General features: G+C 44.2%; 6 long non-coding RNA genes across 9 annotated transcripts in view; 1 reads left to right on the top strand and 5 right to left on the bottom strand.

Annotated features, from left to right (window-relative positions):
- The window catches only part of LOC135320844 (uncharacterized), a 30,821-nt gene extending 12,103 nt beyond the window's left edge, over nt 1–18,718 (bottom strand). The window contains exons 1-2 of the long non-coding RNA XR_010380192.1: nt 18,631–18,718; nt 17,880–18,100 (exon numbers count right to left, since the gene is read on the bottom strand). This is a non-coding gene — a long non-coding RNA (uncharacterized LOC135320844). The remainder of the gene's footprint in view (nt 1–17,879; nt 18,101–18,630) is intronic.
- Nucleotides 18,719–19,642: 924 nt separating this feature from the next.
- On the bottom strand, nt 19,643–43,502 carry LOC135320843 (uncharacterized). The gene is made up of 3 exons (XR_010380191.1): nt 42,581–43,502; nt 20,565–20,750; nt 19,643–19,817 (listed from the first exon to the last, which is right to left on the bottom strand). It is a non-coding gene; the product is annotated as an uncharacterized LOC135320843 (long non-coding RNA).
- Nucleotides 43,503–54,170: 10,668 nt separating this feature from the next.
- On the bottom strand, nt 54,171–105,360 carry LOC135320845 (uncharacterized). The gene is made up of 6 exons (XR_010380193.1): nt 105,236–105,360; nt 101,955–102,074; nt 101,468–101,546; nt 88,375–88,597; nt 65,235–65,356; nt 54,171–54,579 (listed from the first exon to the last, which is right to left on the bottom strand). It is a non-coding gene; the product is annotated as an uncharacterized LOC135320845 (long non-coding RNA).
- A 7,632-nt stretch (nt 105,361–112,992) lies between these two features.
- On the bottom strand, nt 112,993–115,775 carry LOC135320835 (uncharacterized). Of its 2 annotated transcripts, none has more exons than XR_010380183.1 (3): nt 115,695–115,775; nt 114,644–114,753; nt 112,993–113,250 (listed from the first exon to the last, which is right to left on the bottom strand). It is a non-coding gene; the product is annotated as an uncharacterized LOC135320835 (long non-coding RNA). The 2 variants fall into 2 exon arrangements; XR_010380184.1 differs by lacking the exon at nt 115,695–115,775 and adding an exon at nt 115,406–115,422.
- Nucleotides 115,776–117,282: 1,507 nt separating this feature from the next.
- Nucleotides 117,283–121,505, bottom strand: LOC135320851 (uncharacterized). 2 transcript variants are annotated; one of them, XR_010380198.1, is made up of 5 exons: nt 121,443–121,505; nt 120,945–121,095; nt 119,764–119,887; nt 117,923–118,040; nt 117,283–117,564 (listed from the first exon to the last, which is right to left on the bottom strand). It is a non-coding gene; the product is annotated as an uncharacterized LOC135320851 (long non-coding RNA). The 2 variants fall into 2 exon arrangements; XR_010380199.1 differs by lacking the exon at nt 117,283–117,564 and adding an exon at nt 117,603–117,652.
- Nucleotides 121,506–130,332: 8,827 nt separating this feature from the next.
- On the top strand, nt 130,333–132,291 carry LOC135320842 (uncharacterized). Of its 2 annotated transcripts, none has more exons than XR_010380189.1 (3): nt 130,333–130,439; nt 131,830–132,080; nt 132,228–132,291. It is a non-coding gene; the product is annotated as an uncharacterized LOC135320842 (long non-coding RNA). The 2 variants fall into 2 exon arrangements; XR_010380190.1 differs by having other exon boundaries at nt 130,333–130,445.
- Nucleotides 132,292–144,179: the final 11,888 nt, after the last annotated feature.

The following is a 144,179-nucleotide window of genomic DNA, read 5'->3' as shown; positions in this document are numbered from 1 at the left end:
ACTTTGGGCAAATTACACAGTCTTCTTTACCCTGAGATTCCTCATCTGTCCATGAAAATAACTGCCCATGGCACACAGATTTACCAAAAGGAAATAACCAAATTCACAACCTATTCAAGGGGCTACCAGTGCATCCTCAACAGACAAATGCTGCCTTTACGACTCTGACACACGCGAAGCGGGACGTCCACACACAGTGAACACTGCTAAGTGCCAGTGTGTTAAGTGCTTCATGTGTGCTATAATACTCTTTACAACTTACAACAATCCCAGGTAGAAACCAATATTATCATGCCCATTTCACAGAGTCACCAACAGGTTAGGAGAGGTTACACTCTAGTCCAAGGCCCCATTGTGAGGAAATGGCGATTTAAACCTGAATCTGGGTACAGGCCTGGGCTCCATCTCTCTCCCATCCACTTGACCACTTGCCTATGAAATCCACCTGTCCAATACACAAGTTTGCAGCTTGCCAGCTCTTGAATGCAATGTTTGCCACCGTTTCTCAATGTTCATTAATTACCATAAACTGTTCTCAGGAACCACTACAGAAAAGAAAGGTGGGCTTACGTCCCTGCCCACAAAGAAAAGGAATTCTGCCTTCTCCTGTAATGTGCAGAACACCTTCCCTACACCACCAAATCCTTTTGTATGCTTCCTCCATGTTTATGTTTGCACACGGCTTATTAAATTAGAAGGTACCTGAAGTAATTCCATCTCGGTTGCTTTCCAAGTTTGCAGATTATCCATAATCATTTTGTGACCGAAAATACTACAGTGTGAATGAAAATACTGCAACCATGTCAGTAAACAAAGAATGCTGAAACCAAATCATCAGTGGCTGCCAACACACCCCAGCGAGGACAGGCCTGCAGCCCAGCCTCTACAGCCACTCACAACGGTGCCCTCTGAGCAGACTCAGAATAAGAAAGGACAGGATACTTGCCCTAGATAGCTAGGTGCTTGTCTAAAGAATGAATTCAGTGAGTCAAAATGTTTGCTTCCTCCCATACATGGAAAAGCACTAAATTCTTGAACTTGAGATACCTGGCTTACTTTAGATAACAAGCAATCTTTTATTGTTCCAACAACCTTGTCTTTGTTGTAAAGCTCCTATATATCCTAGCTCCTCCTCAACCACTTGGGAACAGTCCCTCCGAGCGATCTGAGAGGCTGTCATCCCGGCTCGAGTCCTCCCGCCAAATAAAACATAACTCTTAACTTTTAGGCTGCACATGTATTTCAGTCAAAAGTTTTGGACACCAGGAAGGGACCCAGAGCAGACTTCTCTCCAGCTGAACTCTCAGAGTTACCGGAGCCTTGGTACCAGCATTGGCACTTTGTGCCCATCTGCCTCCTTGGGGAATCCAGATGAATTTGGGTGAGTCTCTCCTGGTTCTCGGATCTCCCATATTGGTTGATGATCCTGAGTTTTATTTTGTGGTGTATCCAGGTACCTGGCCCTCCAGTTGAAAGATACTGGGGGGAATAACCCACCCAGTGGAGACATACTGGGTGGGGCCTGGTTGAAAGATAACAGGAAACACCCACCTTGAGGAGACGTCTGAAGTGGGGCTGGTGGAAACATACCAGGAAAATACTCACCCAGTGAAAACGTCCTGAGTGGGTCCCAGTTGTAAGACACTGGGTTCAGGACTAAGTGGTTAGGTAAGAGGCTGGTCTAATGTTGTCCTCGATTTGGTTACCTCCATTGAATTTTTCGGAATAGAAGTAAAACTCTTATGAGGAACCTTTCAACTCCAAAAATGGGACCCTCCTCCTGGCTGGTAACAGCTTTCTTGGGTGATGGAGAAAATTACAGGAATGGTAGAGGCAAAGACTTCATGCCATAGTGTTGTCCCTGTGGGAAATCTTACCAGCAATTTTATTCTGAGAACCCGACCTTACAATGGGAAATAGAACTTTCAAAAAAAAATTAAAAAAAAAAAACACAGAACAGAAAAGAAAAAGAAATGACAGATTGCCAGCCTCCAACTAATACACTAGCCAGGTTTATATACGTACAAAACTTACAACATTCATTAGGAATTAGAAAAAAAACTTACCCTGAAAGTAACTAACCAGGCCTGATAAAATATTTTTTGGAATTCTGAACTTATAAGAACAAAATCCCATTTAGGGGGAACTTGGATTTCTCTTCCTGTGTCCTTGAAATGTAAATGTTTTATCTTACTCTGGGTGTTTTATGTGTGTGTATGTATGTATATATGTGTTTCTTTTTTTTTAAACGACACCTTGGACTCTGTCATACAAAAGGTACAAGTATTGTGTACATATTGTGGCCACGCAAATAAATTGGGATTCTCAAAAATCCTTTGATTGTACCAATTTTCAGATATTTTGCCATCTTAACCGTTGTTCCATCAGCCTGGACCACAAAGGCTTTTAGCTTTTGGAAAGTAAACTTTTGAATTTTATTTATGCAACACCCCCACTGTCATGTGGAAAAGCCTCTTCATCTTATTGGTTTAAAATCACTTTATATATATATATATAAATTGATGGCCATATGATGGATCCTTTAATTTGGGAAAACTTTTAAATTGGTGAAAGTTGAAAGAGCTCTCATTATAAACAGCCGTTTTATTGGTACCTATTAAAATCAAGTTTAAAGGTAGAAAAATATATCTAATGGTTAACCTAAGAAATTAGTTAAAAAAAAAAAAACTGGTTTGAAAACCTACATTTGTGTTTTTCCTTTCCGATCAATGGTTTTAGGGATGCTAATAAATACTTAGAATAATTAATGTTAATTAGGCTGAATAACTGGAAAAAGGATTGTAAAAATGTCAAAAAAAATAAAGATAAGGGGCTTATCCCAAATGGATAAATATTTTTATATGGTTATTTTGAATGAGATAAATAAAATGGACATTTTTGGATTTAGATACAAGGTTTTGATACTACACTATGTAAAGTAAAAAAAAAAAAGGGCCAAAGAGATCACCTACTCCCCCCCAACATTAAAGTTCAAACAAGTCCGCTTTAGCACAGTTTAAAATACATGTATTTATAGAGCTAAAAAAATACATATTTATAGACTGAAATACTTGATCAATGATTGGGACAACAGACCTATTAATCAAATTGAAAATTGAGAAGGGCCTAAGCTCTTTGGCTGAAACTTGGGAATCCCAGAGACTTTTCTATATAATTAGATACAATGCACACACACAAAAAAATAGCTTCTGACACTCCTTCTAGAAATAGGAATTACTGATTAAACCTAATAAATATAAAAATTAAAGGTACGAGATTTAATAAAATTGAGATAAAGTTTGTAAAATTGGTATATTAAATGGGCTTTATATAAAACATTTGCTTAATTATATTGTGGGATAGATATATTTCAATGGAAAAACGCTTCCCCTTCTTGGTATTATAAGGCTGGGCACATATCTGTCCCTTAGAAAATATTAATTGAACAAAGTAAAGTAAACCAATAGAGTTTCGTGAGCCTTCCAATATAACGTAAAATTAAAAACTAATATTCAGTGGCTAATAGACAATAAAGTAAGAGGTTTACCCTGGGTTTAACTTATAACCCAAGGAAAAGAGACCTCACTAAATACCTTATGCAAGCTTTGGAAGACATGCTAAAGTAAATCTTAAAGTTTTAAAACATGGAATTCTTTGTTTACAGCTCTTCTCACTGATACAAAAAAAAGCCAATTAAGGAGATACAATTGGATCTGCGTGACAGAGCAGTTCTCTGGGGAACTGGAAGCATCTGTCTTTGTCTTGCAGATCAGAAATATAAATACAGCAAACAGTGACCTAGACTGAGCCTAATTAGCTCAACGAGATAATACTTAAGGCCAAGAAATTTTTGGCATTTTAGAACTCATAACTCTGACGTGTCCTTCAGCATTTGTCAAGAAATCTTAAATGTCGGTTTCATAAATAGTAAGCCTTAGTGATTTGAGCAAGCAAATTCAGCTTACTCCAACTATTATTATACCTATCTTATAAGTAAGTTTTAAAGTGAACCTATGAGATCTCTAGCTTTTGTCTGTTTATAATCCTGCGTACACATTATAGATGTGACATATTTCTACAGCTGAAAAAAAAAATCAAAGTCAAAGATCTCTGCTTATTTGACGTAAAAAAAATAAGAGCTTACAAATTAAGTATTTTTAAAATAAAAACTGACCAAATTGACTTTCAGCGTTACGTGAACTGGAAAATATTCAATATTAAGATTACACTTGGTATTGTTTAGTTTAAGTATGTTCTAATTAATATAGACATCTTTAAAGTCATCAATATTAAGTACAATACCTTTACTGTACCTAGTTTTAATGAAAGTCAAATAAGATCCTGTTATATCTGTTGCAGAATTGTCAAGAAAAAAAATAGTAATGTGGTGTAGTAAAATTTTAACTAAATTAAATGCAAATGAGATGAGAGCTTTGGGTAAATTTTTAAAATATATTTTTAAAATGTATGGTTAAGATACTCTCTAAATGTTTGGTATCTTTAAATTCTAGAGTTGTGCTAAATTAAGTTAAATGATAGGAGTTTATTAAATAGCTATGACACTTTCAGATAAAATAAGATTGTAATATGAATTATTTAACATTTAACTTACCCTTACAGAGAAAGTAAAGGTGTTTAGAAAAATTAATAAATGGTTGGTGCTACCCTGAAATAATCTCTATTATTAAGGGTATAATCTCAGTATCCTAGGAAAGTAAGATAAATGTGTAAAGGAAGATATATGAATGTAATTATATTTTGTTAATAAAAAATAGTGACTTTCTTCTGAAGCTGGTTACTTCTGAATGGAAGAGAAAATAAAGGACACACTAATGTGAGTATAGAAAGCTGTGGAACGCTTGTGGAAGAGGAACCCTGAGGAAAGGGTTTTGTACGTTGTCGGAATTGTCTAAGTTTAGAATCAACTTGGGCAAAGTAAATGAATCTTAGAAGTAATCTGGTAGAAGACTAGATTTGGTTTTCTCTCTGTTAAGATGACAAAATTTTCTAAAAATGTTAATCCACTTTCAATAACAAATTGTAAAGCTTCTTATACCACATAACTGACCTGTTCTGCTTTTACCTTTAACGTATTTTCTTGTTAATGAAAAAGAACTACTTTACAGTGATCTATATGTTTATCTGAGCAAGTGTTCTGAAAACTTTTAACAAGCTCCCCAAATATCAATTTCTAATTAAAGTTCTTTTAATCTCCAGTTAAGTTTGGGATGCTACAGAGGGCCCCTGAAACATCCCAAAGAGAGATTTTAAAGTAGTAAGTTTCATTTGGCATGTTAAATAACATGGTATTGTCAAATGAATAATAGATCTTCCTAGGTTATATTGTATGAGAAAATATTATTAATATAGATATTCTAGAAATTATATGGATTCCCTAAAATTCTGGTATATCTGAAATGTTACCAGTCATAATTCTAGTTATAGTGACCAGCTTTCTTTATCGATTATAGTGTAACGTTGTTTAACCATGCTTTTAAATCACTTGTCATTTATATACAGTTAATTGTTTCCTTCTGGTGATTTTGCAAATTGCTTTCTCTTCAAGGAGATTTATTGATTTCAAATGAATTTCAAATTATAGCACTGAACTAAACTGGGTAAGTAATTTTAAAGGTCTAATGGATACTCTGAGTAAAAGAATTAGTTACATGGGACTGAGTAAACTGGTGAATATGGTTATAATTTTTGATTTTGTCTGAAATACTACTGGCTTTTAACCTGTTTCCCAGACATAAAGAAACTCTTCTCCTCAAGCTAGTTATGTTTCACAGAAATTTGATAAATTATACTTATGTACGCAGACTTGGAACAGTTATCTTTTCTCTCTATCTGATCCCTTAAGAGACTAAAAACTCTAAGGTCCCCAGTGGCTCTATCAGACAAATGAGGAAGATCATCTCCTAACAGATATAGCAATCTCAAAGTATTTTAAGGATTTTAAAGAGAAAAGAATTTACCTAAATCTGTAAGGCAGAAATCCATGACAAGCCCTTGACGAGGCATTCTGGGCCTAAGAAAACCTTATTAACATTCTACCCTGAGAGTCCTTATTAAAAGTTCCAACACAGCCAATTTAAAAAAAGCCTATATAATCAAATAATCAGACTTAGCTTGTAAATAAATTAATCTTGATTTGACTATAATTGAGAAAACTGAGGGTAACTCTAGAGAGAAAAAAGATTATATTTTAGTGGATATAATTTCTAGTTTTGTTGATTGAGGTCTATATTTACTTAGACATTTCCCAGATCATTCCTTGCTGTTATGTCACATTGCTGTAAAGTTTAATTGAATTATGAAAAGAACACTCTAGGTTTGTTTCTGAGGCTCAGTAATCTATCCTTGGTAAAGATCCAATGCCCCATGACCAGAAGCCAGGGGAATATACATACTGGTACAGGCATGACTTAAAGAACTGTCTCCAACCTGAATGGAAGGACCCTTTATCAGGTACTCTTAACAAGACCATACACACCAAAGCTGAAGGAAATGGACTTTCAGATTCATTTCCTATCAGAAACAGCCCCTGCAGTGCACTGGCCTATAGAGCACTGCTCACCTTAAAACAATGCCCAAATGGAGAAGAATCTACCAGGTCAGGATGAGAAGAAGTCAACATTTGAAGAAGACTGCAGACCCAAGACACAGAACCAGGCCTGTATGCCAATTACTTTGATAATTTCTCCTACCTTTGATTATGAACTACTCCAGCTGCTAAGTTTATGGTAAATTACCTATGTCTAGTACTTCTGTGTTACCTTGGTGGGTTTCCCTACTCCAAGGCTCTAACTAGATAGCCCTCAGAAATGTTATTCTAAAAAGAAATTATAGTTCTGTTTAGGCCACTATTGATCTTACAAGGTGGGAGACCTCACCTGGCCAATTAATACCTGCTCTGACCCTGACCATAAATATGAAATTTCTGATAAGATCACTCAAACTCAATCAGGAACACAAGGAAAATTTTAACCCAAAAATATAACTTCTCGACTATTAAATTCTTACTCATGACTTTATAAACGTTACTAGCTGAATTACTTATATTCTGTCTATATAATAAAATTGTTGTCTGTTACATTTCCCAATGTGTAACTAGGCCTACAAAATTGATGATGGCTAAACATCTTGAAGGAATAGATAAAATTTATAACTCTGTGTAAAATAATTGTAATACTGTGATTCTAGTTATGGTAATGAGCAACGAAGGGTAAACAATTCCTGGATCATAATAGACTAGTAAGACAGGCGATCCAGAGAACTTTTAGTATCAACAGGGTCTGATAAAAAACTAACACCTTGAATGGCAGCTCAGAAGATACTTCACCTGAACTAGGAATGAGCCATCCTAGCACCCTGGGACAAAATTGGTCATGAAACGTCTCTCAAAATATTGGTCGAATTTAGGACCAAGGGGGAGCACTGTGAATGAAAGTACTACAATGTGAAAGAAAATACTGCAACCATGTCAGTAAACAAAGAATCCTGAAGCCAAGCCATCAGCAGCCACTGCCACACCCCAGCGAGTACAGGCCTGCAGCCCAGCCTCTCAGCCACTCATATTGGTGCCCTCTGAGCAGACTCAGAATAAGAAAGGACAGGATACTTGCCCTATATAGCTAGGTGCTTGTTAAAGTATGAATTCAGTGAGTCCAAATGTTTGCTTCCTCCCATACATAGAAAACCACTACATACTTGAACTTGAGATACCTGGCTTTCTTTAGATAACAAGCAATCTTTTATTGTTCCAACTACCTGGTCTTTGTTGTAAAGCTCCTGTATATCCTAGCTCTTCCCATACCTCTTGGGAGCAGTTCCTCAGAGTGATCTGAGAGGCTGTCATCCCGGCTTGAGTCCTCCCGCCAAATGAAACACAACTCTTAATTTTAGGCTGAACGTTTATTTCAATCAACTCCCAGAATAGACACAACTCATCACTTCTGTAATGGAATACACTGGATCAGTAACCAAAAGCGTGTTCTAGTCCTGAAAAACTAGTGGTTCCTCTTTCTTCCTGTCATTATACAGTCCCACCAGAACTCATTACTTTGCTGTCTGCTCATCTGGTAACCAAACTCAGAGAAGAGTCAACTCAGCAGACTGCCCTACTGGGGAGAACAGCCGGCAAAAGCACTGTGGGTTGCCTGCCCTCCCGCACGCTCTGCTGACCCCTAGTGTCCTCCGTGGAGACCAGAGCAACAGAGCTGTTCCCAACAACTGCAAAGTCCCACACGTTAAGAAAATCATTTTATTTTATACGATATGTTACGTATATACCCATCTCTGAAAACAGCTTTGCCAGAAGCCCAAATCTTCAACATTAATCAGCAAAGGCAAATCCGGTCCCTAAGTGAATACAAGTTTTAAGACGACGCTAAGGCCTCCAAAGTTCTCTCCACGACCATCAATCAAACTGCCTGCAGGTCTGCAGCTGCAGGCGGCAACATGTCTGCTTTTAAAGCAAACCCATCCTGCCCTCGGGTGCTACAATGTCCCTCTACGCCCTCCCATCTCAGGGTAAGAGCAGCCGCTGCAGAACCTCACAGGGCAGCACTGACAGGACTGGACACAGAGGATCAGAGCTAAACTAAGCCTTCTGATGACACTAGCTTGTCACTGTGTCACTTTACAGATGAAGATATATATAGAGAGAACTGGGGTGATCTTGCTCAAAGTCACAAAGCTAATAAGTGGCAAAGTCTATAACTCTGCTCCTCCCTCCGGCGTGACACACCAGCTGGGATGCCCACAGGGTTCTCTCGTGCCTGCCTGACCAGTCCTTTCCTGTCACTCATAACCCACCACAGGGTCTGAACCTAGCCTGCCTTTTCAGCATCTTTTACCTCCAGTCTCTCAGGAACAAGGCTGCTCGGGCCACTGTATGACTTCCGGCTTCCCAAACCCTCCATGCTCAGGGTGGTCTTGCCTGTGCATCCAGCACCCTGCTCAGAGGCTCTTCCTCCCCTGCAGGAGGACGTTTCCACTCTCCGTAGGGACACCCCCTCAGGGAAACCCTCTTCTCGCCCTCAGCACAGCAGGTGTCCCAGGCCACATCACGAGCTGCCCCATTAGGACTGCGGGTGCCCAGGTTTGCCAGTCAGACCAGAAGCCTCAGAGCAAGGGATTATGCCCGGGTCTCCCTGCAAACCTACTGCCCGCCTAACAGTCCCCAACCAGCAGGTCACCTGGAAGTCACAGCAAGTGCCCCACCCAATCCAGAAGTCTCTTCATTTACCAGCACCGCTGAAGACTGGTTTCCAACCTTTGGTCAGTTTTGCACAAAAAGGCACCTTCCACTGTGAACCAGGGGGGGGTTTTGCTTATGCTACTCACCCTTACTGGAAACGTCAAGGGAAACCAAAAGGCCTTTTCTCGACAATTTTTTGATGACACCCTCCCACCCACAATACTCAGATGTTCAAGAGAATTGGGTCCACGTGATTTTGTTTTCCTTACGCTGTGGCTCAAAACACTGCGGGTTTCTTTCTCTTTTGAGGGTATTTGTACTAAGTTTATAGGCTTTAATCTGCTTTTGTCTCACTCTTCAGTATCCCTAGCAGTTGCCACTTCTTACTCCCTTCAGCAGCCTCCCTCCCAACATCAAGTCTAGGAAATCAGCTGTGATGAGGGGCCCAGGGGCAGTCACAGAAGATGCAACTAAGGCACAGAGAGGCGACATAATTTGCCCAAGGTGATCAGCTTCAACCCCTAACAGTGTGTGTCACGTCCCTCTGTTTAACTCTTATGCTAAGCAAGTTAACTTTTTGTAGATTATAGTTATAAACAGATGAGGTATCAAAATATACACAAGGACACACATCAAATCTAAGATGTTGATTAACTCCACTATTTTGTTTCTATTTATTTTATTTCTCTTAAAAAAATTAAGAACCTCTGCAGTCAATAATGCAAAATGTATACTGGGTTTTAAATCCAAAATATAGAGGTGTTAAGTGTGTCATTGCTCATCCTTATTTGTATGTTCACAAGACAAAATGATTTGAAAGACTCTCTCCCCTCCCCCTACTCACTACTGGATCTCACCAGAGCTCCCAGTCCACACATCTAACAGCCTTTCATTTACCCACAGCTGAACTCATCAGATTTTCCCCAGAATTCCCTCTGCAGGTTTCCCTCATCACAGCACAGCAGGACTATCATTTACCTCATTAATCCACCCAGAAACCTGGGCCTTACTCCATTCTAACTTCACAGACAGCATTCATCCTTTCTTATTTACCATCGAAACATGTCTTCAATCTGTTTGCTTTAACACATTAACCGTCCCACCGCTCAAGTGGAAGCCACCAACACTGCACTCCTGGACTCACGAGTCTCCCAAGTGGCCCTAAAGCCGCTCTCCCCTACTTGAGACAAATGGGATTGTGTCACTCCCTCGCTTTTAGGACTCTTTTCAAACCCACTCTTCTTAGAAGAAACTCCCAGTTCTTCACCTGGTGAAGGTCTTTGCCGTCAAACTGTCAGCTCAGGGAGGGCAGGACACGCCCTCTCCCCTTGGCCCCACCCTCTGGCAGAGCATCAGCATGGGAGGACCTGCTGAGCTACACCAGCCTGTATTCTAAACCTGGTCTTGATTTCTTAGCAAACTGCTTCACTTATCCATACAAATCCAAGGTAGATTAGAAAGATTTTAGATGTTGAGCTAGACTATTGATTTGGGGATTTTGCACTAGCAACCTGCAAGTACATGTTCTAATGATTCTGTCTTCTAAAAACCACACCCAGATTTAAGTAGTACTTGTGGAATGTCTTCGGAGTAAAAGGGACTGTACTTTTACAGACTTTATATTTTATAACATGAACAAACCGGACAGGGTCACAAATGGAACTGCCTCACAAGTGACAGAAGACAGGTGAGAGGCATATAGCAACAGGTCACAAAGATGGTAAGAGAAACGTTGATTCTCCAACCCCCCAAAAAATTTTTTAAAGAACCGAAAACTCTGAATTTTGAAAGTAAAACACTATGATATAAAGAAATAAAATAAATAATCCTCTTCATCAGTGTTTCAAGATCTGACTGCAGAATTTTTAGCAGGCCATACTGAATCCTAGCACAGAAAAATCAGATGGACTAGTGGTGAGTAAGTTCCCGGGAAACGGCAGCAATTCCTCCACTTGTAAGAGGACACACACTCAATTGTCGAAGGTGATTTTAAACCACATTCTGGAGAAATTCAGAAGATTCAGGCATCGATTCTAGATGGTGATGACACGGAAGGACGGGTTGGATGCATGCTTCTAACTGAGTCACCGGCATTCTTACACTGCAGGGGGAAACGGAGGCTCTCAGTTATGAGCAGAGATGTTCCTGTCATGTCTCCCAGGCCGTGCCTCGGGGACTCAGTGCCCTGCAGCAGCCTGGCCCCAGGCGAGGACCCGCAGCGTGGCCCACTCAACCAGGAGGGGCACTGTGCTTGAGAAAGCCCATCCCCGATGGGAGAAAGAGGGGCTGGTGGGATTGTGTGTACCTATAAATTATCATAGAAATACACCTGCATACATTCATTTGATACAATTAATATTAGCAGGCTATTTAACAAAATTTCAATTGTCAGTGTTAATTTTACCATTCCTTTCCTCTTGTCCCCTGCACTCTGAGACAGGCTTAGGCTCTCTCACACCTGCAGCTCTGATGCAATAGTTGTGAAGTCATTTTACTTTGCTGCAAGTGTCCTTGCTCCCCGTGTCGCTGTGACTGTCGTCTCTTAACAGAGTCAAATATCTTCCTGGATCTCTCCCTGATTTCCCTGCTCCTGCTTCTCAGATCCTGAGATAAAGAACAAGTGAAGACACATGACTAGAAAAGGCACTGTGGACTTGACCAAAGTCCTCAGTGACCCCCTAGGTGAGTGCTGCCCACCCCTTACCTTCGATTCTCAACGTTCTGCCCAGGGTTACATCCAGACAGGAAAGAGTCTTGGGCCCAATTAAAAGCTGTGAGGCTTGGGTGCAGGGAAAGGTGCAGGAGCTGGTTCTGGAGCCGGGCCCCTCCCCACCTCTGCTACTCTCTCTCCCGAGGCCCTGCCCCCAAGCCCCCAGGCTCCCTGATCTTCTGTCCTTCTCTTCTACACTACTCCAAGCCCTTTTCCCCTTCCTTTATTCCCTGATTATCCCCAGCTGTAGTGATTTTTTCATCACAGCATCTAAAAAAATTTCCTACAGCTGAAAAAGAAGTCTCCAGAGATCAATGCCCACATGGTGGTTCCTGAAGAGAGCCCCTGGTTAGGGGGACCCTCACCAACACTCACAGGGCATCAGACATGTTGCAGGGTCGACCACCCCCAACAAGAGTTTGCTGTGACCCCTATGCCCGCACAGCATCCCTGTTCACAAAACTGTAGTTGGGCCACTTATCCGTTATTAAGAAGCAAAAGTAAAAAAATTGCTCATGTTTCTTACTAAAATTATCTATGAGGTGGAAAAAGAAATTGTAATAGAAAAGAACAAATTTGACTCCATGTTAGATGTGTTCATTTGGCTTTAAACCTGTACCCTGTTTTCTAGGCTAAGACTTGTTATCTCTGCACCTTTTGTAAAAGAAAGTTGCCTTTAGCCTGAAGTATCCAGGAGGGCCTATTCTGCGGGCTCTGATCTTTAAGGATGTTAGCTCTTCTACACTTATGTAGAGATGGCAAGTTGCAAAATAAAGAATAAACTTTGTTTTTTTTGAGGTTTTACAGGGGCGCCATGATTTGACCCACATGGACAGCTGCAAGAACAAAGGATTCCAAGGAAATCAATTCATACAGCAAGAAGTTTGCAACAACCAACCACACCCCCACCACTTTTTAGTATAAAAGGAGACTGAATTCTGACTTGGGGAAGAGAGTTCTCCTGGATATCAGTATGCCATCTTCTGAGTCTGCCAGCTTTTCAAATAAAGTCACTACTCCTTACTCCAAAAGCTCATTTCCTGATTTATTGGCCTGTCATGCAGCAAGCAGAACGAGTTTGGACTTGGTAAATAAATGACTGCATTAGAGGTAGTATGTCTCCACTGTTTCCTCATTTCCAGTATGTCACAACCAATCAATTTTATATGCTGTTTAACAACACGACCAAAAAACCTATTATTCGGAATTGATTCCATGGAAATAAAATTATTTCTACTCCTTCAAAACTTTGTTCTTTTCTATTTTATTTTGTTTTGCTTATTGAAAAGAAAATAAAAGTCAAATCATTTTATTTCACGTATTTTTTATAGCTACATATTGTAAATACTACAAAGATATTTAAATTGCAATAAAAATTGTTCATATATTAGTATAAAGATATATACACAATCAAAGCAGAGTAGGAAAGAAGTGGATATTTACTAAAAATCCACTGCACATCCAGTCTTTTACAAGCATATCCTGGAATATAAGCTCTATTATCCAGGGGTCCACCACCCCCATTCTCACTGCCGAGTCCCATAGTAATCAACCTCCAAGGCACCAGCATAGAACCACGCGATCACTATTTTAGGTATAAATGAGGGAATTAGCTCATTCAATTCTAAAACTGAAACCTTAAAATAAATACTGAACTTATTTACAAACAAAGAAAATTGGACACAAAATAGTACAGTTTCTCCCCCAAGTCACAAAGATAATTACTGGTAAAGGCAATATTTGAACTCATCTGCCTGATTCTAAAAACTAAGGTGGAAATCCCCTTCGACTGTGGAGGTCCAGCAGCACAGCCTATCACCCTATCTTTGTTCAGATCTAGCATTAGACAGCCTGAGACAGCACCCCATTCCTATGGAACTCGAGGGCAAATGATAACAATAAGGATTTTATATTCAGTAGTTTCTTGGTCTCATTTATATAAAGTGTCAGCAGGTCAGCAGAAAACTCTGGGAAATATGAGTGGGTCCAGAGCTTTTTGCTGATAAGAAACAATCTATCAGGACAGAGTGACCTTCCCATGAGAGGCCTCATGGACATAAACTAAAGGCAGCTGAGCAATGAAAACTAGCAAGACCATGGAACTAAAGCAAGAAAGATCCCTACCATCCCCCACCCAGTTGCCTTTTCACCCACATGGACAAGATGGCAGAAGACCCAGGTTCTTGTCCAAGTTACACCATCATGGATTCTTACCCATAAAAAGTTATGACTCTATGCTGTCTTAAGCCCTTTCCAACTCAAATATGATGACACCAATATCTCAGCAGAATGTCTATGTCTTCACTTTCTCTCTTCTATTAGGATACTATATCTATGGCCAAAAAGCAGAAATCCAATTAAAAACACCATGCACGAAGGCTGGTGAAAGTCTGCGTAAGAGACTTTGTTCTCACGCTCAGTGAATGAAAACTCAGAAAAAGTGTTCCTTCTCCCTCTGCAAGTGGGAGGTAGCCTGATTGTGTGTGTGTTTTTGTGCACGCGTGTGTTTGTGTAAATCAAATACAATGCATTCTGGGATGTGTACAGATTTTTTTTATGTTACTGTCATTTCATGAGGATGAGCCAACCTTTAAAGTAACTTGAATCTAGTGTTCAGAGAGAGTCCCAGGATCTTTTCATGGAGGAGGGGAAAGGGGAAAGGAAAGGAGGAAAGAAGTAAATGAAGCAAAGGAGTAAGAATACTACTAGGGAAAGGCAAGACTTTAATTTTGTTCCTACTTGCATCACACACAAATTAGGGACTGGCTTTCCCCCATGTCTCATCAAGCACTGAGTTGCAGAAGAAGAGGTGACAGCCCATTTCTCACTGAGATTGTGACTGTACATGGCATCTTATAGACACAAATTATTTACCCTGATCAAACACTCTAGCAGCAGGCCGTAATTCTCCTGTTTTGAGAGACAAGAAAACAGGAGTTCAAAGAGGATGTATAACTTGAGAAAAGTCAGAGGACCAGTAAACTAAAGAGGATGAATTCAAACTCAGATCTGAATGGAGAGTCTGATCTTCCCACTCCCAGGGCTGGAAAATCCTTAACAGACAGGCTTCCCAGCTCCCTGCATTGTTCCTGGCACCAAGCATTTTCCATGGCGATGGTATCCTGTTCTCACAGACACAGTGCTCTGTGCAGCCAATAACCTCCATTCGACCTTGATCATATACCTGCCTCACTCACCAGGCTTCTCCATACAGGCAGGAAAGCTGGCTTTCAAGTGCGTACAAAGCCACCCCTGGTCTTACCTGGGCTCTTCAGCGGCTTTTCCAGCATAAAGGCAGCCATGAAAGTGCTCACAGTTTGTACATGAGCCACACTACCTCTCTCCATCTGTCTCCCCACCTATACTACTTAGCTATGACCATTTTGAGAATCTTGGAAACAAATTTTTAAAAACAGAAAAGAAACTATTCTGTAACAAGTACTTAATACTTACAATTTTAAATGACAAGTTACAAAGTGAGTATTTACAAATTGAATCTGCCTTCCTAGGTGTCAGTTTTAACAGTTAAAAAATATAATAGCAAAAAATTCTCACTTACAAAATTAACAAAACATCAACAATAATCTGGAATAAACTCAAAAACAATGCCCATGTTTTACATGGAGAAACACAGGACTGTACTGAGGGTTAAAGTAAGAAGTGTGAATGCAGAGACATCAACATATTGTATGGAGGAAAGCAGTTTTGTAAAGATGAACGTTCTCCTAAAGATAATTCAAAACTTACTAAAAAATCCCATGACAGCTCTTATCTGTTTTTTTTTAACTTGAACAAAATATTTTGGAACACTTCAGTAATAATAAAGTGATAATACTAGACAAGAAAATTGGGGATGGAAAAAAGAATAAAAAAAGTCGCACTGTCAGATATTAAATAAATTTTTACAATATGTAAGATATAGCACTGGAGTAAGAAAGTAAGACTGACAGAAATAAACCATGAGCTCAAAAAGAGACTCTAGTGTACATAAATATTTTGTACAGGTGGGATTTCAAATCAAAGAGCAAAGTATGAATTCAATAATTGTCTTGGGACAATCAGAGAATCACCTGGAAAAAACAAATTCTATTCCAGTCATAATGACCACAAGAAAAATTACAGATAGTGATGTAAATATTAGAAAGTACTAATAACAGCAAATACAACTCTTTGCTTATAGTAATTCAACTTCTCCTCACTATAAAAAGTAGTATTATCATCTCCATCATAGAGATTAAAAAATCCTACAGAGGAGATATATACCATTATAAGAAAGTATTTCTAAGAATACTATCAAGGATAAAACCCAAAAAGAAGACATTTACTGTCTTAAGATTATTTTCGGCCACAACAAAAATAAACCTACTGAACAAAATGAAAGGCAAGAAATGACAAGAAAAAGCTCTGTGATACATGTTAATGAAGACAAGGGGTTAATGTTCATAACATACAAAGAGCTGTCACAAAGCAACAAGAAGCTCCCTCACTTAAATGTGTGCAAAGGACAAAAGGGATCATTCACCTTTTAAAAGTCAGATGGCTAATGAGTGAAAAATGCTCAATACCTCACTGGTCATCAAGTGCAAACTAAAACAATGAAAAAGCAGTTTTGCTCATCATATTGGCAAATGTTTTTAAAAAATATTCTAGGTAGTGTCCATCTTTGAGAGAACAAACTGAGCGATCTTTTTGGAGGACGACGTGTCAATGGATATGTAAACTCTGAAAAATGTGTGTACACACAGACTGAACTCCATTTTAGGAATCGTTTCGTTTAGAAAAAAAATCAGTTCAAAAAGATGTACTCATCAGAGCATTTACACAGCACTGTTTACAATGGTGGGAAGAAAAGCTGAAGTGAAATCATATCCAGCGATAGAGAATTGGTTACATAAGTTATTCTACATCTTTTCATTCCCCGCAGGAGAAGGAATTTCTAGAGTCACTTGAAAGGAGCCTGTGACGTATGTAATTGTCACATCCAGGGACTAAATTTCCAGAAACCTTAACTAAAGGAATACTCATACAAGATCACAGGAATGTTTGTACAAGAAGGACGCCAGTCAAACACCCTTTCTGACAGTGGAAAATGGAGAAAACTTAAGTATCCACCATCAAGACAATGATGCGGTAAATGAAGGCGAGCTGTGGGCACTAAGGGGCAGGCGTTTTGGCTTGGTCCAAGGCCTTGTCCACAGTACTCTCCCACCAAAGGTGTCCTTACACAAGAGACCAAATCTACTGCACATCAGGAGACCCCTCTACTCTATCTGAAAGGACCGGGTGAGTCTGGAGTGGGAGGACGTCTATGATATACACCTCAGTGAATAAACCGAGCTGCACAAAACATATAGTGTGGCCTTATTTTTCAATACAGCATATATACACACACATATACATAGATTTCTCATATACATGTATGTATGTATGTGTATATATATATGACAGGCATAAAGGTCATGAAATATATACACCACATTGTCAGCAGTTTTTACTCTCAGGAAAAAAAGGGGAAGGGATGTAGGGGCCTTTCGGTACCACCACAGTTCTCTTTTCAGTATTTCAGTTAAATATACTTGGAATTTAAAAGTTTATTTAAGTCCGAAGTAAAATGGACGATGCCTCCACAAGACAGAATGCTATACTGGTCATTAAAAATCATGCCAGGGGAGAGAGAATACTGTAGAAAAACGTGTAATAAGCCGAATGGAAAATGGATGTCTCCACACAGTAAACAGGCACAGAGTGCTCGCTGGTTTTTATGACAGATGTAATACACACTGATGAAAAGAACAGAAAATAGATGTAAAAGTGTTAATTATTATCTCTGAGTAGTGGGACCAGGATAGACACTTTTGTCCCTTTTTTCAGACTTATTATATTAAATACACATTATTTTTCATCTGAAAAAAGCATTTTTAGATGTCTAGTACCACACATTGAAAAAATTACACTAGTACTTACAGAAATAACTAGGAGACACGGCAGCAGCGTCACAAAGTGTAGAACGGGCGATCCTGAATAACACCGCGCAGTTACATAAGGACCCACAAAGTAAGAGCACCTGCTGTCTTAGGGCGTAGCCCCCTTCTATTTGTCAGTTGTGTCTTCAGGGCTAAGGCAGTTGTGAGCACGGCCAGTGTCAGTGCTGGTGTCTGGATGGATGCCACTGGAGGTGAGGGCACCTGCAAGCCGAGAGGAAGAACAGAAATCATCCTCTGCTTTTTCTGTCTTGTTTCTTTGTTACTTTTGAAGAGAGGTGTAAATAAGATAAACTAAATCTTCCCTATTAAAATTTCAGTAATGAAACCGTTTTTAAAGTGTTCACAACTTATATTCTGCCTATAACTGTCTTTTCAACAAAGCATCATATTTCTTAAATGTTAATTAACTCAGTTAATTAACTACCTGTTGAAACCTATTAAAGAACATGAAATGCACTATGTAAAATCACCACGCCTGCAGTGACTGGCACATCTGTCTTGATAGCAGTGCAGTCAGCCCCCACCATCCCGTGGCCCTGAGCTCCTTATGCTGCTAAGAGAGCACGCTGCCACCTCAGATGGAGAGAAACGGTGAAAGCGTTTTCTGAAATCTACAGCACTGACAAAACATAACTGACAAATCCCAGGCTCCTTTGAGGCTGTCATTTTCTGTTTCTGGCCTACACCCGTCAATGAGCAGAACCACCCCATTCCCGAGCCATGGGACTCACGTGGGAAGCAGTTTTGGAGAAATTTCCAGGTATAGAATGTAACCAACTATACATAGAACTCTGAAAAAAGAAAAGATGCAATACTCTGATTTTGGAAGAAACTCAAAATATTCTCCTAAGCCTTAGTAGCTGGAAAGGCTGGGCATCTCCTAAGCCACTTATTTATTTCACAGCCAGTGAGCACCTCCCACAAACCCTGTTTCCCTGTGTCTGCTGGGAGCCTCAGGCACACTGTTGCTGTCGATCTTATACGTCACAGGCCTGAGGCGTGTGTCTCACGCCTGCAACTCTCACACAGGCTCGCCTCCTAGCCTCAATGTCTGAACTTGGCCCCATTTTCTCACCTGTTTATTTGGTATCTGTTCTTCTGTAAGCTGCCTGAAATGCTTTTTGGAACAAGTCAGAAGAATCAGTGGGTAGAGAAATGGACAGATGGACAGGTGAGAGTTGGGGAGACAGAGTGACTCCAAGAAAAGGGGAACAAAGAAAATTTCCTATGCAGAACCCTCTTCTAGTCAGGGAAGAAAACCACCACGGAGAAGTGTGAAGAGGCAGGTGGCTTAGGACTGTTTCCTGGATTCCATGAAAAGTCACACCAAGAGATGAGAGGGTAGAACTATAAATAATAAAAGAAAAAAGCATGCATGCTTGAAAAATATATCTACAATATGTACTTTCTAAAGAATAGATTCAAATCAGCACGGCCCAATAACACAATCCTTGGGTATTTACAGAAGTGAGAATCCCATCTCCAAACCACAAGGCATCCCTTCGGAGCACTAAGAGTCTACACGGGACGGTCATAAAGCTGTCATCGCAAAAGCGATGCTATCCTGCCCTTACGAGGAATGAGCAGCTGTACTCGGGCTGCCCACGCGCGCCATTTACACCCCACAGCACCTCTACGGGAGAGGGACGCCTAGCGAGCCCCATCTCTGCAGGACAGAAAACAAGTCCGGGAGAGGCTAAGCCGACCTACCAGTTCTCCATTTCACAGGACTGGTCACTCCAGAGCAGGACTCGAACTCGGACCCACGTTTGTAACCGCAGTACTACCGTGATTTGTGTGCTTTTTGTGTGTATAATACATTTGTTTCCGGCATGAAAGGATATTTAACAAATGTTCGGTTGTCTTGTCTATCTCATTAGCTCACAATCTTTATATTTTTGAATTGTACTCTTTTCCCCTGGAGAAAGGAACGGAAAGAGCGGGGGTCAGAATGAGATGGGGCTCCATTCTTTATCTGTTACCTCATCTCATCCAGTCCCCAACCAGGGAGAAGGAGCAAATGTTCTCTTCATCTTTAAAGAGAGAGCTCCACTGATGGTGACTTACTCAACTCCAAAACCATGTCTGGGGGAAGGGCACAGACAGCAACCAGAGAAGTATCACCCGTAGGAAGGAGAAAAGAGCTCAGGGTGTCAGCCTGATTTAATTTCAATGGATAATATAATACCACAGACTAAAAATACTAGCATGCAGTGAATTTGCTATTTCTTGACATCTAGCAAGTTTTCATAGCCCGCATGAAACATTATCGTGAACTAGTTAAAGGAAGAGTCCACACTCAGGGAAAATCAATGCCACAGGCAGGCTGAAACCGAGGCTGGAGGAAAGGAAGAGAAAAGGCATAGTTAAGAAGAGGGGAAAGTCTGGGAAAAAGACATCATCACAAGGACTCTCCAGCATCATCCAGCTATCATATAATCATTCATTCAAGAGAGAGTTACTTAGGTCCTATTTTGTGCAAGATTTTACACAGGGCAAAGCAAGAGTGCAGCGTACATGGTGGCAGCAAGTGGCGGGGCTATAATACAATTCTGATCCTGGTACCTTGCACAATTGTACTCAGTATAAAGGCAAAAAAATAAGGTAAAATAATACTATGTAAACTCTACGCATTGTTGAAAAAAATTAAAGAAGACCTAAATACCTGGACAGACACACCACGCACATTCCTGGATCAGATGACAGCGCTCTTGGGATGGCAGTGCTCCCCAGAGCGATCTGTATACTCAACGTGGTCTCGATCACAATCCCAGCGGGCTCCTCTGCAGTAACTGACTAGCTGCTGCTACTATTCATATGGGAATTCGAGGGACTCAGTAACCAAAACGTACTTGAAAAAAAGAAAAAAATGAGAGGACTTGTAATTCTCAATTTCAAACCTTACAACTGTATCTCCAGGTGAGATTAGAGGCCATTTTTAAGTTATTACTGGGTTTATCCTTATTTTCAAAATTCTCTACAATGAATATACCTGTTAGAATAAGAAAAATAAAAAGAAAGGTATCTTGTAAAATATGCACAGTGATTCATTCATTGGGAAAAAAATTATTTTAACTATAAAGAGGTAAACAAATATCTAGTGAAAAAGGACTACTTAAAAACAAGTGTGCATTTACAATTTTCATAATTTGAAAACTGAAAAGCACAAAAACATCAAGTTACTAGGGAGACTAGTGAAACATATTAATAGTTATTTTCAAAAATTCTAATTGAACAATGAAAACTCAAGAAAGGGAAAATTGTGATTGACACCCAAGTGCAAACACATGGAGAGCAAACGCCTAGAAATCACAGTTCCTTTAAATCTGCTTCTAACTCAATAGGAGAGGAAATTCCTCACTTAGGGGACAGTGGAATCCCATACATAAGACAGGATACACAGTACAAACTGCAGTAGTATCGGGAGTGAATTTCTTAGAATTCTAATGTTACAACATTGCTGAAAAACTATAAAAACACTGACAGACAGATTAAAACACACAGTCATATATATTATATAGAAACATATGAAGTCTGCTCCCATGTTGCATAGAAATACAAACATATTTGTTCATTTATAGGCACTGATTACTTTATCACAGATAGAATATTTCAAATAAAACAAAAAATCAATAATACACTCCTCTTGTCAAATCTACTTGATAAGTTACTCTGCTATGCAACCATAATGTGTTTAAGATAGATCTAAAATTAGTGAAAAATCTTTGTATGGTTTCTTGAATTGTTCTCAAAATTCCAAGCTTAATATTAAAATAGATCTGAGCAGTATTTCTATATTATCTTTTCCCTTGTGAAATGAACAACACAGTCTGTTGTCAAAATTCTGTCCTTACAATGATTCACGAGCACCGTTTCCTAACAAAACTGCTGAACAGCAAGGCACTATCCAGACACTGTGACCAAATAAATGAAACACAAGGAAGACAGTGACCCTATCCTGGAGGGCTTATAATCTGTGTCAACAGCGGGTTTTTATTTGATTGGTTTGATTGGGTAGCAAAATAAAATCAATCAAGTACTTTCTGCTTTTAGCATTCTGTAAGTCATGACTGTTTTTAGTGTCATGAGAAGGAAAGACTTAAGCATGACTTGATTAGGTCAACTAGCAACAATCATCACTGGAGAGTGAGTAATAAAGAAGTTAACTGATAGAAATACTTCTGACTACATGAAACCTAAAATAAATCTACACTGATATCCGAAAGGAAAATGAGGAGATGAGGTCCCCAATGAGAAAACAAACTAACAAGGAATCAAAAAAGGAAAGACGTTTTCATTAACGATTCCAGGCAGTAGTGGAGCATAGTGGTGAGGATCACAGATGTTTGGGACGAACATGAGTGCCTGAACTCCCACAGCACTGGGTAGCTGTGAAACTGATATTTCAGAGAAATTTTCTGCATCTCAGTCTTCTATCCATACACTGGGGACAACAACCGCACCCATCTCCTAGAACGGTCCTACGAATTAAGTTATTTTATATATAAAATTTTAAATAAAATACCTCAGATTTTAAATAATACCCCAAAAGCACAAGGAACAAAGAAAACAGAGATAAATTGGAGTTCATCAAAATTTAAAACTTTGCTTCAAAGGGCACCATCCAGAAAGTGAAAAAACAACACACAGGAGAAATTTTTTTCAAATCATTTATCTGATAAGGAATTTGTATCTATAAAAAAAAAAGTACCTCCTACAACTCAACAATAAAAAGGCAACTCAATTAAAAGTTGAATAAAGGATCTGAAAAGGTATTTTTCAAGGAAAATATACAAATGGCCAATAAGCACAAAGAAACGATGTTCAATATCTTTAGCTGTAAGGGAAATCAAGTCAAAATCACTAGGAGAAACCGCTTCACACTCACAACAATAGCTTATAATAAAAAAAAAAGTGTAACAAGCACTAATAATGACACAGAGGAAGCGGAGCGCACAGCCCTTTCTGGTGAGGACGTAACACAGCGTGGCCACTTTGGAAAACAGCCTGGCAGGTCCTCAGAGAGTTGAACATTTGGTTTCTGAATGACCCAGCAACTCTGCTGTCTGGGCACAGACGTAAGAGAACTGAAAACAAATATCCACATAAAAACTCCTACAGGAATATTCATGGCGACATTACTCATCACAGCCAAAAAGCAGAAACAACCCAATTGCCTATCATCTGATGAATGGGTAAACAGTGGGGCCCAGCCATACAGTGGAATATTATTCAGCAATAGCAAAGCATAGAGTACTGACCCAGGCCACAACGTGGACAAACTTTGATAACGTTACTCAGTGTGAAATAAGTCAGTCACAATAGACGGTTAAACTTACATGAAGTGACTCGATTTAAATGAAATGTCCAGCACAGGCAAATCCACAGAGAGAGAAGAGTGGCTCCTTGGGGCTGGGGGAGGATGGGGAAGATGGGAATGACTGCTTATGCATACGGGGCTTCCTGTTGGGGGAATGAAAATATTCTAAGATTAAATGGGATGCACAATTCTGGGCATAGAGTAAAAACGACTGTATATTTAAATGGTTGAATTGTATTAAAACTGGTAAGAAAAAAAGCACCTCGGGCCAGTACCTTCCCTAGTAAATGCAAATTGCTAACTTTTATTAGAGGAAGAAGAAACTGCCCTCAGCATGAAAGTAGGAGATAAGCAAATGTGAGTTAACCGAAATTGGACAAGAGCATTTCACTTGAAACAGTTGCTGAGTGTACACAAAATATTCAGAAATAAGAAAATCTGTTTCACATCAGGAAGAAGCATTCTGCTTCAAATGCAGATCAAGGATTCGGCAAGCCCAGCTGCTACAAATGACCAGAGAAGAAACCTGGTTCTTAAAACAAGCACCAGAGCCAACAAGGAAATGGTGGTGAGGAAAGCAGGCGGCCGAATACCTGGAACAGTTTGCTACAAATAATTTCTCCACTGAAAATTTAAAAATAAAATGAAAGTGATAAAATGCTCTGTTGACCTCACGTGAATGGGCTTCCTTCGGTGCTCGACTGTTCTGTAACCCCGATTGAGAGACTCAGGAGAATCAGCATGTCTCCTGGGAGTCCCCAAAGGACTGCCCACCAGCACGCTGACCACCATCACATCTACCAGGGTTGAATTGCAGAGAAGAGACCAACTTCTGAAAGGCACAGGAAATGTTGACAAGGGAAGAAAAAGTTGCAGTCAGTCCTGGGACAGAGGCCCTCTGAGCAGAGGCCAGAAGGCTGCAGGTGAACTGCAGTGGCCGTGGGACAGGAAGGGACCATGGGGGAGCATATCTCAATTCTCTCCTCTCTCTCCATCGGGTAGGAGAGATAAACCTGCATCCTTCTCACCTGGAACTGTGGGTTGGCTGGCAGAATTCTTACCGACATGGAATGATTATTCAAGTCTCTGTGGAAAAAGTCAATAAATCGAGAGGGAGTAGGGAGCCAACTCCACGAGCCTCTCAATTGCACCCTTATTTATTGTGTATAATCAAAGGAAAAATTCATTAACAGTTGTGTGATAGTAATAGGAACTTCGGGAAAGACAGTATGAAGCAGAGATTGTAGAATACACAATGAGTACAAAGGATTAGTGTATCTTTAGGGAAGTCATGGGGTGAGGGGAGCAAGATACATTTTTAGACATGTGAATTACAAAGCAGACCACCAGACCAGCCAGGTCCTTGTTCTGTGGATCATAGACTATCTAACAGCACACAAGCTCAGCGTTTATAGCTGAGGGCCTCGGTCCTTGCTTTGCAACCAGCAGAGTGCTATCTAAAAGCTCAACTATGCAAGCAAAGCATTGTCTCTGCTTTTTAAGGCAAGGAGACTGGAGTGAGGATGTACAGGCACTTGCTTGCAAAGCAGTTTTTAAGCATATATTTTTCTTCTTAAAGTTCACAGGAGGCTGGAGTGTGTTACAATTTGTTAAACCAATCATGGGGTCCCACATGGAACCATTATGGAGGACACCCTAGGATGACAAATCCTGCCTCTGGGTCTTTTCCTGCCATCTTCAGCCACTCTAGCAGGGTCTAGGCACATCCGTGAATAACGATCCTACAGAACTACCCACACTCTTAACTCCTGGTGCTTGAAACTTAATTTTAGCTCTACACAACTTACCGTAGAAAAGTTTCAGAAATAAAAGATATAATATTCCTTTTATATCTCATCATATTACTGATTTTTCTGATTGCTCTAAGTTGCTTCTACTTGGTAAAGCACATAATTCTGCAGGTGAATTCAGTAATTTCCATTGGGCATATCTAGCCATTTTGGGCTCTCTAACTTCTATTGGTCAAATACCGATACACTTAATTGATTTCTTTGTTTATCAATTTCAGCCGGGAGGAGAGGGAGTGTCACTCTTTTCCTCAGCCCACCCTCAACCCTTTTCTCATCAACTCAGGCCTCCTGAAAACAAAACAAAGGATTTGTTTCCCTTCTACTCTTTCCACAAAAGCAACAGGAAACATCAGCCTGGAGAAAGAATTCAACACAAATGTTAAAACAAAAATCTATAAACCTGGAGCAACTCCATCTCCGAATCATGATACACAATGACATGAGAGTAAGTGTGTCAGGCACAAAGCATGCGTGAGCCTGACCACCTGATTTCTATTCTTCAAAGGAAGGAAGGTTTTCATATTTTTTATTATCATACTTTGTCATTGTTTCTGATTATGCCAAAAAATAGTTTATGAAAGAATTATGCACTGCAATAACAGATTACTATTGTATCAATTATAGAAGGCATTCAGAGGGGATAGGAAAAGCCACCTCTGTAAAAAATGCAAAATTTATTCCCCTGTTAAGAACACGTATACAAAATGCAACAGAGAATTCAAATTCTTGTGGAGAGGAGCAAAAGCCACAGAACCAAAGCAAAGTCAATAGAATGAGTTAATTCAGAATTCACTGGACAAACATGCTCAATGCATTCAAATAATTTTAAAGGCACACTGCAAACCATTCACTTAATTATCTGCAGGCTAGAGGAAGCATTTCCCGCTTTAACAGACAACAGAAATCAATAGGGTGCCCCAACAAACAAGGACCAAAGAACAATCAGGTTTTTAAAAGCTCTGATAAATCAGCATGTTCTAAAGATCAAAATCCAGAAATTTTAAACATTCATTCACACCACAATGAAACAAGCACTTAAAAAAAAAAAAAAAACAAAGAAACTAAGCACATAGATCATGTACATAGATCAATGAGGACTTCATGTACCGCTGGAAGAACAGGCTATAGCCTTCTACTTGAAAAATAAAACTACTTTTAATGATAACTGCTAAAACACATTTCATCATTCATGTTGCCTTGAAAAATCTGAGGCACTTGTATCTGATCAGAAAAGCAATTCTGGGTAATAGTAGGTTACAATTCAGTGCCAGTTTGCTTTAGAAGAAAAGAGAAAAAAAAGCTACTGTTTCTCATATCCTGCACAAAGTGTGAAGTGTCTCCCTGCCTCTTTCTCCTCCCGTTTTCTGAGCTCATGCTCCCCAACCCTTCTGAAACAAGTATGAGAAACTCTTATTCCCACCAATATGCCAAATGACAAAAGAATATCAATTTATTTGTGTAAATATATGCCTATACCTTGAACTGTAGGAGAAAGGTATCAGAAGTCCATATGAAACTTATTTCTAGATTCCTGAAGTCACACACACAAACGTTCACACAGACACAGACACATACCCCCTGGATTACTGGGCACTTCACAAGTTTAGGAATTCCAACTTCTAGAAGATAACTTTGTAGTTAGTTTAAAATACAAATCTGTCAGCTTTTGAAAGCCTTGATCATCTGCTAAACCATCCAAATATCAAAGAGATCCAATTAGCTTTCTCTGTAGAATGTAATTTCACTTGATGGCAAAACAGACCCTAAGAAGTACTGGATCAAAGATTCGTGTTTATCACTACCTATGATCGTTTTTAAGCACATTAACAGATTCAGAAATGTATGTCTCAACAACATTTATTCTTATTGAAAAAGCATACGTGTTCAACTCTCTATACAGTGACTAGGTCCCATGATGGTGTTTAAGAGCTATTTTGTGTATTGAAATATTTATTTTCAAGTGCAGACAAGGAGGGTGTGTATTACTCAGTTGTAGAGCACCTGCTTAGCATGAACAATGTCCTGGATTCAGTCCCCAGTACCTCCAAAAAAATAAATAAAAATAAGTGCATATTTAAAAATAAGAATAAAGTTATATAAAAAAAAGCAGACTAAAAAGCACTGCAATCTATGTGCTACAATTATAGTAAAAAAAAAAGTGTTTCTTTCAAATATTGACTATATGCCAATCACAGAGACAATCACAAATCACACCTGATAACCATCACGTGTGATTCTCAGCAACACTACTAAGTAGACATGGATGAGAATCCCGGCACTGCGGATGAGGAGACGGAGCTCGGAGGAGCTGCGGACCCTGACCGTCCTGCTCCCCGTGACACCGCGTCTACCCAGGGCAAGCTCTGACAGACCTGCTCTGAGGGGACACCCAGCTGCATGGAACCTTGGGGCATTGGGGAGTCGCAGAAAACACTAAAAATTGTTCAGTGAAAAACCAGCTCAAATATATTACACTTTGCCACATCCTTTAAAAAGGGAAAATGACTGAGACCTTTTTGATGCCTCCGTGTCCTTTCTGCCATCATCAATTATTTGCCCTCTCAGGGTGACCAGTGATGAACTGGACCCCATATGAAATGCACTCATATGGAAGAGCTTTTAAAGTTATTTTAAGAAGTTTGTAAGACCCTGTCTATGCCTCACACAGGTGGTCATCCATCACTTCTCACCGGTGTGGACGTACCACCTGAAATCACTCCTTTCTGCTTTTTAAAATCCCTTCATCTAATCCAGGCTTTTCAACAGCAAAGAAGCACCTCAACCACAGACACTGGACAGCTTTTCACCAAACGGACTCGAACAGCCCATTGGACTACCTGGAAACCGTTTTCTTCTATTAAAACCACTTCCAGGTACTTCATCATTTTCTGATTGGTGGACTTGGCCTCTGACTGGCCTACTCAGAGAGCTCCCAGCCTCACATGCGGGGGTGGGAGAGGACCCTGCTGTTGGGGGAAATCAGTGAGGAAGGCGGACATACTCCCGCCAGGTCTGCAAGGGTAGAAGTGCCACAACGTGCTCAGAAATTATACCGTCATCACCCCTGGGCTCCCATGGACTTGTTTCACATTAACCAAACTCATGACACACTGATGAAAGAAAACCAGAAACTTAACTTATTAATGTAACAGAAGACATGAAACTATGAACCAGACTGAAATATCAGAGTTCAACCATGAGTACATTTTCTCAATGGCCTAATCACGGGGAGGCAGTCACATGGCAAGCATGGACAGAAACAGAGCAGGAAGGGTTTCTAGATTAACTCAATGGACTAAATTTCTGTTATAAGAACTGATCTACTGCCTGGAAAACAAATAACGCCAATCACGATGCACTCTCTGTGGACAGTGGCCAAGACATGACTATGAGCATCTGTGTAACTCTCCTTTCCCTGTCCTTTCTGGGCTAACATATGCACAGAGGTACAAAGATTCAGGGATGCAGATAACTCTAAACACCCAAAGCCCATCTCTGGGAGCCTCAAACCAGTAAGCCAGGGTTTAAATACCAGCTCTGCCACTTACTATTTCTGTGATTTTGGCCAACTTACCCTCTGTGTGCCTCAATTTCCACACTGTAAAACTGGGATAACAATCAAACCTTCCTTACTCGCTTGTTGAGAAGATTGAAGGATTCATTTCTGTAAAACTCTCAGAAAAGAATGTAGCACATTTTGGGTGTTCAACAAATGTCAACTTAATATCAAAGTGATTTACAAGTCTCCCTTCTAATCATCTTATGTGTTTCCTGGCTAGTCTAAGTCCCAAAGAAAATCCTTATTTCTCCTTTTATAAACTCTTGGGGAGGACCCTTCTCTTCCATCCCACCACCTGTTTAAACGGAGGGAGGGAATGCCTCCTAACCACTCCTCTGGGCCATGGAGAGTGCTTCTCCATTCACACCCCTGGCCCCTGGCCAACAGATTGCCCTCGTCACACTAACAGAGTGAGGTGTGAGTCCGGGAAGACAAGCAGGGCATTTGAAACCCTTCCTTTCCCTCCAGTGTTGATCACCATTGGGAAGCACTTGGGATGCTCGGCTCCATGGCAGGACAGCCTTGTGCATGAATGGGCAGGTCCTCTCAAGGGAAGGTTCGCTGTGTCACAGAGCTACATGGGACAGGGTGAGTCTCTAATTCTGGGACACAGTATCATGACACGCATTTTCCCACAGCCCTGAAGTTCATGGAGAACGTGGCTTCATCAGTAACAAATAAGACATTTATCGCCTGCCTACTCTTATGTGTCATCTCTCAGTTGGCTGCTGGAGACAACATGTGTATAAGTATTGGATCCCTTTAAGCCCCAAAATATATGAAGTAACAAAGAATTCTGTGGCTTAACGTTGGTTCAGGGCGACTGTGTAACAGTTCTGACTCTGCTGATGCTTAATTATGGGTATAGGAACTAAGGAACCTCCTCAAATATCTCTCAGCATAAAACCAGCTTTTCTTATTTTCCTGTTTCTTAGTAATTGCCAAAGACTCTCAAATGATGGCTTCACACAAAAAAGCAGCTAAAGTTTATGAGCCCTCTTGACATACCCACTGTGGTAAACACTTTACATAATTTCTAATTCTCACAATTCTGCAAAGCAGATACGAGCGTCCCCATCTCACAGACGAGGGAAAAACTCAGAGCAAACTGACTCAGGCTCACGTGGCTCAGTGGCAGCACGTGCACGCAAACCCAAGACAAAAAACTACACCCCTTCTTATATGTACAAAATCACCTCCCAACAAATGATACACAGCTGCTGGGTCAATACTCAGGGAACTCAGTACACTTTTCAGCTTTAAGGTGCTCCAGAGGCCGCTCTTAGCTGCTTTATAAAATTCCGGCTCACTGGTTGCTAACACTGGAAGAAAAGACCGATTTTGCCATTGTTTGCACAGCAAGTCTGAAATGTTCACAGCAAGATGACAGAATAAGTCTAAGACATAAGCAGAATAATTTTTCCAGGTAGACAGACATAATGGACATTGTGCTATTCTGAAGCACTAAGCAACGGAATCAAAACAAAATAACATTTGTTAAGCCTTCTTTTGCAAAAGGAATATTAAGACTGTTAGAAGGTGCAACAGCGCCACCTATGGCTAAAATGACCTTCCAGGTTGCCGGGAAAGATGCAACACAAAAATTGCCTGTAGGATCAGAAAAGAGAATCAGATAACTAAAAGCTTATGTAGCACATATTGCACTTTGCTTCGGGGGAAGGGAAGGGTATTCAGTATTTAATCTGATATTGCTAATACTCCTGAATATAAACAAAAGACATAGGTTCATGGAAACTCATCTTAGAAGAGGAAAGAATCCAGTCCAGCCACTTCATTTTACAGGAGGGGAAACTGAGACATGGGTTCTGTCCTGCAATCGGCAGCAAAGCTCTCCCAGGCCTCATGTCTTGCACTGTAGCATAAACCAACAGATCTGTACTAGGCCTATATTCATAAAAGTCACGTTTGTATTTTTCCAACATTAGGTTATCTAAGTATCTTGCAAAATAATTCTCAAAGAGCCAGGATATCATACAAGATTGATGAAATACAAAAACATTTATTTACATAATAAAACAGCATGAGCTTTATTCTATTAAAAAGTGACTTGTTAAATCAATGTTTTGATATTTTAAACCTGTTAAGAGTGCAGGAAAAAAAATCAAAATTTTGCTTAATCACAAAAGAGAGAAGCTTATTCCCTGAAAATGATTAATGTGGATTTTACTAAACTTAATGAATCTGGTCAGAATCCCACGAATTTAAATGTCTGTGTGGATGGTTACACGGCAACATGAATTCTGAGTTGTAACAATACATATTCTGTGTAAATAATATTCAAGGTCGTCTGATTAAGGCAATTTAACTAGTCCCTGTCTCACTAGTATGATACAGATTTCATTAAAACTTCATACTACACTAAAAAAAAAAATGAATCCTTGTTACTTTAAACCATATTCAAATATATCATATATATGAATATTATAAATATTGAATATGCATCAGAAATAAGCGACACTCTTTAGTATTCAGAGTTGATCCTTCTAAAATATCTGTCATTCTGACAGCACATTTTTATTAAGCACCTCTTGGGTTCTTTGTATACAAGGCATCTAACTCTCACAGTCAGACAAGTTAAACGATATTACTCAAATTTCACAAATAAGGAAATGTACTTAAGCCATGAAAACAACTTACATATTCACCATCAAGAAAGAAAAGAGTAAAGATTTTACTTATAATATTCACTGACAATCTTTTCTTCCATATTAAGACTACATAAAACCAATTCAGTCTTTGTAAGTATTTCTGTCAATAAGGGCCACTAGAGAAAAACAAGTAACATCATTAACAGTGGTTGGACTTTCAAAGCCCACTTCTCTTTGGCACTATAATTGTTTTTAATGTTTTGTTTTTTGTGCTAACAGACCACTAAATTAAAAAAATTAACTTTTTAAGTAATTACCTGAGAATTAAACATTTGTGAAAATGTACAATTTTAATTTATGACACTCTGTCTCACATTCTCACTGGTGTCTCTCCTTTGAAGGCCTCATAAGGCTGAGATCACAAAAATCGGCCATTTATGGAGTCACAGCAGTTCGGGTAACCACTCAACGGGAGGCTGATTAGAGGAGCAATTAAGAATGCATCCTGTGCAGCCTGGGTTCCAGCACCGAGCTAGCCACCGCCAGCTGGGTGTGATTTAGGACAAGCTGCTCCATCTCTCAATCCCTCAGCTGCAAAAAAGGAGACACTGATACCTACCCTCAAACACCTGCTATGAAGTAAAACATGAGGAAAGCATTTTAGTGTTAGGTAGGTGTCCACTCAGAGCGAGTTTGGTCATTATGATGATGAGGATGGCTGTTAATAAATTAAGCTAGACCAAAAAGGAGAAATCACCTTAAAGGAGAAACATTTTAATTCAATCAGCATTTCCTTTTGGATGGATTGCAGAAAGTTCTATTGATGTTTTTAATAAACCAAGTTTTGTCCATTAATTATAGATTTACAGGTTCATGGACAAGTCTCCAGAAAAAGAATTAGAGGCCTCTAACTTCTGAATACTAAGAAAGTAAATTAAAAAAAAAAATCATTTGGGAGATTATACCTCATTTGGGAGAGTATGTGCTTAGCATGCATGAGGCCCTCACTTCAGTCCCCAGTAACTCCATTTAAAAACTTTCTTTTTTAAGAAATGGAGAATTAAAGCAAAAAGATGGAGGAATACAGAATTTTTTAGAGACTCATCTCAGATTTAAGATGGGGAGAAAACATCCATTTCTCAGAGGAAATCTTGAGAACTATGTAAACAGGATCTGAGATGTCTAGTCTTCTAACATTATTCATGAATTCATATTACCAAGTCTTAAAACTACCTGATAACCCACAGAGGTGATACTGATCGTAACACCTGCCAACACGGATCGAGCTCCCGCTAGGACTGCTCTGTTCTGACATCTCTGCTCCTGAGGCCTGACCAGGCTGAGAGCACTAAATTCGGTCATTCATGAGCATCTCGTGTAAGTCCTCCATGTGTGCTTCTAACTCTCCCCTCACCAGCCCCTCTGAGGGAAGCACTGTTATCATCATCCCCACCCGCAGATAAGGCCACTGAGGCACAGAGACTAAACCTTTCCAGGTCACATTGGCATTAAAGGACGTCTGTATTTCTGCTGTTTTCCTTTTGACAAAGTAATCTGAGATATCAATTCAAGGGAGACTGTTAAATAGTCAAGTCTGTCAGGTCTTCACCTCAAAGAGCAGATACTATAAATTCCTGATGTAGGATGAGGCTGCCGCCACAAACTGACTCAGCTTGAAATTAATATCCAAGATGAAGCAGCGGATTCATGTAAATATTCACGACTGTCAACACCGCTCTCGGGTCTGGGCCCTTCACTGCCTGAACGGGGGTGAAATCCCCACCCGTGTCAGGGAGGGACGCGCAGCTCTTCCGGGACTCACCCAGGATTCACGGGCTGTTTCCCCCCACAGGCTGTCCTCAACGATTAAAAAGCTCTCAAGATTTTTACACCATGCAAAACTAAAAGACATTTCTGCAGATGGAGCACTTTCTCAGGCTTAAACCTTTTTTGCCTACACTCAGCAAGGGGCAAAAAAAAAAGAAACATGACTCTACAAAGTCTCTGACCCTCACCACTCACGGGAGTAGAACGGCCACAGCAGCAGATGAGTCTTCTCATTGCACGATGAGAACAAAATAAAGCCGCCCCAACAACAGGCACTCCCAGAGACAGAGCTCAGCAGTCTTCTGCACACTCACAGTTGTGCAGCCCTCACCACCATCTATTTCCTGAACACTTCATCACCCCAGAAGAAACCTCCTGTCACTAACAGTCACTCCCTAATCCCCCTCCACCCAGCCCCTTTCAACCATCACCTGCTCTCTGCCTCTGCATGTGCCTTTTCTGGGCATTTCAGATCACTGAAATCAACAATATGTGGCCGTTTGTGTCTGCTTCCTTTCACTTAAAATGCTGTTTTCAAGGCTTGTCCATTTTGAAGTGGTATCAGCATCTCTCTCTCTTTTTTTTTTTTTTTGAAAACGTTAAAGTTTATTAGAAGGTAGTAAGTACTATCAAAAAGAGTACGGTGGAGCATAAGTGATTGGGTTTCAAAGGGAAAAGTGCGGGTTGAACAGTCAGGGAGGAGTTCCCAGAACGGGTGGCCTTTTTCATTTTCCTCTTTATTTGTTTTTTCTTTTTTATTCACTCTTACATGTGAATAATGTTCCACTACATGGAGATACTACATTCTGTTCTTCCATTCAGCAGCTATTTATGGACGAAGTCCAGTAGAATGAGTGTAAGAAGTGACTACCATGGATGGCATTTAAGCAAAGGGCAAGACGTGCTTTCAAAAAACAAGCCAACAAACAGAGGCACAAGGAAATTCAGTGCGTTTCTGAGCAAAGAACATGCTTGCTTCGGCAGGACTACCGTGCAGGGCTGGGGCGGATACTGGCAAGAATCACGGTGAGGGAGTCACCTGAGAAGACTCCCCACTGCAAGCAGCTCAGCCAATTCTCCCTCACCCTGTATTGTTAGAGCCATGTTTCTAGGTTACTCTTATTTCAAGTAATAGTACTTTAACTGCACATCTGATCATCTGCCTCAGACCACATTACCTAGAAGCCACAGAAAATCATTCACTGTCCGGAGCAGCTCCAGGACATAACGGTGATGGATCAGGGAGTCCAGCAGCATTCCAGCCTGCAGGCACAAACCCCACATGTGCCCTGGTGATGTCCGGAAAATAAAATGCATGGAAATATCTCATTGCTGGTACACGACATCTGCCCTCAAATTGCCCCAAAATCATGATGGCAAAGCACTACTCAAACTTTTCACTCCAAAAAAAAAAAAAAAATGCTAAGAAGGCAAATTTAGGCCCTTCCATTAAAAACCAGCAACCATCACTGCCAGTATCTGAGCTGGAATTCTCCTGACTTCAAAAACCACCGCGCAGTTACTTTTCAAAAGTGAAAGTCATATATGTATTCCACGTAGATGATATTACAGTAGGATTTTTCTTTTCAAAATTTCCAGTTGCAACATTAGCACAAGAAAGTTTATGTTTCAGCTTTAAAAAAATCAATTATCCTCCACTTTCTTAATTTTGAACCTATTATTATTTTATAAAGGGAGCTATGCTGCATATTATAAACCAACTGTTTGGTTTCTGCAAATAAGACCTTTATGGCCTCACTATTTCAGAGCAAACTTTAATGATGTTTTGAGAGGTGGGGCCTGGGGCTCTCACTAACAGCTCTTTAAATACTGACAAGTATGTGCTCTTAAGTAATGCAAAGGCTCTAACTCCACACTAGCTCAGAAAGCAAAGAAACTGCACCAAAGACTTACTTTAAAATTTTAATATATTCCTATTGTTTTGAATATTAAAGTTCTTAAAAGATATGATTTTTTTTGAGAAAGCCAACAGCGGTATTAAATTTCCTCTCACCAAGAAAGCAATCTTTATCAAGAATAAAAACCCCTATAGAAATCGAAATGACGGGACGTTTCTAGCTAAGTGAACATGCAGATCTGAACACAAACCTAAATCCTATCAGATCTCACTCGAACGAGCTCAACAAAGTCCTGGGCTACCCTGGAACTTAGCTCTTCTTTTCCAAAAGCTGGCTGAGCTAAGATCATCACACAAGGCAGGGAAGGAGAGAAGACGAAAGTCCACCTGGCAGCCTCCATCTGTTTTCTTCCAGCCAAAAGTCGCCTCTAGGGTCGCCCTGCTAACAAGCCCTCCCCATAAGGAAATCCGGCATCCACACTGCCCCTGCCGTCCCCAAGCAGTCCCGACGCCTCTCTCCCAGCCTGTGAATGTTCTTCTAATGACCCCCCCTGTTGGTGGCACCCTTCCCCTCTTCCCTGCTACACACACACACACACACACAGAGCCACAGCAGTCTTCCCAAATCACAAATTTGATTACATCACCCCCACTTCAAACCCTTCAGAGGCTCCCTGGTGGAATTCTAGCCCCACCCCAGACACTGCTTGCCCAGCCTCACCTCAGTACACAGGTCCCCAGTGACCTCAGGGGCCCCCTGACTTGCTCCTACTTCCCACTTGTCTCCAGGCTCATTTTGACTGTTTCCCAAGGAAGCCTTCCCTCCTTCCGACTACCAGAATTTGTTCCTCTATTCCTAGAACATTCTAGGCTAAGTCAACTTCTGACAATGCTAAGCTCACAAGAAGCAAATACATTTTGCTTACTAATGTGGCTCCACCCTTTCTCCCCTAGACACACAGAAGTGCACGTGTTATGAATAAATGAATGACGGGGTGGGTCTCAAAGGGACAGACATACCTACTCTCACCCGTCCCGACCCTTGTGTCTGTAGAATATCAGAAGAAAAACCAGAATTACCTTTCCTGAGGGTCACTTTCTGATGACACCCTTCACTGACTACTGTGTCAGTTCTAGTAAAACCCAAGCTCTTCCAAAGCCCTCCATCCCGGACTCTCTCCAGTGTCCTCACCAGCAGGGGCACCTTCCACCCTGGACCACACAGGGCACTCTCCCCGTTTCACCACGCCAAAAGCCTCCAGGCATCTGCCCGGGCTGCACCTGCCACCTGAGCCACATTCTTGACTACTTCTCCTGGCTGACACTCTGTCCTCACAAATGAATGTAGAGTCCATTTCTTCCAGGAAGTCCTCTCTGATAATGTCCTTTAGGTCTTGGTTGGGCTTCATCTATAGCAGCAGTACATGGTGACCAACTGGGTGTTTGCCCGCTCCTTTGAGACCACGAACTCTTGGGGGCCACGTGGGAAGGAGTGAGAGATTACAAGAGGGGTGCGGGAAGCAAAAAGCAAAAATCACAGCCCAAGTCCCAAATTCAAGGATACTTTCTCAGGAAAAAGTATAAAGAATTTCACACGTGTGCAATTTGGCTACTGTTTTTGTGGCTTGTGGACAGCAAGAACTTGGTGTTCTAGTCCAAAACCAAGATTACATGCAAAGAAATGTATATATTCATATCCAAAGGAAACCAGAGCTGCTCAACAACAGTTTGCAGTTAGAATTGAAAGGAACTTTGATAAAGGCAATCTCTCTCTCTCTCTTCCTTCTTTTCTGGCATCATATAATTTTAGAAGTATTTGCGTGACCAAGAGATGGCTACAGCCCGTGATTCTTCACTGAAGTGTTTGGGGCTGAGGAAGACCAGATTACATTCACTGCATAAATGCAATCACACCAACACACTGATAGGTGCCGTGGTGGTGGAGATGATGTTCCAAAGCAGGCAACCTTATTCTGTAAGAGAGCTCTAAATAGAAAGTAAGAAATGCAATGTTCTGTAGTCAATTTCATTTGCTATATGGGTCATTAATTGATAGTATATCTTGTCTAATGAAACCCAAAAATAAATTGTCAAAGTCGATTTTCTTCATCTGACCATTTTATGCTAACTTTGGATATTAAACCCTCACTCCATAAGTAAAACTCAGGCCTACGCTGCAGCATAGTTACATCCCGTGGAAGAAAGCCGATCAAGGGAGAACTGGAGAGTTTCCCTTCAGAAGCTGCTAAGTCTGGTTTTGCACCTGTACGTGATTTGCAACCACGTCATCGAGAATGGAGAAAACCTAACAACTGTGGGGCGAAAAGCACTGCGGTGCTTCAGAAAAATCAAAGAACGCTGAGCTTTGTGAAACAGTCCTGAGGCACTTAAATCGTACTTTTTCTGAAAGGCTCCAAAACTGACCCAATTCACCATTCCAGGTTCAACAGGGAGGTACCGGAATTAGTAGAGAAAACATGCCCTTGAAGTCTGACAAGGCCTTGCTTGAATTCTGCTGCAGCATTTACTAGCCACTAAACGGACCAATTCCTTAACCCTCTGAGAATGCTTCCCGATCTGCAAAAGGGGGCTGCCACCGCCCACCTGGGAAGCATGGATGTGAATTCAACACGCAAGTAGGGTGGCCGACTGGTACCTGACACGGGGCCTGGCTAGTTTCCCTCCGCTGCCCTTCTCCCCCTTTAAACTTGCACTGTTCCCCCGGTAAGGATCAAAACCACGGAACAGAATGCCCGATTTTTCTGTGTATCCCCGGATACATGACTTACCCTTAGGAGGCCAGAAAAACTGCTTCCTCCCCAGTCACTATCAACGTTCTTAAGATTCTGGGTATTTTTAACTCTATTTTCCAGGGAGACTATTCCAGACCTTTCCAAGCACCATTCTCCAGGTTGGCTCCCCTCCCAGCACCCATCCTTTCTCACTTCAGATACTCTGTATGATTGCCTTCTGTTCATGGGAAAGCGAGTCCGGTAGGGTGTGGACTCCCAAGGACTCCACCCTCCCTCACAGGTGAGTGTGACTACCTTCTGCCCACTCCTCACTCCAACTCCAGCTTCTAAGAACTCTACCCTCCAGGACCCTGCAGACTCTGCATCTTCCCAAGACACACACGTGGCCACGACCCTCCCTTCAGATTTCTTCCTGGCTGGCCCTGCACACACCCCAGCCCCTTAAAGATAAATGGCATTAGGCTGAAAATCGCAAATGCCGCTGACTGACACACCAAAGCTGCATGGTCTGGGCTTTCCTCCAACCCAGGCAGGGCCCTGCCCCGCCTCAGCCTCAGTCTGCAGCTCTCGAGATGATGTAATTCACATGCAAGGCTATGAACACCAGCTAAGAATGACGATTCCCAACGTGTATCTATAGTCCGGCTCCTTCACCTGAGCCACAATCTCATAGACACGAGTGCCTCTTTGAAGTCCTAACTTGGATGACAAATGGCATCTTAAAAATGCCTCATGTTCACCATTTAATCTGGAATTCGATTCCTGGCAGGTACCTCCCAGACTCCCCATTTTAGTAACAGCCCCAGCACCCAACTATGTGTTTGAGGTCACATTCAATTTCCAATGTTCCCTCCCCTAATCCCTGCCCTGGAATCAGTCCTATTATTTCCGTCACTAAGCCCATCTCAAATGTGGTTCTACAGGGACCATGGCCGTAACCCCCCAAGTTCACAGCATGGTACACTGACTAACAGTCCTCCGTAGGGTGCTCCCTGGAGGGGGAGGCATCTCCTGCCGCTGGTCACCTCAGAAGGCACTGGATTCTCACAAAGGAGGCCCAGGAGAAGGGACTCAAGGTTCTCCCGTGGTCTGAGCTTTGAAGGGCCCGAGGTCTGGGGGAGCTCCTAATTAGCAGCCACACTTGCCAGTGAGCAGATGAGGATGGAGGAACCCAGGCAAGGCTGTTCTCACTCCAACCCCTGGGCTCTCGGGAGCCACGGGAAAGGCCTGTGTCCAGGGCACAGCCCGGCCATCACAGATCCCAGCCAGCATTAGCCAACACGGACAGCCTAGACTCCATCTAATTGTGACACTTACTTTTGTTCTGTTCCCCACCCAGAATGTGATGGACTCATTCAGATATTATGGCCTGTCTCAAGCGATACAAATTCAGTGATAAATGAAGTGCCCACATTTGGACCAGAGCATGAAAGTAGAAACAAGGCCTCATGTTCAGCATGATGGTGGTGGCCAAACCCTTCCACCGAGTGAGATGAAGCATGATGGGGGTGAGAATCCAAGGTCCTAGGTCGGCCAAAACATCTTCCTTCAAGGTTGGCTGGGGTGTTGCAGACTCCCTACCGCAAACTAACTACACGGCCGTCAGTGGTGTACATCAGCTGCAACAGACACGGAGTCAGCTATTTATGCCAACATGGGTTAAAAGTAAAGGCCGGGGCAGGGAGGCCTGCACAGCTGCTGAGGCAAAGCTCAGATCCGGCTCTGAATGCCCACTGGCTGGAGAAGAGAGGAAGCTACGGTCCCCTTTAGCGGTCCCTGTGTCAACCAGATCCAGGTGAGCCAGCTACTTAGGAGAAGGCCATGTTTTCCTGATACTCAGAAAAACCAGCCTCGTAAAGGGAACACAAGAGTGGCATGGATTTTAGACCCCCCTAAGCCACTTTATGAAGGCAAAGTAAAGTAAATGGCACAGGGATGTTGAATGCAAAAAAAAAAAAAAATTAAATGACTAAACGGTGACTGCTTCCTCCAACAGCGTCCCCTGCAGCTGCACACCCACGAGCCTGTCACTTTCTCACCAGTGACCGCTGGCCAGGAAGTGCCATCACGCACGTCACACAGTGACAGCCAGGAACCGCGTGAAGAGCACGTTTGTGTAAAAGCAGGAATCGAGCAAGATGCTGCAGAATTTGACTTGACAAGATTAAATACTCCATGAAAAGAATCCCTCAGCAGCCGCCTAAATCAATTCGCATCTCACTTCTTCAAAACAATCAAACAAATTTAATAAGGGCGCATTTGTCACCAAATATAAGGAGGACCAAACAGGTTCCTCAAAGCAAGGATTTTAACAGGTATCAAACACCAGTGGGTGATGTGCTAACAAAGCAAATTTTCCAAAAAATTAGAAAATAAAAAATGACTAGGATAATACATGGATCAAGGCAGCTGTTAAGTTTTTGCTCTTTAAAGCGATGGAGACAGTACGGAGGGCAATCTGGCTATTTCCAATGCAGGGTGTGCACAGCCCACATTTTCAGACGCAACAACATGCTCACTGGGCAGTAAAAGAGAAAAAGAATAAAGAAAAAGGAAAAGAGGAACAAGAGAAAATTAGAAACACACAAGAACAAAAATGATTTTGACAGCATGTACAAGAATTTATGTGAGTGTGTGAGGCCAGGGATGCTGTGACGGTGAGACCCACACTCACCTCGTGCTCCAGGGAAGGCAGGGGCCTGAGGGGAGCGGCGCTGCCGGGGGACCCCAACGTGGTCAGCGCCCCTAACCAAAACTCCACCTATATGCGTCTAGGCAGCTTTTGAGCTACAAATTGTGGTCGCATTTCAGGCTGGACAGTTTTACTCACTTCCACCAAGAGTAGCAGGAGAGAATTAGGCTGTTCCTGTACCAAAGCATTGTTGAAAAACTTAATGACTGTGGAATAGTAAAAGCAAAAATGGAGTAAAAGTGACTGGAGGAGAATGTGCTTGACCCGAGCTCACTGGCCACGTTATCTCACTGACGTAAAGATGCTGGCTGAGCCCTTATGGTAACAAAACAGACAGACCCACCAGGAGGGAGGTTTAATGCGCTGCTGTATTTTGATGCCGAGAGCCATGCCTGGTACACAAGGTTCTGGGTAATCAATGGTGACAGTGTCAACCACTATGGGCTAAGCACACATCCAGCTACTCCGCCAAATCCCAAGGGCAGACTTCAAAAGGCAAAAACAAGTTGGCATTCTCTGGTGGGTCTGCAGAGTCAGAGCCAAGCAGTTGCTGAGCAAAAATGTCACCAGTGCCTCCTATGACAAAAGAGGCGGCACTGGCCTGGGGCTGGGGCAGGGCTCTAGGCTTCCACTGCTCACCAACCAATCTGTCCAGGGGGAGAAGGTGGTCTCTGCGTATGTTGCACCTATGCACCTACCTTGACTGAAGCCTCTGGGCTCAGCAGGAGGTGACATGTGAGGTGAACGGAGCCAGCCTCGGTGTAGCACAGTGCTGGCAGCTATGCCCTCAGCAGTGCCCAGGCTCCTAAACCTGACACCTCATCTCCAAGGAGCAGAAGGGGACTGCGGGCATGAAGATCACAGGGCCCTGTGAGGACAAGTACAGTCCATGACATGCCTTGCCCCTTCCTTAAGCCATAGAGTTATGACCGGGAGGAACAGAAAATTCATCCAGAGCCCGCTAGGCACCTCACACACGTGGGGGACTCGGGTCCCCTCTGCCTATCACTCACAGGGCTGGTCTGGACATTCTTTTTATCAATCCTCTGGCATCTGCTCCTCCAACTTCCCAACAACCAGAAAGTAGAATCTGATCTTAGTTAATTTCAAGAATCACAGAGCACTGCCTCCACAGTGGGCCCGGCAGCCGTGCCAGGTCCTCCGACCGTCACCTGTCAGACCGCCATGAGTACTCTCCAGACTCAAGGCCCGAGGCCATAGGCCGTGGGCACACAGCTTCCCTCACTCTCCCCAGCAAAGGGGGACCACCTCTCGGCAAAGGCATGTCACCCTCTTCTGCACGAAGGACAGCACTATAGATACACGGGGAAACAGAGCAAATGGTGGGGGGGTAGGCAGCACAGAAGAGCTCGTCTGTAATTCCAAGACAAAGTGGGGCCATTGACTTAATCACAGGGACAAAGTGAGGATGAACATCTCCCTGCTCTTTCCCATACTCCGTGATAAGCCTTTCCCTGCATAAGGAGTTCATTCGGATGTCCCTGGCGGTGATTCTGATGTCCTAACATGGCATGCTGCCTGTCGGGCAGGAAGAGAGGGCCTGAGCCGAACAGGTGCTGGGCCTGGGAGGCAGGAGACACCGGCTCCAGCCCCAGCTCAACCAGTGCCTCGTTCTGCCTCTCGGGATTCAGCATCTCATCTACAAGCAAAGGGATGAGACTGTCTTAAGACAGGCTGCCCAACAAATGAAATGAGAGGCATGTAAAGAAAGTTTCCCAGTTGCCACATTTAAAACGGTAAACAAAGAAACAAACCAACAAACAAAAAGACAAGTACTAGAAACTGATTTTAAGAACAAATCTTAACCTACTGTAAGTAAAATACTATCATTTTGACATGTAATCAATATAGGAAGTGACAAGATAGTTTACATTCTTTTTACTAGACAAGTCTCAGCGTCTGATGTGCATTTGACCTACAGCAAATCTCAGCTCAGAGCAGCCTCCTCCCCAGCTCTCCTAGCATCAGTGGCTGTGGCTACTCTATTGGACAGCAACTCCAGGGGTCCCACCAGGGTCCTGGCTGAAAAGCTGGAGTAAGTGTCCACAATAACCCTAAAAGGATCTCTCTGAAACAAAGGCGGATTCACTTTTAAATGTCTGTAAACCGGCGGGCTGCACCTCCCTCCACCCTTGGCTACAAGAGAGTCCTCTTCCTTCCTGATCCCTTTCTGGATGTAGGGAAGAAACCCGGCACACAGCCAGTGTGGACTGGCCTCCAGGTAAACTTACCTGCTTTCTGTGTCCAGTCCCATGATGTCCTCCTTCTCAAATGGGATGCAGAGAAGGAGGATCTTGTCCCCAAAATTGTCGGATGCACCGTCCAGCCACTTGGACTTAGGCAAGATGAAGAGTGACTCAGTGAAGTCCTCGATCCTCTTCTCCACCACCCTGCAGTCCTCGTAAATTGAAGGCCACTTCGGTGCGCGGCTGCTCGGCCACCTCCCCATGCAGCAGAAAGTCAAAGAGCTGAGAGTCATAGAGCGTGGTGCCATACAGCTCCTCTGCACGTGGAGCTTCTCGAAACCTTGGCCGAGAGGCAGTCAGTAATGATGACAAGGCCCAAGACCTTGCGGTGGGTCTGGAAGACGCTCCACCCATTCTTGGGCGCATAGTGGTGCCTGTAGTGGATACAGATTGCCCACTGGGAGCCGCACGGACTGATCTGACTCACCAAGGTGATTCACTTATAGATGCAAAAGAAATTCTCCTCTGAAATGATCCCCACGTGTTCGACCACCATGGGGAAAGTCTGGTGGTCCTCAGCACACTGCACGTAGTCAGGGATGCTCATGTTGCAGGCCCCGACGAGAGGGGAGAGGAGATCGAGGTACATACTGTACTGTGGGCTGCAGGCCCATCTGGGTTGTGGTGACCTGGTGTGTACCAACCAGAAGGCAAGGGAAGCTCAAGCAAATCCGGGGGTACAGTTTGTCCTCAGAGTCTTCAAATGGCTACCGTAGCTCGGATCACATTACCCAGCTTTTGGTCTAGGCTTCCTGCCCTGCAGAGAAGGGTCATTACTTGTTTTCTGTTTCCAAGCACCTACCAAGGCCCTGATGCAAAGTCACTGCTGAAAAATGCTGAATAAGGAAATGAACAAAGGAAGTGCTTTCCCCAACCTCCTTCAGCAGAATATAAAGAAAAGGACTACAGTGGGATCAAAAGATCTGGATTTCTATCCAATTTATTTGAACTCCTAAGCTTCAGAATAATGGATAAGAAAACTTGCCTTGGGGAGGAGGGTACAGTTCAGTGGTAGAGCATGTGCTTAGCATGTACGAGGTCCTGGGTTCAAACACCAGTACCTCATTTTAAAAAATGAAACAAATAAATAAACCTAATTACCCTCCTGAAAAAATATTTTTTAATTCAAAATTCAAAAAAAACCTTGCAATTGACACAACATTGTAAACTTGACTATACTTCAATTAAAAAAAAAAAATCTTTGCCTTACATGAATATATCTGGATTACAGAATTTTGCAAATGTAAAATGCCTAGGGTACCACCTGCATAAAAAGGGGTGACTGTACAAATTTAGTATTGCTCCTTTATGAGCTATATTTCCTTTGGGGGGGTTATAACTTCTTAGAGCTAATTTTCTCAGATTAAAAAATATAAACATTACCTGATTCTCAGGACTGCTGAAGAATCAGGTAACCCTATGAAAGCATCTGACCCACAGAGGTTACTCAATAATGTTTGTTGAATGAATGAATAAACCAGCAAAGTGAATGCTGCTCCCTACCACAGACCATCATAATGGTACTGCCTGGAAATCCCAAGCCCACGTTCCACCCGTCTCTACACTAACCATGTGGGTGACCTGGTCAGGTCTGTGTGATTCTCTAAGCCCCAGTTTAATCGTGAATAAAATTAGGGCAATAACACAAACCTCAAATTGTTAGTGAGTCAGTAATGAATTGTACCCCAAACTTGCAAGTTGGAACCATTAAGGAAAACTATACAAAGGGTCCATAGGCCCTCTCCATATTATCTCTTACAACTACATGGGAATCTACATTATATCTCAAAATAAAAAGTCTAATTTTTTAAAGAGGCTATTGAGGTTAAATGAGCTCACTGTCTCAAATAAGGAACACAAAGCACAAATAGGACAATGCCCAGCACATGAGATACACTCAGTTAACATTCCCACTCAACCCATTGGTCCCTCCAACTTCAGAGCAAGAGGATGGGTCCTCGTGGCAAGAGGCCACTGCACCTGAAGCTAACAAAACTAATGGTGCCCACTTCCAAGAGCTCCTGTCATCACCCTTGTTCTAATTTTCTATTTGTAATATTTTTCTTTTTATTAAATAGAAACTCCCAATTGCATAGCCTTCACCTGACCAGACATCATGATGGCAGCCCTTCAAAACCTGACCACAGAGATCATGATGGCAGCCCTTCTTGGTGAAACAATAAAATGAAAAACCATTTCCACAAGACCTCTGTGTAAATCTACAAGGGAACTTAATCCTGGACTGAGGAAGAGGACTGGGGAGGAGGGGGCAATCAGGCGCACAGAGAACTATGGGCCACCTGTCCCACGATGGACTTTAGACTCAACCCTCACCCTCCAGGAAATTCAAAATACACACCGACAGAGTGCTATGGACAAGATTTTTTTTTTTTTAAACAAATCCCTGAATCCCTAGCAGGTCTTATTTCTACCGAAACACAAATGGATTATGTGTATAATGTTTCACAAAAGCCCTAAAATATTATCACGCCAACTTGACACATCAAGAAAAACTGAGGTAGAGAAGTTTATCACATTGTACATGATTAGAGAGAGGCCACGTCAGACACTGTATTTAAATCCAAGCCATTGCTCCAGTGCTCACACTAGAAAGTGTGACATACTGCTCCTTTCCTGCCCTCTCCCTGCAATAAATCTCTGGAGTCTTTTCTGTGCCACCTGGAATCACAATCACATCAATTTTCCACAAAGTGCTATGTCACTCCTTGGAGGCTGTATCAAAATCTAAAGGGTTGGGATGGGAGGAGTGATTTGCATTTTCTGTTTCTCAAAGGAAACATGGCTTTAAAAGAAACTGAAAAGCACATATCTAGTCTAAGCCCTCATTGTGCAGAGAAAAAAATGGAGGCTCAGAAGAGATGAGGAAAGGGCCTTATTAATAAATATATCCTCAGCGTAGCACCAAGCCAGCCCTGGGCACTGCTGGGGGAGGATCTGGGAGGCCCAGGAGAATGAGTGTTAGAAAAAGGAAAGAGAATTAGCATAAAAGGCCCTGTCTCTACACCACCATACCATGAAATTCCACCAAATTACCAAGTATGGGTGCAGCCAATATTAAGGTGGGCTAAACCGGTTATAGAAACCTGGAAGTCTCAACCATATTGGAAATTCCAACATTTACTTTGTTTTTTTCCCAGTTCAAGCATCAACTCAGTGGGAACTCTGTACCAGGGACTACACGAGGCCTGGAGTTCTCCCAAATACAGACCTCTATTACCACGTGTACAAACCACATAAAGGCCACCAGAAGAAAAGCTCCCACAAATGGAATTACTGAAACTGAAAGCAGCCAACCAGCATATATTACTAAGAAAAATGGTGCTCCTAGAAATGGACTCATGGACATAGAAAGCCAACTGTGGTTAGCAGGCAGGAAAGGGAGGATTAACAGATACACGTTAATAAATATAAAATAAATGACAAGGACCTACTATATAGCACAGGGAACTATATTCAAGTTCTTGTAATGAGTTGTACTAAAAACAATCTAAAACATATGTATACACATATGCATATGTTTATAACTGAATCTCTGCTGTACACCTGAAACTAACATTGTAAATTGACTACACTTCAATAAAAATTAATTTAAAAAAATAAGTAAAAATAAAAGCAACGCCTTTAAGAAAAAATAAAAGAACACTCTAATCCCCTTAGCTGTAGCTGCTGAAGAATTTTGGTTGCAAGCACCAAGTCCACTGGATCACTCCAGCACTGGCTGTCACTCTTTCTGACCATCAGAGAGTCACTTGGCTTCACTGAGGTTAATTTTCTCTTCTGTGAAAGGCTACAGTTGCAACTAATGATGTATAGAATCTCATCATTCACAAGCCCAACAATTAGTGAGGACTTCCCATGGGCCAGGCTCTGGAGAGATGAAAATATAGGGTCCCAGATATATTCATGGGTAGAAGAAGTTTATGCCATAAAGACATTAATTCTTCCTGTTTTGATAGACAGATTCATTGCAATTCTGATTAGAATTCCTACCAGATTTTTCATGGAATGTAACAAGTTAATTTATGGTCAAGAATAGCCAAGAAACTTCTTTAGAACCACCACTGGGGAGGGGTGGATAGGTCATTCATTTCCACTGGTCTTTCTGATGTGATGAAAATGTTCTGGAATAATAATTGTTGCACAACTGTAAATATGCTAAAAGCTGCTGAATTGTACCATTTAAATGGATGGACTTCATGGTGTGTGAACAATATCACAATAAAGCTGTTATATGAAAAAATATTTCTTGACAATTATTTTTCCCTCTATACTACTTAGTCTGCCCCACAATTTAAGAAAAACAAAAAACCAAAACAAACCAAACTGTGCCAGGAGCTCTTTAGGACTGCAATGTCCCTGGGTCTCCAACGCCTCTGGTGGTGCTGTTCCTGTTAACACACCAAGCTGGGCTGGGCTAGTTAGGGAATGTAACTGTCTTTTTAAAATGGATGGTCACACGTTTCACCCTGGGAGAGGGAATGAAGGAGGATGTCACAGCCTTATGCCTTCAGCTCATTTTTAACTGAACAAAGCCCTGCTTTCAACACTGTAATCCCTCACACTATAAAAACACATGACACCAACAAGCACCGCCATCATAACACCTGAAAGTGTTCAAGGAACTTACCTGGGGCAGAAACACTGAGGGAGGAGACAGAAGCTCGCTTGGCACTGAGGATCCCTTTTCCCGACTCCACCAGTAGCTGGGTTTTACAGCCGGAGGCTCTCAGCCCGGGGAGCAGCGCAGACGCCACTGAGCTGTCCCTCAGGGAGCGGGAAAGGAAGACCAGGGCAGCCCCGGAGTCGCAGAGCAGGGAAATGGGTGGAAACGCGGGCTGCAGCCCCGCTCGGAGGCCATCCCCAGCCCCAGCCCCAGCTGCCCCGTCTGGGTAAGCAGAACCCGCCCGCCTGGGACGCATCCTGCCCAGTTGTGGGGACAGGCCGGTGGCCGAGGAGAGGCAGCCCGGGAGGAGAGGACTCGCGGGCGATAGAGGGGAAGGGGACGCCAGCAGCGGACTGAGGGGAGCCCGGCTGGGTGAGAGGCGGCAGGTGCACACCTGGCCCCGTGAAGCTGTGGCCGGGGTGCTGGGGCACTGGGGCAGGTGGCGCGGGCAGAGGGGTCTGGCCTGAGCAATTCAGCTGAACACAGGCTGACTCGAGCCCTCGTGGTCTGTGACACGCGGACCGCCCTCCCGCAGCCGCCTGACCCCTTTCCCGGGAGACCCCACATTGCACTTCCACAGCCAGAGGCACCGGCCCCGGGCAGGACCTAAAGGCCTGCCGGGCGACAGAGCTGAGAAGCCTTTGGGGCTAATCCCGGCTCGGAGCTTGAGCTTCGAACCCGCGGTCCAGATTACACCGACCGCCCATGCGCAGGAGGGCCAGCAATCCGCTCTGGGTTCTGCAAGAGAAAGTGGGGCAGTGAGGGAGGGAAAAGATGAGAGGGGGAGGAGAGGAGGGAAAAAGTGGAGGGAGACAGAAGGACAGGAAGAGCAGAGAGAAGGGAGGGATCTGGAAAGGGTAAGGTCCTAGCGGGGATGGAGAGAAAAAGCTTTACCTCTGGTGGCACCCTGAAGAAGGCGGCAGTCCTGCCTCTGTACCCTTCTGTAACCCTTCAAGGCCCGCAGCTCAAGTTTTACCTCCCTGATCCAGCCCTCCATCCGATGCTGCTGCAGAACCCCTACGGGTATCACACCTGTTGCCCCCACGCGGAGCAGGGTTTTCTGTTGGTCTCGGAACCAAGCACCCGCAGGTGTTGTCGCTCAGAACTACCTTGGGAAGAGTACATATTCCCCTTTTACACGCTGGGAAACAGGCAGGCACGATCTTTGCCTTAGCTCCACTGTCCCAGGTGTTGGGCTGGCAGGGAGCGGGGTGGTTCAAGATCAGAGCCCCAGACAGAGCAGACTGCCTGAGTGTTGGTGCATAGTCCCCATCCGTCCTGGGTAAACCACATTCCACCCTAGTGGAACCATCAAGGGCTCACAGTAGTTCCCTGGGTGTGGGAGAGCTGTCCTCATGTGAAGGAAAAGCCCAGCTGGGCTAACAAGCTAAGCCACAAATCTAAGTGTGATAAGTGTCGGTTTACTGATCTAAATTCTGCTGGGCTAACTCGTAAATCTGAAGTTTAGTGTCAGTTTACTGGGCTAACAAGCTAACTCGTAAATCGAAGCTCAACAAGTGTCTATTACAAGTTGATAAGCACCAGTGTGCTGATTCCTTGCTTTTTGTTGCTTGAGCCTTATAGGCTAATACACCCTTACTTGTAATTAACCCTTTAAAACTTCATGTGTATGTCTTGGAGGTGGGTGCTCAGAACTTCGGAGCAGAAGCCCCTCTGAGCCCGCCGGCATAATAAATCTGAGTACGCCAACACTCCGAGTGGTGATTGTTCCTTGGCTGGCCTGTTGTTTCCATAACACTCAGTTCCAGTGCCCAGCTTGCTAGGTATATAGGAGTGCTACCAAGTCCAAATTCATTCTCTTCAGTGCAGGACAGGCCAATAAGTTGGGAGACCAGGTGTTGGGGCATGGAATAGCAAGTTTCTGTAGACCTAGATGGCAAACTAATGTCCTGGAAAACCATCTCCCCAAGTCAGAATTCAGGCTCTTTTCCTACGTGCTTGGTTGTTGCAATCTTCTTGGTGTAGGAATTCCTTCTTGTTAGAATCCTTTGTTCTTGCAGCTATCTGCCTGGGTCAAATCTCTGTAAACCTCTAACAAAACAAACGTTATTTTCTATTCTGCAATTTCTTATCTTTTTATGAATGAAAATGTGTTAAATATACTTAAAGATCAGAGCCTTCAGAATAGGTTCTCCTGTATATTTCAGGCTCTAAGCAACATTGTTTTATAAGCAAGATGAAGCCTAGGAGACAGAGCATAGGGTTAAAGTCAAAGGAAAAGTTCTAATATGGAGTCAGATTTTTTCTGTTCTATTACCCAGGCAGAAGCCACTTGAGGATTTAAATCCCTTTAAGTTAAAAATAACTAAAACTTTAAAGGAATTTACATACATAGGTGGGAATGTGCATAGCATATCTGGAAAAGCACCCAAAGGATAGTAAACAGTGGCATCTCCAGGGAGGGCTGAAAGAAGAGAGGATGAGGGAAAACTTCTTTCACTTGTGTATTTTTGTGCTCTGTTTGAATTTTTTTTTAACCATTTGCATGTATTTCTTATTCAGTTAAAAAAATGTGTAATGGAGCAAAGGAGTAACTAGCTCAGCAAATACAGCAGCCATGGAATCACTGAGTCATCACTTTTGATTTAAGCCAGGAAGCATTTATTGACTCTCACTTATGTGCCCAGTGCTGTTTTAAGACTTCTTTTATTATTATTAATTATTATTATTATTATTATTATTATTATTATTATTTTATGAAATAATAACAAGGTATCCCTCACCCCTGCCCATGGCTGGTGGAAAACCAACTGAGTTTTTATTGAGTTGTTTTCCAAGGAGTAGAGATGAGTTATAAACTGAACACATCTTCAGGGCAAAACAGGCGGAGTGGTTTTCCAGCAGGCCAGACAGCTATGAAGGGTTTTCAATAGAGGCCCCCAGAGGCTGAGAGGGAAAGCCTCGAGGACCCTACAAAAAGCTGCCCAAACTGTCTTCTCCATGGCACTACTGAAATAGGAAAGAACAAATCTGACTCCATATTAGATCTGTTCCTTTGACTTTAACAAAGCCAAGTTAATACTCTCCGGTCTTTTCATGGGTTATGATGTCACAGAGGAGATGGACAGGTCAACAAGGAACCACTCTGCCATGATCATGGAGCCGGGGAGCGGGATGGGCGGCAAGATGTGTGATGCAGCTGTAGCCATGCCCGTGTTTCTAGGCAGGTACCCAAAGTCGCCTCGACAAGGTGTCAAACACTTGTGCCCACGTCCTCATCACCTGACATGTATTAAAGAGAAATGGAAATGTATAAAAGGCCAATATACTTGGTGAGTACACCATCCAAAGAGCAAAGTCACAGTTTGACAACTGGCCATCTCGGTTCCCTGGGCTTCATTCTTGGAGAAACTTAAAAACCACTCCTCTGTCCTTAAGAAGTGCTGCATATTTGTCCTATCTTTGGCTCAGGGATGGAGCATGTTCAAGTGAACTTTAATGACTGCACAGATTTGACTGTCTTTCTCCAGGTTCACTTGTCCATTCTAAAGAGGCCTGAGCTAAGTCCATCCGCCGTAAGATATATTCCCTCCAGTGACTGCTCATTGAGCCTGCAATTAAGGGCCAGCAGAACAAGAATGTCCTCAGCTAAGAAGTTCACCCACCCTTCACTGCTTTCTTAATCTCCTCTCCTGGCTAATTGCAACAGACTATCACCTCCCTCCACCAAGCTCCCCAACTGTGTCAGTTTGTCTCCCCAAAGAGAAGGTAAGGTCCATAAAAGAGGAGACAACTCCATAGTCACATCTGAATTCCTAGCATAAAGTAATGTTAAGAAATAGAACTATGATTATGGCTTCTTTCCTTTAAAACCTTTCTGGTTATTTGAATGAGACCTTGGAAGACAGGTGTTTGCAGTAAAGTATTTTGATCCACAGGACTCTGGAGGCCTTTTTCGGAATGGCTGCTCACTGATTCATTCAAACCACAGCTTCTCATTCCAGGAGTAGCTGTGATTCTCTGCCAGGAGTTTGTGGTTACTCTCATGCCAGAAGAGCTTTAAACTATATCCTTACTTTGGATTTGTTATTTTTCCCCTCTTCCAACAAAATTGACTTTCCTTACTGTCTTACCTTGATGAATTTTTTTTCATAGTTAACCCTTTAGTAAACCATGCTTCTCGGGATGGGCTTGGCCTTACATATGATCAGTCATCCAACTCCCAGTGTGAGAGGACTCGGGCTCACCTCCTACCCTCCTGTCAAGGCAACTGAAACTCAGTACAGGAGCCAACAGGCACCCCAGGGCTTCTAAGGCTTGCGTATCACCCAGAATCCCTGCTTTCTGGTTTGTCTTGGCTTCTGAGGATTTCCCCTCACTTTCTTCACAATTAGCTGTGCAGCTTGAAAGATGAAGAAGGAAGGTTTTATTTCTTAATCAGCATTTTAAGAAACTTGTGTAATGAAGGTTTTCACGAGTTTCTACAACCATCCATTGCCGAGACAGAAAACACACTAGATATTTTCTAAGTTTAGCTATCATGTGTATTTTTTCTTTTATTTTGTTTTTTAACTGCAAATAGACATTTTTTAATTAAAAAAAATAAGGCCCCAAATAGGATAGAGACTTGAAGGGGCATACAAAATTAAAGGGCAAAGACAGAAAAATGATAAATACTCTACAAGTTTAATATAATACTTACACTATGGATCAGATCAGCAATTCTCAGTAACAGCTAATTGAAATATGTCCATGAGGTAAAACGTCTCTCCTGTCAGGAGATGTCTAACAGAAAATAGAATTAAAACAACAAACTAAAATTCTAAGTCTGGCGAGGTACAGAAGTCTACCAGCTAAATGTGTCTTCTTCTGGAAAAGAGGGAGGCTCACCAGCTCTTTACTGTGGAGCCTGAGCCCAGGGGATGGCGGTGAAGTGAGCTCTGTAAGTACCCAATAGCAAACTTGTGATGAATAAAGAGATGTGAGCTTTGATGACAGAGATGATACTACTATTCACTTGTCCTGTAAAGTATGTCTTCACGTTCAGTGATCAATACCTCAGAGTCCTCAGGGATTAAGATTATAGGAAAATTCACAGCCCGCACCCAGACATCCTCTTTGAGCTCATGACAATGCACTTAGATGTCTCAAGGGCAACTCGAGCTCCACCTGCAAAGAGCTGACTTCAGGGTGCTCCTCCCATAGCCGTCCTACCCAGGGCCCCTGGTCGGGGGGCAAGGTCTCCCTGCCTCTCCCAGCTCAGGCCCATCACTCACAGATGTGACTGGACCCCACATTCAGGGCCCAGATTTCCTCAGTCACCGAGTCCCACCACCCACACCTGACCTACCAGGTACTCACTGGCACTCACTCAGCACTGACTGTGTGCTGGGGACCACGCTGCACACTGTTCACACGTTATCTCACTGGATCTCCACAGCAGTCCTGGGAGGTCGGTACATCACTTCTTCAATTGATTAGATAAATTGTTTCACTTCCTTGAGTGCATCATCCAAAGTGACACAGCTACTCAGCCACAAAACTGGGACTGAAAACCACTTGAAAATTCTACACTCCTACACCTCACTGCCACCCTAATCTGACTCATCACATCACCTCCTGCAGAGCCTTCTAAATGTTTCTAAGCATTCTACAAGACAAAAGTGATCTACGAGAGCACCCCACTCCCCTACTTAAGATCTGTCAATGACGGTCCACTGCCCTTAGGAGAAAGCCCCACCGGGCCTGAGCACAGCCCAACGGCCCGGCATCCGCGTTCCCTGCGCAGCCTCGCCGCCTCACCCACCACGCAGATCTACACGTGCCGTGTCCAGGACAGGGATGCTGACTCCGTACAACCCGGGGCTCGTCTCAATCAAACAATGATCACCTTCTTCAGTGTTCACCCTCTTCAATGCTGACGGTCAGAAAAATATTTTCTCAGGATGAATCAATATCTTTTTCCTTACAACTTCCTGTCATTGATAATGAGCTCCATCCAAAATACTGAAGACCTAATTCTCAGTCTCCTTATCTGTAAAATGAGAATAACAAGGAAATATATGAAGTTTTAAGTGAAATAATATATATGTGAGGCTGAGGGACAATTCCCAACATACAGTAAGCACTCAATATGTGCTTACTTAATATTAATAGGAATATATTGCATTCCAGCAACCTTAACTCAATGTTTTATGGCTTTGTCCAACAGACTACAGACAAACATTTGGACGAACACCTTTGAGCAGATCAGCCCAAGCGTGCTGGGAGAGGTAAGCACTGACTCCAGTTACAGCTGCAGCCAACCAGCCCTACGGGGCTGGGGCAGTTTGCTCAAACTCTTACATGTTGCTTGAGAATTTAGTTGTCATTAATGAATAAAGACAGGTGTTCTTTAGTCAAAATTCCTGAAACATATATCTTCAAAGATTGATGCAAATTTGATTTCAAGTACAACACTCTCACTAGAAAATATTTGAAAATGATAGTCTTAGCTCCCCTGCACATCAAAAAGGGCATGATCTTAATGTATCTGACTACACGAAAAGTGTTGTTTAAAGGAATTTAAGATGAAGCCATCCTAAATAAGCTCTAAGTATCATCTTCACAAAGCCCCACCCAAGGGTCTCATTTCTCACTTCCACATAGGTGTTCAGGTAGCTTAACCTGGGTCTTGGTTTCTTATAACACGGGGGTGGGAAGAGTTGTGGATAGATTTATGTAGCAAATATAAACCTAGGGTATTTGCTGTGTAGAAATCCTAGAAATAAACAAATTAATATATAGTCCTACCCTCAAGAAGCTCAGCCTTTCCATTTACAACAGCATTAAAAATAAAATGAGAGATACATTTAACAAAAATTTACAAGATTTGTACATTGAATATTTTGATGTATCACCAAAATAATACTTAAAAGATCTACATATATGGAACACATCCCATGTTCATGGAATGGTAGACAATATTGTTAAAAATGTTAAGACTCCCCAAAGTGAGTTACAAATTCAGTGGAATCCTTATCAATATTCCAGCTGACTTCTTTGCAAAAATTGAAAAAGTGATCCCAAAATTCATATGGAAGTGCAAGGGGCCCAGGTCAGCCAAAACAATCTTGAAAAAGCAGAGCAAAGTTGGAGGACTCACTTTAAAGGGTACTAAAAAGCTATAGTACTAAGTCAGTATGGTACTGGCATAAGTTTGGATAAATAAATCTATGAGACATAATAAAAACCCAGGGGGAAAAAACTTACATTTACAGTCAGTTTTCCACAAGGGTGCCAACAACACTCCATTGAAAGAATAGTCTATTCAACAAATGGTGCAGGGAGTGCTGAGTATCTGCAGGCAAAAGAATGAATCTGGAATCTGGACCCCCATATTTTAAATAAATAAAAATTAATTCAAAATTGATCACAGACAGAAACGTAAAAACTAAACCTACAAACTTTCCAAAAGAAGACGCAGTATAAATCTTTGTGGTCCTAGGATAGGCTTTGGTTTCCTAGATACAATACGAAGAGCACAAGTGATAGAAGAAAAAAGCAGATAAACTGGACTTCATCAAAATTAAAACCTTTTTGTTACAAATTACATCATCAAGAAAGTGAAATGACAGGGGAAGGGGGTATATCAAGTGACAGAGTGCATCCTTAGCAAGAAAAATAAAATAAATCAATACATCTAATTACCTCCCCTGTAAAGAAATTGTTTTAATGCTTAAGAAAACTAAAGTGAAAGGACAATCTGCAGAATAGGAGAAAAATTTTGCAAAGCATGTATCTAAGAAGAGACTAGTATTCAGGATATATAAAAAATGCTTACAACTGAACAATACAAAGAAAATCGACCCAATGTTTAAATTTGCCAAGGATTTAAATAAATACACAAATGGCCAATAAGCACATGAAAAGAAGCTCAGCATCACTAGCCAAATCAAAATCAAAATGAGTTCTCATTTTACACCCACTAGGACGGTTATAATCAAAACATGGACAATAACAAGTGTCGTTGAGGAGGCAGAGATACCTCATTTGCGGCCAGTGGAAAGGGACAATGGTGCAGCTTCTTTGGAGAAGTCTGGTGTTTCCTCAAAATGTTAGAGATATATGGCTCAGCAATTCCTCTCCTACATGTAGAGTCATCCCTCAGTATCCTCGGGGGGTTGGTTTCAGGAACCCCCCAACCTGGATACCATAATCCAAGGAAGTTCGATTCCCTTTACCACCAGCCATCTGGATCCATGAAGTGGAAACTACAGATATGGAGGGCCAACTGTACAGCCAACAGAATGAAAACATATTCTCACAAAAACTTGCACATCAATATTCATGGCAGTATCATTCAGAGTAGCCAAAGGTTACAAACAATATCCATCCATCAATGAACGGATAAACAAAATTACCAAGAATAGGCCCACAAACTTTTGGTCATTGAATCTTTGACAAAGGAGGTGAGAACATACAATGGAGTAAAGACAGCCTCTTCAGAAATGGTGTAGGGAAAACTGGACAGCTGCATGTAAATCAATGAAGTTAGACTACTCCCTCACAGCATACACAAAAATAAATTCAAAATGGCTTAAAGACTTAAACATGTAGACAAGACACTATAAACCTCTTAGAAGAAAACATAGGCAAAATATCTGACATACATCTCAGCAATGTTCTCCTAGAGCAGTCTACTCAAGCAATAGAAATACAAGCAAAAATATACAAGTGGGATGTAATTAAACTTACAAGGTTTTGCACAGCAAAGGAAACAGTAAGCAAAACTAAAAGACAACCTATGGAATGGGAGAAAATAGTTGCAATAAATGAGACTGACAAGGGCTTAATTCCCAGAATATATAACACCTTTTACACTTGATAAGAAAGAAAAACAAACAATTCAATTCAAAAATGGGCAGAAGGCCTAAGGAAGCTTTTCTCCAATGAAGACATCCAAATGGCCAATATGCACATGAAAAAATGCTCAATATCATTATCAGAGAAATGCAAATCAAAACTGCAATCAAATATCACATCTCACCAGTCAGAATAGACATCATTCAGAAGTTCACAAACAATAAATGCTGGAGAGGCTGTGGAGAATAGGGAACCCTCCTACACTGTGGTTGCAGTTTGGTGGAGCCATTGTGGAAAACAGTACAGAGGTTCCTCAAAAGACAAAACATTGACCTCCCATATGACCCAGCAATCCCACTCCTGGGCATATATCCAGAAGGAACCGTAATTCAAAAAGACACCTTCCCCCAAATATTCACAGCAGCACTATTTACAATAGCAAGACATGGAAACAACCTAAATGTCCACTGACAGATGACTGGATAAAGAGGTTGTAGTATATTTGTACAATAGACTACTATTCAGCCATAAAAAAATAATAAAATAATGCCATTTGTAGAAACATGAATGGACCTGGAGAATGTCATTCTAAGTGAAGTAAGCCAGAAAGAGAAAGAAAAATACCATATAAGATCGCTCACATGTGGAATCTAAAAAAACAAAGAAACAAAAAGATAAACTTATCTACAGAACAGAAACAGACACACAGACATAGAAACCAAACTATGGTTACCAGAGGGGAGAGGGTGTGGGAAGAAATAAATTGGGAGTTCAAGATTTGCAGATACTGAGTATGTATAGAGTAAACAGCAAGTTTATACTGTATAGCACAGGAGAATATATTTAATAACTTATAGTAACTTATGTTGAAAAAGAATATGAAAATGAATACATGTATGTTCCTATATAAATGAAGTGTTGTGCTGTACACAAGAAACTGATGCAAAATTATAAACTGACGCAACATTATAAACTGACTAGAATTCAATGAAAATATTTTTAAATAGAGAAAAAACGAAAAAAAAAAAAGAAAAAGGATATTATAAAACCAAAAGAATAAAGTACTGACTGAGGCTACAACATGGATGAACCTTGAAAGTTTATACTGAAATAAGCCAGACACAAAAGGGCAAACAGTGCCCTTTTAGGTGAACTGTATCTAAGCGTTTATTGTACTATTCCAGTAAATTTTCTGGAAGTTTGAACTCTCAAAATCAAAATAAAATGTATTATTAATTAAAAATCTAAAATGATTCCTCACAGGAGGGCTTTAATTTTTAAATGCAGAAATGCATGTAAAGCTCCTGGAACAACACTTTGCACGTCCACACACAGTCACTGCTGTCACTGCCACTCAGAGGGTGGTGCCAGCGCTGATGAGGGCTGCCTCCAGTCGCTCCCCTGCAGACAGGAGTGAGGGCCTGGGCTCTGACAGGAAGGGTGACCGGGAACATGGGTTAGACAGAGCCACGCCCCAGACTTTGTATTACCCAACTTTCTTATACAAACTGCTCCATGTAACATAAACACGCTACAGGGATGTATCTTACGACACAGGGAATATAGCCAATGTTTTACAATAACTATAAATGGAGCATAACAATAAAAATTGTGCAACTATTGTACACCTGAAACATATCATATTGTAAATCAGCTATACTTTTATAAAATGTTAAAAAATAATTTTAAAATGTTATCACTTCAGTATTCAATTCGGTTTTTAAGTAACTAATAAACAGCTTAGAATGTATAAAACATTTAAGTGTGATGTTTGTTTACATATTTATTTACTTTCAGCCTCCTGCTAAAAGAGAAATTAAACAATTTTTAACACAGCTTAACAACCATAACAACAAAAAGACAAAAGTTAGAGTGAAGAGAAAATGGAGATTCAATACTTAAATGAAACCAGGGGGAGGTAAACTCATAAAAACGAATGCCATGAAGTCAGGGTAAGTGTTAAAGGCCGACTAGAAATTCAGCCGTAAGATTCTTGGCAGCTAAAGCAAAAAGTAAAAGATGATGGGGCGGGTGGTAGAGCTCAGTGGTAGACCGTGTGCTTAGCGTGCACGGGGTCCCGGGTTCAACCGCCAGGGCCTCCTCTAACAGATAAATACACCTAATTACCTACCCCCCCCAAAAGAGGCCCAAAGAAAAGAAAAAGAGAAATTTCTTTCCTAAGAAAACCTGATGTTAAATTTAGATTAAATACTTGAAAAAAAAAGAAAGAAAAATAGAAAAAGATGAGTGACACAAGCGATAATGCCCGTGAGATAAATCTGCGGTGGCTGCTGGCAGGTCCCCATCTCCCACGTGGGAAAATGTGAAACATACTTCTCACCACTCAGAGTCATCATCAGCCCACCCCACCCCTCTCCCTGTTAAATGCAGGAGCACAGGCAGGGCCCGGCCTTTGCTCTCTCTGTGTCAACACAGTGAGACAGGATGGAAGGGGCCAGAGCACAGCCATTCAAAGAAGTCCACAGCAATTAACATCAAAATGGTGAAGGATTCAACCCCCAGTAGGCCTTGAGGCTCAGGATGAAGAGATTTTACTTCTAGCAGATCTTGAGCTTCATTATACACCCATTGTAATAGTAACATGGTGAATAACACGCCCCAAGGCACCATGGCCATCCCAAGGCTAGCCACAAAATGTCAAAAGGTGGGAAATGGCCAAATCCCTGGGAATCCCAGCCCCTTGCCCTTAGGCTGCTCCTTCTAATTATTAGCATATAAAACAACCAAGCCCATGAAAACCAGCAACACAGCGCCACCTCGTGGTCATCACTCTCTCTCCCTCTTCGGAGAAGGCCCACAATTTGTCTGTGGAGTGTGTACCTACTTTTAATCTGAGCACCCAACCCCCACACCTCGTGGCATTTCTCCTGCCTTTCAACGTGTCTCTGTGAATAAATCTACCTTTACTCAACAGTGGCTTGCTCTTGAAATCTTTCCTGCATGAAGCCAAGGACCCACGTCTGGTGGGGCACATTCCAGGGGCTCAACCAAAGCCTGGGACACAGCCCTTCCCATGCCCCACATGTGTTTTCTTGTATCAACAGGACTGGGATGTGAAGGGAGTTCTGAGGCCCCAGCTAAGGGACAGAAGTAGCCCCCAGGACCAAAATGGCGGGCAGCCCCTCCCCCAGCAGGGGCCCTGAGGTCAGCCCGGTTCTCTGTGGTTCTCTGTTGTGCTGACTCCCCAGCCAGAGAGCGTTCTCCTAGGCCTGTCCCCACAAAACCCTTCTCTCCAAAATGCAAGCACATCATGTCACAGTCCTCTTATTCAACCAGGAAATTTTCAGACCACTATTTCCTTCCCTAGTAAAGAATCTATCTGTCCACCCTCCCATCCCACCACTTCTTTCTTTGTGAGAACTCTGTACTCCCCATACACCATCCTGAACGCAGGTGCCTTGCTGGCTGGGACAGAGATGTTTCAGTCTCACACAGCCTGCATCCTTTCACTTTCCCCTTTCTACCTTAAAAAGCCTTTCCTGAGTCTCCCACCCCTCTGATTCTGAACTTCACAAAGTGCTGAGGTTGCAGTCACTGTGTGCATACATCCCAGGTTTTGACTAGGTTTCCTTCACAAGATCTTCATTAAGGAGCTTCATCAAGAAGTTTAAAGAGTCTTTTCTTACATCGGAGTGGAGGAGCCTGCATAAAATTTAAATGGCCTTGAAGAGAGAGTTAACCAGGGACAGAGAGGTCATAGGTCTTAGTCAACAGTGTCATGAGGCAAAATGTTCTTCGAAGGCTCAGAGTGGCTTCTGAACACGGAGTCGGGAGGGAGGAGGTGCCAGGCTGTGAGTGGGATGAGTGACACTGGGTACGCTACCCCAGCTGGGGAAGTATTGGATTTTGTTCTAGTTTTCCAAAGAATTTCTTAACACCTGTTCTCTTATTGTCACATACCATTTCCTACGGATTAAGAAAATCAATGTCAGTCATTTGGGCAACTTGGTAGAAGCTACACGATGCCATTCACAGGGCTGGGATGTAACAGCCACACCAGTCTAAGTTGAAAGACCAGTAGGGGTATTTCCAAGGTAATCACGGGCATGCAGCAATCTCCCCAGCTTCAATTACCTCATCTCAAAAGTGGGGCCAATAAAACTACCAAGCAAAGTGCGTGATGATTATGGCCGACATCTGTTTACTAGGTAAGTGCCCGTGACAGCTGACACTGGATTAGGAATGAGTATGATCAACGAGGCCCAGTCAGCCTGGTTACATGCACCCTGCCTTCATGCCTTGGTGCAGGAGCGGAGTTTGTTTAGCTGAAATGAACGCCCCCAGAGCAGCCCCGAAGGGAAAGCTCCTAGCTCTGCACGGCGAGACGAGTTCCTTTCCTTCTCTGAGCTGATAACAGTTTGCAGTCGTCTGTTTTTACATTTATTCCTTTAGTACCTGCCTCCCCTCCGGAGTGTTTGCTTAAGCAGCACAGGTCCAGGTTTGTGTTGCTGCCTGCCGGATATTCTGGGCTGGGAGACAGGCGACTCCACGTCTGGCTCTGGTGCTGAACGGAGAGGGCAGAAAGCCCAGGGGCCCATGCTGAACAGAGGCCCCTGCACCCAAAATTATGGTCTGACTTTGGGCAAATTACACCGTCTTCTTTACCCTAAGATTCCTCATCTGTTCATGAAAATAACTGCCCATGGCACGTAGAGTTTCAAGGATTAAAGGAAATCACCAAATTCACAACCTATTCAAGGGGCTACCAGTACGTCCTCAACAGGCACATGCTACCTTTACGGCTGTGACACACGCTAAGCGGGGCGGAAGGACACAGTGAACACTGCTAAGTGCCTGTTAAGTGTTTCATGTGTGTTATAATACTGTTTAAACTTACAACAAACCCAGGAAGAAACGAATATTATAATGCATATTTCACAGATTCACCAACAGTTTAATGGAGGTTACACTCTAGTCCAAGGTCCTTTGGTGAGGAAATGACGATTTAAACCTGAATCTGAGCCCAGGCCTGGGCTACACCTCTCTCCAATCCACCTCACCACTTGCCTATGAAATCCACCTGTCCAATACACGTTTGCACAGGTCAGCTCTTAAATGCAAAGTGTGCCACCGTTTGTCAATGTTTGTTAATTACCATAAAGTGCTCTCAGAAACCGCTACAGAAAAGACAGGTTGACCCACATCCCTGCCAACAAAGAAGAGATATTCTGCCTTGCGTTCTCCTGTAATGTGCAGAAACCATTCCCTACACCACCAAATTCAAATGTATGCTTCCTCCATGTTTATGTTTGCACACGGCTTATTAAAGTAGAAGGTACCTACAGTAATTCCATCTCGTTTCCTTTGCAAGTTTCCAGTTTATCCACAATCAGTCTGTGAATGAAAATACTACAATGTGAATTAAAATACTACAACCATGTCAGTAAACAAAGAATGCTGAAACCAAGTCATCAAGGCTGCCGCCACCCCCCAGTGCGGACAGACCTGAAGCCCAGCCTCTACAGCCACTCACAATGCTGCCCTCTGAACAGACTGAGAATAAGAAGACAGGATAATTGCCCTAGATAGCTAAGTGCTTGTCTAAAGAATGAATCCAGTGAGGTGAAATGATACATACAAAGGCACTAAATTCTTTAACTTGAGATGCCTGGATTTCTTTAGATAACAAGCAAACTTTTATTGTTCCAACTCCCTGGTCTTTGTTGTAAAGCTCCTATATAATCCTAGTTCCTCCCCTACTTCTTGGGAGCAGTCCCTCAGACAGATTTGAAGGCTGTCATCCCGCCTCGAGTCCTCCCTCCTAATAAAGTGTAACACTAAACTTTCAGGCTACACATTTCTTTCAGTCGACAAGTCCCAGAATAGACACAACTCATCAATTCTGTAATGGAACACACTGGATCAGGAACCAAAAGCGTGTTCTAGTCCAGAAAAACTACGGGTCCCTCTTTCTTTCTGTCATTATACAATCCCACCAGAACTCATTAATTTGCTGTCTGCTCATCTGGCAACCAAACTCAGAGAAGAGTCAACTCAGCAGAGTGCTCTACTCGGGAGAACACCCCGCAGCAGCACTGCAGTCTACCTGCCCTCCCGCACGCTCTGCCGACCCCTAGTGTCCTCCGTGGAGACCAGGCCAACAGAGGTGTTCCCAACAGCTCCAAAGTCCCACAGATTAAATAAAAGCATTATATTTTCTACGATATGTTATGTATATTACCATCTCTGAAAACAGCTTTGCCAGAAGCCCAAATATTCCACATTAATCTGCATAGGCAATTCTGGCCCCCAAGGGAAAACAAGTCTTATGACGATGCTAAGGCCTCCAAAGTCCTCTCCAGGACCATCAACCAAACTGCCTGCAGGCCTGCAGCTGCAGGCGGCTACATGTCTGTTTTTAAAGCAACCCCTTCCTGCCCTCGGGCGCTACAAATTCCCTATATGCCCTCCCATCTCAGGGTAAGAGCAGCCACTGCAGAAACTTGCAGGGCAGCACTGACAGGACTGGACACAGAGGATCAGAGCTAAACTAAGCCTTCTGATGACACGAGCTTGTCACTGTGTCATTTTACAGATGAAGGTATATATAGAGAGGTGGGGTAATCTTGCTCAAAGTCACACAGCTAATAAGTGGCAAAGTCTATAACTCAGCTCCACCCTCTGGCGTGACGCTCCAGCTGGGACACCCACAGGGTTCTCTCGTGCCTGCCTGACCAGTCCTTTACTGTCACTCATAACCCACCACAGTGTCTGACCCTAGCCTGACTTTTCAGCCTCTTCTCCCTCTAGTTTCTCAGGAACAAGGCTGCTCGGGCCACTGTGTGACTTCCGGCTCCCCAAACCCTCAGTGCTCAGGGTGGTCTTGCCTGTGCATCCAGCACCCTGCTCAGAGGCTCTTCCTCCCCTGCAGGAACACGTTCCCACTCTCCGCAGGGACACCCCCACAGGGAAGACCTCTTTTCGCCCTCAGCACAGCAAGTGTCCCAGGCCACATCCCGAGCTGCCCCGTTAGGACTGCCTGTGCCCAGGTCTGCTAGTCAGACCAGCAGCCTCAGAACCAGGGATTATGCCCGGGTCTCCCTGCAAACCTACTGCCCGCCATACAGCCCCCAGCCAGTAGGTCACCTGGAAGTCACAGCAAGTGCCCCACCCAATCCCGAAATCTCTTCATTTGCCAGCACCGCTGATGACTGGTCTCCAAAGTTTGGTCAGTTTCACACAAAACAGCAGCTTCCACTGAAGCTGAGGGTTTTCACTTCTGCTCCCCATACTTACTGGAAACGTCAAGGGAAACCAAAAGACCTTTTCTCAACTCTTTTCTGATGACACCTTCCCACCCACAATACTCACATGCTCAAGAGCTTTGGGTCCACGTGATTTTGTTTCCCTTATGCTAAGTGGCTCAAAACACTGCAGGATTCTTTCTCTTTTGAGAGTATTTGTTTGTACTGAGTTTATTGACTTTAATCTCTTTTTGTCTCTCTCTTAAGTGTCCCTAGCAGTTGCCACTTCTTACTCCCTTCAGCAGCCTCCCTCCCATCATCTAGTCTAGGAAATCATCTGTGATGAGGGGCCCGGGGGCAGTCACAGAAGATGGAACAAAGGTACAGAGAAGCTACATAATTTGCCCGAGAAGATCAGCTTCAAGCCCCAAAACTGTGTGTCACGTCCCTCTGTTTAACACTTATGCTAAACTAGTTAACTTTTTATAGATTATGGTTATAAACAGATGAGGTATCAAAATACATAGAAGGACACACATCAACTCTAAGATGTTTATTAACCCCACTATTTTGTTTCTATTTATTTTATTTCTATTAAAAAATATTAGGAACCTCTGCAGTCAATATAACAAAATGTTAATGGGTGTTAAATCCAGAATATAGAGGCGTAAGTGTATCATTACTCATAATTATTTGTATGCTCACAAGACAAAATGATTTGAACGTCTCTCTCCCCTCCCCCTACTCGCTACTGGCTCTCACCTGAGCTCCCAGACCACACATTTAACAGCCTTTCACTCTATCCACAGCTGAACTCATCAGGGTTCCCCCAAAGCTCCCTCTGCAGCTTTCCCTCCTCAGAGCACAGCAGGACCATTATTTACCTCATTAATCCACCCAGAAACCTGGGCCTTACTCCATCCTACCTTCACAGACATCATTCATCCTTTCCTTTTTACCATCTAAACATGCCTAAAATCTGTTCATTTTTTCCCGGTGACTGTTCCACTGACTGTCCCACCGCTCAGGTAGAAGCCACCAACACTGCCCACCTGGACTCACGAGTCTCCCAAGTGGCCTTCCAGCTGCTCTCCCCTACTTGAGACAAATTGGATTTTGTCACTCCCGTTCTTTTATGACTCTTTTCAAACCTAGTGTTCTTAGAAGAATCTCCAAGTTCTTCACATGGTGAAGGTGTTTGCCATGAAACTGTCAGCTCAGGGAGGGCAGGACCCCCCTCCTCCTTGGCCCTCCTCTTTCCCCAAGGCCCCGCCCTCTCCCTCGGCCCACCCTCTCCCCCTCAGCCCCGCCCTCTGGCACAGCGCTGGCTCAGGAGGACCTGCTGAGATACACCAGCCTGTATTCTAACCCTGGTGTTCAATACTTAGCAAATTGCTTCACTTATCCATACAAATCCAAGGTAGATTAGAAAGATTTTAGATGTTGAGCTAGACTATTGATTTGGGGATTTTGCACTAGCAACCTGCAATTACATGTTCTAATGATTCTGTCTTCTTAAAACCACACCCAGATTTAAGAAGTTATTTGTGGAATGTCTTCGGAGTAAAAGTCTGTACTTTTACAGACTTTATGTTGTATAACATGAACAACCCGGACAGGGTCACAAATGGAACTGCCTCACAAGTGACAGAAGACAGGTGAGAGGCACAAAGCAACAGGTCGCAAAGACGGTAAGAGCAAATTTGTTTTGCCAACCCCCTCAAAAATGCCTGAAAGAACAAAAAATTCTGAATTTTGAAAGTAAAAGATTATCATATAGTGAAATAAAATAAATAATCCTCTTCATCAGGGTTTCAAGATCTGACTCCAGATTTTTTAGCAGGCCATACTGAATCCTAGCACAGAAAAATCAGATGGACAAGTGGTGAGTAAGTTCCAGGAAAATGGCAGTAATTCCTCCACTTGTGTAAGGACATACACTCACCTGCCGAAGGTGAATGTAGAACGCATTCTGGAGAAATTCAGTAGCTTCCAGGCTCCGCTTCTGGATGCCGAGGACACGGACAGCTTGGAAGCATGCTTCTAACAGTCACCAGAATTCTTACACTGCAGGGGGAAAAGGAGGCCCTCAGTCGATAGCAGAGATGTTCCTGTCGTTTATCACAGGCGGTGCCTCAGGGACTCAGTGCCCTGCAGCAGCCCGGCCCCAGGCGAGGACACGCAGCGTGGCCCACCGAAGCAGGAGGTGCACTGTGCTTGAGAAAGCCCATCCCCGATGGGGGCAAGAGTGGCTGGTGGGGTTGAGTGAACATATAAATGCCCACAGAATTATGCCTGCATTCATTCAAGTGATACAAGCAACAGTAGCAGGCTATTTAACATAATTTCAATTGTCAGTGGAAATTTTGCCATTCCTTTCCGCTTGTCCCCTGCACTCTGAAACAGGCTTAGGCTCTCTCACACCTGCAGCTCTGAAGCAAGAGTTGTGAAGTCATTTTACTTTGCTGCAAGTGTCCTCGGTCCCCTTGTAACTGTGTCTGTCCTCACTTAACACAGTCGGATATCTTCCTGGATCTCTGCCTGAGTTCCTTTCTCCTCCTCCTCAGATCCTGAGATAAAGGACAAGTGAAGGCACATGACCAGAAAAGGCACTGTGGACTTGACTGAAATCCACAGTGACCCCCTAAGTGAGTGCTGCCCACCCCTTACATTCGATACTCAAGGTTCTGCCCAGGGTGAGATCCAGCCCAGAGAGGTGGCCCAGGCCAATTGAAACCTACGTGGCTTGGGCACGGCGACAGGTGCAGGAGCTGGTTCCGGGGTCAGGCCCCTCCCCAACTCTGCTCCCCTCTCTCCCGAGGCCCCGCTGCCAAGCACTCAGGCTCCGTGATCTTATGTCCTTCTCTTCTACTCTACTCCAAACCCTTTTCCTTTTCCTTTTTTCCCTAATTATCCCCAGCTGGAGTGATTTTTCAATCGCAGTATCTGAAAAAATTTCCTGCAGCCGAAAATGAGGTCTCAAGAAGTCAAAGCACATATGCTACTTCCTGAAGAGTGCCGCTGGCTAGGGGGACCCTCACCAACACTCACGTGGCATCAGACATGTTTCAGGGTTGGCCACCCCCAACAAGAGTGTGCTGTGACCCCTATGCCCGCACAGCATCTCTGCTCACAAAAATATATTTGGCCCACTTATCGGTTATTAAGAAGCAAAAATACAAAATTGCTCATGTTTCTTACTAAAATTATCTATGAAGCAGAAAAGGGAATTGTAATAGAAAAGAACAATTTTGACCCCATGTTAGGTCTGTTCCTTTGGCTTTAACCCTGTGCCCTGTTTTCTAGGCTCAGACTGGCTAGCTCTGCACCATTTGTAAAAGAAAGTTGCCTTTAGACTGAAATATCCAGGACAGCCTATTCTCCTGGCCGTGATCTTGAAGGATGCTAATTCATCTGCACTTATGTAGAGATGGCAAGTTGCAAAATAGAGAATAACCTTTGTTTTTTTTTTTTGGAGGTTTCACAGGGGCAACATGATTTGATCCGCATGGACAGCTGCAAGAACAGCGGATTCAAAGGACAAGCAATTCATACAGCAAGAAGTTTCCAACAACTAACCAAAACCCCGCCCCTTTTTAGTATAAAAGGAGACACAATTCTGACTTGTGGAAGATGATTCTCCAGGACATCAGTCTGCCATCTTCTGGATCTGCCAGCTTTGCAAATAAAGTCACTATTCCTTGCTCCAACACCTCATCTCCCGGTTTATTGGCCTGTCATGCAGCGAGCAGAACGAGTTTGGACTCGGTAACAAAATGACTGCATTGGAGGTAGTATGTCTCCACTGTTTCCTCGTTTCCAATATGTAACATGCACATTACTTATGATCTAGTGCAAATAATTCATCAAAGACAACCACAAAAAGAAACTATACTCACCCAGCTATCAACACTGAAGACAAAACCTGTCAATTTTATAAGCTGTTTAAGAACACAACCGAAAAACCTAACATAGGGAGTTGATTCCACGGAAATAAAATTATTTCTACTCCTTCAAAACTTTTTCTTTTTTTTTCTATTTTATTTTGTTTTGCTTATTGAAAAGAAAATAAAAGTCAGATCATTTTATTTCACGTATTTTTGTTATAGCTACATACTTTAAATACTACAGAGACTTAAATTTCAATAAAAAATTGTTCATATATTAGTATAAAGATATATACACAATCAATGGGGATTAGGAAAGGAGTGGACATTTACTAAAAATCCACTGCAATCCAGTCTTTTACAAGCATATCCTGGAATATAAGCTCTATTATCCAGGGGACCTCACCCACATTCTCACTGCTGAGTCCCTTAGTAATCAACTACTAAGGCACCAGCATAGAACCATGTGATCTGTATTTTAGGAATAAATGAGGGAATTCATTCAATTCTAAAACAAAAACCCTAAAATAAATACTGAACTTATTTACAGATAAAGAAAATTGGTCCCTCAAAAAGTAAAGTTTCTTCCTCAAGGTCACAAAGCTAATAACTGGTAAAGGCAAGATTTGAACTAATCTGCCTGATTCTAAAAACTAAGGTGGAAATCCCATTAGACTGGGGAGGGTCCAGCTGCGCAGCCTATCACCATATCTTTGTTCAGATCTAGCCTTAGGCAGCCTGAGACAGCACCCCATTCCTATGGAACTCGAGGGCAAACGATAACAATAAGGATTTTATATCCAGCAATTTCTTAGGTCTCATGTATATAAAGTGTCAGCAGGTCAGCAGAAAATCTCTGGAAACCATGAGTGGGTCCAGACCTTTTTGCTGATTAGAAACTCAATCTATCAGGACATAGTGACCTTCCCATGAGAGGCCACATGGACATAAACTAAAGGCAGCTGAACAATGAAAACTAGCAAGACCCTGGAAATCAAGCAAGAAGGATCCCTGCCATCCCCCAACCAGTTGCCTCTTCATCCACGTGGACACGAAGACAGAAGACCCGGGTTCTTGTCCAAGTTACACTATCATGGATTCTCACCCATAAAAAGGTACAACTCTATGCTGTCATAAGTCCTTTCCAACTCAAATATGATGACACCAATATCTCAGCAGAATATCTATGTCTCCACTTCCCCTCTTCTAATAGGAGAATATTTCTATGGACACAAAGCAGAAATCCAATTTAAAAAACCATGCACGAAGCCAGGTGAATTTCTGCTTAAGAGACTTTCCTCTCACGCTCAGTGAATGAAAACTCAGAAAAAGTGGTCCTTCTCCTTCAGCAAACGGGAGGCATCCTGATTGTGTGTGTGTGTGTGTGTGTGTGTATAAATCAAATATAATCGTCTGGGATGTGTACAGATTTTTTTTAATGTCACTGTAATTTCATGGCGATGAGCCAACATTTAAAGTAATTTGAATCTAGTGTTCTGAGACAGTCTCAGTTTCTTTTGGTGGAGGAGGTGAAAGGGGAGAGTAAAGGAGGAAAGAGGTAAATGAAACAAAGAAGAAAGAATACTGCTAGGGAAAGGCAAGACGTTAATTTTGTTCCTCATTGCATCACAACAAATTAGGGACTGGCTTTCCCCCGATGTCTTACCGAGCACTGAGTTGAAGAAGAAGAGGCGACAACCCATTTCTCACTGAGATTGTGGCTGTACATGGCATCTTATAGACACAAATCATTTACACTGATCAAACACTCTAGCAGCAGGCTGTAATTCTCCTGTTTTGAGAGACAAGAAAACAGGAGTTCAAAGAGGATGTATAACTTGACAAAAGTCAGAGGACCAGTAAACAAGAGAGGATGAATTCAAACTCAGATCTGAATGTAGAGTCTTATCTTCCCACTCCCAGGACTGGAAAATCCTTAACACACAGGCTCCCCAGCTCCCCTGCAGTGTTCCTGGCGCCAAGCATTTCCCATGGTAATGGTCTCCAGTTCTCACAGACACAGCGCTCTGTGCAGCCAATGACCTTGATCAGACCTTGATCATCTACCTGCCACGCCCACCAGGCTTCACCATACAGGCAGGAAAGCTGGCTTTCAAGTGCATACAAAGCCACCCCCGGTCTAACCTGGGCTCTTCTGCAGCTTCTCCAGCCTAAAGGCAGCCATGAAACTGCTCATAGTCTGTACATGAGCCACACTACCTCTCTCCATTTGTCTCCCCACCTATACTACTTAGCTATGACCATTTTGACAATCTTGGAAACAAATTTTTAAAAACAGAAAAGAAAGGATTCTGGAACAAGTGCTTAATACTTACAATTTTAAATGACAAGTTACAAATTGAGTATTGACAAACCGAATCTTCCTTTCTAAATGTCAGTTTTAAGCATTTAAATATATAATAGCAAAAAATTCTCACAAAATTAACAAAAACATAAACAATAAACTGGAATAAATTCAAAAATAATGCCCATGTTCTAAATGGAGAAACTTCAGGACTATACTGAGGGTTAAAGTAAGCGGTATGAATGTAGAGACATAAACATATTGCATGGAGGAAAACAGTTTTGTAAAGATGTAAGTTCTCCTAAGAATAATTCAAAACTTACTAAAAACTCCCATGAAATTTCCAATCTGATTTTTTTTAACTTGAACAAAATATTTTGGAACTCTTCAGGAATAATAAAGTCATAATACTAGACAAGAAAATTTGGGATGGAAGAAAAGAATCAAAAAAAATCAGACTGCCAGTTATTAAATAAATTTTTACAATATGTAAGATATGGTGCTGGAGTAAGGAAGGGAGATTGACAGAAGGGAACCATGAGCTCAAAAAGAGACTCTAGTGTATGTAATTATTTTGTACAGGTGGGATTTCAAATCAAAGAGAAAAGTATGAATTCAATAATTGTCCTGGGACAATCAGAATCACCTAGAAAGAATAAATTTTATTCCTGTCATAATGACCACAAGATAAATTGCACATAGTGATGTAAATAATAAAAAGTACTAATAACAGCAAATACAACCCTTTGCTCTTATTAACTCAACTTCTCCTCACTATAACAAGTACTATTATAATCACCACCTTAGAGATTAAAAAAACCTACATAAGAGATTTATTCCATTATAAGGAAGTATTTCTAAGAATGTCAAAGTTAAAACCCATAAGGAAGACATTTATTATCTTAAGAGTAGTTTGAGCCACAACAAGATTAAAAGGAAATCTTGTTTCTGAACAAAATGAAAGGAAAGAAATGACAAGAAAAAGCTCTGTGATACATGTTGATGAAGTCACGAAGTAAATTTTCATAGCATACAAAGAGCTGTCACAAAGCAACAAGAAGCTCCCTCACTTAAATGTTTCCAAAGGACAAAATGAATCATTCATTTTAAAAAATTCAAAAGGCTAAAGAGTGAAAAAAGCTCAAAACTTCACTGGTCATCAAATGCAAACTAAAACAATGAAAAAGCACTTTTGCTTATCATATTGGTGAATATTTTTAAGATATTCTAGTTAGTGTCCATCTGTGGGAGAACAAATCATGAGCGACTTTTTCAGAGGATGACATATCAATGGATATGTAAACTCTGAAAAACGTACGTACGCACTGACTCAACTCCAATTCTAGGAATCGTTTCCTTTAGGAAAAAAAAAAATCAGTCCAAACAGATGTATTCATCAGGGCATTTACACAGCACTGTTTACAAAGGTGGGAAGAAAAACTGAAGTGAAATCATATCCAGCGATAGAGAATTGGTTACATAAGTAATTGTGCATTTTTTCATTCCCCAATGGAGAAGGAATTTCTAGAGTCACTTGAAAGGAGTCTGTGATGAATGTAAATGTCACATCCAGGGACTAAATTTCCAGAAGCCTTAACTAAAGGAATATACATACAAGATCACAGGAATGTCTGTACAAGAAGGATGCAAGTCAAACATTCTTTCTGACAGTGGAAAGTGGAGAAAACTTAACTGTCCACCATTAAGACAATATTACGGTAAATCACGGCGAGCTGCGGCTGCTGAGGGATCCGGCGTTTGGCCGTGGTCCAGGGTCTTGTCCACAGCAGTCTCCCACCAAATGTGTCCGTGGACAAGAGACGACACCCGCACATCAGGAGACCCCTCCAATCTATCTGAAAGGACAGGGTGAGTCTGGAGTGGGAGGACGTCTATGATATACCCCTGAGTGTATAAAGCGAGCTGCAGAAAAACATATAGTATGGTCTCATTTTTAAATAAATCAAATATACACACACCTATACATTGATTTCTCATATGTGTATATATATGTATCTCATAGGCATAAAGGTCATGAAATATATATACGAAATTTTCCACAGCTTTTACTCTCAGGAAATAATGGGAAGGGAGTTAGGGGCCTTCCTGTACCACCACAGTTCTCTTTTCAGTATTTCAGTTAAGTATACTTGGAATTTAAAAGTTTATTTAAGTCCGAAGTAAAATGGATGATGCATTCCTTAAGACAGAATGCTACACTGGTCATTAAAAATCATGCCAGGGGAGATAGAATATTGTAGAAAAACATGTAATAAGCCGAATGGAAAATGGAGATCTCCGCACAGTAAACAGGGACAGAGTGCTCACTGGTTTTTATGACAGAGCTGATACACACTGACGAAAAGAACAGAAAATAAATGTTAAATTGTTAATTATTATCTCTGAGTAGCGGGACCAGGATAGACTCTTTTGCCCCTTTTTTCAGACTTATTATATTAAATGCAAATTATTTTTCCTCTGAAAAAAGCATTTTTAGGCGTGTAGTACCACGCATTGGGGAATAATACATGAATACTTACAGAAACAAGTAACTAGGAGACACCGCAGCAGCGCTACACAATGTAGAACGGGCGATCCTGATTAACATCGTGCAGTTACATAAGGACCCACAAAGTGAGGGCACCTGCTGTAACAGGGCGTAGCCCCCTTCTATTTGTCAGTTTTGTCTTCAGGTCTGAGGCAGTTCTGAGCACGGCCAGTGTCAGTGCTGGTGTCTGGATGAATGCTACTGGAGGTGAGGGCACCTGCAAGCGGAGAGGAAGAACAGAAACCATCCTCTGCCTTTTCTGTCTTGTTTCTTTGTTACTTTAAAAGAGAGGAATAAATAAGATAAACTGTGTATCTTCCCTACTGAAATTTCAGTAATGAAACCGTTTTTAAAGTCTTCACAGCTTATATTCTGCCTATAACTGTCTTTTCAACAAAGCATCATATTTATTAAATGTGAATTGACTCAGTTAATTAACTCTCTGTTGAAACATTCTAGTAAAGAACATGAAATGCCTTATGTAAAAGAACCACACCTGCAGTGACTAGCACAGCTGCCTTGACGGCAGTGCATTCAGCCCGCACCATCCTGTGGTCCTGAGCTCCTGATGCTGGTAAGAGAGCACGCTGCCGCCTCAGATGGAGAGATACTGTGAAAGAGTTTGAACTCTACAGGACTGACAAAACATAACTGACAAATCCCAGGCTCCTTTGAGGCTGTCATTTTCTGTTTCTGGCCAACCCCCGTCAATGAGCAGAACCACCCCATTCCCGAGTCATGGGACTCACGTGGGAAGCAGTTTTGGAGAAATTACCAGGTATAGAATGACACAAACTATACATAGATCTCTGAAAAAAGAAAAGATGCAATACTCTGATTTTGGAAGAAACTCAAAATATTCTCCTAAGCCTTAGTAGCTGGAAAGGCTGGGCATCTCCTAAGCCACTTATTTATTTCGCAGCCAGTGAGCATCTCCCACAAACCCTGTTTCCCTGTGTCTGCTGGGAGCCTCAGGCACACTGTTGCTGTCGATCTTATAAGTCACAGGGCAGACGTGTGTCTCTCATGCCTGCAACACTCACACAGGCTTGCCTCCTAGCCTCACTGTCTGAACTTGGCCCCATTTCCTCACCTGTTTATTTGGTATCTGTTCTGTAAGCTGCCTGAAATGCTTTTTGGAACATGTCAGAAGATTCAGTGTGTAGATAAATGGACAGATGGACAGGTGAGAGATGGGCAGACAGACAGAGAGACTCCAAGAAAAGGGGAACAAAGAAAATTTCCTATGCAGAACCCTCTTCTAGTCAGGGAAGAAAACCACCACGGAGAAGTGTGAAGAGGCAGGTGGCTTAGGACTATTTCCTGGATTCCATGAAAAGTCCCACCAAGAGAGAGGGTAGAACTATAAATAATAAAAGAAAAAAGCATGCATGCTTGAAAAATATATCTACAATATGTACTTTCTAAAGAATAGATTCAAATCAGCACGGCCCAATAACACAATCCTTGGGTATTTACAGAAGTGAGAATCCCATCTCCAAACCACAAGGCATCCCTTCGGAGCACTAAGAGTCTACACGGGACGGTCATAAAACTGTAATCACAAAAGCTATGCTATCCTGCCCTTACGAGGAATGAGCAGCTGTGCTCGGGCTGCCCACGCGCCATTTACACCTCACAGCACCTCTAAGGGGGAGGGACGCCTAGCAAGCCCGTCTTTGCAGGACAGCAAACAAGTCCGGGAGAAGCTAAGCTGACCTAACATTTCTCCATCTCTCAGGACTGGTCACTCCAGAGCAGGACTCGAACTCGGACCCACGTTTGTAATCACGGTACTACCGGGCTTTGCGTGCTTTTTGTGTGTATAATACATTTGTTTCTGGCATGAAAGGATATTTAATAAATGATCGGTTGTCCTGTCTATCTCATTAGCTCACAATCAATGTTTATAGTGTTGAATTGTACTCTTTTTCCCTGGAGAAAGTAATGGAACTAGCGGGTGTTAGAATGAGGTGGGGCTCCATTCTTTATCTGGTACCTCATCTCATCCAAGTCCCCAACCAGGGAGAAGGAGCAAATGTTCTCTTCATCTTTTAAAGAGAGGGCTCCACTGATGGTGACTTAACTCCAAAACCAAGTCTGGGGAAGGGCACATTCAGCAACCAGAGCATTATCACCTGTAGGAAGGCGAAAACAGCTCACGGGAGGGCTCAGGGGGTCAGCCTGATTTAATTTCAATCGATAAAACAGTAACACACTCTAAAAATACTAGCATGCAATCGATTGGCTCTTTCTTGACATCTAGCAATTTTCCACAGCCCACATGTAAAATGATCGTGAACAAGTGAAAGGAAGTGTCTATAGACAAGAAAAATCAATGCCACATGTAGACTGAAACCCAGGCTGGAGGAAAGGAAGTGAAAGGGCATAGTAAAGAAGTGGGGAAAGGCTGGGGAAATAAAATCATCACAAGGACTCTCAAGCATCATCCAACAATCATACAATCATTCAAGAGAGAGAGAGAGTTACTGAGGTCCTATTCTGTGCAAGGTTGTAGAGCGGGCAAAGCAAGAGCGCAGCGACCATGGTGGCAGCAAGTGGCGGGGCTCAAATACACTTCTGATCCTGGTACCTTGCACACTTGTCCTCAGTATAAAGGCAAAAAACAAAAAGTAAAATAAAACTCTGTAAACTCAAAGCATTGTTGAAAAAAAATTAAAGAAGACCTAAATACTTGGACAGACACACCACGCATATTCCTGGATCAGAAGACAGAGCTCTTGGAATGGCAGTGCTCCCCAAAGCGATCCGTATATTCAACGTGGTCTCGATCACAATCCCAGCGGGCTCCTCTGCAGAAACTGACTAGCTGCTGCTACAATTCATATGGGAATTCAAGGGTCTCAGTAACCAAAACGTACTTGAAAAAGAAGAACAATTTAAGAGGACTTGTTATTCTCAATTTCAATCCTTACAACTGTATCTCCAGTGAGATTAGAGGCCATTGTGAAGTTATTACTTTGTTTATTCTTATTTTCTAAATTCTCTACAATGAATATAACTGTTACAATAAAAAGAATAAAAAGTAAGGGTTGTTTTAAAATATACAAACCGATTCACTCATTGGGAAAAAAATATTTTAACTATAAAGAGGTAAACAAATATCTAGTGAAAAAGGACTACTTAAAAACAAGGGTGTATTTACATTTTTCATTAATTGAAAACTGAAAAGCACAAACACATCAAGTTTCTAGGGAGACCGATGCAACAAATTAAGTTATTTTCAAAAATTCTAATTGAACAATGAAAACTCAAGAAAGGGAAAATTGTGATTGACACCCAAGTGCAAACACATGGAAAGCAAAGGCCTAGAAATCACAGTTCCTTGAACTCTGATACTAACTCAATAGAAGAGGAAATTCCTCACTAAGGGGACAGAGGAATCCCATGCATAAGACAGCATACACAGTACAAACTGCACTAGAATCTGAGGTGATTTTCTTAGAAGAATTCCAAAGTTACAACATTGCTGAAAAACTATAAAAACACTGAAAGACAGATTAAAACACACAGTCATATATATTATATAGAAACATATGAAGTCTACTCCCATGTTGCATAGAAATACAAACATATTTGTTCATTTATGGGCACTGAATATTTTATCCCATGTAGAATATTTCAACTAAAACAAATAATCAATAATAAACAACTCTTGTCAAATCTTCTTGATAAGTTACTCTGCTATGTAACCATAATGTGTCTAAGATAGATCTAAAATTAGTGAAAAAGTTCTTTGTATGGTTTCTTGAACTCTTCTCAAAATTCCAAACTTAATTTTAAAATAGATCTGAGCAGTATTTCTATATTAACTTTTCCCTCGTGGAATGAACAACACAGTCTGTTGTCAAAATTCTGTCCTTAGAATGATTCACGAGCACCGTATCCTAACAAAACTGCTGGACAGCAAGGCACTATCCAGACACTGTGACCAAACAAACGAAACACAAGGAAGACAGTGACCCTATTCTGGAGGGCTTACCGTATGTTTCAACACCGGGTATTTATTTGATTGGTTTGATTGGTTAGCAAAATAAAATCAATCAAGTACTTTCTGCTTTGAGCATTCAGTAAGTCATGACTCTGTTGTTAGTGTCATGAGAAGGAAAGACTTAAGCATGACTTGATTAGGTCAATTGGCAAAAGCCATCACTGGGGAGTGAGTAATAAAGAAGTTAACTGATAGCAATGCTTCTGCCTACAAGAGACCTAAAATAAACCTACACTGATCTCTTTAAGGAAATGAGGAGATGAGGCCCCAATGAGAAAAACAAAAACAAGAAATCAAAAAAGTAAAGACTTTTTCATTAACGGTTCCAGGAAGTAGTGGAGCATGGTGGTGAGGATCACAGATGCTTGGGACAAACATGAGGGTCTGAATTCCAACAGCACTGTGTAGCTTTGACACTGATAAGTCAGTGAAATTTTCTGAATCTCAGTCTCCTATCCATAGACTGGGGACAACAACAGCACCTGTCTCCTAGAACGGTCCTAATAATTAAGTTATTTTATATATAAAAGGTTAAATAAAATACCTCAGATATTAAATATTACCCCAAAAGCACAAGGAAAAAAGAAAACAGAGATAAATTGGAGTTCATCAAAATTTAAAACTTTGCTTCAAATGTCACCATCCAGAAAGTGAAAAAACAACACACAGGAGAAAATTTTTTCAAATCATTTATCTGATAAGGAATTTGTATCTATAAAAAAAAAAAAAAAACAAAAAGGAACTCCTACAACTCAACAATAAAAAGGCAACTCAATTAAAAAATGAATAGAGGATCTGAAAAATATTTTTCAAGGAAAATATACAAATGGCCAAAAAGCACAAAGAAACGATGTTCAATATCATTAGCTGTAAGGGAAATCAAGTCAAAACCACTAGGAGAAACCGCTTCACACTCACTACAATAGGTTATAATCAAAAAAAGTGTAACAAGCACTAATGAGGACACAGAAGAAACGGAGGTCGCAGCCGTTGCTGGTGAGGATATAACACAGCGTAGCCAACTTGGAAAAATGCCTGTCAGGTCCTTAGAGAGTTGAACATTTGGTTTCTGAATGACCAGGCAATTTTGCTTCCTGAGCACACACGTAAGAGAACTGAAAACAAATGTTCACATAAAAACTCCTACAGGAATATTCACGGCGCCATTACTCATCACAGCCAAAAAGCAGAAACAACACAAATGTCTATCACGTGATGAATGGGTAAACAGAGGGGCCCAGCCATACAGTGGAGTACTATTCAGGAATAGCAAAGCATAGAGTACTGACCCAGGCCACAACTTGGACAAATATTGAAAACGTTACTCAGTGTGAAAGAAGTCAGTCACAATAGATGGTTCCACTTACATGAAGTAACTAGATTTACATGAAATTTCCAGCACAGGCAAATCCACAGAGAGAGAAAAGTGGCTTTCTGGGGCTGTGGGAGGATGGGGAAGATGGGAATGTCTGCATATGCGTAAGGGGCTTCCTGTTGGGGGGATGAAAATGTTCTAAGATTGACTGGGATGAACAATTCTGGGCATAGAGTAAAAACCGCCGTACATTTTAATGGGTGAATTGTTATTAAAACTGGTAAGAAAAAAAGCACCTCCAGCCAGTTACCTTCCTATAGTAAATGCAAATTGCTAAATTTTATTACAGGAAGAAGAAACTGCCCTCAGCATGAAAGCAGGAGTTCAGCAAATGTGAGTTAACCGAAATTGGAAAAGAGCATTTCACTTGAAAGAGTTGCTGAGTGTACACAAATTATTAAGACATGACAAGGAAAATCAGTTTGACATCACGAAGAAGCATTCTGCTTCAAATGCAGATCAAGGATTCGGCAAGCCCAGATGCTAGAAATGACCAGAGAAGAAACCTGGTTCTTTAAACAAGCGCCAGAGCCAACAAGGAAATAATGGTGAGGAAAGTAGGCGGCCGAAAATCTGGAACAGTTTGCTACAAATACTTTCTCCACTGAAAATTCAAAAACAAAATGAAAGTGATGTGATATTGTGTTGACCTCACGTGAATGGGCTTCCTCCGGTGCTCGACAGTTTTGTAACCCCGAATGAGAGACTCAGGAGAATCAGAATGTCTCCTGGGAGTCCCCAAATAACTGCCCACCAGCACGCTGACCACCATCACATCTGCCAGGGTGTAATTGCAGAGAAGAGACCAACTTCTGAAAGGCACAGGAAATATTGACAAGGGAAAAAAAGGCTGATGTCAGTCTTGGGACAGAGGCCCTGAGAGCAGAGGCCAGAAGGCTGCAGGTGAACTGGAGTGGCCCTGGGGCAGGAAGGGACCACGGGGGAGCAGATCTCAATTCTCTTCTCTCTCTCCCTAGGGTAGGAGAGATAAAGTCTGCATCCTTCTCACCTGGAACTGTGGGTTCTGGCTGACAGAAGTCTTACCGACATGGAATGAATGACTCAAGACTGTGGAAAAAGGAAAGAAAGCGAGAAGGAGTAGGGAGCCAACTCCAAGAGCCTCTCAAATGCTCCCATATTTATTGTGTATAATCAAAGAAAATAGTCTTTAACAGTTGTGTGATAGTAAACAGGAACTTGGGGAAAGACAGGATGAGACAGAGCTTGTAGAATCCACAATGAGTAAAAAGGCTTAGTTTACCTTTAGGGTAGTCATGGGGAGAGGGGAACAAGATAAATTCTTTAGATATTCATTAAAAGCAGACCAACAGTCCAGCCAGGTCCGTGTTTTGTGGATAATAGACTAACAGCACGCACGCCCAGCATTTATAGCTGATGGCCTGGGTCATTGCTGTGCAATGAACAGAGTGCTATCTAAAACCTCAAATATGCAAGCAAGGCATTGTCTCTGCTTTTTATGGCAAGGAGACAGGAGTGAGGATGCACAGGTGCTTGCTTGAAAGCAGTTACTAAGCACACTTTTTCTTCTTAAAGTTGACATGCATCTGGTGTCTGTTAAATTTGTTAACCCAATCATGGGTTATCACATGGAACCATTATGGAGGACACCCTAGGATGACAAATCCTGGCTCTGGGTCTTTTCCTGCCAGCTTCGGCCATTCCAGCAGGGTCTAGACACATCCCTGAATAACGATCCCACAGAACCACCCAGACTCTTAACTCCTGGTGCTTGGAACTTAATTTTAGCTCTACACAACTTAACATAGAAAAGTTTCAGAAATAATAGATATTATATTCTTTTTATATCTCATCATAGAACTGATTTTTCTGATTGCTCTAAGCTGCTTCTACTTGGTAAATCACCTAATTCTGCAGGTGAATTCAGTACTTTCCATTGCGCATAACTAGACAGTCTGGGCCCTCTGACTTCTATTGGTCAAATAAATACCGATACACCTAATTGATTTCATTGTTCATCAATTTCAGCCTGGAGGTGAGGGAGTGTCACTCTGTTCCTCAGCCCACCCTCTATTCTCTTCAGCAACTCAGGCCTCCTGAATACAAAACGTAGCATCTGTTTCCCTTTATCTACACTTTCCACAAACGCAACAGGAAACATCAGCGTAGAGAATGAATTCAACACAAATGTTAAAACAAATATCTACAAACCTGAAGCAACTCTATCTCCGAATCATGATACACAATGACATGAAAGTAAGGGTGTCAGGTACAAAGCACGCGTGAGCCTGACCACCTCATTTCTATTCTTCAAAGGAAGGAAGGTTTTCATGTTTTTTATTATCATTCTTTGTCATTGTTTCTGATTAAGCCAAAAAATAGTTTATGAAATAATTAAGCACTGCAATAACAGATTTTCGCTGTATCAATTACAGAAGGCATTCAGAGGGGATAGGAAAACCCACCTATGTAAAAAATGCAAAATTTCTTCCCCTGTTAAGAACACGTATACAAAATGCAACAGAGAATTCAAATTCATGTGGAGAGGAGCAAAAGCCACATAATCAAAGTCATTACTATGAGTCAATTCAAAATTCACTGGACAAACATGCTCAATGCATTCAAAGAATTTTAAAGGCACACTGCAAACCATTCACTTAATGATCTACAGGCTAGAGGAAGAATTTCCCTCTTTAACAGACAACAGAAATCAATAGGATGCCCCACCAAACGAGGACCAAACAACAATCAGGTTTTTAACAGTTCTGATAAATCAGCATGTTCTAAACATCAAAATCCAGAAATTTTAAACATTCATTCACACCACAATGAAATAAGCACTTAAAAAAAAAAAGCAATAACCCGAAGAATCTAAGCACAATTTTCATGTACCTGGATCAATGGGAAATTCTTGTAACGCTGGAAGAAAGAACAGGCTATAGCCTTTTACTTAAAAAACAAAACTACATTTAAAGATAACTGCTAAAACACATTTCATCATTCATATTGCCTTGAAAAATCTGAGGCACTCGTATCTGATCAGAAAGGCAATTCTGAGTAATAGTATGTTACAATTCAGTGCCAGTTTGCTTTAGTGGAAAAAAGAAAAGCTACTGTTTCTCATCCTGCACAAAGAGTAAAGAACCTTCCTGCCTCTATCTCCTCCTATTTTCTAAGCTCATTCTCCCCAACCCTTCTGAAACAAGTATGAGAACCTTTTATTCCCACCAATATGCCAAATGACAAAAGAGTATCAATTTATTTGTATAAATATATGCCTACGCCTTGAACTGGAAGAGAAAGGTATCAGAAGGCTATATGGAACTTATTTCTACCTTCCTGAAATCACAAACACACACACACACACACGTTCACAGATACACATACATGTACACACTGAATTACTGGGCAATTCACAAGCTGAGGACTTCCAATTTATAGAAGATAACTTTGTAGTTAGTTTAAAATACAAAACTGTCAGCTTTTGAAAGCCTTCATCATCTGCTAAATCATCCAAATATCAACGAGACCCAATTAGCCTTCTCTGTAGAATATAATTTCCCATGATGGCAAAACAGACCCTAAGTAGTGGATCCAAGACTCGTGTTTATCACTACCTATGATCGTTTTTAAACACGTAAACAGATTCAGAAAGTATGTCCCAACAACATTTATTCTTATTGAAATAGCATATGTATTCAATTGTCTATACAGAAAATAGGTCCCATGATGGTGTTTAAGAGCTATTTTGTGTATTGAAATATTTATTTTTAAGTTCAGACAAGAAGGGTCTGTATTACTCAGTTGTAGAACACCTGCTTAGCATGCACAATGTGCTGGCTTCAGTCCCCAGTACCTTCATAAAAATAAATAAAAATAAGTGCTTATTTAAAAATAAGAATAAATTTATAAAAAGAGTAAATGCAGACTAAAAAACACTGCAATCTAGGAGCCATAATTTTAATAAAAAACAAGAGTTTCTATCAAATATTCACTATATGACAATCACAGAGACAACCACAAATCGCCCCTGACCACCATCAGGTGTGATTCTCAGCAACCCTACTAAGTAGACACCGAAGAGAAACCCAGCATTGCGGATGAAGAAACGGAGCTCGGAGGAGCCGGGGATGCTGACCGTCCTGCTCCCCGTGACACCACGTCAGCCCAGGATGAGGGCTGACAGAGCTGCACTGAGGGTACACCCAGCTGCAAGGAACCTTGGTGCACTGGTGAGTCCCAGAAAACACTCAAAACTGTTCAGTGAAGAACCAGCTCAAATATATTACATTGTGCCACATCCTTTAAACAGGGAACATGACTGAGACTTTTTGATGCCTCCGTGTCCTTTCTGCCATTATCAATTATTTGCCCTCTCAGGGTGACCAGTGATGAACTGGACCCCATATGAAATGCACTCAGATGGAAGAGCTTTTAAAGCTGTTTTATGAAGTTTGTAAGACTCTGTCTATGCCTCACACAGGCGGTCATCCATCACTTCTCACCGGTGTGGATGTACCACATGAAATCACACCTTTCTGCTTTTTAAAATCCCTCCATGTAATCCAGACTTTTCAACAGCAAAGAAGCAGCTCAACCAGAAACAGCGGATAGCTTTTCACCAAATGGAATCGAACAGCCCATCGGACTACCTGGAAGCCCTTTTTTTCTATTAAACCCACTTCCAAGGACTTCATTATTTTCTGATTGGTGGACTTGGCCTCTGACTGGCCTACTCTGAGAGCTCCCAGCCTCACATCCGGGGGTGGGAGAGGACCCTGCTGTTCGGGGAAATCCGTGCGGAAGGCGGAAAACTGCCACCCAGGTCCGCACGGGTAGAAGTGCCACAACGTGCTCAGAAATTATACCGTCAGCAACCCTGGGATCCGATGGACTGATGTCACATTAACCAAACTCATGAGAGAGTGATGCAAGAAAACCAGAAATTGAATTTATTAATGTAACAGGAGATGTGAAACTACGAACCAGACTGAAATATCAGAGTTCAACTATGAGTACAGATTCTCCTCAGTGGCCCAATCACGGGCAGGCAGTCACATGGCAACCATGGACAGAAGCAGAGCAGGAAGGGTTTCTAGATTAACTCAGTGGACTAAATTTCTGTTATACGAACAGATCTGCTGCCCAGAAGACATTTAACGCCAATCACGGTGCACTGTCCGTGGACAGTGGCTGAGACACGACTGTGAGCACCTGTGTAACTCTCCTTTCCCTGTCCTTTCTGGGCTAAGTGATGCACAGAGGTACAGAGATCCAGGGATGCAGATACCTCTAAACACCCAAAGCCCATCCCTGGGAGCCTGGAAACCAGACAGCCAGGGTTTAAATACCAGCTCTGCCACTTACTAGCTCTGTGACCTTGGCCAACTTACTCTCTCCATGCCTCAATTTCCACATTGTAAACCTGGGATAACAATCAAATATCCCTTACTCACTTGTTGTGAAGTTTGAAGGATTCATTTCTGTAAAACGCTCAGAAAAGAATGTAGCACATTTTTGGTGCTCAACAAATGTGAATTTAATAAGAAAGTGATTTACAAGTCTCCCTACTAATCATCTTCTGTGTTTCATGGCTAGTCTGAGTCCCAAAGGAAATCCTTATTTCCCCTCTTATAAACTCTTGGGGAGCACCCTTCTGTTGCATCCCACCACCTGTTTAAACTGAGAGAAGGGATGCCTCCTCCACACTCCTCTGGTCCATGGAGAGTGCTTCCCCCTTCACACCCCTGACCCCTGGCCAACGGCTAGCACTCTTCCCAATAACAGATTGAGGTGTGAGTCTGGAGAGACAAGCAGGGCATATGAAACCTTTCCTTTCCCTCCAGTGTTGGCCACCCTTGGGAAGCACCCGGGATGCTCAGCTCCATGGCAGGGCAGCCCTGTGCAGGATGGGGCAGATCATCTTAAGGGAAGGCTCGCTGTGGCCCAGAGCTAACTGGGACTGCATGAGTCTCTAATTCTGGGACACAGTATCATGACACGCATTTTCCCACAGCCCTGAATTTCATGGAGAACGTGGCTTCATCAGTAATAAAGGAGACATTAATCGCCTGTCTGTTCTTCTGTGTCATCTCTCAGTTGGCTGCTGGAGAAAACATGTGTATAAGTATTGGGTCCACTTAAGCCCCAATATATATGAAGTACCAAAAAATTCTGTGGCTTAACATTGTTTCAGGGTGACTGCGTAACGGTCCTGACTTTGCTGATGCTAAATTATGGGTATAGGAACTATGGAACCTCCTCAAATACTTTCATCATAAAACCAGCTTTTCTTATTTTCCTGTTTCTTAGTAATTGCCAAAGACTGTAAAATGATGGCTTCATACAAAACAGGAGCTAAACTTTATGAGCCCTTTGACATTCCCACTGTGCTAAACAATTTACATAATTTCTGATTCTCACAATTCTGCAAAGCATATACGAGCATCCCCATCTCACAGACGAGGGAGAAACTCAGAACAAACTGACTCAGGCTCACGTGGCTCAGTGGCAGCGCGTGCACCGAAACCCAAGTCAAATCACTACACCCCTTCTTCTATGTACAAAATCACCTCCCACCAAATGACACACAGCGGCTGGGTCAATACTCAGGGAACTCAGTACACTTTTCAGCTTTAAGGTGCTCAAGAGGCCGCTTCTAGCTGCTTTATAAAATCCCGGCTCACTGGTTGCTAACACTGGAATAAAAGACTGATTTTGCCATTGTTTGCACAGCAAGTCTGAAATGTTCACAGCGAGATGACAGAATAAAACAAAGATATAAGCAGAATAATTTTTCCAGGTAGACAGACATAATAGACATTGTGCTATTCTGAAGCACTAAGCAAAGGAATCAAAGCAAAAAAATATTTGTTAAGCCTTCTTTTACAAACAGGAAAATTAAGACTGTGTGAAGGTGCAACAGCGCCTCCTATGGCTAAAAAGACCTTCCAGGTTGCCGGGAAAGATGCAACACAAAAATTGCCTGTTGAATCAGAAACAAGAATCAGATAACTAAAAGCTTATGTAGCACATACTGCAGTTTGCTTCGGGGAAGGGAGGGGTATTCAGTATTTAATCTAACATTGCTAATACTCTTGAATATAAACAAAAGACACAGGCTCATGGAAACTCATCTTAGAAGAGGAAAGAATCCAGTCCAGCCACTTCATTTTACAGGAGGGGAGACTGAGGTCTGGGATCTGTACTTCCGGCAATCAGCAGCAAAGCTCTCTCTCCTAGGCCTCATGTCATGCACTGTAGCAAAAACCAACTGATCTGTACTAGACCTCTATTCATAAAAGTCACGTCTGTATTTTTCCAAAAGTAGGTAATCTAAGTATCTTGCAAAATACTTCTCAAAGAGCCAGGAAATCATACAAGTGTATTGAAATACAAAAACATTTATTTGCACATTAAAACAGCATGAGATTTATTCTATTAAAAAAAGTGACATGTCAAATCAATGTTTTGATATTTTAAAACCTATTAAGCATTCAGAAAAATAAATCAAAATTTCTTTAATCACAAAAGAAAGAAGCTTATTCCCTTAAAATGATCAATGTGGATTTTTCTATACTTAAGAGTTCTGGTCAGATTTCTACGAATTTAAATGTCTGAGTGGATGGTTACACGGCAACATGAATTCTGAGTTGTAACAACACACATTCTGTGTAAATAATCTTCAAGGCCGTCTGCTTAAGGTGATTTAACTAGTCCCTGTCTCACTAGAATGATACAGATTTCATTAAACCTTCATACTGCACACACACCCAAAACCCTGTATCCTTGTTACTTTAAGCCATATTCATATATTCATATATATGCATATTGAATATGCATCAGAAACAAGCCACCCTCTTTAGTATTCAAAGTTGATCCTTCTAAACTATCTGTCCTTGTGACAGCATATTTTTACTAAGAAGCTCTTGGGTGCTTCGTATAAAAGGCGTCTACATCTCACAGTCAAACAAGGTAAACGGCATCACTCAAATTTCACAAATGAGGAAATGTACTTAAGCCATGAAAACAACTTACATATTCATCATCAGGAAAGAAAAGAGTAAAGATTTTACTTACAATATTCACTGACAAAACTTTCCTCCATACTAAGACTACATAGAACCAATTCAGTCTTTGTAAATTTTTCTGTCAATAAGCACCACTAGAGAAAAACAAGCAACATCATTAGCAATGGTTGGACTTTCAAAGCCCACTCCTATTTTGCACTATAATCATTTTTAATATTTTGTTTTTAGTGTTTACAGAGCACTAAAATAAAAAAATATAAACTTTTTAAGCCATTGCCTGAGAATGCAACATTTGTGAAAATGTACAATTTCAATTTATGCCACTCTGTCTCACATTCTCACTGGTGTCTCTCCTTTGAAGGCTTCATCAAACTGAGACCGCTAAAATTGTTCACTTATGGACTCACAGGAGTTCGGGAAACCACTCAACACGGGGCTGATCAGAGGAGACATTGAGAAAGCATCCTGTGCAGCCTGGGTTCCAGCCCTGAGTCTGCCAGCGCCAGCTGTGTGAGATTTTGGACAAGCTGCCCCATTTCTCAATCCCTCAGCTGCAAAAAAGGAGACACTGATGCCTACACTTAAACACCTGCTATGAGGTAAAATATGAGGAAAGCATTTTAGCCTTAGGGAGGTGTCCACTCAGAGCAAGCTTGGTCATTATGATGATGAGGATTACTTTTAATAAGTTAAGGCAGACAAAAAATTAGAAATCACCATAAAGGAGAAACATTTTATGTCAATGAGCATTTCCTTTTGAATGGATTGCAGAATGTTTTATAGAATTTTTTCATAAACCAATTTTTGTCCACTAATTATCGATTTACAAGTTCATGGACATGTCTCCAGAAAAAGAATTAGAGGCCTCTAACCTCTGAATACTAAGAAAGAAAAGTTTAAAAAAAAATCACGGGGGAGATTATACCTCACTTGAGAGAGTATGTGCTCAGCATGCATGAGACCCTCAGTTCAGACACCAGTAACGCCATTTAAAGACTTTTTTTTTCAAGAAATGGAGAATTAAATCAAAAAGATGGAGGAATACAGAATTTTTTTAGAGACTCAACTCAGATTTAAGATGGGGAAAAAATATCCATTTCTCATAGGAAATCTTGAGAACTATGTAAACCGGATCTGAGTTGTCTAATCTTTTAACATTATTCATGAATTCCTATTACAAAGTCTTAAAACTGCCTGATAACCCACAGTGGTGATACTGATCATAACAGCTGCCAACAACGGATTGAGCTCCGGCTAGGACTGCTCTGTTCGGCCATCTCTGCCCCTGAGGCCTCACCAGGCTGAGAGCACTAAATTTTGTCATTCATGAGCATCTCGTGTAAGTCCTCCCTTTGTGCTCCTCACTCTCCCCTCACCAGCCCCTCTGAGGGAAACACTGTTATCATCTTCCACACCCACAGATAAGGCCACTGAGGCACAGAGACTAAACCTGCTCCAGGTCACATCGGCATTAAAGGACCTCTATATTTCTGCTGTTTTACTATTGACAAAGGAATCTGAGATATCAATTCAAGGGAGACTGTTAAATAATCAAGTCTGTCAGGTCTTCACCTCAAAGAGCAGATACTATAGATTCCTGATGTAGGATGAGGCTGCCGCCACAAACTGACTCAGCTTGAAATTAATATCCAAGATGAAGCAGCGGATACACGTAAATATTCACGATTGTCAACTCCGCTCACGGGTCTGGGCACTTCACTGCCTGAACGGGGGTGAAATCCCCACCCCTGTCAGGGATGGAAGCGAGGCTCTTCCCAGTGTCACCCAGGCTTCACGGGCTGTTTCCCCCCACAGGCTGTCCTCAACGATTAAAAATCTCTCAAGATTTTTACACCATGCAAAACTGAAAGACATTTCTGCAGATGGAGCATTTTCTCAAGCTTAAAAATTTTTTGCTTACACTCAGCAAGGGGGAAAATAACACATGACTCTGCAAAGTCTCAGAGCCTCACCACTCACAGGAGTAGAATGGCCTCAGCACAAGATGACTCTTCACGGATGAGAACAAAATAAAGCCGCCCCCAACCACAGGCACTCCCAGAGACAGCGCTCAGCAGTATTCTGCACACTCACGGTTGTGCAGCACTCACCACCATCTATTTCCAGAACACTTCATCACCCCAGAAGAACATCCCTGTCACTAGCAGTCACTCCCCAACACCCCTCCACCCAGCCCCTTGCAACCATCACCTGCTCTCTGCCTCTGCCTATTCTGAGCATTTCAGATCACTGAAGTCAACAATATGTGGCCGTTTGTGTCTGCTTCCTTTCACTTAACGTGCTGTTATCAAGGTTCGTCCATGTTGAAGTGGTATCAGCATCTCTCTTTTTTTTTTTTGAAAGTGTTAAAGTTTATTAGAAGGTGGTAAGTACTATCAAATAGAGTAGAGAGGAGCATAAGTGATTGGGTTTCGAAGGGAAAAGAGCGGGTTGAGCAGTTAGGGTGGACTTCCCAGAAGTGGTGGCCATTTTCATATTCCCCTTTATTATTTTTTTCTTTTTTATTCACTCTTACGTCTGAATAATGTTCCACTACATGGAGATACTACATTCTGTTCATCCATTCAGCAGCTATGTATGGACAAGGTCCAGAAGAATGAGTGTAAGAGGTGACTAGGCAGGGATGGCATTTAAGCAAAGGGCAAGATGTGCTTTCAAAAAATAAAAGCCAACAAACAGAGGCACAAGGAAATTCAGCGCGTTTCTGAGAAAGTGCATGCTTGCTTCAGCATGACTGCCGTGCAGGGCTGGGGGGGTGTGGAGTGACAGGAGACACAATGAGGGAGTCACCTGAGAATATTCCCCATGCAAGCAGCTCAGCCAATTCTCCTCCCTCATCCTGTATTTTAGAGCTATTTTTGATAGGTGTTCTATTTCAAGTAACAGTACTTAGTTACACATCTGATCATCTGCATCAGATCACCTTACCTCCAAGCCACAGAAAGTCATTCACTGACTGGAGCAGCTCCAAGACATAACGGTGATGGACCAGGGAGTCCTGCAGCATCCCGGCCTGCAGGCACAAACCCCCACATGTTCCATGGTGATGTCCGGAAAGTAAAATGCATGGAAATATCTCACTGCTTGTGCACGATATCTGCCCCCAAATTGCCCCAAAATCATGCTGGCAAAGCACTACTGAGCCCTCTCACTACAAAAAAAAAAAAAAAAAGATAGAGAGAGAGAGAACAGAAAAGAAAAGAATAAAGCTAAGAAGGCAAATTTAGGGTCTTCCATTGAAAACCAGCAAGCATCACTGCCAGTATCTCAGCTGGAATGGTCCTGACTTCAAAAACCACTGCGCAGTTACATTGCAAACGTGATAGACATATATGTATTCCACGTAGATGATATTACAGTAGGATTTTTCTTTTCGAAATTTCCAGTTGCAACATTAACACGAGAGTTTATGTTTCAGCTTTAAAAATATCAATTATCTTCCACTGTCTTAATTTTGAACCTATTATTATTTTATAAAGGGTGCTATGCTGCACATTATAAACCAACTGTTTGGCTTCTGCCAACAAGAACTTTATGACTTCACTATTTCAGAACAAGATTTAATGATGCTTTGAGAAGTGGGGCCTGGGGCGCTCACTAACAGCTTTTTAAATACTGACAAGGATGTGCTATTTAAGTAATGCAAAGGCTCTACCTCTACATTAACTCAGAAACCAAAGAAAGTACACCAAAGCCTTACTTTATCACTTTTAAATGTTGCTATTCTTTTGAATATTAAATTTCTTAAAAGATAAGATTTTTTTTTGAGAAAGACAGCAGCTGTATTAAATTTCCTCTCACCAAGAAAGCAATCTTTATCAAGAATAAATACCCCTATGGAAATCCAAAAGACGGGACGTTTATAGCTAAGTGAACATGCAGATCTCAACACAAGCCTAAATCCTATCAGATCTCACTCGAACGAGCTCAACAAACTCCTGGACTACCCTGAAACTTAGCTCTTCTGTTCCAAATGTTGGCTGAGCTAAGATCATCACACAAGGCAGGGAAGAAGAGAAAAGTCCACCTGGCTGCATCCGTTTTCTTCCAGCCACAAGGTGCCGCTAGGGGGTCCCCGTTAATAAGCCCTCTCCATGAGGAAATCCGGCATCCACAATGACTCTGACGTCCCCAAGCAACCCCGACGCCCCTCTCCCACTGGTGGTCCCCCAGCCTGTCAATGGTCTTCTAATGACCCTCCCAGTTGGTGGCACTCTCCCCCTCTTCCCCGCTTCACACACACACACACACACACACACACACAGAGCCAGGACAGCCTTCCCAAAGCACAAATTTGATTACATTCACCCCCACTTCAAACCCTTCAGAGGCTCCCTGGTAGAGTTTTAGCCCCACCCCTGACCCTGCTCGCCCAGCCTCACCTCAGTACCCAGGTCCCCAATGACCTCAGGTGCCCCCTGACCTGCTGCTACTTCCCACTTGCCTCCAGGCTCATTTTGACGGTTTGTCAAGGAAGCCTTCCTTCCCTCGAACCTCTGCACTTTGGGTTAGGTGCCCCTGCTGTGTTCCTAGAACATTCTACTCTAAGACAACTTCTGACACTGCTAAGCTCTCAAGAAGCAATACATTTTGCTTAATACTGTGAGTCCACCCTCTCTCCCCTGGACACTCAGAATTGCATGTGTTATGAATAAATGAATGAAGGGGTGGGTCTCAAAGGGACGGGCAGAGCTGCTCTCGCCCACCCCGACCCCTTCTTTCTGTAGAACATCAGAAGCAAAACCAGGAGTACCTCTCCTGAGGGTCACTTTCTGCTGACACCCTTCACTGCCTCTTCTGTGTCAGTTCTAGTAAAAAACCAAGCTCCCCCAAAGCCCTCCATCCATAGGCCCACTGCAGGGTCCTTCCAAGCAGGGGCACCCTCCACCCTGGACCACACAGGGCACTCTCCCCGAGTCCCCACCCCACAAGCCTCCAGGCCTCTACCCGGGCTGCTCCTGCCACCTGAGTCACCCTCTTGATTCCTTCTCCTGGCTGACTCTTACTCTGCCCTCATAACTGAATGTAGAGCCCATTTCTTCAAGGAAGCCCTCTCTGATGATGTCCTTTAGCTCTTGGCTGGGTTCCCTCTACAGCAGGACTGCTTGGCGACCAACTGGTGTTTGTCCACATGCTCTTCGGAGACCATGACCTCTTGGAGGCCACGTGGGAAAAGGACTGAGACGACAAGAGGGGTGGGAAGAGCAAAAAGCAAAATCACAGCCCAAGTCCCAGATTCAAGGATTCTGTCTCAGAAGAAAAGAATAAAATGTTTCATACGTATGTCATTTGGCTATGAGTTTTGTGGCTCATGGAAAGCAAGAGGTTGGTGTTTTAGTCTAAAATCCAAGTTACATGCAAAGAAATGTACATATTCATATCCAAAGGAAACCAGAGCTGCTCAACAACAGTTTGCAGTTAAAATCAAAGGAACTTTGATAAAGGCAATCTCTCTCTCTCTCTCTCTCTTTTTTTTTTTTTTTGTATCATATAGTTGTAGAAGTATTTGTATAACTAAGTGATGCCTACAGCCTATGATTCTGCACTGGAGTGTTTGGGGCTGAGGAAGCCCAGATTACATGCACTGTGTAAATACAATCACACCAACACACTGACAGGCGCCCTAGTGGCTGAGCTGAAGTTCCAAAGCAGACAACCTTACGTTGCAAGACAGCTCTCATTAGAAAGTAAGGAATGCAATGTTCTGTACTCAATTACAAACGTTATATGGGACATTAAGCGATAGTGCATCTTGTCTAATGAAACCCCAAAATAAATTGTTAACGTCGATTTTCCCCATCTGACCCTTCTTTGCTAACTTTGGATATCAAACCCTCACTCCATACGGAAAGCTCAGATCTACGTTGCTGCAGGTTACATCCCGTGGAAGAAAGCCTATCAAGGGAGAACTGGAGAGTTTCCCTTCAGAAGCTGCTAAGTCTGGTTTTGCACCTGTACGTCATTTGCAGCCACGTCAGCGTCAAAGGAGTAAGACCTTACCTCTATGGGGCGAAAATCACTGCGGTGCTTCTGAACCATTAAACACTGAGCTTTGTGAAACAGTCCTGAGGCACTTAAATCGTACTTTTTGTGAAAGGCTCCAAAACTGACCCAATACACCAATCCAGGTACAACAGGGAGGTACCGGAATTAGTAGATAGAACATGCCCTTGAAGTCTGACAAGGCCCTGCTTGAATCCTGCTACAGCATTGACTAGCCGCTAAACGGACCTATTCCTTAACCCCTCTGAGAAGGATCCCAATCTGCAAAAGGGGGCTGCCACCGCCCACCTGGGAGGCATGGATGAGAATGCAACACGCAAGTAGTGCTGCCGACTGGTACCTGACACGGGGCCTGACTAGCTTCCCTCCACTGCCCTTCTCTCCCTTTAAACTTGCACTGTTCCCCCTGGTAAGGGTCAAGCCCCCGGACCAGACTGCCCGATTCTTCTGTGTATTCCCGGATACATGCCTTACCTTTAGGAGGCCAGAAAAAGAACTATCTCCTCCAACTTCACTATCAATGTTCTTAAGAGTCTGGGTTTTTTTAACTCTATTTTGGAGAAAGACTATTCCAAAACTGTCCAACCACCATTCTCCACTTTGGCTCCTCTCCCAGCGCCCGCCCCTTCTCACCTCAAATCTTCTGTCTGTTGGCCTTTTGTTCGTGGGAAAGAGAGTCCGCTAGGGTGGAGACTCCCTAGGCCTCTGTCCCTCCCTCACAGGTGAGTGTGACTACCTTCTCCCCACTCCCCACTCCGACTCCAGCTTCCGAGGAGGTTCCCCTCCTGGACCATGCAGCCTCTGCATCATCCCCAGACGCGCACGAGTGGCCACAACCCTCCGTTCAGATTTCTTCCTGGGTGGCCCTGCCCACCCCCAAGACCCTTAAGGATAAATGCCATTGCTCTGAAAATCCCAAACGCCACTGAGTGACACACCAAAGCTGCATGGTCTGGGCTTTCCTCCAACCCAGGCACAGCCCTGCCCCGCCTCAGCCTCAGTCTGCACCTCTCGAGATGAGCTCATCCACCTGCACGGCTGTGAACACCAGCTAAGAATGACAACCCCCAACGTGTATCTCTATTCCGGCTCCTTCTCATGAGCCCCGGGGACATAGACCCGAGTGCCTCTTTGAAGTCCTAACTTGGATGACAAATGGAATCTTAAAAATGCCTCATGTCCACCATTTACTCTAGAGTTCGATTCCTGGCAGGTACCTCCCAGGCTCCCGATTTTAGTAACAGACCCAGAACCCACCTAGGTTTTTGAGGTCACATTCAATTTCCCCTGTTCCTCCCCCCGGCCCTGCCCTGGATTCAGTCTTGTCATTTCTATTGCTAAGCCAGTCTCAAGTCTGGTTCTGCAAGGACCACGGATGGAACCCCACAAGCTCACAGCAAGGTGCAGTGCGTCACAGTCCTCCGAAGAGAGCTCCCTGGAGGGGGAGGCATCTCCTGCCTCTGGTCACCTCAGAAGGCACTGGATTCTCACAAAGGAGGCCCAGGAGAAGGGACTCAATGTTCTCCTGTGGTCTGAACTTTGAAGGGTCCAAGGTTTGGGGGAGTTCCTTGTTAGCAGTCACACCTGCCAGTGAGCAGATGAGGATGGGGGAACCCAGGCAAGGCTGTTCTCACTCCGACCCCTGGGCCATCGGGAGCCACGGGAAAGGCCTGTGTTCAGGGCGCAGCCCAGCCTTCACAGATCCCAGCCTGCATTTGCCAACCCAGATAGCCTAGACACCTACTTGCGATTCTTGTGTTCTGTTCCCCCCCAGAATGTGATGGGCTCTTTCAGAACGTCTGGCCTTTCTCAAGCGAGACCATGTCAGTGAAGGATGAAGTGTCCACAAATGGACCAGGGCATGAATGGAGAAACAATGTCTCATGGCCGGCATGACGGTGGTGGCGAAACCCTTCTCCCGGGTGAGATGAACCAGGGTGTGGGTGAGAATGCAAGGTCACTTCACGGCTGACTGGGGTGTTGGAGACTCACTACCGCAAAGTAACGACACGGCCGTCAGTGGTGGACGTCAGCTGCAACAGACACCGAGTCAGCTATTTACTGCCAACATGAGTTAATAGTAAAGGCTGGTGCAGGGAGACCTGCACGGCTGCTGAGGCAAACCACAGACCCGGCTCTGAATGCCCACTGGCTGGAGCAGAGAGGAAGCTACGGTCCCCTTTAGTGGTCCCTGTGTCCACAAGATCCAAGTGAGCCAGCTACTTAGGAGAAGGCCATGTTGTTCTGATACTAAGAAAAACCAGCCTCGTAAAGGGAAAATAAGAGTGGCATGGAGTTTAGACCCGCTCCTGCCTCTCTATGAAGGCAAAATAAAGTAAATGGCACGGGGAAGGTGAATGCAAAAACAAAAAACAAAAAACCGGTGACTGCTTCCTCCAACAGCATCCCCTGCAGCTGCTCACCCTCGAGCCTGCCACTTTCTCACCAGTGACCACTGGCCAGGAAGCTCCGTCACGCACGTCACACAGCGACAGCCCGGAACCGCGTGCCAAGCACGTTTGTGTAAAAGCCAGAATCAAGGAAGATGCTGCAGATTTTGACTTTCCAAGTTTAAATACTCCTTGAAAAAAATCCCTCAGCAGCCGCCTAAATCAATTCACATCTCACTTCTTCAAAACAATCAAACAAATTTAATAAGGGCGCATTTGTCACCAAACATAAGGAGGACCAAACTGGTTCCTCAAAGCAAGGATTTTAACAGGTATCAAACACCAGTGGGGATGTGCTAACAAAGCAAAAATTCCAAAAAACTAGAAAAGAAAAAGATGACTATGATAATATATGGATCAAGGCAACTATTAAGTTTTTGCTTTTTAAAGCGATGGGGACAGCACGGAGGACAATCTGGCTATTTCCAGTGCAGGGTGTGCACAGCCCACTTTTCAGACGCAACAACATGCTCACAGAGCAGTACAAGATAGAAAGGGAAATAGAAAAAGGAAAAGAGGAACAGCGAAAATTAGAAACACATGAGAACAAAAATAACTGAGAGCAATTACAAGAATTTACGTGAGTTTGGTGAGGAAAGGGATGAGGGGACGGTGAGACCCACCCTCACCTATTGTTCCAGGGAAGGCAGGGGCCTGAGGCGAGCGGCGTTGCCGGGGGACCCCAACGTGGTCAGCTCCCCAAACCTAAACTTCACCTAGATGCGTGTAGACTGCTTTGGAGCTACAAAATGTGGTCGCATTTCAAGCTGGACAATTTTACTCATTCCCACCAAGAGTAACAGGACAGAATTAGGCTCTGTTCCTGCACCAAAGCATTGTTTAAAAAATTAATGACTGTGGAATAGTAAAAGCAACAATGGAGTAAAAGTGACTGGAGGAGAACTTACTTGACCCGAGCTCACTGGCCGCGTTATCTCACTGACGTTCAGATGCTGGTTGAGCCCTTACGGTACCAAAACAGACAGACCCACCAGGAGGGAGGTTTAATGCGCTGCTGTATTTTGATGCTGGGAGCCATGCCTGGTACACAAGGTTCTGGGTAAACAATGGTGACAGTGTCAACCACTATGGGCTAAGCACACAACCAGCTACTCCGCCAAATCCCAAGGACAGACTTCAAAAGGCAAAAACAAGCTGGCATTCTCTGGTGGGTCTGCAGACTCAGAGCCAAGCAGTTGTTGAGTAAACATGTCACCAGTGCCTCCTGTGACATAATAGGAGGCACTGGTAAGGGGGCTGGGGCAGGGCTCCAGGCTTCCACTGCTCACCCACCATTTTGTCCAGGGGGAGAAGGTGGTCCCTGCTTACGTTGCACCAATGCAATGACATTGACTGATGCCTGGGGACTCAGCAGGAGGTGACACGTGTCGGGAATGGAGCCAGCCTGGGAGTGGCACGGTGCTGGCATCTGTGCCCTCAGCTTTGCCCAGGCCACTACATCTGCCAGCTCATCTACAAGAAGCAGAAGGGGAGAAAGCCGTGTAGATCACGGGGCCCTGCGAGGACAAGTACAGGTCATGGCCATGACATGCCTCACCCCTTCCTTAAGACATAGAAGTATGTCCGGGGAGGAAGTGAAAATTCATCCAGAACCCGCCGGGCACCACAAGCAGGTGGGACTCGGGTCCCCTGTGCCTGTCACTCACAGGACTGGTCTGGACTATCTTTTTATCAATTCTCTGGCATCTTCTCCTCCAACTTACCAACAACCAGAAAGTAGAATCTGATTTTAGACTCACAGAGAATCGCAGAAAACCTCCTCCACATCAGGCCCGGCAGCACGTGCCAGGCCCTCCTACCGTCACCTGTGGGACCGCCATGAGCCCTCTCCAGACTCAAGGCCCGAGGCCGTAGTTCGGGGGGACACAGATTCCCACACTCTCCCCAGCAAATGGGGACCACCACTCGTCAAAGGCATCTCAACTTCTTCTGCCCGAGGGACATCTCGATAGATACACAGGGAAACAGAGCAGAAGGTGGGGGGGTAGGCAGCCCAGAAGAGCTCGTCTGCACTTCCAAAGCAAAGTGGGTCCGTTGACCTAATCACAGGGACAAAGTGAGGACGAATCTTTCCCTGCTGTGCCCCATTCTCTGTGACACGCCTTTCCCTGCCTAAGGAGCTCATTTGGAAGCCCGTGGCAGTGTTTCTGTTGTCCTAAATTGGCATGGTGGTGTCAGGCCGGGAGAGAGTGCCTGAGCAGTGCAGGTGCTGGACCTGGGAGGCAGGAGACACTGGCTCCACCCCCAGCTCAACCAGCACCTCATTCTGCGTCTCAGGATTCAGCATGACATCTATAAGCAAAGGGATGAGACTGTCCCAGGACAGGCTGTCCAACAGGAATGAAATGACTGCCATGTAAAGAAAGTTTCCCAGTTGCCACATTTAAAAATATAACCCCCCCCAAAAAAAACCCTAGAAACTGATTTTAAGAACATACCTTACTTATTCTACAGTATGTAAAATACTATCATTTTGACATGTAATCAATAAAGAAAGTAACAAGATAGTTTACATTCTTTTTACTAGACAAGTCTCAGCGTCTGATGTGCATTTGACCTACAGCACATCTCAGCTCAGACCAGCCTCCTCCCCAGCTCTCCTAGCATCAGTGGCTTTGGCTACTCTATTGGACAGCAACTCCAGGGGTCACACCAGGGGAATTGGCTGAAAAGCGGGAGTAAGTGTCCATAATAACTCTAAAAGAATCTCTCTGAAACAAAGGCGGATTCACTTTTAAACGTCTGAAAACCGGCGGGTTTCACCTCCCTCACGCCTTGGCTACAAGACAGCCCTCCTTGCTGATCCCTTTCTGGATGTAGGGAAGAAACCCTTCACATAGCCAGGGTGGCCGGGCATCCAGGTAGAATTTCCTGCTCTCTGTGTCCAGTCCCACGAAGTCCTCCTTCTCAAACAGGATGTAGAGCAGGAGGATCTTGTCCCCAGTCTTGTCGGATGCACCGTCCAGCCACTTGGACTTGAGCATGATGAAGAGAGACTCAGTGAAGTCCTCGATCCTCTTCTCCACCACCCTGCAGTCCTCGTAAATTGAAGGCCACGTCGGTGCGCGGCTGCTCGGCCACCTCCCCATGCAGCACAAAGACAAAGAGCCGAGAGTTATAGAGCATGGTGCCATACAGCTCCTCTGTACATGGAGCTTCTCGAAGGTCTTGGCCAAGAGGCAGTCGGTAACGGTGACAAGGCCCACGACCTTGCGGTGGGTCTGGAAGTCGCTCCACCCATTCTCGGGCGCATAGTGGTGACTGCAGTGGATACAGAGTCCCCACTGCGAGCCGCAAGGGATGATCTGCCTCACCAAGGAGATTCGCTTATAGATGCAAAAGAAATTCTCCTCTGAGATGATCCCCACGGGTTGGACCACCACGGGGAGAGTCTGGTGGTCCTCAGCACACTGCACGTAGTCAGGGATGCTCATGTTGCAGGCCCTGACTACAGGGAAGAGGAGACAGAGGTACATACTGTGCTGCGGGCTGTGGGCCTCACTGGGTTGCGGTGACCTGCTGTGTACCAGTCAGAAGGCAGGGGAAGCCCAAGCAAAGCCGGGGGTACAGTTTGTCCTCAGCATCTGCACATGGCTACCGCAGGTCGGATCACATTACGCAGCTTTTGGTCTAGGCTTCCGACCTCTGTAGAAAGGGTCATTTCTTGTTTTCTGTTTCCAAGCACCTAGCCAGGCCCTGATGCAAAGTCAGTGCTCAAAACTGCTGAATAAAGGAATGAATAAAGGAACTGCTTCCACACCCCTCAGCAGGATATAATGCAAAGAAACACAGTAGGATCAAAAGACCTGGATTTCAACTCCAATTTATTTGAACTCCTAAGCTGCAGAATACTTGATAAGAAAACTTGCTTTGGGGAGGAGGGTTCAGTTCAGTGGTAGAACACATGCTTAGCATGTATGAGGTACTGGGTTGAATCCTCAGTACCTCATTTAAAAAAAATGAAAAAAATAAATAAACCTATTTACCCCCCTCAAAAAATATTTTTTGAATTCCAAATTCAAGAAAAAAAAAACACCTTGCAATTGACACAACATTGTAAACATGAGTATACTGCAATTGAAAACAAATCCTTGCCTTACAAGAATATATCTGGATTATGGAATTTTACAAATGTAAAATGCCTAGGGTCCCACCTGCATAAGAAGAAGGAACTGTACAAATTTACTATCCCTCATTTATGAGCTATATTTCCTTTGGGCGGTTTATAACATCTCAGAGCTAATTTTCTCAGATTTAAAAAAAAAGAAGGAAACATTACCGGATTCTCCATACTGCTGAAAAATCAGATAAACCTATGATAGCATCTGACCCACAGAGTTTACTCAATAAATGCTTGTTGAATGAATGAATAAACAAGAAAAGTGAATGCTGCTCCCTGCCACAGAGCATCATGATGGTACTGCCTGGAAATCCCAAGCCCACGTTTCACCCGACTCTACACTAACCATGGGTGACCTGGGCAGGCCTGTGTGCTCCTCTTAACCCCAGTTTAATCATGAATAGAAATGAGGGCAATAACACAAACCTCAAAGGGTTAGTGAGTCATTACTGAATTGTATCCCAACTTTGCAAGATGGAACCTTTAAAGAAACTTGGGCAAAAAGTCCGTAGGCCCTCTCCATATTATCTCTTACAACTACATGGGAATATGCAATATATCTCAAAATAAAATGTCTAATTTATTAAAGAGGCTATTGAGGATAAATGAGCTCACTGTCTCAAATAAGGAACACACAGTACAAATAGGTCAATGCCCAGCCCATGAGATACACTCAGTAAACATTCCCACTGAGCCCACTGGTCCCTCCAACTTCAGAGCACGATGATGTGTCCTCATGGCCAGAGGCCCCTGCACCTGAAACTAACAAAGCTAATGGTCCCCACTTTTAAGAGCCCCTGCCAACACCGTAGGTCTAATTTTGTACTTGTATTTTTTTCTTTTTATTAAATAGAAAAACGTAATTGCATAGCCTTCAGGTCACCAAAACCTGACTACAGAGATCATGATGTCAGCCCTTCTTCATGAAACAATAAAATGAAAAGCCATTTCCACAAGATCTCTGTGTATATCTACTAGGGAACTTCATCCTGGACTGAGAGGAAGAGGCCTGGGGAGGAGGGGGCCATCTGCGGCACACAGACCCATGGGCCACCTGTCCCACGATGGACTTTAGACCCAACACTCACCCTCAAGGAACTTCAAAATAGACACAGACAGAGTGCTGTGGACAAGATTTTTTTTTTTTTAAAGAAATCCCTGATTCTCTCGCAGGTTTTGTTTCTACCGAGAAACAAATGTCTTATGTGTATAATGTTTCACAAAAGACTTAAATTATTATCACCCCAACTTGATGCATTAAGAAACTGAGGGAGAGAGGTTTATCAAATTGTGCAAGATTAAAGACAGGCAAAAAAAAAAAAGATTAGAGAGAGGCCACGTCGGACACTGTATTTAAACCCAAGCCCCTGTTCCAGTGTTCACACTAGAAAGTGGGATGAACTGCCCCTTTCCTGCCCTCTCCCTGCAGTAAATGTCTGAAGAGTCTTTTCTGTGCCACCTGGAATCACAATCACTTCAATTTTCCACAAAGAGCTATGTCACTCCTTGGAGGATGTGTCAAAATGTATATGTTGAATGGGAGGAGAGATTTGTATTTTCTGTTTCTCAAAGGAAACATGGCTTAAAAGAAAGTGAAAAGCACTTTTCTAGTCTAAGTCTTCATTGTGCAGAGAAGGAAACGGAGGCTCAGAAGAGATGAGGAAAGGGCCTTATTAACAAATATTGCCTCAGCGCAGCACCAAGCCAGCCTTGGGCACTTCTGGGGGAGGATCTGGAAGGCCCAGGAGAATGAGTCTTAGAAAAAGGAAAGAGAAGAAGCATACAAGGCCCCGTCTCTACACCACCATACCATGAAGTTCCACCAAAATACCCAGTATGGGTGCAGCCAAAATTAAGGTGGGCTAAACCGGTTATAGAATCCTGGAAGTCTCAACCTTAGTGGAAATTCCAACATTTACTATGTTTTTTTTCCCAGTTCAAGCATCAGCTCAGTGGGTGCTCTGTACCAGGCACTAAACGAGGCCTGGATTTCTCCCAAATACACAACTCTTATATCACGTGTGCAAACCACACACAGGCCCACCAGAAGGAAAATGCCCACAGATAAGGTGGAATTACTGAAACTGAAAGCAGCCAACCAGCATATATTACTAGGAAAAACGGTGCTGCTAGAAATAGACTCATGGACATAGAAAGCAAACTGTGGTTAGCAGGCAGGAAAAGGGGGATTAACAGATACACATTAATAAATATAAAATAAATGACAAGGACCTACTATATAGCACAGGGAACTATATTCAATTTATTGTAAAGAGTTGTACTAAAAACAATCTAAAACATATGTAGATACATATGCATATGTTTATAACTGAATCTCTGCTGTACATCTGAAACTGACATTCTAAATTGAGTACACTTCAATAAAAAATAATTTTAAAAAATAAGTAAAAATAAAAGCAACGCCATTTAGAAAAAATAAAAGAATACTCTGATCCCCTTAGCTGTAGGTGCTGGAGAATTCTGGTTACAAACACCAAGTCCACTGGATCACTCCAGCACTTGCTGTCACTCTTTCTGACCATCAGAGAGTCACTTGGCTTCAGTGAGTTTATTTTCTCTTCTGTGAAAGGCTTCAGTTGCAAATAACGATGTATAGAATCTCATCATTCACAAACCCAACAATTAATAAGGACTTCCCATGGGCCAGGCTCTGTAAATATGAAAATATAAGGTCCGAGATATATTCATGGGTAGAAGAAATTTATGCCATAAAGACATTAATTCTTCTTGCTTTGATAGACAGTTTCAATACAATTCTTTTTAGATTTCTTACCAGATTTTTTATGGGTAACAAGATAATTTATGGTCAGGAACAGCCAAGAAACTTCTTTAGAACCAGCACTGGGAAGGGGTGGATAGGTCATTCATTTCCACTGGTCTTTCTGAAGTGATGAAAACGTTCTGGAATATTAATGGTTGCACCACTGTGAATATGCTAAAGCTGCTGAATTGTAGCATTTATGTGGGTGGACTTCATGGTGTGTGAACAATATCACAATAAAGATGTTAAATGAAAAAATATTTCTTGACAATTATTTTTCCCTCTATACAACTAGTCTGCCCCACAATTTAAGAAGAACAAATAAACCAAAACAAACCAAATTTTGCCAGGAGCTCTTTAGGACTGCAATGTCCCTGAGTCTCCAAAGCCTCTGGTGGTGCTGTTCCTGTTAACACACCCTAGCTGGATTGGGCTATTTAGGGACTGTAACTATTTTTTTAACATCGACGGTCACACGTTTCACCCTGGGAGAGGGAAGGATGGAGGATGTCACAGCCTCATGCCTTCAGCTCATTTTTAACTGAACCAAGCCTTGCTTTCAACACTGTAATCCCTCTCACTATAAAAACAGTGACAACATCAAGCACCGCCATCATAACACGTGAAAGTGTTCAAGGTACTTACCTGGGGCAGAAACACTGAGGGAGGAGACGGAAGCTCGCTCAGCACTGACGCTCCCCTTTCCCGACTCCACCAGGAGAATCTGGGGTTTACAGCCGGAGGCACTCAGCCGGGGGAGCAGCGCAGACGCCACTGATCTGGTCCCCAGGGAGAGGGAAAGGGAGAGGAGGGCAGCCCCGGGGTCGTGGGGCAGGGAAATCCGTGGGGGGAGGCGGGCTGTAGCCCCGCTCGGAGGCCAGCCCCAGCCCCAGCCGCCCACCCCCATCCGGGTCCGCAGACCTCGCCTGCCCGGGACACAGCCCGCCCAGGGGCGGGGACGGGCCGGCGCCCGAGGAGAGGCAGCCCGGGAGGAGAGGACTCGCGGGCGGGAGAGGGGAAGGGGACGCCAGCCGCGGACTGAGGGGAGCCCGGCTGGGGCGAGAGGCAGCAGGTGCACTCCTGGCTCTGGACAGCTGTGGCCGGGGCGCCGGGGCAGGAGCATAAGTCCTACCAGGCGAAAGAGCTGAGCAGCTTTGGGGCCGATCCCCGGCTCGGAGCTGGAGCTTCCAACCCTCGATCCAGCTGGCAATGACTGCGCATGCGCAGGAGGGCCAGCGATCCTCTCCGAGTTCTGCGAGAGAAGGTGGGGAAGCGAGGGACGGAGAAGATGGGAAGAGGACGGGAGAAGGGGAAAAGTGGAGGGAGAGACATGACCAGGAGGAGCAGAGAGAAGGCAGGGAAATGGAGGGTGGAGGAGAGTAGCAGAGATGGAGAGAAATAGTTTTAACTCTGGGGGTATCCTGAAGGAGGCAACAGTCCTGCCTCTGCACACTTCTCTAACCCTTTAAGGCCCGCAGCTCATATTTTACCTCCCTGGTCCAGCCCTCCACCCAAGGCCTCTGCAGAACCCCTATGGGGATCACACCCGTTGCCCCCAAGTGGAGCTGGGTTTCCTTTTCCTCTGGGAACCAAGCACCCGCAGGTGTTGTCGCTCAGAACTACCTTGGAAAGAGTACATTTTCCCCTTTTACACTCTGGGACACAGGCAGGCAAGATCTCTGCCTTACCTCCACTGTCCCAGGTGTTGTGCTGGTAGGGAGCGGGAGGTACGAGGTCAGACCCCAGAAGGAGCATACTGCCTGAGTGTTGGTGCATAGTCCCCATCCTTCCTGGGTAAACCACACCCCACCCTCGGGGAACCATCAAGGGCACACAGTATGTCCCTGGGTGTGGGATAGCTGCCCTCATTTCCAGTGCCCAGCTTGCTAGGAAGATAGGAGTGTTACTGAGTCCAAATTCATTCTCCTTATTGCAGGACAGGCCAGTAAGTTGGGAGACCAGGTGTTGGGGCATGGAGTAGCAACATTCTGTAGACCTAGATGGCAAACTAATGTCCTGGAAAACCATCTCCCCAAGTCAGAATTCAGGCTTCTTTCCTACGAGCTTGGTTTTTGCAATCTTCTTGATGTAGGATTTCTTTGTTGTTAGAATCCTTTGTTCATGCAGCTATCTGCTTGGGTCAGATACCTGTAAACCTCCAACAAAACAAATGTTATTTTCTATTATGTAACTTGTTATCTTTATATGAATGGAAAAGTGTTAAATATCCTTAAAGGTCAGAGCCTTCAAAATAGGCTCTCCTGTATATTTTAGGCTCTAGGCAACATTGTTTTACAAGCAAGATGAAGCCTAGGAGACAGAGCACAGTGTTACAGTCAAAGGAAAAGATCTAATATGGAGTCAGATTTGTTCTTTTCTATTACCAGGGCAGAAGACACTTGAGGATTTAAATCCCTTTAAGTTAAAAATAAGTAATACTTTAAAGGAATTTACATACATAGGTCGGAATGTGCATAGCATATCTGGAAAACACACAAAGGATTGTAAACAGTGGCATCTCCAGGGAGGGCTGAAAGAAGAGAGGATGAGGGAAAACTTCTTTCACTTGTGTATTTTTGTGCTCTGTTTGAATTTTTTTAACCACATGCATGTATTTTTTTTTCAGTTAAAAAAATGTGTAATGGAGCAAATAGTAGCAAGCTCAGCAAATACAGCAACCATGGAATCACTGAGTTATCACTTTTGATTTCAGCCAGGAAGCATTTATTGACTCTCTCCTATGTGCCCAGTGCTGTTTTAAGACTTCTTTTTTTTTTTTTTAATAAAATAATAAAGTGCTATTCCTCTCCCCTGCCCATGGCTGGTGGAAAACCAACTGAGTTTTTATTGAGTTGTTTTCCAAGAAGTAGAGATCAGTTATAAACAGAACACATCTTCAGGGCAAAACAGGCGGAGTGGTTTTCCAGCAGGCCAGATAGCTATGAAGGGTTTTCAACAGAGGCACACAGAGTCTGAGAGAGAAAGCCTCCAGGACCCTACGAAAAGCTGCCCAAACTGCCTTCTCCATGGCACTACTGAAATAGGAAAGAAAAAATCTGACTCCATTTTAGATCTGTTCCTTTGACTTTAACCCTGTGCCCTGTTTCCTAGGCTTAGTCTTGATGGTTCTGCACCTTTTGTAAAACAATGTTGCCTAGAGCCTGAAATATACAGGAGAACCTATTCTCAAGGCTCTGACTTTGAAGGATATTAACACTTTTCTATTCACATAAAGATAACAAGTTACAGAATAAAAAATGACATTTGTTTGTTGGAGGTTTACACGGATGTGACCCAGGTGAAGAGCTGCAAGAGCAAAGGATTCTAACAACAAAGAATTCATACACCAAGTTTGCAACAACCAAGCATTCCCACTTCCCATTTTGAATATAAGAAGAGACTGAAATCTGACTTGGGGTGATGGTTCCCCAGGACAATATTCTACCATTTCTCAGCTGGCTTTCCAAATTAAAGTCGCTATTTCTTGCCCCAAAACCTGGTCTCCTGATTTATTGGCCTGTAATGCAGGAGCAGAACAAGCCTGGACTCGGAAACACAGACATTGAAAGTATCCATTTGGTATATTAAATGACCTGCTTCTACTCATCTTCCTGACGTTTTATTCTCTTGACCACTCCTACTATGTTTATGAAAAACTTGTCATGTGGACACATTTCCACTTCTAGCCACTACACTTCCAGTTAAGAACTGATGCCAAGAAGGCAATGGAAGTTGCTAGAAGGTATTACCTGGACAAAATAGGGCAGAAGTGGGTTCTGGCTGATGTTCAGGAGCAGGCTGGAACACCTGACAAGTTGTTATAAATACGGCTAGACAGCTGGGCACCAAAGAAGAAGCTTCTAAACTTCCATGAGGGACTTGTTGGATAAGAAGAAAAGTCCCAGACTATAGCTCTGATCCCACCACGAGCTTCCTGGGCGAGTCTGGGCAAGTAATTTAAAATCTCTAGGCCCGTGCTGTCCAACATGGGAGCCACCAGCAACATGCAGGATTATGAAGTTATTCTGTAGCCAGACAGAATTATAAAAAGACATTTTATTGCAAAGGCCCAGCAGGTATAATATTTAAAAACGTTATTGGTTATCTTGAACTAACGATTTATTTTTGTATGTGTAGGTTTCTGTGGTTTGTAAGGCCTGTGACTAATGATTCCGTTACAGTGAAGTATTTTGTAATTATAAGTTACTGGACACAGTATCCTCATATCACAGTTGAAAAAAACTGATCCACATAAGCAAGGTAATCTGACTTATTAGTTATGAGCAGGGGCTCTTGGGCCAGCCTGCCTGAGTATAAATTCTCACTCTGCCTCCAGGGGGTTCTGTGTGAATCTTGGACAAATTATTGTTGTTTTTGTTGTCATTGTTATTATTTGTGCCTCTTTTTCCTTACCTTTTAAGTAGCGAGGAATATGTAGACTCTATCTCCTACTGTGTTGGCAGGATTAAATGAGTAAACGTCTGTGCTGCCCACTTCCCTGGGTTTCAGCATTCTCCAGTCAATCAGTGCCAAACTCAGAGGCATTCTCCACTGTCTTCGTTAGTCTGGGATGCTGTAACAAATTACCGTGTGTCGGGTGGCTTAAACAACCAGCATATTCCTTATGGTTTGGAGGCTGAGACTTTCATGGTCAATGTATCCTTGAGAAGATTGCCAGCTCGAAGATGGCTGTCTTCCCAATATCTTCATACCCCAGAGAGCAGAGAGAAGCAAGCACTCTGGGGGCTTGTATAAGAACACTAATCCCATTCATGAGGGTTCTACTCTCATGACCTCATTTTGTCCTACAAATCACCTCCCAAAGGCCCCGCCTCCCAATACCATCACCCTGGGAGATGGGGTTTCGACATATGGATTTTGAGGGGATGCAAACATTCAGTCCACACATCGGCTAAGTCTCCCCAACATGCAGTCATCAAACCTGTAGCTAATTTCAAAGTAATATTTATATCTCTCTGCCCATTTCCATTCCTACATCCACTATCACTGAAGCCCTGTTACATTTTATTCCTTATTTTTCTGGTAGAGATATAATTGATTCCTCTAACTCCAATGCTCACCTCGCTCCAGTCTGCTTAACAGCCCTGCCAGGTAGGTCTTCCTTAAAACACCTTCCCATTTCACCTGGTTGTTTTTTAGGTGTAAATGTCAGAATCCTCTCCACACCCCATCCTATACCTTTAATCCGTTACACTACGGCTCACTGTTATTTTCCTTTTACCAATGTAAGAAATTTCCATAAGCTTAAGAGCTTAAACCAGCACAGATTTATCAGCTTATGGCTGTGTAGGTCAGAGATCCAACACAGTTCTCACTAGGCTAAATTCAAGGTAGCAGCAGGGTTCCTTCCTTCTAGAGGGTCTAGAAGAGAATGTTTCCTTGTTGTTGTTTTTTTTTTCCAGTTTCCAGAGGTCACCCACCTTCCTTAGCTTGTGCCCCACGACTTCCTCCAGTTTTATGGTCAGCAGCCTTTCTGAACATTGCTCTATGGCTACACCTCCCTCTGAATTTAAACTCAGCTGGGAAATGTCCTCCATTTTAAGGAACCCCGTGAATATATTCGGCCCACCTGGACAATCCAGGCTACTCACCCTATTGTCTCATCTCAGGATCCCCTTGTCCCATCCCATTCAGTCATTACGGATGTGGCTGTGACACTCACCTTTGTAACATTTCCTCTCATGAGCATTTTATGGTTCAAGGCACTTATGAATGACTTTTTCTTTTTCTTCCTTAGACTTTCTGCATTCAGTATGTCTGGTGGATTATATGAATCCTTTTTATTTGTCCCCCTGCACTAATCTTTAATAATGTATCATGGGTTTAAAATGCTAACTGATAGACAATTTAGAAGACAGAAATCCTCTAAGATTTTTGTCCTAAAATATCTGTCATGCATTTTGCCATGTACAGTAACACGTCACAGGTGGCTACCCTGTGGCCCGGGAGGGACATGATTCTGCCATCACACTCCCCTCATTCTCACCAATGTGCTGATCACCTAACCAAGGACCTATGCTCCCCGCTTCACTCACTTCCTCCTCCTTTCCTTTGACTACCCTGTTCCCATCGCTTCCTTCATTCAGCACATCAGGATTTCATGACCACATTCTTCTCTAAATGGAATGGGTATCTTGAATCTAATGTCTGACAACTGTTCTTACTCTATATGCACACACTGACCTGCACATAACCCCGTCCAGCTCTTTATTTTCCTAGAATCTCCCAGAGGAATCAGTTCCATGATGATGGTGATGATGATGATGATACTGACAATGATGACAGGGACCTCTCAAGGATTCTGATAAAGAGAGAATCAATAAAGGGAGGGAATCATTGCAAAATTGCCCCAGAGACAGGCTTAAATGTAAATAACTGCTATAGTGTTTAATGAAATTGACTAATATTTAACTATTTTTAAAACTTTATATCACTGAATTTAAAATTTTAACGGGAATTCTCATTCACCAGTAACCAAGATTCAACTCTAGGACCAAAGTCTAAGGATTTCAATCTTCTAACAAATTGTCCACTAGCCTTTTAAATACGTGATCCTTTTAAAAAGCTTAGTGCTGGGCTGAAAATAAGCAGGATTCATATAATCTCACCAGACACAGTGAATGTGGAAAGACTAAGGAAGAAAAACAAAAAGCCATTCATAACGTCTTGAACTTCACGTTGCTCACAGGAGAAAATGTTAGCCAAGGTGAGCGTCACATCAACATGACGCCTGATTGGGATGGGGAAGCTGATCTTCCTCATCAGACATTTATCCTGATTTGTTAGATGCCAACACAGTTTCCTCATTGGATTTGCTTCTAACAAGTATGGAAGAATTTACGTTCTACCAAAAGCAGTCTAAACATTTTCCACTGCTGTCAGGTCTCTGGACTGAATGTCCCCACAAGAAGGACATGAATATGTTTCATAGGGAATTCTTCCTGAGAAGCAACAGGATTTTCGAGGGAAGAACTGCAGGCCCCCCATGGAGGGCTGGAGGAGGGCTAGAGGGGGCACTGGAAAAACAGCAGGAGTGAGTTCAGATACTACCGCTCAGGTCGCCAAAGACAGCATTGCTATCTCTGAGGATATGACATTCTCCCAAAAGTTCCATGAGTGAAGGTACCTGTGAACACTAAGCAGGTTGTTAAGAAACAGCAGCACATAATTTGCGTCACAGCTCAATTAGAGTATGTTTTGATATTTGGAAAATAATTAGCCCATTTTCCTTTGAAACTGCAGCAGTAGCAATAGAAATAAAAAAGGCTGAGCCGTCTTGGAGACAACAATAAATAAACAATTCTAAATCTGCAGGATTCCTTGACGATATGCAAGCAGTGAGCTAGATGTGTGCTGCAGATACCTCTTACTGCAGGGCTCACTCCTGCAAAGCATAGAACTAGTTTTCTCAGCAGACAGATGGAACCAAGTCAAGATTCCAAATCTTGAGAGATTTACTATATGGCAGGAAAGATCACACAAGTACATCCAGCCAAATATGAATAAATGTAATCAAATATTATCAAATGTGATTGGAGCACAGATGAAACAGAAATTCCTTTCACCCGGGATCTAGAGAGACTTCTTCAGAAAATGTGGCTTTGGAGATGGCCAAAGACATGGGTGGAATTTTGGCAGAACAGGATGTAAGGAATTTTAAAACTGATTCTAAAATTCATATAAAAATTCAAAGGATCCCAAATATCCAAAACAATTTTGAACAAGAAAAACAAAGTTGGAAGACTTGCACTATCTGATTTTCAGCCTTTTTTTTTTTTTTAAACTACAGTAATCAGAAAGTATGGTGTTGGTGTAAAACAGGAAAATAGAATAATGGAGCAGAATAGAATGTTCAGAACTAAACCAACACTTATATAGACAATTGATTCTCAAAAAGGATGCAGTGGAGAAAGGATCTTTTCAACAAGTAGTGCTGGAAGAATTAGATAGTGATATGCAAAAAAAAAAAATAAATGAACTTTGATCCACACCTCACAAAATATACAAAAATTAAGTCACAATGGATCATAGATCTTAATAGGAAATCTAAAACTATAAAACAGCTAGGAGTAAAAGCATAGGCTTAAGCTTTATGACCTTGGGTTTGGCAAATATTTCTTTGCTATGACACCAAAAGTATAATCTATTTTAAAAAGAAAGTGATAGAGTGAACTTTATCAAAATGAAGACTCTTCAAAGCTGTTCTAAACACTGCTAAGCAAATGAAAAGACAAGCCATAGACAGAAGCTATTTGCAGATCATATATCTGATAAAGGTCTCTCTTTGTATCTGATCCAGAATAAAGAGGTCTCAAAACTCAATAATAATGCAAACACCTGAATGAATGAATGAGGCCAGAAAACACACTTCAGTAAAGATATCCAGATGGATAATAAGCATATGAAAAGATGCTGATTAAAGATGCCATTAGTCATTAGAGAAATGCTTTTAAAAACCACAGTGAGATACTAGTACACATACATACAAGAATGAATACGATTAGAAAGACCGACCTTACAAAGTGCTGGTAAGGAAGTAGAGCAACCAGAGCTGATACACACCACAAGGAATTTACAATAGTACAACCATTTTGGAAAAGTCTTTAACAGTTTCTTTAAAAAAGGTAAATACCTATCTACCATATAACCCAGATATTCCTCATCTGGTGCTTTAGAAAAGAAAAGCATATGTCCATATAAAGACTTGTAACCAAATATTCACTGCAATTTTATTTATAATAGCTCAAGATATAAATAACCCATGCATCCATCAAGAATTAAATGGAGAAACAAATGATGGTCTATCCAAACACTTCTCACAACAAACTCTTCAGTAAAAACTCAGCACAAAATAATACTCTGCTATAAGACAAATAAGCTATTAATACAGCAACACAGATGACTCTCAAAATAATTACACTGAATGAAAGAAGTCAGACAACATAGAGTAGATACTGCATTAATCCATTCATACAAGGATCTTGAAAATGCAGACCAATATGTTGTGATGGAAAGCAGATCAATGGTTTCCAGGGGAAGAGATGGGGAGGGAGGGAGGGACAACAAATGGCAGGAGAGAAGCTTTGTGGGTGATGGGTATGTTCACTCTCTTGAATGTGGTCATGGTTTCTTGGGGATATACTTATGTCAAAACGTATTAGCTGTACACTTTATACGTGTGAAAATTACTTTGCTAAGTATACCTCAAAGCTGTTTTAAGAAAAAAGGCACTTCAGTCTTGATCCACCTCAGCGCCTGATTGGAGTGACATGATCAGTCCCTCACCCTGTTTGCCTAACAGGAAGGTAGAAAACCTCTCACGGAAAATAACATATGGATTTTTCATTTGCAATGTCTGCCATGTAATAAAGAATTTCAAGACATGCAACATGTCAAGACTATATAACGGATAATATGAGAATAAGAAACATTAGACAAAGGATGCAAACCCCCAGGTGATGTAGGCATCAGAGTTACCAATAAAGGCTATGAAATATTTTTAATATATTCAAGAAAATAAGGAAATTATGTGAGAATAGATAACAGGGTAAAGACTTTCACCAGAGAAATATACTGGAATGTATTTTTAAGAGAAATCAAACAGATACTCTAGAACTGAAGCTTTCAGCTCTGGAGACAGGTAAACAGAGCTAATTAGGATCCCTTTTAAGTAAAACTTTCAGTAATGCCGGGTAAAATACAACAACAAATGTAACACAGTGCTAATAATGGAAAGAGAAGTTCCCACCTGACAATAAAAAGAGGACACTTAAAGCCCAGAGTGGTAACCTTGTGAGCTGATGCCACCACACCCTGGAAGGAAGGGGTTTTAATCTGCACATAATTAGAGATACAATGTCCATTTAGGAAAAAGGGTCCATACCAGATGTAGAAGACTCTTCCTTTATATCTATATAGTCAGAGACAGAGATGTAAAGTGGCAGCAGAGGTCACAGAGACACAGGGCCCTGGGCCAAGGAGTGTGAACACCTCTGCAAGCTGGGAAAGGTAGGAAGACGAATCCCTCCCTAGAGCCTCGGCGTGGAACATAGCCTTGGCCACACTTTGGTTTTAGCCCACTGACAATGACTTTGCACTTCTGCACAATAGAACAGTGAGACGATGAATGTGTATTGCTTTAATCCACTGAGTCTGTGGTCCTTTGTTACAACAGCAAAAGGAAAGAAACTCAGGAACCAACATGTTCATGAACCCCAAGCTGCCTGCTGTGCTGGAAGGAAGTTCTTTGTCTCTGATACTGAGGGAGTCTCCTGTCTTCTAGCAGCATCCTCAAACTACCTCATGCTAACTTGACAGCTTGCAGAGGGTTAAATCTTAACCATGCACAGTTCTTGATATTTAGTTAATAAAAATGATGGTGTCATCATGGGTATTTTTCCATCTTTTAAATACCCTTCAGTCTTCTAATAAAGCTACCTCTAATTGAGAGACAGTGTAAATAGTTTCCAATCTTCATAATAAATAACTGTGGTTTTATTTGGTTACTTAAATTATGAATAATAATATTCACATTAGTAAAATTTATTAAAATCAACATTGTTTAATGAAAATATCATTTCTTTTTGCATGAACATGTATTAACTACAATAAATGTTCCATGCTTTGTTCTACGATTTACTGTTAGAGCCTTAAAGAATAATATTTTCCTCAAAAGATATTATGGCAAAGGGATTTCTTTTGGTGGAACAGTTCCTACATCAAATCTGGTGCATGGCTCAGGCCACTGGGAACCTAGAGATGATAGATATTAGGAGGCATTATAAACACAAAATGATTTTTAAAGGAATTAAACAACTGGATGTGTGAAAACAAAGAATCTGAGAATATTCTAGTGAAATAAATGTATTTTTCAGCTTAAGCAAGACACTGGGTGAATAAATCTAAAATGAAAAAACCACCCAGAGATCAGCAGTGAGTCATGCATGCAGTGTGACTGATCAAAACCAAGTTGTTTCCAAACCAGTGTGCAGGCTTGATGCCTTCATGAATCAAGTCTGTGTGGCACCAGGCCATCTCGAATACATGTTGATGAGGTATTTATAAGCCCTTCACCATCCCAGCACAAAGCCCACACATGAGCCACAAGACCATCACCTACACATCTGCAAAACACACAGCATGGTCAATAGCACTTTTCTTGTTCAGTAGCCGGTGGCAGGGCACTGTGAGCAGACAGAGATACAGGGACACAGAGACACAGAGGCACTTCCCCTCACTCAGCTGATAACCTTCCGTGCATCCTGGGGACAGGATTGTCATAAAATGCACCATGGATTGATCCTCCTCCTAGGAAAGGAACGGTAGGGCTGTCCTCAGGTTGGAGCAAGGGTGGCCGGAGGATCTCAGAAGAGCTGTTTCAGCACAACCAATAGAATTTTCAGCCACCGTGACCACGAGAGACAGGTCTCCTGCCATCCCGGTAGGCACTTGGGCTCCTGAAAAAAGCTGGGCTCAGTAAAGGCTTGAGTAGAAGGCACAGACCTGAGGGATGCCCCAGCAAGAGACAGGAGGTAGGGCCTGGTTTATACTGCTCTGGGTGTATCCCAGCCTCATCCGAATACGAAATAAAAAATTTGCAAAACAGCAGAGCTGGGATGGATCATCTACTCCAGATTCCTCACATTACAGTTTAAAGGGTGGCAGCCCTGGGAGGCAAAGCAACGTGCTAAAGGCAGAACATGGAAGAGGCAGCGCGAGATAAAATGCACCGTGCCAACCCCTGTTCAAGGATGCTGACACTGAGTGTGGTTTCCAACGTGGAGAATGAGACAGTGTAAATACTTTGTTCCCCCCAAAACCCCAAATATTTTTTAATGACACAAAACTCACCTTAACTAGCTCTCTTCTGAGGGGGCTCTCTTCTGCTTCTTCGTCTTTCTGTCTGTCTCCATTTATCTCTCTCAGACACAAACACATACAATTTTGTGAAAGGGGAATTCCTGCCATACAAAGACAGAATTCATATCTTCAAAAAGACACCTGACAAAGCACGTTTCTCAATTCAAGTCTTTGTGTGGGGTCTGGGCAACTGGCTTATTTTCTAGAACAATCGGTGGTTCGAAAGTCAGGAGATCATCTTCCCCAAAGGAAGAGTTCTGGTCCGTGTTGATGAAGTTGTGGTTGTCACATTTCATGAGCACGTTCGGCTCCTCCTCTGGCCACCTGCTGCATCTGATGGCTTCCTGGAGCCGAACATCACTGTCAAGGGCTATGGTTGGGATACCAGGTTTGGCCTTGTTGAAGTGGCCCACTTCATTGACGTAGCAGTGAAAGAGGGACCTAGATTCGTCATTGACCTGCCAGAGAACATCTTGGGCACCAGCGGTCTCCCAAATTCTGACACAAATCTGTTCAGTCTGAATCTGTTCTCGGGAGACTCTGCATTGCTATAAAGAAAACCAAAATAAAATATCGCTCACACTCTAGCTCGGTGACCTGAAGAATCATAGTTTTTGCCATCTACTGAGAGCAAATCCCTGCACAGAGCATGCTGATAAGCACTGGAAGTGAAAGACATCACTTCTGAACACATACAATTACACCCAAGGCAAAAGTCTCAAGTGAGGGCCCTTGGAAAATCCTGAAAAGACATCGCTCCCTGAGAATCCTCAATATTGGTGTCTCGCACACCAGTGTTTCTCAGTGGGACACTCAGATCATCTTCATCAGATTTAGTTAAAGTGCTTCTTAAAATGCAGAATTCTGCTGTGCACACCCTCAGAGTCTCAGAGGTAAGGACGGGTAGTCTGTATTTTCATAGCCACCAAGATCACTAAACATGCTCAGGTTTAGCACCGCGGTCTACATCGGGTCACCTGAGCATCGACAATGCTGTCTCATGTGGTGGGGTGGCCATGTGTGTCAGGGTGCTGTCCTACCCACGTGACTCCCCTGATTCTCAAAACTCACAGTGCAGCCCCATTGGGCAAGAAATACCACCATTTCACAATGCATACTCAAGGCGCCCGACTGACAGATACAATCAGTGATAGGAGAGGGGACAAAACTCAGCTTCCTGATACCTTCTTTCACATACTGTGGGACAAATGATCAATTCAATGGTAATAAATTAGTGAATGATTGAATAAGATGACTCGTTAGTCCCACGAGTGCCTGGAAGAGCGAGCCTGGGCACACTGAGTACCGTAACAGCCCATCTACGTAATTGCCATTATCCCCAGATCTATGTAAAGGTTACTACCACGCAGGCAGTGACACCTGAAGGGCAAGAATCATGTCTGAACACACTCTCAAATCCAGAACAGAACCTGACAACTATTAGGCTCTGGAGTCTGTGTTTAGCGAGTGTGGAATCTCAGTGATTTCAGCTCTTAGACCTTGCCTTCCCATCGCACCCGTCGTGATATGGCCCCTATGACCAGTTCTTTCAGGGCTGGTGCCACGGAACACATTTACAGGACTGGAAGAATCTGATCATATAAACCATCCCCCAGATTATCATCAAGTGTCACCTGCATTTCAGGGATCATTAATTCCAGAAGCTTTGCAGTTCAGGCAGCTGAGGGATTTTTATATCAGCTCTGTCTTCTACTGTGACTGCCTGGGTGACATCAGACAAGGAATTCTCAAAAGCCTGAGCTTTTCTTTCAGGAATAATCTAATTAACAAATCTCGCTGACCACTCAACAAATGTGATGTGAAGATCAATGATTTACACAGGAGTACAACATTCACTAGGTCGTGGATTTAGAATCAGAGAAAAATCATTTGAGAAAGATTGACAGAATTTAACTTTAATGCAAGTTTAAGTATTCTTACCTTTCAGTAAATCATCTTCCCCTACTTATCACTTCACCCAAGTTTAAAAGATATTTGAGAACAGGGATGAGTGTGCCAGCAATCTGTGACCCAATAACCTAAAATGTCACCTAGGAAAAAGAGAGGAGTAACACATTTTTAAAAAGCATGGTGAGGATGGCGGGGCCATCCCCCAACTCCAGACTAAGAAGCTCTGAGTAATAGCTTTCCTGCCTGCCTGGGGCATCAGCTGATGTGAAAACCCACCCAGAAACCTCACTGTCCAGCAGCTCTTCCGTAACACAGGCTACACTTCCTCAGAATTAAGAATTGGGTCAAGTAACCCCTTCGCTGAAGAATAAAGACAAAGGGGAACAAGAGGGTTCTGCCCCTCCCCAGGGGAGATCCCAGACCTTGGGCTGCATGCTCTGCGCCCACCTCCCAGGAGAAGAATTAACTGGAGAAGGGCGTTCTGCGAAACTGGGGCAGCAAAGTTTGAGATGGGAACAAATTGACCGGCTGGCCAGGGACAGCCCCCTTCGTCGCTGCCTTGGCAGCTGCCTCCGCCCCCTCAGCACATCCTGCCCACCTCCAGTGGCTAAGCTGTCAGGGAAACTGTGCTTTGGGACCTGGGGCAAAAGAGGCTGCCCCCAGGCCAAGATGCGGAAGAGATGGGAGTTAAACCACCAGCTCCCAAGCGGCAGGCTCCATACCCCCGCAAACACCCCGCCGCCCCCTCACCCTACTGCAACCCCGGGGCAATATGACCCGGAGAAGCGTGACCTGGGAACGAGGGTCGGCCACGTCAGGCCTCCAGAAAGATGGGAGCTTATCCTCCACCTCGCCAGGGGCAGCCCCTCTCTCCTCTCCACCACCTGATCTCACCGCGCCCACCTCCCTGGAGCAACCAGACCGGGTGTGGGGTGTCAGGCGAATCTTGCGCGGGAGAGGCCATCCCCAGGCCAGGTCAGGGGAGAGGAGAAGAAGTGGCCCCATTAGGCGGGGCAGCCGGACATCGCAGCTGCCTCTGCCCTTCGACCGCATCGCGCCCTTCTCCCAGGAGCAAGCTGACCTGGAGACGGGCATCCGGCTTCTTGGGCAGCAGAGGACGCCCCCAGGATTGGCAGCGGGGAAGAGGAGAGCAAATTGACAGGCTCAGCGCTGCAGGTCTTCTACCCCCGGCGTCGACACCCCCGAACCTTAAAGGCACCGCCCAGGGCACCCCTCCCCCAGCAGGTTGAATGGGACAGGTGTGTCTGGTGATCTGGGGGAGGAGAGGCCACTCCCACACCAGGCCATCGGGGAGACGGGAGCCAATCCACCAGCTCCCCAAGGCAGCCACCTACCCCCGCAGCAGCCACCTCTCTTGCCCCCTGACCTCACGGTGGCCTCCTCTAGGGAGCAGGCTGACCTGGAGATGGACGTTCGGCGAACTTGGGACAACAGGGACCGCCCTCAGGGCAAACCATGGGGGGAAATGGGAGCAAATGGACCGGCTCCATGGGAAAACCTGCCGCTGCTGCCACCACCCCCAATGTACCACGCCCGCCTCCCGGGGTCAGGCCGACTAGGATACACGTGTCCCGTAACCCAGGGTAACAGAGACCGCCCCCAGGACAAGCCGCGGGGAAGATGGGAGCAAATGGGCCCGCTCCCCCGCTGCAGGCCCCCGACCCCCGCCACCCGTGCACCCTGACTACCCTGCCTCCCGCCCCCAGCAGGCAAAGTGGGACAGGGGTGTCCGGGGACCTGGCGCAGCAGACGCCGCCTGCAGGCCACGCGGCACAGACATGGGAACTAATACACAAGCTCCCCCGGGGCAGCCTCCCTATCCCCGCAGCCACCACCTTACTAGCCCCCTGACTGCACCGCACCCATCTCCCAGGTGCAACCTCACCTGGAGTCGGACCGCAGGCAAATCTCCGGCGGCAGAGGTCGCCCTCAGGCCAGGCCGCGCGGGAGAGAAGAAATGGAGCAACTCCCTGGAACGGACCCCCTCCCCCTGCAGCCGCCGCCGCCGCCTCCCAGGAGCAAGCTCACCTGGAGACCGGCGTCCCGCCACTAGGGCAGCAGAAGCCGCCCCTGGCTCCTCCGCGGGGGAGAGCTGAGCGAACTGACCGGCTTCCGCGCGGCAGCCTCCCTAACCCCGTGGGCCCCGCACATTAATGGCACCGTCCCCACTCAGCAAGCTGAGTGGGACAGGCGTGTACGGTGACCAGGGGCAGCAGAGGCTGCTCCCAGGCCCGGCAGCCGGGAGAAGGCAGCTATTCCACCAGTTCGCCAGTGGCAGCCGCGCTCCGCCCCCCTGTCGCTGCCGCTGCCGCCTGACCTAACCGCCCCACCTCCCAGGAGCAAGCTTACCTGGAGTCCAAAATCTGGCGAATCTCCAGCGGTCAAGGCCCCCTTAGGCCAGGCTGCAGGGAAGAGAAGAAATCGACCTGCTTCCCAGCGCAGCCTCCCACACGCCGCCGCCTCCGCCGCCCCAAACAATTGCACTAGCCTCCCGGGGTCAGGCTGACTGCGAGGATGTGCACTTGCCTTCTAATCCTGGCCACGTGCCTGAGCACCTCCCTGCATCCCTACACTCCCTGCACCTCTGCACCCCTGCCACTATCTGCACTTCTTCACTGCCTGCACTTCTGCACCACTGCACCCCCGCATCCCCTGAACTGCCTGCGCCCTCCACAGCCCCTGCACCCCTGTCACCAGTTACACTTTTGCACTGCCTACACTCCTGCACCCCTGCATGTCCCACACACCACCTCTTGGGCCTGTGGCAGAGTCTCTGCTGTTAGACCAATGCACAGGAACTCACATCTTTGCCAGTATATGATGCATCAGTGGACGTCTGGGGTTGGCTGCAGGAAGGTACATGTTCCCGGTCACTAGTCTGGGCCACTAGGGTGATCTCTCTGAGGTCACCAAGGGCGGGCTCAGAGATGCTGTTTTCCGGGAAGAGAGGAGTTGGAACAGGTCTTGAGGGCAGAGCTGTGCTCACCAGGCCGTCCACGCTTCATGTTTTACACAGGGCTTCGGAGAAGTGAAATGGATCCAGCCAAGTAAGACCGGCCTGCTGTACGCCCACCTCAGTCCTGGGCTCTGAGTCAGACCGACTGGCTCCCACCCTCACGGCCCAGTTTTGGTAACTGAATGGTCCCTTTGAGGCATCCCATCAGTTCTCAGGAAGAAGTCTGACTGCTTCCACCCCATGGCCCTCCCTCCTGTGCTGGCCTCAGGAAGTTTCCTTATTTGGGGAAGAAGGCAGCCCACCCCCTACCCCACCCCTCACCATGCTCTCACCCAGGCTGCTGCTCTCTCTGCCCATCAGAGTCTGGGAAGCCATCCCCCTTCAGTTATGTCCCTTCTGAGATGGACTTGCTTCCACTCAATTCTAGGCGAGGATGCACCATGGAATGCACTGGGTAAGAGAACCAAAATAAATAATTTCTTCTGTGAGGTTTTCTGTTTATCTACTGGGATGGGCTGTGTGTAGTTTGCTACAGCTATTGGTGTGAGAGGCTAAAACAGCCTGTGTGTCCTTGTTTTCATCTCCCCGTTGTCTTTGGGTTTTCCCTTGACACTCCTGAGACATTTACTTCTTTTAGTTTTATTCCTGTTATTACACAGGGGCCCTACTGACATGGAGGTAAGGTGTTGGGGGAGCAGGACAGAGCAGGGCATCTGCAGTCCTGTGATTAGTTCTCATTGAGCCTGTGCCCTGAGCTGTGACCTCCACAAGTGTGTCTCTTTCCCCCCACCCCAATTTGGGTGAGACAGAAGGGATTTCCCTTCTCCCAGGTTGGTTAGGCTCTGGTAAAATAATTTCTCATTAAAAAAACAAACAAACAAAAAACAACTTCCCCAAATGAAACAGAATGTTTTGGGTATATTTCAATAGAGTTATTTTCTCCTTTCCAGGCAGGAAGCATGAGGAGTTATCCTCTGAGGCCTTCATTCTGAGAACAGGACACGGTCCTGGAGGTAAAATGCATGAAAAAGAGCAGGGGGCCCCTCTGAATGGGCCCCTGGAGTTGTCCCACTCGGACTTCCCCACGCTGAGACTTCCACTGGCCTCAGGGACCTTTTAAATCTGCCTGCCCTGGGGGTTGTTACAAAAGCGGGTTCTGCCCTGGGAGCTGTGACTCGCCAAGCCTGCCTGGCTGCCTCTCTGTGTTGGGAGCAGATTTTCCCCTCATTTTTCTGGGATCTAAGAAGTACAGTGGGATTGCAGCTCCCTCAGCTCTGGTGTTGTTTTCAGGACAGAAGGAGAAATTTCTGAGCTCCACACGAGCTGGAACAAAGGCTGGAATCCTCCCCTCCTCTGCCTCCGTGCAATAAGTGGCTGTGGTTCTAGCCGAGTTTCTGAAGATGTGGATTTAAACACACACATCCCAGCCCCTACAGGAGCACACAGTCCCATAAATCCCCCCAGTTTCCACTGGTAACTACTGAGCCAATGGGGACACGGGTTTCGGGACCACAGAGGCCTGACTGCACTACTTGCTCCGTGGCCTATTAACGTGGTTGCTCTGGGTCTTGTCTGAAGTGGCTTGCTTACCGCACCTGGTACATGGGAAACACAAAATAAGTACTAGAACCTTCACTTTTTCTCCCTCCAGGGCCTTCAAACATAGAAAGTATTAAGTGAACTCAGACGGCCTAGTCACCGCAATGAGGTCCGTCCAGCCTGGCTCTCCTGAGTGATGGGCACTGACTTGCACCTTAACTCGGAACAGTAGGGGAACTGCCTTCCTCTAACTGGGCCTCTCCCCACACCGGGCACGCCCTCAGCTGAGAAGGGGCCAACTCCCCCATTGAGGTGTGTGCTGGTGGCTTCAGTGTGACCTGGCCCTGCCGGGATGTGAACCTGCAGTGAGTGAGGTTGAGGGTCGGGTGGAGAGGGGTCCGTTCTTGGGTGGCAGGGGGCCCGGTAGCACCCAGCCCGGCCTGGTGCCTGGGGCTCCCTAACACCTCCTACAGCTCCTGGGTTGGCTCCGGTCCTGGCCAATCCGTACACCCTCCCAGCATCTTCTCATTAAGTCCCTTTTTGCTTTTATCAGCGAGAGGTGGCTTCTGTTGCTTGTTCAGTGAAACAGTACGTAGGGAAACCAGACTATTTCTAACATCAGTAAAATACCAACCTCAGTTATCTCGCCGGGCAGACCGTGCAGCACAAAGGCCTGCACAGGGCTGTGCGAACGGTTTACGTGAAGGGTCCTCATCATCTGTCTTCAGAGATGCAGAAGCTGGTGGTTCAGGTAAAACCTCAGGGAGGGATTGAGGAATCCAAAGCTGGTTGGTTTCAAAGGCTAACTGGTCAGACCAGACCCCTGAGCTGTGGTCAGAAGCCTAGCTCAACATCACGCAGACTCAGCACCCTAAGTGCCAGGTGGGGGCGGTGGTGTTCCCTTTGCAGGCTCTCATTGGGGATTCACTGTAGCCCCTTAAATGCAGCAGAGATTCCAGCCCCCTTAGCCCCCACCCTGCGTGTTCCATGACACAAATCCCGGGAGTGTTTAATTTTCATCTTTGTTTAGGAGGATGAAGGAGGGGCAAGAGGAGACATAAATTCATACTGACTGACACAAGGTCACAGCCAGTACCTCCTCCTTGGAGAGATATGTGCTCCCAAATTGGTGGCTGGGGGGCTGGGCGGAGACCCTCCACTGGTCCCAGAGGGACTCCCTCATCTGGCCACAACTGATGGGTTGGACAACAGATCCAGAGGGAGACAGAGCATCTTTCCTGGGAATTTGGAACTGACACACAGAAATCAAGTTCACTCATCTGGGGATTGGCGAGGGTGAGGGGCGGTGGTTGGAAGTCAAATGAAACCAGAGCATGAGAGAAAGTTAGAAGTGAAAGAGAGAGAGACAGAGAGACTGAGCTTGTGAGAGCAAATAGTCAGAAAGAAGGAAAACAATCAGGGGACAGAGGAATTCCAGCTCCTGACTGTCTAGTCTGTCCTAGCCCATCCACGACCCCGTGGGATGGTTAATAAAATTCCAGTTTTGCAGATAAGGATAAAGGCTGAAAGAGGTGGGGGCTGGGTTTGGGTGCACATTTAATTCAAGTGCCGCTGGACCCCTCATTTCCCATTGCCTGAAGGCACTGTAATCCTCACTGGGACCCCTGCGGTCCCCTGACAGCCCAGCATCCTGATCAAATGGCCCCTGCGGGAGTGGGAACCCCTCTGAGCGTGAAGAGTTCCCTGAACCGAGATGCCATGTATCAGCAGGCTCCTGCACACCCCAGGTTAACATCTCCCCAGCTGTGCAGTCTCCCGACTCACTTCCCTCCCTGCCAGGCACCCCTTCCTTACCACCGAGTGTACTGCAGGAATTCAGACACAGGGATGCCCAAAGCAACACGAGCCCACCGGCTATACAAACAGCAGACTCCCAGCCCCACCTGGGTTCCGAGGGGACAGTAGGCGTCCTCAGCTTCCATGTGTCTAAGACAATCTTCTTCAGCTGGAGGTTATAGAGAAAAATAAAAGGTCCAAAACATAGTTCATTGAGGAATTCCTCCAAGGACCTGACTCCAGAGACTACAACCAGGGGTACCAACCCCCCGGACTTGGGGTGAAGGTGGATTATTGATCAGCACAACCTCCGGTGGCCCAGCTCCTCAACTTGGCTGCCCAGAGTGGGCTGGGGGAATGGGTAAAGCCAGGGCACTCAGGAAGAGCACAGAGGACCTGATCTCCCCTCTCCGCACTTGTAAACCCTTCCTCAAATCTCAAGGCATCTGACAGAGAGCAGCCACCACAATAAGGAGATGCTCCCATCTCTTCACTCACTCCAGTCTGTTCACTTACGTGCTGAGCATCCACTGGGTCCCAGGACATGACACATAGGATGGCCGATGGGACAGGCTTGGTTCTTCCCCCTGGACCCTGTTCAATCTGATGGAAGAATGATCACTCATAAAGAGTTTCTCAAAATTATAAAGAGACCAAAGACAAACTGCAGAGTGAACCAAATTTAAAAATATATATGAAGATCCCCCAGTCTCCCCACCTAAGGTTAACAGCATAAAGCAAAAAGATCTTGCCTTTGATCACCAAGGAAGTGGTGACCCTCTCTCAGGAGGAAAGGAGAGTTAATCTTTGAGCAGGACACAGAAGTGCTCCATCGAATTGGACCAGGACCTCTGCATTCATTCAGCAAATCTGTATAAGCTCCTACTACTTATGGGAATCTAGTAACTATACCCATTCCCAAGGGTCTTGGGCTTTATTAGTCAACAAAATAGACACGACTCCCCATCACTGGGGGCTCAGAGTTTTAGCAGAGAAAACAGGCAACATGATGGGGGTAGCAAGAGCTTGGGGAAAAATAAGAGTGATATGAGCAAACTCAGGTGATGGTGGTGGGGTGGGAGGCAGGCAGGAGGGAATAAGGCAATCCTGGCAGATCTCAAGGAGTAATGAACTTGAAGCAGAATAGATCCGGAGGAAGAAGGAAGAGCCGGAGCCAGAGGCCCCCAGAGTGATGGGGAGAGTGTGGGCGGAGAGGCAGAGCAGGCCGGGTCCTGGAAGACTTTGGGACGACTTTGGCTCCTAATGAAATGATGACCCGTTTAGTGAGTTTTGAGGGGAGGGGTGATATAGTCCAACTTAAGCTTTTGTGTTTGTGTTTTCTTGTGGGAGGTAATTTATTTATTTTAATGAAGGTGCTGAGGATTGAACCCAGGATCTCTTTTTTTTTTAACATTTTTTATTGATTTATAATCATTTTTGAACCCAGGATCTCTTGCATGCTAAGCATGCGCCCTACCACTGAACTAAACCCACCCCATCAATGTATGCTTTTGCAGGCTCCCTCTGACTCTGTGTGGATGAGAGATTGTAGGAAAGCAAAGATGGAAACAGGAGGCTATTGGTGTCCAGGAAGGGCTGAAGGTGGCTCTTAGGAGGGCGGGGAGCAGGGAGCAGGTGGTTAATGAAGACAGAATACCCAGAATTTTCTAACAAGCTGGATTTGCTGTCTGTGTGTGTAAGAGAAAGACAGAAAGAACATTGTTCCAACATCTGGACCTGGACAATCGGAGGGATGACCTCTCCATCCACAAGGGATGGGACAAGGTGGGGCTGAGCAGGTGGAAAGGGGCTGGTATCAGCTCAGTTCTTCAATGTCATGGTTAAGGGGTGTATTACATATTGCCACAGAAATGCCTAATAGGTAGAGGAGTCTGTTTTCTTTTTCTTTTTAACACTTAAAAAATATAATTTAAATGTATTAATTGTATTATGTGAATGATTTGGGAAGTTTGTTTCATGCCAAGGTATATGTTATATATAGCCAAATGGAAAATATATCAGAAAGGGGAGAAATGAGGGCTTTCACATAAACTGACTGTCCATAACGTAGGTAAAATTTCAATAAAACCAGTCTTCAGTGCAAAAACCTCATCTTGGTGTTATATAAAAATAAACGAAAAAGGACTATGTTAATGTATCATTATTTCATGTTACATAATAGCCCCAAACAAACACACTGTTTAACTATGAGGCTTGTAGAAATGCTGTTCGCTTTTTTCACATAAATACAGAAATGCAGAAAGGTTCTAAGGTAGAATAAGCATCTTAGTGGAAATAATACAGATTTGAGCATTTTACATGATATATATATTTACTGATACAAAATTTGGAAAAGTAATTACATAGTAGAACATATGTATGAATGTGAAAGCAAGATTAATGAAAGAAAAAGAATGTGAGTCTCAGGGATAAAGGTCCAGATGGAAAGGGCAAATCAGGGAGTTTTGGAGAAATCGAGAAATTGATGGCATGCCAATTTCCAAGGCTGGGTTGCTTCCACCAAAGGAATAGCAGAGAGAGAGATGAGAGGCCCAGGAACCAACCCTGGGGCACACCCACAGTGTATGTTTGGGAAAAGAGGAGACATTGGCAAAGGACCAGCCAGTAGACCAAAAGCAGAAAGCAGACAGAGCGATGGGCTGGAGTTTAAGTGAAGCAGGAACACGGGGGAGGAGGGATGGAAGAGCTGGGTCAAATGCTGCCGAGGGTCTACGCATGATGAGGACTGAAAATTGACCGCTATATTTAGCAACGTGTGGTCACTGATGGCCTTGACAGGGCAGTTTCCATAGAGCGAGGGTTCAGGGGAAGAGCCAGAGTGGGTGTAAAAGGGGATGGCTCAAGAGAAGATGCAGACAGTGAGTTTAAACAACTCCTTAAAGATTTGCTGCAAAGACACAGGGTGGCAATTGGTGGGGGTGAATTAGGGTCAAGGAGTGCTGTTTGTTTCTTTTAAGAAGATGGACGTTTATATACTGATGGGAGCCAACTAGCAGGAGAACAAAATAGATGAGGTAGTGAAAGAGAGGATGGTTTTGGGAGTGACAACCCAGAGAAGATGGGAGGGATGGGTCCCGGGGACTTTTCGAGGAATTGGCTTTCGATGTCACCTGTAATAAGAGGTGGGGCACCGAGAGTGAGGTCACAGACAACACTAGGTGAGCGGATGTGCTGGGAGTTGCTTGTGAAACTTCTCTTCTGTTGGCTTGTTTGCTTGTTCAAAATAGAAAAGTAACCTTACCAGCTGAGGGATGAGGAGGAAGAAAGAGTTACTGGAACCATGAGAAGAAGATAAGAAAGAGCCTTCCAGGGAGAATGGGACAGTGAAAAGAGCAGGGGGAGATGGGGGAGTGCGCTCCCAGAAAGTTACATTTTCTCTTTGACGTCCCCAAATGTATGATGTGTGATTACCCTTCCTGCTGTCTACGAAATAAAAATTAAGTATGGTTCAGAGGAAATGCTATTTCATTCTAAGAGGCTACCTGTTTCTCAGGAATGGCCATCTTAAACTGCAAATATTACAAAAAATGTTGAAAAGATGAACCTGTGTACCTAAAATCCCCTATTTTCTATTAATCTGGTTACTATTTAATTTCCCTATCAATAACTCATAACCAATACTGCCATGATGGAGGTACACTGATGCTTAAAAGGAAATGAGATCTGTATCCTTTTCCTAAATTCCATGGCTTCCTTAATATACAGTTACCCTTGGAATTTAGGAATGTCTGGTATAAGAAGTGAGAAACAGTTTGAGAAAATCCCGGCTCAGAATTACACAGCACAACCGCATCTCAGAAGTATATACAGCCGTAAAGAATTTTAGAAGCAAAACTCCGTAACTACTCTTAAAGACTTTTGCAAACCTGGGCCTGCCCAGATGTTTCCAAACTGGAAAGGGACTCCAATCACTTGCCTGGTACCGGACCAGAGGCTGGCCAGCCTTTTCTGTAAAAGCGAGAGAATAAATATTTTCAGTTTTGCAGATCATTTTGTTGTAACCATGCAGGTCTGCAATAAGAAAGCTAAGAGCACTGGGAGACAGGAAACAAATGGGCATGCCCACACCCTCCCTTCCACTCAGGGCAGATTCTATGTGGTGGGCAGTTTTGCCACAATAACTTGCTTCTTTGTTTCCATTGGTTTCTTTGTTTCCACCTTACTGCTCAAGCTCAGAAATTCATTTGGTCCTGGTCCTTCAGCATCTATGCAGAGAGAAGGCTGAGCGGGGTTGGGAACCCCACCTGATGGAGAAGAGAGATTGCTGGGAGGGACACTACGGTGGCCACCATGACACGAGACAATCACACCTTCTGGGGTGAAAGGGAATGAAGACAAGGGAGGGACAGAGCAGTGGGACCCCTAGGTCGCCTGCCAGGCTTTCTCTCCCTCCACAGCCACCCTGGGTGCCTGGGGGGTGTTGGGATTCAGCTACGGTGATTAGGATGAAGGGACTCAATATAAAGGACCATCCAGCTCCTCACTAGGTTCCAAACGCAGCCCCTCAAAGTCCACCCTCTGAGTTTCTGGAACTCAGCTGGAAGAATAAATGAGCAGGCCAGATCCAGAGCCCAAGCCAAACACGACGGTGGTCACGTGGGGTTGTAACCCCATGTTCAGTGGTAGGGGACGCCTTGCAAATCTGCAGAAATCCCTGTTCCACCTCATTCCTGGGGGAAACCCCAGATCTCCTTCTGCTCTGTCTGTTCTTCTCTTGATGCTATTGTCCTGGATGGATGCAGAGTCTTTGAACCTGGCCCTCCAAACGTACACAAGCAGCCTGTTCGATAAAACAAATTATGCACTTTTTCACATTTGCCAGTTTTTTGATTCCAGAAATTTTGCGGGACTCATTCTCACAGTCTCCTGTGACCCCACCACTTGGTGGCCCTCTGCTCATGGAAACACCATTTCCCACAACTGCACCCTGCCTCCCAGCTGGTCAGAGGGGAATGTCCCACAAAGACACAGGTGTTTGTGAGGATCCTGCCCCCAGCAGAAAGCCTACTCCTGGAGCCACGAACAGGGATCTGGCCTCCTGAGCCGCTCAGCTCTAATTCAAAGCCTAAACTGGGGGCCCCGAACATTGCTGAATGACTTTCTGAGTCACCTGGACTGGAGGGGCCTGATTTTTCTTTCCAGGAATGGATGTAGTGCAGCCTCCATTTTCAGGGCTGACATTGACGATGGATCTAGTTCCCCCCACTGCACCGCAGGAAGGAGAGGCCCTTCCATCCCACAGCTTGGAAACCCAGCCCAGGTAAGTTCTGAAGCAGTGTATCGCTGCCAGGTCCAGTATCCCTGCAGAGTGGCCTCTGTCCCTGAATGAGCCCCTTCCCTGGGCCTTTCCTGCCCCGACACAACCACACCCCAGTCTGTGCCAGAGATCTGGGGCTCTGTGTGTCCAGGGCACACAGTTGGGACCTGAGCCAGGTGTCCCCTGGGCCTCAAGGGGGAGAGGTCTGCCTCTGCATCAGGGGAAGGTGATCCCTCATGGCTGGCAGGACGCTCTCAATATGGACCTCCAGGAGCCCAGGGAGCAGTTTCCCTGCAGGTGTTAGAAGCCATCATCAGGAGGGCAGGCCCCTCTTTGTGCAGACCATCCCGCAGTGCTGGGCCCACGTGCTGACCACAGAAACCTACATGTCCCCAGGTTACCCCAGGCAACCTCACAAATTCGTCACTTGGTGACCTGGGTAACACGGGCTCATTGGCCATCCCATGAGGGTGGTCCTTGCAGGCATGGTCTCCAGGTGCTCCCGTTAAGAAATCCCCCTGGGTTTCTGTGGTCACAGAGCCCACACCAGAAGATTCTAGTCCTGCAGTGACCACCACAGCAGTCACCTCCCCTGTGCATGTCCAGGAACAAATGACAGCAATTTATTGCCAGGAATCGTGATGAACAAGGGGGTGGGATTCCATACTAATTTTAGGATCCTGGTAACTCACTCTGCAACCCAAAAAGCATCCATGAGAAATGTGTTTATTGGGATATCTGTGCCCCTAGAAGAGCTGTTCCTCAGGGCTCCTGGGACCCTCCAGCCCCTCTCAAGTTTCTCAGAGCTTGGGTCTAAATTTCTATCTCCCTCCTTTGGTGTACAGCCACCTGTGTCTCGTGATCACAGGTCACTTTATTGCATGACTTGGCATGTTCTTAGTTCTCGTCCTCCACCCCTGCACTAGACTCCCACGATGTTCCCACTGACCCTTGGCTCCCTGGGTGGGTCAGGGGGCCCTAAGTCTGCACCCTTCACTCTCCTCCTCTACCCCCAACTCTGAGGCCACCCCTAGGTGGACTGGAAGGTGTTTGTAAATGAGTCTTACACAAGGACATGACTGGACAAAGCAGGGCTCCACCCCCGGAAAGCACACCTGCTCCCTTCTCTGATGAGGACCCCACAGCCCCACATTGCCTCCAGGGGTCTACTCAGCACACAGTCCCCCAGTTCTGGGCAAGGCGTCTCCCTGGAATCCTTGCTTCCAGGCAGAGTCTCTCTGTCCTTCTGAGTTTAGAGTTGTTCCCATGTTCCTGAGCACCAAGGTGCCCAGCGCAGACCCTTCACTGACCTGGAGAGACAAGGAAGATTTGTGGCCACAGGTATCACAGGACACACCTGCTGGGACCCCAGGCCAAAGGGCCATCCTTCTGCCTTCTCAGGTGTGGATCCCGTGGTACCTTTTTGCAGGGGGCCCAAATGGGGAGTGGGGCCCAAAGCAGTTCATGGGGCTCTCTGGGCAGGGAAGACTTGGGCCAGGCAGCCTTGCCTGGTTTCCCTCCTGGGGCACTCTGAAAACCCCTGCTCCTCTGGCTGTGGCTGGAGGCCCCCCAAACTTCAGGGCAGGGCCCTTACTCTCAGCCTCCACTGCCTCCAAAGCCACGCTGGAGCTGGCATGGGGAAAGAGCTTTCTTGCCCTCTTGTGGCCAAGCTGCCAGAGGTGGATGCTGCGGGGAACTGGAAAGAGAGTTAGCAGTTGCTCAGATGTGAGTGGTTAGGCAATTTGACACCCTGTCAACTAGCCTTAAACATTGGAAAGAGGGCTTTCCCGGGAAAGCTGGAAGTTACTTTCAGTAATTTGTTTAAAGATTTCTTTTTTTTTTCCCTTAAAGACTCATAAAACCTCTCCCAGGTCATTCCTGGTATGGACCATTATCCAGGGATCAATCGGGAAATGCAGGAGGAGAGGGGTGGGGGTAGGGGAGAGGGGAGGGGAGATCAGAGCCCACAGAGAGGAGATGCCCCTCCCAGGAGCCACAAACTGGGCAGTGGCTGCTGGCATCCAGCTCTCCTGTTCTCAGGCCCATTTGATCTGTGGGGTGTTTCCAAAAGAAACAATGGTGGAAGGGCCATGGAGGACCCCTAGACCTCCCAGAATAGACAGGGGGAGCAGAGTCACCATGCTGGCCCAGGGCTTGGAGACAGACCTGCAGTGGAGACCACAGGTCTTCTGAGAAGCCAGTTTCGAAATAAAGGCAGTATGCGCTGGAATACCCATTTCGAGCAATTGCTTCATCATAGACATGTAATTTACATAGTTCTTCTCACCACGAAACTGTGTTCCCAACACGCTACATGAATGACGGCTTCAACACACATTCATTTCTGAGATGTGAACAAGTGTAGAGCCGCTCTTTCGTCCAGCATATTGGGCATGGTTACACCTAGGAACGCTTACCAAGATTTCTCAGCAACAGCCAATTTCGAAATAAAGGCAGTGTGCGCAGGAAAAGCCGGTTGGAGTGAGGGCTTCCCCATACCCATGTAAGTTATATAGTTCCCCTCACCATGAAACGCTGTTCCCAACATGCTACATGCATGAAGGTTTTGACACACATTCAGTTCTAAAGAGTTAGCATGTGGAGAGCCGCTCTTTCATTCAGCATAAAAGGCCTGGTTACACCCAGGAAGATTTACTCAGATGTCTCAGCTGGTTCCTTCACCCAGATTCAAAATAAAGGCCGTTTTTGCTGGGAAAGCCTGTTGGAGCGTGTTCAGAGCTGTTTCGGGCTCTGTCCCAGCTGGAGGGTGCAAACCCCAACCTCCAGAATGAGGGACCAGGACCCCACCGGCCAGGTGGTGTTGCCTTTGCTGGGGAACAGTGATCTTTGGGTTAGATATTTTGCAGCTCTCTCTAAAACCTGTTTTGACTTAAGTTTGCATCCTAGTCATCAGTTTCAGGGCAACAGAAAAAGCATATCCTACATCCCTTTGCACTGAAATCTTCCCAAAAGAGCAAATATTTGCCCATGAAAATACCAGCTGCTCTTCTAAGGCCCCCTAAATACCCAGCAGTGTGGCTGGTGCACTCTTGATCAGGAACAGGATGAGACGGACCAGCGGTCTTCCAGCAGGCTTGGCCTGGTGTGGCAGCTGCGCTGTGGGTCCGTGGTGGGAGGGCCATGCAGGGAATCCTGTTTGAGGGGCCTCTGTGCACGTCTGCATTATGCTCTGAGGTTTCATACAAGGCTCCAGGCATCCTAACTGGTCAGATACAGCCCCCACCCTCGGGCTGGAACCACCAGGACCTCAGTACCTGTAACAGGGACGGTGCCTGGTGTGGAGAGAGGTCATGGGACACTCCGGGGGCAGCGGCAGTGGTGCTGGGGAAGGCAGGGGATGCAGTGAATGGTGGAGGGAGCAGGGTCCCTTGCTTGGGGGTGAGAGTTCTTGGGGAGACCACAGAGCATGGCACACACCATCCCCACCCATACCCCAAATTCCTAGCCCCGCCAACACAGGGGTTTCTCTGAACCCTCTCACCGTGGCTCGCCTGTAAGACCGCACCTAACCCGGCATCTGGCACCCCTGCCCTATCTCCCCTCTTAGGACAGATCCTGTCTCCTTGGAAACTGCCCAGCAGCGCGAATTCAAGGCCGGCAGCGGGCCTGGCGGATCTGCACTTCAGGTGCCCTACCTGGCCAGCCGTTTGTGCCTTGGCTCAGTCCTCTATCTTGCCCAACGGCAGCCTGGGTCCACGTCCGGTGCAAGGGGAGGCCGCGGAGCCCAGGCTGAGCCACACACACGGACAGGTGAGGGTGCCCCCGCCCCGCTGCCCCGCCGCTCCGAAGCCCCGCCCACTGGTGGCAGCACCGCCCCAGCATCCGGCCGGCGCCATCTGCAGGTGAGGAAGTCTGCTCGGCACCGCCCGCCCCGGCCCCGCCCAGCTGCCCCATAAGCCTCCCCCCAGCCCCCGTCCTGGCCTAGCCCTGGCTCCCATTGGCTCCGCAATTTCTGCCCTCTCACGTCTAGCCTAGGGAGGACACAGACGCAAGCGCTAGAGGAGGGCCCCGCGGTGTTGCCATGGCTACATGCGCCGCGCTCTGCGCGGGCCGGTATGAGCTTCTGGGGCGGGCAGCGGGCTCCGGAAGTGTGCAGCTACCCGGGACCATGGCAGTGCTTGCTGCTGGGGCTGGCGGCTTGCTCGCCTGGGCGACTAGTTCTGGCCTGGTCAGTCGGCGGCCGACATCCTGTCTGGGGCGGCGTCCCACAGACGGTAAACGTACGGCCGCGCCGTTGGCGGTGCCAGTGGACATGGACCGGGGTGGGATCCGGGTTGGTGTGGCTGCCGGGGAGGCGCTGTGGTGCCGGGGAGCGGGTTGGGGCGGGGAGGACAGTGCTGGGGCACAGCCTCGGGCTTTCCTCCCCCTCGGGCACTGGGGCTGGGACCGCGAGTCCGGGTAGCCCTGCTTGGCCGCGGCCTCCCAGAACCCCCGGGAAGGGCAGGCGGAGGACCTGTCTTTTGTGAAGCGGGGCCTTATCCGGGTTTTGAAGAGCCCCAGAATCAGATGTTGGAATGGGGTGGTTTATCAGCCTTGTTTATCTGCAGGGAAATTTCAGTTCCATCCAGATGTTGGCTCCTTCGGTAAACCTCAGGAATAAGACAAGGGTCATTGCCGATTAGCAGTTATATAGGGCTTGACTCAAAATAGACTGTGCGGGGTGTAGGGATGGTAGATGGGCCTTCCCTCTCAAAGTTGGCAGTCTTCTGGGATTAGAGGACCCAGTTGAGGATTACATCCTCATCTGCGGTAATGGAGGTTGTGGGAACATTAACACAGAGAAGGGAGGAGTGTGGCTGCGGTAACTCATTAAAGAAGCCAGGACCCTTGCCTGGCTCTTGTGTAGGAGAGTCTCGCCTAGGGTAGGGCAGCAGTCATCAAAGTGTGTCTGAGGCCCCTGAGATGCAAGACTATTTTCGTAGAAACGCCGGTATGTCAGCTGCCTTTTGCACACTCTTGCACTCCCGAGTTTCCTGTGGGGATTTCCAGGGAAAACCTGGTCTGTGATATCACAAAACAGGGAATTTAGAGGCAGATAGAATTCAGAACTCACCAGTCCAAAAGAGTTTTGCAGAAATTAAAATCACTGCTCTTCTTCTCATTAATGATTTTTGTTTAGAAAAATATACTTATTTTTTGCTTAAGAGTATTAATGGTAACATGTAGTAGGTTGTTATTATTTTTAAGTGAAATCATAAGCATTTTTTAAAGTTCTTATTTAAGTTCTAACACAGGAACTATTGATAGATTTAACCCACATAAACAGCAGCCTTTTGTAGTCCTCAGTAATTAAGAGTGTACAGGGGTCTGTAGGCCAAGAAGCTTGAGAGACCCTGGAGAACGTGTGCTCAGGTACTAGTCAGGTACTTAGCGTTGTTAGACAGATTCCAAGATGTCTTCTGCATGTGCTCCCGGACTCGAAGTAATTGGCCACATGGAGACGGGTGGGCAGTGCCTCCAATATACAAACCAGAAGCTGGTGAACGTGTCTTGAGTCTAGGCCATGTGCTGTGCAGGGATTCCCATTGTATCTGTTCTATCTAAGCCGGGATTCCTGTGCAGAGGCTTGGCCCTGAAGACCCGCTCTCCTTTGCTCCCTGCCAGGTACCTTCTGTGTGATGTCAACCCTCCAGAGGGCTTCAGCCTCCGTAGAAGCGTCTGTATCCACATCGCCTTCCTCCTGAAGACCCTGCTGAAAATGGAGGAATCGGTGCTGGTGATACCCCCTTGGGGCCTCCTCTACCATTGGCAGAGCCTGGACATCCACCAGGTCCGGATTCCCTGGTCTGACTTTTTTGATCTCTCAAGTCTCAACAGAAACATCCCTGACACTGAGTACGAACCGTTCATTGCAGGTGAGATGGTGATCGTTTAACTGGGGCCAGACGGTTGTTGTTCTGGTTCCGATGTGAACATCAGGCCATCTTGCTTCGGGCTTGTCGGTCTGCTAAGGGGTCCTGCTCATGTTTCCCGCACTGCAGGTGAAATTGTTCTTTCCATAGTTTTTCTCAGGAAATAGATCTGAAGTGTATGAGATCTGTGTTCCCTCCGCTCTGAAAATCCTGGCCTCCTGGTGAGATGGAGTGGTGACAAGAAGGCCACTGCCACACAGGCCTTGTCTAAGGAGGACTCGCTCACTGGACAGTAAGGGCCATTCTTACCTGAAGGAAAACACGATGTGTGTGTAGCATGGGCCACGTGCTGGAGAAGGTATGTAACCTCTCATTCAGTATAATTTGGTCCTGCTCAAGCTTCCCATTTTACTTTCCGTAAGAGGTAAGAGTTGAAGATTTTCTTTGAATAAAGGTATTTAGAACTTATCTTTTTCTTTAATTGAAATGTGGTTGATTTACAATGTTTTGTTAGTTTCAGATATACAGCTGTTTTGTTAGTTTCAGGTATAAAGCATAGTGATTCATTTGTACATATACATAGTCTATTCTTTTTCAGGTTCTTTTCCATTAAAGGTTGCAAGATACTGAATATTTTCCCCTGTGTTCTGCAGTGAATCTTTGTTGTCTATTTTACATATAGTAGTTTGTAATTGTTAATCCCAAACTCCTAAATTAGTTTTCTAAGTCTGTGAGTGTGTTTTTGTTTTGTAAATAAGTTCATTTGTATCATTTTTAAAAATTCCACATACAAGTGATATCATATGATACTTGTCTTTCTCTGTCTGAGTTATTTCACTTTAGTGTGATAATCTCCAGGTCCATCCATGTTGATGTAAATGGCATTATTTCCTTCTTTGTTATGACTGAGTAATATTCTTCTATATCTAAATTCTACATCTTTATCCAGTCATCTGTCTGTGGGTGTTTAGTTTGCTTCTATGTCTTGGCCATTGTAAGCAATGCTGCTGTGAACATTGGGGTGCAGGTATCTTTTGGAATTAAGGCTCCCTCTGGATATATGCCCAGGAATGGGATTGCTGGATCAAATGATAAGTCTTTTTTCAGTCTTTTGAGGACTCACCATACTGTTTTCCTCAGTGGCTGCACCAAACTACATTCCCACCAACAATGTAGGAGGGTTCCCTTTTCTCCACAGCCTCTCCAGCATTTGTGGTTTGTGGATGTTTGAATGGTGGCCATTCTGACTAGTGTGAGATGATAACTTATTGTAGTTTTGATTTGCATTTCTCTGATAATTAGCAATATTGAACCTTTTTTTCATATTCCTAATGGCCATTTGTATATCTTCATTGGAGAATTGCTTGTTTAGTTGTTCTGCCCATTTTTGGATTGGGTTGTTTATTTTTTTTTCTTATTAAGTTGTATGAACTATTTATATAGTCTAGAATTTAAGCCATGTTCAGTCTCATCTTTTGCAAAAATTTTCTCCCATTCCATAAGTTGTCTTTTTGTTTTGCTTATGGTTTCTGTTGCTGTGAAAAAGCTGATAAGTGTAATTAGGTCCCATTTGTTTATTTTGTATTTTATTTCTGTTGCTTGGGTGTATTGCCCTAGGAAAACATTGCTGAGATATATATCAAATAATATTTTGCCTATGTTTTCTTCTGAGAGATTTATAGCGTCTTGTCTAATGTTTAAGTCTTTAAGCAATTTTGAGCTTGTTTCTTTTTTTTTTTTTTGCGACTCTATTTTATGCTTTCGATTTGTGGTTATCTATTTTTCAAGTATATCAACCCATTACTATATCTATTTCCTTTAGACTGATAATCACGTAGGCTCCAACACATCCTAAGAATAATAAGAAAAAAAAAAAGAAAGAGAAAAAAATCTTTCTTTTCATGCTACCGTCTCCCATTACCACCTTTTTGTATTTTGATGTACTTTTTCTTTTTTCCATCTTCATGTTTATTGTCTTGTAACTCGTTATTGCATTTCCAACTATGGTTTCCCGTTTGTATAGCATCCTGCTTCCTTTCTGTTTAGAATAGAAACTTTTAATGTCTCTGTTTGGTTCAATAATGCTGAATTATCTCCCCACCCCCCTCCCCCCTGCTTCTCTGAATCCTCAGTGCAGGGAAGCCAAACCATCCTTGCCTTCATCGGTTCTGGGAAAGCAATCTTCAGAGTGGGAAAGAAAACATTGAAAAATAATATTCTGTGTGTTGCTTTCTACCCTTGCCCAGAGAGTGAGAATCACCTCTGAAGGCGGAGGAAGAAAGTTGGAGGTGCGGGGCACAAAGTCTTTTGTCCTTTTGCTACTGAAAAAATGATTGCTTTTGTAATTAGTGATGATGCCCTTTAAATTGGTGAGATCGAGATTCTACAGCTTCAGCGCCTGTGAATAACCAGCCGGGAGAAAGCTCTCCAGGGCCCCTGCAGTGGGAAAGGCAGCCCCTCTGAGCACCTGTTGTTCTGTATTCTTCCTGACTCCACATGGGTTTGCTACGCACCGCACCGTGCAGGACGATGCAGTTACCCGAGGTGGAGGACAGGGAGACCCCTGCTGTGTGGCGAGCCACAGGAGCCCACATTTGAAGGACAAAATGAAGAGTAGTGGGGCGGGCATAGGAGGAGAGGATGGTTGAGACCCAGGATGGTGTCCTGGAGTCCAGCAGGCGAGGCTGGCTGGGCAGATGGGGCCCTGGGGCATGGGCAGTCCTTGAGGGATCTGAAGCAAAGATATGAACCAAGAGACTGGATTCGTGTGGGTGTACAGCGCCCCCTGGAGGCCGCGGGGCAGTGCAGCAAGCCCAGGAGGAGCGGGCAGTTCCCCAGATTTGGGTTGACAGGTCACAACCAATTCACTGGGGACCGAGAGGTACCGAGATATTGTTAACATTTTGTCCCTCTTCCTGGAAAAAAGCTGCTTCCTGTTGAATAGCCTGTGTCGTTAGTGAGAATTAAAGACATGAAGCAACATTTCCTCAAATGTCATCCATTGTGTAGTTGTTAATAAGGGTCAAATGCAGACTTGAATAGACTAAATCAAATATTCATCATCGGATTTTAAAATCCTTTAAAATAAAAATTCTTGCTGTCTTTGTTCTTCATTTCAGGGTTCACTTGGTGATAATAATAGTAAACAAAGCAACAGCAAACCCTTACAGAACTCTGTCCTGCTGTTCCAGGAACTCTGTGTTCACGACAACCCAATGAGGTGGCACTTTACAGGAAGGACAGTCATTAATCACGTAGCTAGTAAATGGCAGACCTGGGACTTGAACCCAAGCTGTCTGGCCCCAGAGCCCCCTCTCAGGCCTTTCATTGCAGCTCATCACTTGGCATGCCCGACACAGGCCAGCATTAAGGAGCAGCGTGACCTTGGCCATGGCTGCTTCACCGCTTGGTCTTTGTTTCCTCATCTGTAGAATGGGGGTGTGGGCAGTGAATTCTGTGAGCTCAGTGGTCACTTCCTCCAGCTCTGCTATTCTACTGCTTTAAGTTAATTTATTAAGTATCTGAGCCTCTGAATGGGCCACCTTGGCGCTTTGCTAGGACCTGGGTTACGGAGAAAAGTAAGATCAACTTGCTTCTCCAAGGAGCCTGTCTCCCTCCACGAGAAACAGCTGCAAGGCCCAGGTTCCCTCGCTGGCAGTCGGGGGCTGGGCAGGAAAGTCTGATAGAAGATGGAGGCAGAGCCCCTACGAGAACAGTGTTAGCCACACAGCTCTCAGGAACAGGAGCGTCTGTCCAGGCTGCTGAGAGGGGTGTCCTCGTGAGGCCAGCAGCCCCCCCCAAATTAAGCCCTCAGGACAAAGATCCAGCCAGCCCTGCAGTGTCACCATAGAGCCAGTCCATCCTCATCACTGTGCCCCTGTGCTCCTTTGTCCTGGGGCCTCTCTTTCCCCTACACCCAGAAGACTCTTCTCCCTCTCTTCTCTGAGTGTCCCCTCACTTCACCCGTGGTCCCTGCTTCCTGGGCCACCATCTCTGGAGTTGACACTTTGCCCCCTCACACCCCCCGTTTGATAAGGAGCCTGGGTTTGCCTCCTTGTGCTCACTTTCCCCCTTCAGATGATTGCTCCTACTCTCCTGGGAGCTCCTGGAAAACCCAGGTCCATTCCTAGCAGTGCCTGCCACCCTGGCCTCCCTGCTCATCTGCCTCAGTCAGGAGCACCTGGACCACCAGCTCTGTATTGCCTCGCCTCCTACCATCAAGACGTCAAAGTTCATTCTCCCTCCACCACCCAGTATGTTCATTTTAGGGTCTTCTTCACCGTCAGCCTGAGCCAGCCACCCCCCATTCACCCTACCCACGGGCTCATACCCTGGTGTGTCTCCACCCCAGGTCCAGCCTCTCTCTTTAAGTGCCCACCTCTAGCCATCCAGCTGCTTCTCCACCAGCCTCCTTGGCCCTCATTCACCCTCACTAAGGCCTCATGCACTGACTCCTCTGCTTTCCTGCCTGTCCACGTTCCTCTTACTTCCACTACCCCACCTTCCAGCTCTGCATCCACAGTCAGCACTCTCTTTATGACAAACAAAACCCCCTTGAGCCTTGAACTTTTCAGTTCCTCAACAGGCCGACTTCCATCTCTGTTCACCCAGCTCTATTTGTTCTGAGCCTGCAGGCAGCAGGCTCTCCCAGCACAGGTTTCTAAGACTACAAATCAATGCCCACCGTGTTGCCACTGCCAGGCAATCCTCCAGGGTTTCTCTAGTGAGCACATTTCCCCACTTATCACTCAGTGGTGTCAACATTCTCTGCTCTCTGCACACCTCTAAGCTTCCCTCTGTCTCTTCCCTGACTCCCAGCAGATGGCCTTGCCTCCTGCTTCAGAGAGAATGACATGTCACTGGAAAGGAACTCACTCACCTGTAGCAAACCTGCTCACCTCACCTTTTATCTGTCCCTCTCCCACCTGGACTCTAGCTGTAGTTCTTAATTCAGTGAGTTTAGTTGACATATATATACACAGTTAAAAGCATAGCACACTATCGCCTACCTTCTAGGGCTTATTGTTTCAATTTAACATAGAGTGTGTGATTCATCCACTTCGCTGCATGTACCTGCAGTTCATTTGTTTTAACTGATCTTAAGTGTTGTGTGTGTGAAAGTAACACAAGGCAAGGGTAAGCCAGGATTCAGGATGCTGGTTACTTCCTGTGAGAAGAGGTCAAGTGCAGGTTATTACACAGTATGTCACTGTCAATATTCCTGTTCTGATGCTGGGTGATAGGTTCACAACTGTTTCTTATAATATTAATTTTAATACATTAATACTTCTCAAAGGCACCTAAGGTGAGATTGTGTCATGAACCAAGGCATACAATGGGTAATATTACATCATTATTGTTATGTAATCTTGTTATAAAATATATTAATCATAATCCTACATTGTTATGTATTATATATTATATAGATGCATGAATTATATATTATGTATATAAATACCTACATACGTATTATATACTATCTGATAATAAATAAACAGAACATATTATGGTAGTATATCTACTATTATGTATTATTTAATTAATAATAACATACTGTATCCTGTTATATGACATGACACCTAATCTTTAATCAAATAAAAATATGCCACTATATGTAATGGTAATTAATAAAATTAAATGAAAAAGCCCGCAGCTTTTAACGCCAACACCGCTTCAGCTGTCACTATCTTTTTCTTCCCTTTCATGGCCGAGGTCCTCACAGTGCTATCTGTTCCCCCTTTCATCTCCTTGTCCTGAGCCTTCCTCTTCCTCCCATCCCATGCTGCCTTCTGCCCCGTGGCCCCTCTAGTCACCAGCGGCCTCTGAGGCACTGATTTTCGGAGATGGTCTCGGGCCCCTGCTCACCTGCCTGTCCTCCGCCTCTGCCACCGCTGGTGGGTGCGGGGTTGGGGTCAGAGTGCACCTCTTGTCCTGGAAGAGAACACAGCACAGACTGTGACCAGCAGCAGGTGTGGCCGGGAACTGCAGGACTGGGGGGAGAGCCAGACTGTCTGCATCCAGACCGGGGGCTCTTGGCGTGTGAAGAAGCCCAGTCCTCACTGCCCCTGAAGTGAGGAAAACACCCTCAGGTGAGTTAAAGTGCTTAAGACCTAGGTCTGTTGGCTGGAAAGGACAAACGGGTCCCTAAGGGGAGGTTAGTTGATGTTCCAGGCCCCACCAAGGCCCTAAGGGCTGGCGGGGAACCAGGCTGGATGCTCCACTGGACCCGGTGCCCCCACGGGGCTGGGGCCTTCGGGAACAAGCAGAAAGCCCTCAGTCTCTGGGGGGAACGGGGCAGTGTGGGAGCATCCCTGCAGCGACTCAAGTGACGTCAGGGCTTGTGGGATCCGTTTTTATGGCCACACCGAGCCTCAGCAGAAGCCACCGCAGGAGAGGATTCCTGTCTCTCCAGGTGCCATCTTGTCTGAGTTCCAGGATTCAGACCCGATCCCCTGGGGTGCTAGGACAGTTATACACAGAGGCGGCTCGAGGAGGCCTCAAGAGGGTGGTAATGGCCTTCCTGCCAACACGATTACACAAAGATGAATCAATCGATGGGAAGTAAATAAGAACCATGGTCACATCTGGAACCCAAGCTTAGACGTGGTATATGGGTGACATTTATCGACAATCCAACGAGGTTCTGGTCAGAGCTAGAGGCCAGGGCAGCAAGATGGGAGTGGCACTAAGGAGCATTGTGGTGCAGAGGCTAGACTGGGGGTCTACAGGCTCCTCCCAGGAGGAGCCTCAGAGTTTTGGAGGTGGCTAACTTTCCTGATTCGTGTCACCAGCAAGTGATGCCACGTGCTGAAAATTAGCTATAATCCTGAGCCGGGTCAGCCCTGGGTGATGTGATAAAAGCTCCTACAAGAGGGAGCACCAGGCGGATAGTGAACCAACCAACAGGCTGATGCGTTTCTGGCCTGTGTTTATCGTGCTTTCATAGCCAAGAATGAGGAGAGAGTTGAATGGCTCACCATGAAGATTTTAACAACTTAAGAGGTTTCCGTGTCTCACTGCATTTCAGTGTCACCCGGAGGAATTCAGGAGGTGTTTAGACCCAGTGGAGACTAACGGCATCTTGGTTCCTCAACCTGGCAAACCTACCAGCCCTCTATGGCCAGACCTTGTCAAGTGCCTTCCCTTGTAACAAAACCCTTTCCACCCACGCCTGTGGTATGCTTTTATTTTTTTAATTAATGGGAATGAATATACCTTACAGCCTCCTCAGACCTTTCCTTGGGGCTTCTGCCCTTAGACCCCGGCAAGGGGGCCCTCTGCTCTGGGTCCTGCACTACAGAGGGTCCCTCTGGCCCTGACACTTCCTCTGGCCATGCCCTCCATGGGGTGGAGACAGCAGGGCCAAGGGGACACGGTCATTGGCTCCGCCCTGTGCTCTAGAAACCCAGGACCCCAAATGCCCTGTCTCAGCAGCCCCTGACCCATTTCTAGTGCCTGCATCAGCTCTCCCCGGAGTTCAGATTCCTAGGACTCACAGAGAGGCCAAAGCATAGCTGTTTGCATGGAGGGTATGAGCAGAGCCCGGACATGAGGTCTGTGTGTCCCCCTGTGCACATCCAAGGCCCCTTGTGGCAAGGGATGGACCCAGCATTGGGAAGAAAACGGTCAGGCTAGTGATCAGAGACTGGGAATCAGCTCTCCCCACACGCTCACTTTCTTTGCCGGACTCCCCTGTGTCTGGGAATTCTAAATTTGAACCTGGCCTTCCCCCTTATAATGAATGTATATTTGTAAAGGCAGGAGTTTAGACCCTACTGCACTTAACATGTTTACATGTATAGGATGTGAGCTCCCAGGTATGCTCTGGCCCTGCACTTCCAAAGGTCCAGAGCAGTTATGTTGGCTCTACTGAGACTGTAAGTGGTAAAGACCATCTCCAGAGAGGAGGGGCTCCTGCTTCACGCTCCAAAGTCAGGATCTTCTGAGTGGATAAAACAATGGACACTGTGACCCTCAATTGTAAATTGATTTAGAATATCGCCAAAGTGTGTAAGACGTGTGTGTACGCATGCACGCACCTGGGGACGTGTGTGGTACATGACTGTGTGTGTGTGTGTGTGTGTGCATGCGCATGCCTGGGGATGTATGTGGTTCTGTATGTTATGTATGTGTGTGCGCCTGAGAACGTGTGTGGTTGTGTGTATGTTATGAGTGTGTGTGTGTTACATGACTCCATGTGTGTGTGCCCTTGGGGATGTATGTGGAGCAGAGCCAGTGTGTCTGCACGTGTGTTTGTGTGTACGTGCATGTATTAGTTTTAATAGTAGAAGCTGTCCTTTAGAATTATGAAGTAGTAAAAATTGTATGATGTCCTTTGCTGTATAATTCAAAATTAAAATATTCTTCAATCACCAGAAATTTAGTCCTCCTCAGATTCTGATTTTTTTTCCATATTGATTATGTCTTCATTTCACTGATGAGGAAACTGTAGCTTAGAGATGTTAACTGACTCAACCAAGGACATGGAGCTAGCGAGCCCAGGACCAGGACGCAGTCCAAGCCTCGCTGTTCCAGAGGCCTGGAGCCCTGCTCACGATCACGCGTGGCCTCTTGGCGGGGGAACAGATTCTGATGGGCTGTGGCCAGCGTGCAGTCTGCCCAAGCCGGGGATTTGGGAAGCTGGGCGGAGAGTACCAGACAGCAGACAAGAGTGAAGGGCTGCTCAGAAGTCAGATAGGTTCCTAGGTCTTGGATGAGGAAGGAGGCTCACTGATAATCCTTGATCCATTTGCTGGTGGCTAAAAGGGACCAAGGCCTATGAGAGCACTTCTGGGAGCTGCCTGCCAAAACCTGGAAAAGGACTGCTCAGTACTGGCTCTGCAGTAGGAGCAGAGGAAGGAAATGTAGCTTCCTCATGGACAACCTTGGTGATGGCAGTAGGAGGCCTAGCAGCCTTGGCATAGAGGTAGCAGGACAAGGTCCTAGTGGATGATCGTTTTCACGTGTCTTAAAAATCATTGCTTCATATATTTTATCCATTTTGTGGTTTATTGTAGGGTGGTAATTATGGTCAGTGTTACTCCATATTACCTGGATTAATTAATTTTTTTATTGTTAATTTTCTCTTCAGTGATTTGGAAGCTATATTACCTCTTAATGAAAATTCTCTCTAAATTTTTAAAAATCATCTCTAAGTTCATAACTTTATATGCAATTGGACCAGTATTCCTATGAGTCTCAAAAATGAAATAATCTATTAGATCCTGTTCCTCAATAATGAAAAATTTAGCATATTTTACCTCTCTGCTGTTCCAAACTGTGTGTGTGTGTGTGTGTGTGTGTGTGCGTGTGTGTGTTTGTGTGCTCCAGTTACTTTTTAGACAGTTGCTTTAAGTTTGTTACATTAACAAAGAAAATATAGGTATAAACATCTTGGATTTCATTGCTCACTACCACTATTTAATTCCATGTGTTTCCCACTTTTGAGTTATTTACTTATCGGGATTTCCCAATCAACTGGACACATGATTGACTAATTTTTTTCAAACGGTTGACTTGGAAAACTTACATATCTATATGCAGATTTATGTTCTCCTCATCAAAAACTCTCAGTGTGTTGTTCATAGCCCAAACCTTATTTTAAATTAAGGCATTGTCTTTCATCACCAAAAAAAAAAAAAAAAAAATTCTTAATTTAAGGTGCTGTCTTTTTATGGCTGGCTAGTCTTGTATGCTGAATGGATATTAATAGAGATTTCCTTAACCTTCCTCCTTCTTTTTGCCATAACTCGAATTCATTGAGAAGCATGTTTTTACCATTTATCAGATGGGCTTCCACTTTTACTTCCGCTTTAAACCATCACCCCACTCTTTTTCTCCATGCTTATTCCTGAAAAAGTGAGCTCTCTATCGGTTTAAAGGTGGTTCCTGTTAAAGATGTGTGACTCCCTGTCCAAAGGTCCAAAGGAAGAGAAAAGGAAAGATTCCTGTTTCTGGTGGTTACATTTTGTCAGCTTAGAGATCTAGTTATCCGTGTGGCTGCGGTGGAATCTGCAATATCTTGGCACAGAGTTTCCTTTTTCTGGCTTACTAGGGGAGCCGCATTAGCTGGGGTCACGGCGCTGTGGCCGTTGTCAGGATCCCGGGGCTGAGGCAGCCCCTCTCCCTCCTTGTTATTTTGATCGTGCAAACTGGGTCCCAGCTATGTGAACCCTGCACCTGGCGGCCAGGATCGGCCCCCATGCACCGTGTCCTCAGTTCCTCGGCGTCCCTCACTGCTATCAGCTAGTTCCAGTAAGAGTACGAGATGGCTTCCTCTGCTGTCCTTCCTCCTTCCTCTCCAGGCAGGCCCTCCTTTCCCACTAGTTGGCCCTAAGCCTTCCCTCCTGCGCTACATATGCTGACGGAATTCCTCAGGGTTTCCAGCAGGTAGATGGCGCTCTTCTATGTTTGGACCCCTTCAGTGCTTGCAGTGGAAATTTAGGAGGTGGGAAGGAGGAGCTTGGGGGTTCTCCGTATCTAGGGGCTCCCTATCCAGCAGATTCAACTAACTTTGGATTGAAAATACTCGGGAAAAAACACAAAGTTTCAAAAAGCAACACTTGAATTTGCCATACACTGGCAACTACTTACATAGCATGCATGTTGTATTAGATACCAGAAGTAACCTAGAGATAATTTAAAGTACACAGGAGGACACAGCAAAAGAGAAAGTGACAACAAATATACGTGTATATTCATGTATAACTGAAAACTTCTGCTGTATGCTGGAATTTGATACAATGTTGTAAAATGACTATATCTCAATAAAAAAAGTTTGTATATATATTGAAAAAGTAGATGGGAGGATGTACATGAGTCCCATGCAAGTCCTTTGTCATTTTATACAAGAGGTGTCAGCATCCATGGATGTTGACGTCTGAGGGGAGTCCTGGAACCAGTGCCCCATGGTTACCAAGGAATGACTGGAGGCCCAGGCTCCTTATCCCAGCCTGTCAGGTCTCCATGTGGTCTGAATCCTACCTGTACCACACTTCCCTTGTCACTCTCCTCCAGCCCTGGCAGACTGCCCTCTGATTCTTGAACAGGCCACACTCACTGCACTTCATGTCCGGCCCCTAGAAATACCCGTTACTTTCTGAGAATGGCTCTGCTTTCACAAAATGGGCTGCATTGTCACTAGAGAAGACAGTGTGGATGTTCCTTTAAAAACTGAAAATGGACTTAACTCATGATCCAGCCTTCCCACTCCTGGACATATGTCAGAAGAAAACTCTAATTCAAAAAGTCACATGCACCTCAATGCTCACAGCAGCACTATTTATAATAGCCAGGACATGGCAACAACACAAATGTCCATCAGCAGCTGACTGGATAAAGTAGTAGTAGTATACTTATACAATGGAATACTACTCAGCCATGAAAAAACAAAACAATGTCATTTGCAGTAACATAGATGGACGTAGAGATAGTCATTCTAAGTGAAGTAAGCCAGAAAAAGAGAAAAATGCCATATGATTTCACTTATATGTGGAATCTAAAAAAAGACACAAATGAATTTAACTACAAAAGAGAAACAGACCCACAGACATAGAGAAACAAACTTATGGTACCCAGGGAGAGAAGGGGATGGGAAGGGATAAATATGGGGATTCAAAAAGTGCCCCTCTTGGGGAGTGATGGAAATGTTAGCTATCTTGATCGTGGTGATGGTTTTCTGGGTGTAGACATTTATCAAATTCATCAAATAGAACATGTGAAATATGTGTATTTTACTGTACAGGAATTATACGACAATAAACGTGCCGGTAAAAAAACAAGAAAAGATTGGCGGCATTTTGTCCTACTTTTTTATGTGTCTTTAGTGAGTGGGTCTTCAAGTTTCTGGTCTGCCATATTTTCTGAACCAGAAGTGCCCTGCTTCCCTTTCCTTTGTTAAACTGTCAGTGGGTGGCATTTATTCCCGTGGCTTCAACTGCTCTCTGTCCACTGATTAACTGTCAAATCTTTTCCAGCATGGGCATCTCAGTTCAGTCCCAGAAATATACGTACAATTGACAACTAGACATTCCCATTTTATTAGCCCATAAAAATCTCAAGCTCTGTATGTTTGGATGTACACTCGCTCAGACCTAGGTTTAC

The sequence above is a fragment of the Camelus dromedarius genome, unplaced genomic scaffold (assembly GCF_036321535.1).
Source record: "Camelus dromedarius isolate mCamDro1 unplaced genomic scaffold, mCamDro1.pat HAP1_SCAFFOLD_185, whole genome shotgun sequence".
NCBI classification, from domain to species: domain Eukaryota; kingdom Metazoa; phylum Chordata; class Mammalia; order Artiodactyla; family Camelidae; genus Camelus; species Camelus dromedarius.
This window is presented reverse-complemented; position numbering and strand designations above follow the sequence as displayed.